At 41.6% G+C, this 144179-nt stretch overlaps 1 protein-coding gene across 1 annotated transcript; it reads right to left on the bottom strand.

Moving 5' to 3' along the window:
- Positions 1 to 24880: 24880 nt before the first annotated feature.
- On the bottom strand, positions 24881 to 79233 carry lingo1a (leucine rich repeat and Ig domain containing 1a). Its single transcript, XM_084169232.1, has 2 exons — positions 78987 to 79233; positions 24881 to 26773 (listed from the first exon to the last, which is right to left on the bottom strand). Exon 2 carries the CDS (start codon positions 26759 to 26761, stop codon positions 24914 to 24916), a length of 1848 nt encoding a protein of 615 aa, XP_084025358.1. The 5' UTR covers positions 26762 to 26773; positions 78987 to 79233; the 3' UTR covers positions 24881 to 24913.
- Between the last annotated feature and the right edge of the window lie 64946 nt (positions 79234 to 144179).

Below are 144179 nucleotides of genomic sequence, written 5' to 3'. Positions count from 1 at the left end.
TTTTACAGCAAGGGATTTGGGCACAAAGTATAACGCCTTTGATCGCAGTCCCTTTGCCTTGCTGCTTCTATTTCATCATCCAAATTTGAAAGCATGATTAGATTTTTAGAAGTGCTATGCAATTATTTATTCTTCAGAAAATTACTGACAGCTTCTGGTCCTTTTTACATGTTTCCTTAGGTGTTAATGAGCTAAGAAAACGCACATATGATGAGTGTGGCGTGTCTGGTCATAAGTGGTTTACATGTTCATGAATATTTTAGGTGGCAAGCTAGTAATTAACTCAATATTTGCATTTGATCTAATGCTTTTTCTTCTTTGACAAAAGGGCCAAATACGGATTAACCGAGGTTCTTGGTAGAGCAGGATTTAACAAGTTTTAAATGGTGGAACATGTTCCTGATTCATAGGAATGTGTGAATAAAGTTGATTCATAAAACATGCTTTTGATATAGCTGGGCTGTGTGTATTATCCATTGAGGAGATAACAGCTAAGGGTGCATGGTAATTCATTTAAATCACTGTGATTCATCTGCTCCACTCAGCAGTTGTCTTCGTGGTTTTAGTCGGGGCTTGTAAAGCTTACAGGAACTCTAAAAAGCCTGGACTGGGGGTGAGCTACACTGCACAGAGTTTTGTACTCAAAGAGTAACTGCCCCTAAAAAACAACTTCTCCTTTTGAAAACAGCCTATGTGGCATCGAAAATTGCATACAAAGTGTAAATAAGATAATTTTGTTAATAAAGTCTCGTCCAAAATTGAGATTTGCGAGATGATATGAAAAATGGATATGTCACGAATTAAGGGTACGTCAGAGGGTTGGGTTATGGATGACTTACATGCCCACTTTTGCCAATGATACCCAATTGCCCAGAGACAACATGTTGTGGTCCACCCCCAGCTGCCATGTGGACAATGTTGTCATGTCTGCATAAGGGTGCAACACACTCACATTTCACTCAGGAAATAGGAGTGAAAATGGGCTTCCAAAAAGTTGGTGCAAACTTCCAATCATTTCAACAATATTGCCAGATGACCAGGAATGAATTACATCTGTCTTGTTCACTTCTGTGACTGGTGTTGGTGAGTACATTAGCTAAGTAGATAGCTGGTACTAGCTAGTTAACTATTTAGTAGCTGCTTTCGGTTACACAACAGCTAGCGAGCCTGGCTAGCTATGATACCATAGATGAAAGGGGAATGATACTGTAGCTAGCTAAATACATCAAGCTAACGTGTAATGTGATGTAGCATGTCAGAGGACGATGTGCATACATTGCCTTTAGAAAGTATTCACACCCCTTTACTTTTTCCACATTTTGTTGTGTTACAGCCTGAATTTAAAATGTATTACATTTATATTTGTTGTCACTGGCCTACACACAATACGCAATAAGGTCAAAGTAGAATTATGTTTTTAGATTTTTTTTCAACAATTTAATTAAAAATGAAAAGCTGAAATGTCTTGAGTCAATGAGTATTCAAGCCCTTTGTTATGGCAAGCCTAAATACGTTCAGGAGTAAAAATGTGCTTAACAAATCACATAAGTTGCATGGACTCATTCTGTGTTCAATAATAGTGGTTAACATACTTTTTAATGACTACCCATCTCTGTACCACACACACACAGTGCCTTAAGAAAGTATTCACACTCCTTTACTTTTTCCACATTTCGTTGTGTTACAGCCTGAATTTAAAATGTATTACATTTATATTTGTTGTCACTGGCCTACACACAATACGCAATAAGGTCAAAGTAGAATTATGTTTTTCAAAATGTTTACAAATTAATAAAAAATGAAAAGCTGAAATGTCTTGAGTCAATAAGTATTCAACGCCTTTGTTATGGCAAGCCTAAATAACTTCAGGAGTAAAAATGTGCTTAACAAGTCACATAATAAGTTGCATGGGCTCAATCTTTGTGCAATAATAGTGTTTAACATGATATCTCTGTACCCCACACATGCAATTATCTGTAAGGTCCCACAGTCGAGCAGTGAATTTCAAACACAGATTCAAACACAAAGACCAGCGAGTTTTTCCAATGCCTTGCAAAGAAGGACACATACTGTTTGCAACAATGCACTAAAATAATACTGAACAAAATTTGGCAAAGCAATTCACACAGTGTTATGTTTGGGGCAAATCCAATACAACACATTACTGAGTACCACTCTCCATATTTTCAAGCATAGTGGTGGCTTCATCATGTTATGGGTATGCTTGTAATTGTTAAGGACTGGGGAGTTTTTCCAGATAAAAAAAGAAATGGAATGGAGCTAAGCTCAGGGAAAATCCTAGAGGAAAACCTGGTTCTGTCTGCTTTCCAACAGACACTAGGAGATGACTTCACCTTTCAGCAGGACAATAACCTTTGCTTACCAAGAAGACAGCGATGAGTTAAATATCCTTGAAAATCTATGGTAAGACCTGAAAATGGTTGTCTAGCAATAACCTGACAGAGGGTGAAGAGTTTTAAAAAGAATAATGGGGAAATATTGTACAATCAAGGTGTGCAAAGCTCTTAGAGACTTACCCAAAAAGACTCACAGCTGTAATCGCTGCCAAAGGTGTTTCTAACATGTATTGTCCAGCCACCTGAGGGGGACGACTGTGTGATCACGCTCTCCATAGCCGATGTGAGTAAGAACTTTAAACAGGTCAACGTTCACAAGGCCGCAGGGCCAGATGAATTACCAGGACGTGTACTCCGAGCATGCGCTGACCAACTGGCAAGTGTCTTCACTGATATATTCAACCTGTCCCAACATGTTTCAAGCAGACCACCATAGTCCATGTGCCCAAGAACACTAAGGTAACCTGCCTAAATGACTACCGACCCATAGCACTCACGTCTGTAGCCATGAAGTGCTTTGAAAGGCTGGTCATGGCTCACATCAACACCATTATCCTAGAAACCCTAGACCCACTCCGATTTTCATACCGTCCCAACAGATCCACAGATGATGCAATCTCTATTACACTCCACACTTCCCTTTCCCACCTGGACAAAAGGAACACCTACGTGAGAATGCTATTCATTGACTACAGCTCAGCGTTCAACAACATAGTGCCCTCAAAGCTCATCACTAAGCTAAGGACCCTGGGACTAAATACCTCCCTCTGCAACTGGATCCTGGACTTCCTGACGGGCCGCCCCCAGGTGGTAAGGGTAGGTAACAACACATCTGCCACGCTGATCCTCAACACGGTGGCCCCTCAGGAGTGCGTGCTCAGTCACCTCCTGTACTCCCTGTTCACCCATGACTTTATGGCCAAGCATGATTCCAACACCATCATTAAGTTTGCCGACGACACAACAGTGGTAGGCCTGATCACCAACAACGATGAGACATCTTGTAGGGAGGAGGTCAGAGACCTGTCCGTGTGGTGCCAGGATAACAACTTCTCCCTCAACGTGATCAAGACAAAGGAGATGATTGTGGACTACAGGAAAAGGAGGACTGAGCACATCCCCATTCTCATCAACGGGCCTGTAGTGGAGCAGGTTGAGAGCTTCAAGTTCCTTGGTGTCCACATCCCCAACAAACTATCATGGTCCAAACACACCAAGACAGTCGTGAAGAGGGCACAACAAAGCCTATTCCCCCTCAAGAGACTGAAAAGATTTGGCATGGATCCTAAAAAGGTTCTACAGTTGCACCATCGAGAACATCCTGACTGGTTGCATCACCGCCTGGTATGGCAAATGCTCGGCCTCCGACCGCAAGGCACTACAGAGGGTAGTGCATACGGCCCAGTACATCACTGGGGCCAAACTTCCTGCCATCCAGGACTTCTATACCAGGCGGTCAGAGGAAGGCCCTAAAATTTGCCAAAGACTGTTCTCTCTGCTGCTGCACGGCAAGCGATACCGGAGCGCCAAGTTTAGCTCCAAAAGACTTCTTAACAGCTTCTACCCCCAAGCCATAAGACTCCTGAACAGCTAATCAAATGGCTTTTATGCTGCTGCTACTATCGGTTTATTATCCGTGCATAGTCACAATACCTCTACCCACATGTACATATTACCTCAATTACCTTGACTAACCTGTGCCCCCGCACATTGACTCTGTACCAGTACCCCCTGTATATAGCCTCGCTACTGTTATTTTACTGTTGCTCTTTTATTATTTGTTTGTTTTTTTACTTATCAATTTTTTACTCAACACTTATTTTTCTTAAAACTGCATTGTTGGTTAAGGGCTTTTAAGTAAGCCCCATCAATGTGGATGAGAGTGTGCGGTTGTCCTGGCACCACACTGCCTGGTCTCTGACCTCATCCTCTGGGCGAAAACGGTCAATATAAAGGGATAGCTTTATCTATATATTTCTGGATATCTGACATTTTATTAGATATAAGGAGTAGACATGCTCCAGATACGCATGTCCTTAATTTCATATACGGAGCTAGAATATTCTCCATAATTGGACAGTTTCTACATGCATCCAATCCTGACCTCAGACATCTCCCTGCTACTGTATGAGTCCAGGGAGACTGTTCAGGCATCAACAATCATTGTGCTTCTTCACATGAAGGTGACATGTCTGAGCATACATTTGCACCATATTCAGTAGTAGGCTATACAAGGCATGGAAAGGCAAACATATTTAATCCAAGTTGCTATTTCCAAAGCACATCTCTGCTATTTCTGTTTAAAAAATGCAGCATAGCAAATCCAGAGCTCCAATCTCATCACGTTTTCTGTAAATATGCAAACGTAGGCCAATATTTGCTAAAAATGTATTTGATTTATTTAACAGAAAATAAAAGTTGCACACCATCAATACCCCTGCCTGCCCTGTTTGTTATGGATGATGGATGTGATAGGTGTAGATTGGATCTTCAGCGGCGGTCCCTCGCAGTCCAGACCCAACGTATCGGTAGTGTTGATCTGTGATCCACTCCAAACTGTCAGTGCATAAATCTTGAATAAACATTGTATCGATATTCCAAGAAAATATTGTGATTTCACATAACCATACCACAAGGTAGCTACTTTACCTGCTTCATTTATGATGAGAAAACTAGTTGAAACTAGCTAGCTAGCTAGCCAAGTTGCTAGTTAGCTAGCTTGCTAAGTTAGTTAGCTAGCATATACACTGCTCAAAAAAATAAAGGGAACACTTAAACAACACATCCTAGATCTGAATGAATGAAATAATCTTATTAAATACTTTTTTCTTTACATAGTTGAATGTGCTGAAAACAAAATCACACAAAAATTATCAATGGAAATCAAATGTGTCAACCCATGGAGGACTGGATTTGGAGTCACCCTCAAAATTAAAGTGGAAAACCACACTACAGGCTGATCCAACTTTTATGTAATGTCCTTAAAACAAGTCAAAATGAGGCTCAGTAGTGTGTGTGGCCTCCACGTGCCTGTATGACCTCCCTACAACGCCTGGGCATGCTCCTGATGAGGTGGTGGATGGTCTCCTGAGGGATCTCCTCCCAGACCTGGACTAAAGCATCCGCCAACTCCTGGACAGTCTGTGGTGCAACGTGGCGTTGGTGGAAGGAGCGAGACATGATGTCCCAGATGTGCTCAATTGGATTCAGGTCTGGGGAACGGGCGGGCCAGTCCATAGCATCAATGCCTTCCTCTTGCAGGAACTGCTGACACACTCCAGCCACATGAGGTCTAGCATTGTCTTGCATTAGGAGGAACCCAGGGCCAACCGCACCAGCATATGGTCTCACAAGGGGTCTGAGGATCTCATCTCGGTACCTAATGGCAGTCAGGCTACCTCTGGCGAGCACATGGAGGGCTGTGCGGCCCCCCAAAGAAATGCCACCCCACACCATGACTGACCCACCGCCAAACCGGTCATGCTGGAGGATGTTGCATGCAGCAGAACGTTCTCCATGGCGTCTACAGACTCTGTCACGTCTGTCACATGTGCTCAGTGTGAACCTGCTTTCATCTGTGAAGAGCACAGGGCGCCAGTGGCGAATTTGCCAATCTTGGTGTTCTCTGGCAAATGCCAAACGTCCTGCACGGTGTTGGGCTGTAAGCACATACCACCCTCATGGAGTCTGTTTCTGACCGTTTGAGCAGACACATGCACATTTGTGGCCTGCTGGAGGTCATTTTGCAGGGCTCTGGCAGTGCTCCTCCTGCTCCTCCTTGCACAAAGGCGGAGGTAGCAGTCCTGCTGCTGGGTTGTTGCCCTCCTACGGCCTCCTCCATGTCTCCTGATGTACTGGCCTGTCTCCTGGTAGCGCCTGGACACTACGCTGACAGACACAGCAAACCTTCTTGCCACAGCTCGCATTGATGTGCCATCCTGGATGAGCTGCACTACCTGAGCCACTTGTGTGGGTTGTAGACTCCGTCTCATGCTACCACTAGAGTGAAAGCACCGCCAGCATTCAAAAGTGACCAAAACATCAGCCAGGAAGCATAGGAACTGAGAAGTGGTCTGTGGTCACCACCTGCAGAACCACTTCTTTATTAGGGGTGTCTTGCTAAATGCCTATAATTTCCACCTGTTGTCTATTCTTTTTGCACAACAGCATGTGAAATGTATTGTCAATCAGTGTTGCTTCCTAAGTGGACAGTTTGATTTCACAGAAGTGTGATTGACTTGGAGTTACATTGTGTTGTTTAAGTGTTCCCTTTATTTTTTTGAGCAGTGTATTAACCATTAATACAAAATATGCCTAAACATTTTAAAACGTTAGCTGTCACCTTGAGGTTTGAAAGGGTGTAAAAATTGTGTTATTTGTTAGCTGGCTGTTGGCCAAATTAGCTAACGTTCTTGATTCTAGTTACTAAAATAAGTTAAACATCTCAAATTAGCTACTCACTTTGGCGTTTACTTCTTTGAGGTATTTTCTGAACAGCCTCTCACTTCTTTGTTTCTCCAGTTGTCAGTTTGACCCCACATCATTTACACACTCATTTGTGGTGCCCAAATAAAAACAAAAGACTGTTGCAACTCCACATCAGAAAATATGTGATTCTTGTTGCTAGGCTATCAGTTAGTGTTTTTAGCTTGCGGTTTGCGCACACCTTTATCCAGAGGAAATACAAACATTATAGCTAGTGTCTGAAAGAATGATATGGATTTAATATTTGTCCAATTATTGAGCATGTCCTCAAAACTCAAATAAGCATCAGAAATTGTCCTTATTTAACATATCAAAATGCATACTAAGATCCTGATATGAACCTCAGTCAAGAGCATATGCATTGTATTTGCTGAGAAAATATACTATGTAGAGTTACTGCCAGTATTTGTCATCGTATAGAGAAAATAAAATGTCCACATAGGCCTATCTCAGGATATCTAATGAGTCAATATCCGGCCATACCATCTACGTATGATATTCGGAGGGAATCCAAAAATGATTTGTTCTCGAAAGAAAAATATGTATTTCATTTTGTCAAATTATTGGGCAGGTGCTGAAAAATCTGAAATACATCAGAAATCATCCTTATTACAGCATATCAAGATCTGGATATGGACCTCAGCCAAGAGAAGCATATCTGGAATTAATATAGCTTATTATCTTGAATGTACTGAGTAAACACAGATATGTATACAGTCAGTATTTGTCAACATGGAGAGAAATTAGGATATCACATTTCTCAGGATATTGAATGAGTCAATATCCGGCCATAGGAAATGTCCATACGTGATATTTGGAGTAATATCATATACAGTATGTCTAACAGACGCATCTGGATTCAGAATTTTTCAGGATATGGTGCATATCCACATAACTCAAAATATGCATTGGAAATGGTCTGCATTCTCTAGAATATCAAAAACGTGTCATGTTAAGATATCCCCTGATCTGGACCATTTTTGCGCAATGCACCCTATAGGCTGCCTCATCGTCGTCAGTTATCAGTCCTACCACCGTTGTGTCGTCAGCAAACTTGATGATGGTGTTGGAGTCGTGCGCGGCCACACAGTCGTGGTTGAACAGGGAGTACAGGAGGTGACTAAGCACACACCCCTGAGGGGTCCCCATGTTGATGGTCAGCGTGGCGGATGTGTTGTTGCCTACCCTCGCCGTCTGGGGGCGGCCCATCAGGAAGTCCAAGATCCAGCTGTAGAGGGATATGTTCAGGGTCCTGAGCTTGGTGATGAGCTTGGAGGTCACTACGGAGTTGTATGTTGAGCTGTAGTCAAGCACTGCATTCTTACATAGGTTTTCCTTTTGTCCAGGTGGGTGAGGCCAGTGTGGAGTGCATTAGAGATTACGTCATCTGTGGATCTGTTGGGGCGGTATGCGAATTGGAGTAAGCCCAGAGTGTCTGGGATGATGGTGTTAATGTGAGCCACGACCAGCCTTTTAAAGCATTTCATGGCTATAGATTTGAGTGCTACGGGGCGATAGTCATTTAGGCAGGGGACTATGGATTACAGGCAAGATCTGCACTGAGCTAAACACCCACATCAAACCACACCCCCAACACAACTCTTGTTTGGCTACAGTCATGGCCGCTAGAATTTCTTAATGAGCAATATGAAAAACGAGGCCAAATCAGGAAGTTCAGCCCCCCTTTAGCTACAGTGAATGTAAGTTATAAACATAAAATATGTATTAAGTTATGCACTGGAATCTTGATCATCATCAAACCAGACTGACAATAAGATACCTTGAGCTTTACCAACAAAAGACAATCCTCTGGAAAGTTGCCCAGACAGGTAAACAGAAAATATTGGGAAGAAGTTGGACAAAACAATGAAAAATGAAACACACACTCACCTGCAGAAAGAAATCTTGCAACAATGCTGACAAATGAAGTGGCCTTGCAGTGCTGTTTTCATCCAATCACATAATATATCTCCCATCGTCTCTGCCTCAGCTGCCCCATCTAATTTCCCCAGCCTGCTGTCCTTGAGGCAAATAGGCTGAAGCCAAATAATTTTGAGGGTGGTTCTACTTCAAGGTGAAACAATCGAGCACTCAATTATTACGGCATGACATATCCAGGCCTTAGATAAAGCAACGAGAAATAGAACAGAATGGTGGGAGGGGTGTGCCTCTGTGCCCTATAGGCAGCCTCGTATTTACCTTGATAATAACTGTCCTAATCACAACCGTAATGCATCTTGCTTGGCAACAGCCTGTTGTGAGGCTAAAACGAACATAGGGGCTAGTAATACGCCCATGAGCAAGGCCTCCATTTTAGCAAGTGGCCAATAAGGAGGTTTTAATGACAGACAGATGCATATTTTGGCTGTCACATTTAAATAAATGAACAGGGTAGATTGCATTGTCCAGAGAGAGATGGAGGCTATGGCATGTCCCAGCCAAAATGGGCCTTGGCAGATAGACTTTTTGGACTGAAGAACAAAAGAAGGCAGTCAAAAGGGATGCTCCGTTTGTTTTTGTTTATGGACTATGCAGAGCTTAAGGTCATTTCAAAGCTGGAGTGTGAGTCTCCAAAGGGAGCTGCACCAGACCCAGAAAGATGAAAGGTTTCGGAAAGACGGAGTGCGAACATTCACCTCTCTGCTAAACTGCCTCAAAATACATTTGAATATTTAGTTGTATATATAAATAGGGCACCCACCATGGAGTAACTCTCTCCACTGATCACATGATGATTAGATGTGGAGAGGAGATATTTAAAGGCAACGTATAGGGGAATGATGCTATTTGCAATCTCTCTGGGAGGCTAAATGACCCATATTTTTACTAAATAGAAAAAATGGATGCTTAGCTTTCTATTTACAGTGCCTTAATTGAAATAACTTGGTAATTAATTTGAGCATACAGAGGCTTGCGAAACTATTCACCCCCCTTGGCATTTTTCCTATTTTGTTGCCTTACAACCTGGAATTGTAATGGTTTTTTGAGGGGTTTGTATCATTTGATTTACACAACATGCCTACCACTTTGAAGATGAAAAATATGTTTTTTTGTGAAACAAACAAGAAAAAAAGAAAAAAAAGAAAAAAGAAAACTAATTATTTACCCACCCAAAGTCAATACTTTGTAGGGGCACCTTTTGCAGCAATTACAGCTGCAAGTTTCTTGGGGTATGTCTCTATAAGCTTGGGACATCTAGCCACTGGAATTTTTGCCCATTCTTCAAAGCAAAACTGCTCCAGCTCCTTCAAGTTGGATGGGTTCCGCTGGTGTTAAGTTATCTTTAAGTCATACCACAGATTCTCAATTGGATCGAGGTCTGGGCTTTGACTAGGCTATTCCAAGACATTTAAATGTTTCCTCTTAAAACACTCGAGTGTTGCTTTAGCAGTATGCTTAGGTTCATTGTCCTGCTGGAAGATGAACCTCCGTCCCAGTCTCAAATCTCTGGAAAACTGAAACAGGTTTCCCTCAAGAATTTCCCTGTATTTAGCGCCATCCATCATTCCTTCAATTCTGACCAGTTTGTTCTCAACTGGCCTACCTGGTTAAATAAAAATAAATAAAAAATCCCAGTCCCTGCCGATGAATAACATGGTGTTCTCTGGGTGATGAGAGGTGTTAGGTTTGCACCAAACATAGCGTTTCCTTGATGGCCAAAAAGCTCAATTGTAGTCTCATCTGACCAGAGTACCTTCTTCCATATGTTTGGGGAGTCTCCCACATGCCTTTCGGCGAACACCAAATGTGTTTGCTTATTTTTTTCTTTAAGAAATTGCTTTTTTTTCTGGCCACTCTTCCGGAAAGCCCAGCTCTGTGGAGTCTACGGCTTAAAGTGGTCCTATGGACAGATACTTCAATCTCCGCTGTGGAGCTCTGCAGCTCCTTCAGGGTTATCTTTGGTCTCTTTGTTGCCTCTCTGATTAATGTCGTCCTTGCCTGGTCCGTGAGTTTTGGTGGGCGGCCCTCTCTTGGCAGGTTTGTTGTGGTAGCATATTCTTATAATTTAATGGTGCACCGTGGGATGTTCAAAGTCCCTGATCTGTACTTCTCCACAACTTTGTCCCTGACCTGTTTGGAGAGCTCCTTCGTCTTCATGGTGCCGCTTGCTTGGTGGTGACCCTTGCTTAGTGGTGTTGCACACTCTGGGGCCTTTCAGAACAGGTGTATATATACCAATACTTGTGTCATTCTCAAAACCTTTGACCACGACTGTATACTGAGATCATGTGACAGATCATGTGACACTTTGATTGCACACAGGTGGACTTTATTGAACTAATTATGTGACTTCTGAAGGTAATTGGTTGCACCAGATCTTATTTAGGGGCTTCATAGCAAAGGGGGTGAATACATATGCACGCACCACTTTTCCGTTATTTATTTTTTAGAATTTTTTTAAACAAGTTATTTTTTTCATTTCACTTCAACAATTTGGACTGTTTTTTGTATGTCCATTTCATGAAATCTAAATAAAAATCCATTTAAATTACAGGTTGTAATGCAACAAAATAGGAAAAACGGCAAGGGGGATGAATACTTTTGCAAGGCACTGTATACAGTCGTGGTCAAAAGTTTTGAGAATTACACAAATATTAATTTTCACAAAGTCTGCTGCCTCAGTTTTTATGATGGCAAGTTGCATATACTCCAGAATGTTATGAAGAGTGATCAGATTAATTGCAATTAATTGCAAAGTCCCTCTTTGCCATGAAAATGAACTTAATCCCAGAAAAACATTTCCACTGCATTTCAGCCCTGCCACAAAAAGACCAGCTGACATCATGTCAGTGATTCTCTCGTTAACACAGGTGAGGGTGTTGACAAGGACAAGGCTGGAGATCACTCTGTCATGCTGATTGAGTTAGAATAACCGACTGGAAGCTTTAAAAGGAGGGTGGTGCTTGAAATCATTGTTCTTCCTCTGTTAACCATGGTTACCTGCAAGGAAACACGTGCCGTCATCATTGCTTTGCACAAAAAGGGATTCACAGGCAAGGATATTGCTGCTAGTAAGATTGCACCTAAATCAACCATTTATCGGATCATGAAGAACTTCAAGGAGAGAGGTTCAATTGTTGTGAAGAAGGCTTCAGGGCGCCCAAGAAAGTCCAGCAAGCGTCAGGACCGTCTCCTAAAGTTGATTCAGCTGCGGGATCGGGGCACCACCAGTGCAGAGCTTGGTCAGGAATGGCAGCAGGCAGGTGTGAGTGCATCTGCACGCACAGTGAGGCGAAGACTTTTGGAGGATGGCTTGGTGTCAAGAAGGGCAGCGAGGAAGCCACTTCTCTCCAGGAAAAACATCAGGGACAGACTGATATTCTGCAAAAGGTACAGGGATTGGACTGCTGAGGACTGGGGTAAAGTCATTTTCTCTGATGAATCCCCTTTCCGACTGTTTGGGGCATCCGGAAAAAAGCTTGTCCGGAGAAGACAAGGTGAGCGCTAACATCAGTCCTGTGTCATGTCAAAAGTAAAGCATCCTGAGACCATTCATGTGTGGGGTTGCTTCTCAGCCAAGGGAGTGGGCTCACTCACAATTTTACCTAAGAACACAGCCATGAATAAAGAATGGTACCAACACATCCTCCGAGAGCAACTTCTCCCAACCATCCAAGAACAGTTTGGTGACGAACAATGCCTTTTCCAGCATGATGGAGCAACTTGCCATAAGGCAAAAGTGATAACTAAAACATCGACATTTTGGGTCCATGGTCAGGAAACTCCCCAGACCTTAATCCCATTGAGAACTTGTGGTCAATCCTCAAGAGGCGGGTGGACAAACAAAAACCCACAAATTCTGACAAACTCCAAGCATTGATTATGCAAGAATGGGCTGCCATCAGTCAGGATGTGGCCCAGAAGTTAATTGACAGCATACCAGGGCGGATTGCAGAGTTCTTGAAAAAGAAGGGTCAACACTGCAAATATTGACTCTTTGCATAAACTTAATGTAATTGTCAATAAAAGCCTCACTTATGGAATGCTTGTAATTATACTTCAGTAGACCATAGTAACATCTGACAAAAACATCTAAAAACACTGAAGCAGCAAACTTTGTGTCATTCTCAAAACTTTTGACCACGAATGTAATATAGTATCCAGTGGATAACTGTGGCTGTTGGACCTTCAGTGGGGGGTTTTATTTTCCCAAAGCGTTGTACCAAACTAAAAAATCAAGAAAAACACAGACAGCACCCGCACTAACGTTACCAGCAACAACAACCACACTGCTTACACAACCTATGGTAGCCCAACGCCATAAATATCACACTATCACCAAAAGCGACAACAGTGACACATCAAAGGATGTGAGTTTGATAGGCTTGTGATGCTGAAAGGACCCTAATACCTGCACACTCCATGTAGGAGAGCACACTTTTAGTAAAATACATAGGCTGATAGAAAGACAGCAGTCACACACAGCATGATGTTAAAGAATAAGCAGCCCATTCACTCGGACATAATAAGCCAGTAGGTTCCAATGATAAGAAAACAAAAACAGAACCATTACACTCTTAGAAAAAAGGGTTTCAAAAGGGTTCCATAGGAGAACCCGTTTTGGTTGCAGGTAGAACCCTTTTTTGGTCCCAGGTAAAAAGAACCCTTTTGGGTTCCATTTAAAACCGTGTGTGGAAAGGGTTCTACATGGAACCCAAAAGGGTTCTACGTGGAACAAAAAAAGGGTTCTTCAAAAGGGTTCTCCTATGGGGACAGCTGAAGAACCCTTTTAGTTTCTATACTGAACAAAAATATACACAACATGTAAAGTGTTGGTTCCATGTTTCATGAGCTAAAATAAAAGATCACAGAAATGTTCCATTTGCACTAAAAGCTTATTTCTCTCAAATGTGTTTACATCCCTGTTAGTGAACATTTCTCCTTTGCCAAGAAAATCCATCCACCTGACAGGCGTGGCATATCAAGAAGCTGATTAAACAGCATGATCATTACACAGGTGCACCTTGTGCTGGGGACAATAAAAGGCCACTCTAAAATGTGCAGTTTTGTCACACAACAGAATGCCACAGATCTCTCAGGTTTTGAGGGAGCGTGCAATTTGCATGCAGACTGCAGGAATGTTCAACAGAGCTGTTGCCATATATTTGAAAGTTCATTTCTCTATCATAAGCTGCCTCCAATGTCGTTTTAGAGAATTTGGCAGTATATCCAACTGGCCTCACAACCGCAGAACACGTTTAACCACGCCAGCCCAGGACCTCTACATTCGGCTTCTTCACCTGCAGGATCGTCTGAGGAGGGGGAGGTAGGTGCTGAGGAGTATTTCTGTCTGTAATAAAGTCCTTTTGTGTGAAAAAACTCATTCTGATTGGCTGAACCTGGCTCCCTAGTGGGTGGGCCTGGCTCCCAAGTGGGTGGGCCTATGCTCTCTGAGGCCCACCCATGGCTGTGCCCCTGCCCAGTCATGTGAAATCCATAGATTAGGGCCTAATGAATTCATTTTAATTGACTGATTTACTTCTATGAAATGTAACTCAGTAAAATCTTTGAAATTGTTGCATGTTGTGTTTATATTTTTATATAGATAGCACCTTCTAAGAGTGTAGGCTAAGCGTTTCCAAATCGAAACGTACAACTATTACTTCCCATTGCAAACATCGTTATCACGTTCAGCACACAAAGTAACCAGTGATCTAAAGTTTAAATGCAACAATGTTTCACAAGCATAACACATTATTTTTAAATAGATAGCTAACAACAGCAAGCAAGCTGCCATAAAAAAACTGTTCCACTCCCCAGATGATGATCGTTTGAAACTTTTTAGCATAAACATCCTCTTCAATAACACCTGCTACTGCAGCCGCTGCTGCACACTAGCCTACAACAAAAACTAGCTAGCATAAACCGTGGGAAAACTACTGCTCGCTATTGCGCAGTGACCTGTCGGCCTTTCAGATGGCGGAAGTTTCCACACATTTTTGTAAAAATGGTCCCAACCATTACAAGTCAAAATGTGATTGGTTGATTCCACCGTCACTCCAAAATTCTGCTCTAATACAGTTGAATGGAAGATGCCTTCTATCAGAGAGGAAGAAGCGAAGCGACAGGGATAACTGGGTATTTTTTTTCGCTCACCAAGCGAGGAGTTTTTGTATGTAGGTCAATGAGAGAGTGTCGAATTTGGTTAACAAAAAATGTAATGGCTTATTTGCTTGTGTTTTTTTGTTGTTGATCGAATAGAAGATTCAAAATGATTAGGTAATGATTAGGTTGTTACGGGTGTACTTTCCTTTCCAACACAAACTGAAGAAATTCAATCAGAATGAAATTGAAAATAATAATATAATCCAAAATATCATTGAAACATTATTGAAAAGATAACATTATTTTATAAATCATTGGGCCTTCTCTGAAGGCATAGAAGGCCTTGACAGTTCTCCACTGATAGTATCCATACTTTAACTACCAAAATAATAATGGTCACTTTTGTAAAGACTAAAAAAGAGAATGCTTTACATTTTTAACATGACTTTGCTTGGCATGCACATAGTAATTGGGGGTGAAAAAAACAGGGGAAGCAATTTTCATCTGGAAAGTGTCCAGCGAACATACCACTGGGCTTGGGGATGGGTCAGGGAGGTAATTGGGGTCCTGGATATACAGTGAGCTCCAAAGGTATTGGGACAGTGACACATTTATCATACACATATCATACCCCCAAGACATGCTAAGCTCTCACCATTCCAATAACACAGGAGGTTAGCATTTTGTGGGGGTATGATATTTATGCTTCTGTATCTTTCTCACTCATCAGTATTCACAATTCATTCAAGATTATCCATAATCATGGTAGCATCCACATTAATGTAATAGTGTTTAGAAACACATTATATTCTTATTTACAACAAAATAGACTCCATAATGACCTAGTAGTCATTGCATGATTTCAAGTGCTGGAGTACAGAGCCAACACAACAAAAAATGTGTCCCTGTCCAAATACTTTTGGAGCTCACTTTATATTATTAAAACAATGCCACTGCACTATTATTTAACAGGTACTTACCACACAGCTCTTGCCATGCCTGTATGGCAGATAGCCGACTCTAACCTCTCCACAGTAAGGGTCATTACTTTCGGTGGGTACAACCATCATCTATATTTTTCCAGTTTCCATAATCCTGTACTTAATATATTTCAGCTACTACAACAGTAAAGTACTTCAGGCCTATTATGTGTACTCACTATGTTAGTCATAGTTTATTTGATTAATCGGAGTCCTCTGCTCTATGTTTTTTAATGTAAAAGCAATTACATTCGCTGCAAGTATAAAAGAAGTGATATCAAACCCTAAACTGTTGGAGCCCACAAGATTCGTATTATCATCTTATTCTCTCTTGCTCTCGTTTTGTTGAGTGCTGCTCATGTGTAGTGAATGTGATATATTTTCAAATTATATAATTGACTATTGGAATCTGTGGTAAATATGTAGTGACAATGTAGGACTTGGATTATATTGTGGTATGCTAAATTGTACATTTACATTTGACATTTTAGTCATTTAGCAGACGCTCTTATCCAGAGCGAGTTACAGGAGCAATTAGGGTTCAGTGCCTTGCTCAAGGGCACATCGACAGATTTTTCACCTAGTCGGCTCGGGGATTAGAACCAGCGACCTTTCGGTTACTGGCACAATGCTCTTAACCACTAAGCTACCTGCCGCCCCTAAATGGCAGTGGAATGCTAAAAAGCAACTATTACTTAGAATTACATAAAAAGAGACTTTGACTTACATGCATCTCAGATCTTATAATGTCCTTGAGATGGAGGCATCTCAGATCTTATAATGTCCTTGAGCAATTATTTATACAGATCTAAAGTAAACATTTCAGATTTACAGTAAACATACTCGACGCAACCGCAAGCTGGAGTATCAACCCGAGTACTCCGTTCTCCCACCTCTGGTCTCTTGGACCTCGCACCCCTATGGGAGGGCTGCTCCCGCTCAGCCCAGTCCAAGCTCTTCTCTGTCCTGGCACCCCAATCTTCCAAAAACATCTTAAACCCTACCTCTTCAAAGAGTATGTTAAATAATCTGATAGCTACTTTATTGAGGAAAGATTTACTTATTATGGCTGTGATACAGTATGTAATTTTCCCACCTAGCTATTTTAAGATTAATGCAATAACTGTTAGCCACTCTCGATAAGAGTGTCTGCTAAATGACTAAAAATGTAATGTAAATGTAACAGCCCTATCTTCTATTTGACATGTTAGTTATTTTTACACACTGTGAGACCTGTTCAGCAGACAAATTGCCACCATCTGCGTCAAAACAATGGGACTCAATGGGTAGGATCAATAGATAGTTTAGTTGAATAAACCAGATTTAGTTGAATAAACTCATTTCATGTAAAGTAACAGTATTTTTGAAGCACTGTTTTCAAAACTGGCTGCACATAAATGACAGAATGTTATGATCACAGTAGCCTCTACCATGCTTTCACCTAACCTTCGGTATGAAAGCCTGTGGAAGTTCTTGTCAGAAAAATACTAAAAGAAGGCGTCATCCCCTTCCAACAACTGGAATAGGCACATTCAAATAGAGGTAGAGATTTGAAACCAAAAGCCAATCATTTTCAATGGTCCCCACATGGGGTATTGTCATTACAACCATTATATGAAACATTTAATAAAAACAATTTCTGAAATATAAATTAAAAAATATATAGCATGCTAGCAATGCAAGCACCCTAAATGAGATTACTCGGGTTAATTTGCGCTTCTGAAGATGGATGGAAGGAGTGGTTGTTTAAAAAAAATAGCGTCTACTTATAGCCAATAAGCCAGCAGCCTCTGGAAATCAGCGCTCCACTCATACCTTATTTTCCAATATAAACTTCCCCAGGCTCTCGAGAACAACTTGAGCGAGGCCTGGAAGCTGAGGATACGATGACAGCAATGTGAGGTAACATGTAAGTGGATCAAAGGTGTGTGATCTATGATGGGGAAACTTCATGGTTGTGGATGCTTCCATATGCAGATTTGTATGTGTGGCACCGTGAGAGGCATGGGCATAGGTGTGGCGGAAGGACTCCCAGTGCAGCACCATGGACAGAGCCACCCACCTCAGCACAGGAGACAGATGCGCTCACTTCAGCATCATGGACAGCGGCACTCAGTTCAGCACTGTGGAAGGCTGCACTACCTTCAGCACCAGGCCAGCCGAAGACAGCGCCACAGCTCTGCTCACATACACACCTGTGCCGGATTACTAATCAGCACACCTGCAAGGCATTCCCTAATCAACTGACTTGCACAAAAGGGCAGGCTATACCTCACTCAAGCGCAGCGTGCCTACTCTCCCACTACAGAAGCCTCAAAAGGAGAGTTACGGACTCTGCCAGTGAGGCCACACCGGCGCAGGAGACTACAGGTGGCCACCATCTTTAACCACCCTCTTGCCTGAACGGCTTGTGGACTAGAACGCCAGAGACACTAGACGCTAAAGTAAAATAATCTGAAACTTGAACTCTTTTGTGGGTTTATTCAGTGCCACCTGTGTAGTCGGGCATATCCCAATGTTCCTGAAAGTATGAATAATAAAGCCATATGAAATTGAAGCTTCACAGATACATATGGCCACATGGGATTTTGGATAAGGTAATGCTATGTAGAGCCATTGCAAACCTGCCATGAGTTCAAGATTCGACATATACAGTGAGGGAAAAAAGTATTTGATCCCCTGCTGATTTTGTACATTTGCCCACTGACAAAGACATGATCAGTCTATAATTTTAATGGTAGGTTTATTTGAACAGTGAGAGACAAAAATAACAACAACAAAAATCCAGAAAAACGCATGTCAAAAATGTTATAATTGATTTGCATTTTAATGAGGGAAATAAGTATTTGACCCCCTCTCAATCAGAAAGATATCTGGCTCCCAGGTGTCTTTTATACAGGTAACGAGCTGAGATTAGGAACACACTCTTAAAGGGAGTGCTCCTAATCTCAGCTTGTTACCTGTATAAAAGACACCTGTCCACAGAAGCAATCAATCAGATTCCAAACTCTCCACCATGGCCAAGACCAAAGAGCTCTCCAAGGATATCAGGGACAAGATTGTAGACCTACACAAGGCTGGAATGGGCTACAAGACCATCGCCAAGCAGCTTGGTGAGAAGGTGACAACAGTTGGTGCGATTATTCACAAGTAAAAGAAACACAAAATAACTGTCAATCTCCCTTGGCCTGGGGCTCCATGCAAGATCTCACCTCGTGGAGTTGAAATGATCATGAGAACGGTGAGGAATCAGTCCAGAACTACACGGGAGGATCTTGTCAATGATCAAGGCAGCTGGGACCATAGTCACCAAGAAAACAATTGGTAACACACTACGCCGTGAAGGACTGAAATCCTGCAGCGCCCGCAAGGTCCCCCTGCTCAAGAAAGCACATATAGATGCCCGTCTGAAGTTTACCAATGAACATCTGCATGATTCAGAGGAGAACTGGGTGAAAGTGTTGTGGTCAGATGAGACCAAAATGGAGCTCTTTGGCATCAACTCAACTCGCCGTGTTTGGAGGAGGAGGAATGCTGCCTATGACCCCAAGAACACCATCCCCACCGTCAAACATGGAGTTGGAAACATTATGCTTTGGGGGTGTTTTTCTGCTAAGGGGACAGGACAACTACACCACATCAAAGGGACGATGGACAGGGTCATGTACCGTCAAATCTTGGGTGAGAACCTCCTTCCCTCAGCCAGGGCATTGAAAATGGGTCGTGGATGGGTATTCCAGCATGACAATGACCCAAAACACACGGCCAAGGCAACAAAGGAGTTGGTCAAGAAGAAGCACATTAAGGTTCCGGAGTGGCCTAGCCAGTCTCCAGACCTTAATCCCATAGAAAATCTGTGGAGGGAGCTGAAGGTTTGAGTAGCCAAACGTCAGCCTCGAAACCTTAATGACTTGGAGAAGATCTGCAAAGAGGAGTGGGACAAAATCCCTCCTGAGATGTGTGCAAACCTGGTGGCCAACTACAAGAAATGTCTGACCTCTGTGATTGCCAACAAGGGTTTTGCCACTAAGTACTAAGTCATGTTTTGCAGAGGGGTCAAATACTTATTTCCCTCATTAAAATGCAAATCATTTTATAACATTTTTTACATGCAATTTTCTGATTTTTTTTATTTTTATTCTGTCTCTCACTGTTCAAATAAACCTACTATTAAAATTATAGACTGATCATTTCTTTGTCAGTGGGCAAACGTACAAAATCAGCAGGGGATCAAATACTTTTTTCCCTCACTGTACATATGAATCTGATGACATGCTTTTATATTTCTGAACATTTCATATTTCGGTTGTGTTACTCCGGGATACTGTAACCAGAGGTAAATTCCCATTTTCTACTCTGTTTTTACTGTATATCACCACAGTTCCTGTTGACTTCAGGAATTTGCATGCGTGAGACCCAAAGGTGCATCATCCTCTCACTCAGTTTAGGAGAGCGCCACATGTCAGGATCCTGCTGCCTGTTCCTGAACTAGAAATCAAGTGCCAATCCATTGCGAGAGGAATGAAACCAATGGATTCTCCATTACTCTGGACGAGCTGTGGGACTTCAAGAATAGCTTTGCTCGCCTGCCTGTCTTATTTCCAAGTCAGGAGATAAATGAGTATGCTTTGAAACTGCTTGAGGGAAGAGCCATCAATGTCCTCAAAAAGGAAGCAGAGATATAGAGCCCCACAGTGGAGGTGTCATAATACCCATAAAACCTAGCGGTCAACAGGGAAATGGTTCTAATCGTTTTTTCCACCATTCAATTTTTCCCTTGTCCTAGAGCGACACGGTTATGAAAACGTCATGCCAGGGTAAGCATTCACGAAACACAGGCCTTATTTGAAGTGTTTCTAAAATCCCCTATGGGAAAAATGAATGGAGGAAAAATGATTGAACCCCTTTCCCTGTTTGACCGCTAGGTTTAAATTTCTCCAGCCTTATCCCGCAGACCTCATAGCAAACAAAGTCCAGGGCTGCCATTTGGCTGTAAAACAAATGCAGGATTGTGGCTTTAATGTCTAATTTTCTTAATATTCCATGGTCCTTGATCTATTAGTGATGGAGGATGATTAACATTAAAGGGGGCAGGAAGCATAGCAAGGATTATGCTTCCCTGTAAACAGGAAATTAGCTAGCTTTAAAGCATCTGAACACCCCTGCTACAGTATAGCTAATTGGCTATAATGAGGAGTAGAAAGCAAACTAATGATAACCCCCCCTTTGGTAATCTACATCCGCCCGATCTGAATGTCCTTTTCTTTCATTTATAGTGGTAGTTAACATTATGCCGTGTTTAGTTAGAAGAGAATGCATGTTAAATCAAGATAGGACTATTATCTGTTTAAAAAAACTCCATAGATTGTTTAATACAACATACCATATTTTCAACAATTTAACATCAAGAAAAAAACGTACATAAAAAAAAAAATCTGCATATTACCTTTATTGCACAGAACACTTTGAATGGATTTTTTTCCCGTGGATTTTTTAATATATTTTCGTAAAAAGTTGGCTTGGACTACATGTTCAACATAGTCCTGGGTCAAAATAAAAAAAGGAACAAGAGCAAGAAAAGAAGTTCCCATGAATCTCTGACTCGACCGGGACCAAAAGGCTAAGTACAGTAGCCACACTTTGAACAAAGAGAGCATTCATAATCAGCCAGGGAGGGAACCATGAGCTGGTTCTCAGCAAAACGGATTACTCCAAAGCTGCTTCAGACCACTCCATGGGTGAAACCATCTGTGTCGCTGCACCATCTGCATATTCAGTCCATACTTCCAACCCATTACTGTGTTGTTGTTGTCTGGAATGTCATCCATCATAAATAACCTAGCCTTTATCCTGCACATATCCACAAAGCCCAGCTGTCCACAGTGTGTAGTTGAGAAGGTAAGGGCATTCATTACACATGTTGTATATCCAGGAGGATCAGCAGGAACATATATATCTTTTTTCTTTACACCCTTTTTTGGGATATCATATAGTAAAATAAATCTGCAAGGACATTTTTGCATGGGGTTGTGGTGGTTGGGGAGGGTCGAGAAATTCAAAACAATGATATTTCTGACAACCAAAGCTCCCTAACATGGGATTAAGAGTTTTACAGGTTGCTGAGCACATTAGTCACAAAGTAGAGCATCCAAACTTTTATTCTCCATAAACATGTTAAGCACAACATAAGCCCATTATGTAAGACTCTTTAGAGTGCACTGTAACACAATTCAAAAGGCAACAGATAAACAGATAGCAAGGTATTCATGCAATCATATGCAATGGAATAAACCATCAGTTGTTGTCATATAGAGTGTAATCCACAGTAGCATCCAAACATTTCTAGCTGGATTATCTTCTGAAAAGAGAGAAGCATGTGTGTGTGTAAATGTGTCATTTCTGTTATTTGTGTCATTGTTTGCGTATAGACTATGTTTATATAACACTACATTTTCGATTAGGTTGATTTATCTCCCAGAGAGAAACAAAAAGGAATAGATAATATAATATGATACAATTAGCCTTCAGAAAGTATTCATGCCCCTATACTTTTTCTACATTTTGATATGTTACAAAGTAGGGTTAAAATTGATTTAATTGTCTTTTTATTTTATTTTTCAACAATCTACACAAAATACTCTGTAATGTCAGTGTCAACAAATTAAAGAAATGTACTAATGAAAAATAAAACACAAATATATATTGATTAGATATGTATTGGGTAAGTCTCTAAAGAGCTTTGCACACCTGGATTGTTGAATATTTGCCTATTATTCTTTCGAAAATTATTCACGCTCTATCAAGTTGGTTGTTGATTGTTGCTAGACTTACTTTTCAAGTGCTGCCATAGATTTTCAGGCAGATTTGAGTCAAAACTTTAAGTAGGCCACTCAGGAACATTCAATGTCGTCTTGGTAAGCAACTCGTATAGATTTGGTATTGTGTTTTAGGGTTATTGTCCTGCTGAACGGTGAACTAGTCTCTCAGTGTCTGTTGGAAAGCAGACTGAACCAGGTTTTCCTCTAGGATTGTGCCTGTGCTTAGCTACATTCCTTTTCTTTTTATCCTGGAAAACTCCCCAGTCCTTTCTGACAACAAGCATACCCATAACATGATGCAGCCACCACCATGCTTGAAAATATTGAGAATGGTACCCAGTGATGCGTTTTGTTGGATTTGCCCCAAATATAACACTTTGTATTCAGGACGAAAAGTGAATTCCTTTGCCACATTTTTTTGCAGCATTAACTTTAGTGCCTTGTTGTAAACAAGATGCATGTTTTGGAATATTGTTTTATTCTGTACAGGCGTCCTTCTTTTCACTCTGTCATTTAGGTTAGTATTTTGGAGTAACTACAATGTTGTTGATCCATCCTCAGGTTTGTGCTATCACAGCCATCAAACTCTGTTACCGTTTTAAAATCCCCATTGGCCTCATGGTGAAATCCCTGAGCGGTTTTCTTTCTCTCAGTTCGGAAGGACGCCTGTATCTTTGTAGTGCCTGGGTGTATTGATACACCACCCAAAGCCTAATTAACAGCTTCACCATGCTCAAAGGGATATTCATTGTCTGCTTTTTTATTTTTAACAATCGGTTCCCTTCCTTTGTGAGGCATTGGAAAACTTCCCTGGTCTTTGTGGTTAAATCTGTGCTTGAAATTCACTGTTCGACTAAGGGACCTTACAGATAATTGTATGTGTGGGGTACAGAAATGGGATAGTCATTAACAAATCATGTTAACCACTATTATTGCACACAGAGTGGGTACATGCAATTTATTATGTGATTTGTTAAGCAAATGTTTACTCCTGAACTTAATTAGGCTTGCCATAAAGAGGTTGAATACTTTTTTCAATTGTAATTCATTCGTATTTGACATTATGTGGTATTATGTGTAGATCTGTGACCATTTTATATTCAGGCTGTCACAACAAAATGTGGAAAAAGTCAAGGGGTGTGAAGGTACTGTATATTATCATTATATGATGTAATATAATAAAATAATACAATGTTTATGGCCAATAAACATTGTGTGTCACAGTGTCTTAATGAATGAATGAATGAATTTAGAGGAGTTTTGAGAAGAATCATGTTAGAACCAAAAGCCGCTATAGAGCAATGACTCATCTACCCTTATATACTATCAAACTATGCCAACAAAATGACTTGTATTTGAATCTTCCTTGGTAACAGTTTAAATTAAGTTGCTCTTTCACATGTGCAGTAATGCTATAATTACTCTAGTAACAACATCAGTAACATGTTACATAGTAATTGTAAGAAGTTGTCATTGCTTTGTAAATGCATAGTAATGGAATTGTGCATTGTTTGTTATGACACAAGAAACAGTAGACTAAGAAACAATAACTCAAATACTACACCATTACAATGCAATTACTAAATAATTATGTAACATTGTTTTTAGTAGAGTAACACAATGTGTTTACTAGAGTAATTACATTGCGCTCCACAGGTATAAAAGCAACTTAATGTAAAGTGTAGTGAATGATATGGATGAGATACAGAACATTTACATATATTCATTCTGACTGACAAAGTACCAGAAGGGATTGTTTAAATGTGCTCATCAACCCATACAATCTACTCTTAACATTTTGGTAAACAAATATTTCAATTTCTGTAAAAAATCTATAAACTAAAAACACAGGCAAAAGGACAGTGAAGGTTATTACGAACATATAGAAGGGTTCTTCTCTTTTTTTCTATAATTTCTTCCCAATATAAATCCACAGGAATAGGAATCGCGCACAACAAAATTTGCTTTTCAACAAACGGTACCTAAAGGCCTTGCAGAAACTGCCAACGCTGTGGAGCGTCGGCTGTGCGATCATCCCCTCATATACTCAACATATTACGAAAGCAAGGAACTTCTCTCTCCATCTCCAACAGTTAAGTCAGGGAAAACAGATTACTTTATGATAACATCCCAGGATCCACAGATTTGTAAGGGAGGATTTGACTTTCTTTTTTTTTTTTTTTTTTTACAATTTGTAGTTCAGAGTCTGTTTGCTCCCTGAGTCCCGTTAAATCATTTTCATGTTAAACTTGCGAGGGGCGTCTGCGTTGCTGCTGCTCATGCCAGCGTCTGACTTGCGTGGCACATACTCAATCTCTATGTTGTGCTTTGTGGCCCCTTTACCTCTACTCCACAGAAAGAGTAGCACCAGACAAAACAGGACGACACCAAGGAAAGATATGAAGCCCATGGTGGTGGCGATGATTAAGGTCTTTATGTCAAAGGGGAAGGGGACGTTGGTTCGCGTCCCATTGGCACCATTCTCGTTGGGCTGGTTGGAGATGAAGGCAAAGGTCTTGTTGGGTTGGTGAGGCCAGTCTGGAGAGTAGCTGTGGACATGCAGGTGGGCGAGAGATGTGTCGTTGCCACCGGCGTTGCTGGCTATACACACATATGTGCCATTATCCTGAATCTGCGCATAGCGCACCTCAAGGGTGCCATCGGGGAATACTGTGAGCCGACCGATGGTTTTGGTCGTGATGAACTGCTTCTGTGGTGAGAGCCACATGATGACTGGGGCGGGATCACCGTCCGCCTGGCATACAAAATGAACAGTAGTTCCCTCGTCCACAAATTTCTGCTGTGCCTTGCGATCCCGAATCCTGGACTTGCGACACGTGAAGTAGTTGGGCTGCAGGACATCCGGGAAATCTTTAAACTCTTTTCCCTGTACAAACTCAGGTGAAGCGCAGGTGGGTTGCTGCCGGTTGAAGTTGAGCCTCCAGCGTCTCCGGAACACCCACAGCAGCCGACAGTCACAGGCCAAGGGGTTGTCGTAAAGCGCCAGAGTCTCCAGGTTGCCTACCGAGTGGAACGCAGACTCCTCCAAAGTGCTCAAGGCATTGCCAGACACATTGAAGATCTTCAGATAGTTTAGGCCTCGGAACGAGTAGGGCTCGATCATAGCCAGCCTGCCCCCGACCAGGTGAAACTCCTGGAGCCTCAGAAGGTCATGGAGCTTATTCCCCTCAATGGTGTGGATGGGGTTATAGGACAGATTCAGAAACCGTAGGTAGACCAAGTGCCGGAGAGCCACGTATGGGATGGAGGTCAGGTTGCCATTGGTGATGGTCAGCGAGGTGAGGTTCAGTCCATAGAGGCAATTTGAGGTCATGGTGTCCAGGTAGGGCCAGTTGGCGATCTCCAGCACTTTCAGCCGGTAGAGCCTTTTGAAGGAGTAATCCTTAATAATGTAGATGTTGAGGTGGCGCAGCCTGAGAAAGATCAAACTATGGAGGTGGGTGAAGGCCTCGGTGGGCACCGAGGTCAGGTTGCACTTCTCCAAAGTCAGCTGCTCTAGGCTGCTGAGGCCATGGAAGGCCCGGTGGGAGATGAACACCAAGTCATTGTCGCCCACCTCCATGGAGCGCAGGTTGTATAGGTCTTGGAACATATAGTCCAGCAGGATGACTATCTTGTTCTCACTGATGTCCAGCTGGGTGAGGTTGCTGAGGCCCGTGAACACACCCAGCTGGATGAGTTTGAGCTTGTTGCTGCGCAGCCCTAATGTCCGCAGGCCGTACAGGTTGTTGAAGGCGCCGGGCTCGATGGCAGAGATGGTGTTTTCGTTGAGCTCCAGCTCCTCCAGGTTGGGGTAGGCGGCGAACTCATCCATGTTGATGGTCTTGATGCGGTTCTTGCTGAGGTCCAGCAGCCGCGTTTCTGTGGGGATGCCCTCAGGGACGGACATAAGCTTCTTGCGGTGGCATATGACCGAGCGTTCCTGGGCGTTGCACTCGCAGCGGGACGGGCAGCCTGTGGTGGAACCGGACAGTACGGTGCCCAGCATCAGAATCAGAATGGGCTGCCAGCAAGCCACCAGGTAGCTGTGCCCATTCGCTTCCCTGGCCCCCATCCTATCGGTTACCTATGGAGACACAAGAGAGACAGAGAAAGGACATGTTAGAAAAACAAATCACTGATTAGATATCCTCTAAATGACACTGGGCTATTTCCTTATCATTAAAATTGGTGGTCACTCAAAATTGTAACAGTACGTTGTTGGACTGTGGATTCATACTGTAGGTTTAATGCTGCTAAACTGTCCAGTGAGATCACTTTCGTAATGTATTTTGAAGCCACATTCTGCAGTATTGCTGCATATAAAATGATTTGAAGTGTGGGAAAAGGAGTGTCCTTTAATGAAAACATATTATACTGTTTGTTCTCTTTAGAAAAATAGTGGCTACTATTCTCTGCCAGGCATTTCGACACCAACAATGAAAAGCAATAAAATGAAATGCGATGCCACCCTCGTGACACAATTTGAAATAGAGTGCAAATTGCTGCAATATTAATGGCACAAAGGAAAGAGGAATGGGGGTGGGGGATTACTAGGAATAAGGTATGTGCTTGCATAATGGAGAAAACGGACATATTTGAAATCTGCAACGCTCACTACTCTACGCAGAACAACAAAGGCATTTCAGATGCAGGAGGCTCCTGTGAACTGATGGAACAGTGTTCGCTGCACCATATATGACTCATTTATGAGCCATAAGCAGAAATGCTGAGCTTGGACAGACAGTAGATGTATCACAAATAATTCTAATCAATTCCTGGCATGTGTGATGCTGCCTGGTTATGTATAGAGTGTGTGTGTGTGTGTGTGTGTGTGCAGTGGAGGGTATACGCCGTATACCCACTTATTTTTCCGTGGGCATTGCGTATACTCACTTCTTAATCTCCACTGATACGTAACAATGTAGTGTAGTGGAGGTATACGCAGTTTCAATTAATAAGGCAGATGGAACAGATCAGAATATTTAGCTTAAAATGTTGATAAACTATTATTTCTTCACATTTTAGGTGCAGCAATGTACTTTTCGTTCTAAAATGTGCACCGCAGAGATGGAAATATCCATTAGAAATTTAGAAAGAGGGGGGATTTAAATACGCAACAACTATCATTGGTTGCTAATATGACTAGGATAATGCCTTTGGCTGCTAGACAATGAAAGAAAGTTGAAAGAAAATCAATAAAACAGGATAAAGCATATGAGTAAGTCTTTATAAAAATAATTGCCTCCACGTTTCTATGGTGGGATTTTGGCTATAGGCTAATTTCAAGTGAGGTAAGACATATCTCATAATATCAAGTAAAACATCCAGGTTTCAAACATTTAAGGAAAGAAAAAATATAGCGATGCTAATGAAAGGCCTAACCATCTTCTGGTAGATGGAAAGGCTTTCCCAAAAACATTCTCTATTAAATGTTAACTACAGTAGCTACAAAGTAGCCTATGCCTACCTGTCAGAATGATATCATGATTATTTGCATCAATCCAGTAGCTATTTATTTTGCAAACTCCAACTCATGTGCTACAGAAACACTGCTAACCAAACAACAGTGCTAGGTGCCTGCACACTTGAATTAAAGGGTAACTACACTAAAATAAATTATTAGACTTGTCCCAGACCTCAAAAGTGGTCGGTCTCCTGATGTGGTTTAAGCATTGTTATGGACTTAGAACATACCATTTTGTTGTTATTCTGTTAAAAAAAATGGGTGACTTTGAGAGTGAAAACATGAAACAATGAGGAAAAATCTGAATCAATGGTATTAGCCTACTTGCACAGTACAGATTGGGTTGGCCTGACTGTGAAAGACCAATATGGGATTTATCATTGTAGGTCATTCAGAGTGTATATCACTGTTTCTCATAGATGTTTTTACACAGGGAGCCTTTCGTTCGCCGTGTGGGGCGGTTGGAATTTTTTTTGTAAAAATGTAGTCGCCTGTACCCACTTCATCAAGGAACCACTACACCACTGTGTGTGTGTCGATGTTGGTGTGTGTGGCTTGAATGCATGCATAGCAACTTGTTCAAGATCAAATCAGTCGATGCGAGCTCCCTAATATTAAATGATGGTATTTCAAAAGCGGCCAGGTGCAGCTTGAATTAACAACATTTTTCAGAAGATAATCCAATTCACGCTGTTTGAGACATGTACAGTGGGGAGAACAAGTATTTGATACACTGCCGATTTTGCAGGTTTTCCTACTTACAAAGCATGTAGAGGTCTGTAATTTCTATCATAGGTGCACTTCAACTGTGAGAGACGGAATCTAAAACAAAAATCCAGAAAATCACATTGTATTATTTTTGAGTAATTAATTTGCATTTTATTGCATGACATAAGTATTCGATACATCAGAAAAGCAGAACTTAATATTTGGTACAGAAACCTTTGTTTGCAATTACAGAGATCATAAGTTTCCTGTAGGTCTTGACCAGGTTTGCACACACTGCAGCAGGGATTTTGGCCCACTCCTCCATACAGACCTTCTCCAGATCCTTCAGGTTTTGGGGCAGTCGCTGGACAATACAGACTTTCAGCTCCCTCCAAAGATGTTCTATTGGGTTCAGGTCTGGAGACTGGCTAGGCCACTCCAGGACCTTGAGATGCTTCTTACGGAGCCACTCCTTAGTTGCCCTGGCTGTGTGTTTCGGGTCGTTGTCATGCTGGAAGACCCAGCCACGACCCATCTTCAATGCTCTTACTGAGGGAAGGAGGTTGTTGGCCAAGATATTGCGATACATGGCCCCATCCATCCTCCCCTCAATACGGTGCAGTCGTCCTGTCCCCTTTGCAGAAAAGCATCCCCAAAGAATGATGTTTCCACCTCCATGCTTCACAGTTGGGATGGTGTTCTTGGGGTTGTACTCATCCTTCTTCTTCCTCCAAACACGGCAAGTGGAGTTTAGACCAAAAAGCTCTATTTTTGTCTCATCAGACCACATGACCTTCTCCCATTCCTCCTCTGGATCATCCAGATGGTCATTGGCAAACTTCAGACGGGCCTGGACATGCGCTGGCTTGAGCAGGGGGACCTTGCGTGCGCTGCAGGATTTTAATCCATGACGGCGTAGTGTGTTACTAATGGTTTTCTTTGAGACTGTGGTCCCAGCTCTCTTCAGGTCATTGACCAGGTCCTGCCGTGTAGATCTGGGCTGATCCTTCACCTTTCTCATGATCATTGATGCCCCACAAGGTGAGATCTTGCATGGAGCCCCAGACCGAGGGTGATTGACCGTCATCTTGAACTTCTTCCATTTTCTAATAATTGCGCCAACAGTTGTTGCCTTCTCACCAAGCTGCTTGCCTATTGTCCTGTAGCCCATCCCAGCCTTGTGCAGGTCTACAATTTTATCCCTGATGTCCTTACACAGCTCTCTGGTCTTGGCCATTGTGGAGAGGTTGGAGACTGTTTGATTGAGTGTGTGGACAGGTGTCTTTTATACAGGTAACGAGTTCAAACAGGTGCAGTTAATACAAGTAATGAGTGGAAAACAGGAAGGCTTCTTAAAGAAAAACCAACAGGTCTGTGAGAGCCGGAATTCTTACTGGTTGGTAGGTGATCAAATACTTATGTCATGCAATAAAATGCAGATTCATTACTTAAAAATCATACAATTTGATTTTCTGGATTTTTGTTTTAGATTCCGTCTCTCACAGTTGAAGTGTACCTATGATAAAAATTACAGACCTCTACATGCTTTGTAAGTAGGAAAACCTGCAAAATCGGCAGTGTATCAAATACTTGTTCTCCCCACTGTATGCTGAGCACATCTTTAATGTGTACCGTTAGCATAGAATATTTTATTTTTTCTATTTCCATGCGTGAATGTGCTGTGTGAGTTAAAACAGAGTGGGGAGTGGGTCAGCAGTAGCAGGGAGCAATCGAAGACAAATGGTGTCAAATCTGATGTACAGTGCATTCGGAAAGTATTCAGACCCCTTGACTAGTGTGATGTTTTGACTCCAGTTTTTTTGTTTTTCTTTTAATTTCTTCAATTGTAAAGCGACTTTGGGTCCTTTGTATAAGTCCCATGTATTATTATTATTACTACTAGTACTAACATTGTAATTAATCATTGATTTTATCATTATATTATTTTCAATTTTTATGCAGAGCCATAGTGGCATAGCAATTACTTGTGTATTTATTGAAAAAGGTGGATTAAAGGCCCAGTGCAGTCAAAACCGTGATTTTCCTGTGTTTTGTATATATTTCCACACTGTGAGGTTGGAATAATACTGTGAAATTGTGAAAATGATAATGCCCTTTTAGTTTAAGAGCTGTTTGAAAAGACCACCTGAAATGTTTGCCTGTTTTGGTGAGATCACCAGATGGTAAATTAGTTAATAGAGCAATAACAAAATGCTTGCTTGAGAAATTGCTCTTTGGTGAGAATCTATTTTTGTTTATTTTTGACCATTTTAATTGAAAACAATCACAGTAAGGTACTTACATTTTACCCAGAAATCATTTGATATAGATACAAATGGCTCCTTTAGACCTTTAAACAAAAAGGGACATCATTCATGAGATTCTAAGAAATTCTTCCCAAAACCTTAAGTTTTAGCCTTGTAGTTTAACAATATACAGTATAATTCTGTACAAGTATGCAGAGGACCTGTAACACCATTTCATAGGTGGTGTATTGTTGGGTTTGTACACCCTATTTTTCAGGATGTGGAACAAAACCCTCAAATGTCCTTACTAATCTTTGTAATCTGGCCTTGCACACAAGTCAAGCGATACACAAAAATCTATCTTAAATACCTTACACTATTTAAGACTATTGGACATTCAACTCCATTCTCAGTGTTTTGTCTCTCTATAGCAGCCATTAGCAACTATCAGTTAACCTTCTAATTGGTTCTGGGTGGCACACACATCAAACTTGCATGAACACTGATGACCAAACATTCCTCATGTCTAAGTCATTGTTAGAAAAAAAGTTTGGTCCAATTCGGACGTTAGGTCCTTCATTTATTGTATATTATATAAGTCCTATAAACGTTTTACATTTGGGTAAAATCAATAATCTTAATTTCTCTGATCAAATTATATTTCAACAAAATAATGTTGCAGGAATGCTTATCTTATCTGTTTCTAACAGAAACGAATTTCAAAACAATCAGATGGTTGATGTCAAAATCCTATTTTTTTTGGCTTTTTGAGGTGGAATGGCTCTCATGCCTTTCTTCATGTCTGTGACAGAGATGCTTATGTAGTTAATTGTGCGTAGCCCTATCAAATTTGACTGTCTGAACAGTCACAAAGACAGCTGAAAGAGGCACACGTTCTTCTATAGGCTATACTGTAGGGTTTTCCTGTAGAGTTTATTAACTGCATTCGGGTCGCATGTGCAGTCCGGCAGCGTCAATAATTCATGTGCTTTGAATTCATGGAGATTTTGTGTGAAGTAAATATGCTAAGCTAAAGGCTTCCATGCGACAACCCGTTTGGATATTGAGCTATTTCATTTTTTGCTAATCTGATGATGCGCATGTTGTGCATTTTGTGGAATTGCATTAGTGCCGACATTGGGGAATTTTTTGTTATTTCCCAGGTCTTGTCGTAATTTTTTTGGGGGGGAAATGTGAAGTGTTCCAAGGACAGTCCTGGGATCCTGACCAATGTTAATCCATAATCTCGACCCACATCCCTGAGGAGCTCCAGTCAATTTATGATCGCTATTGTCACACACATAATTCCCTTGGTGCTAAGCACTTTAAATCTCTCCTCATTAGTTTTGTCTCTCAAGTCAATATGTAATGAGCTGACTGCGTGACAATGTTTGTGAAGGTGGATAATGTACACTTTTGAGCTTCACTGATTTTAAAAAGTCCACATTTACACATGACAGAATGTGACTGCAAGGAGAGAAAATAACTGATAATTGTTATGGTAGACAGTTAATTAAATGGTGACATTTACTACCATTGTCGCCACTGCTGATAATTCTTTCTGGAAAGCCCCAGACAAGACAAACTGACGCTAGATTAATCAAAGGGGTTTATGTTTTTTTTCTCGCTCTCAATTTAATTGAATTATTCTCGTTAGGTCAAGGGTCAGATGGAGAAGTGTCAATAACATCTGTAATCAAGTGAAATACCATCTCAAACCAATGAGAAATGGCTGAAAGAAAAAGTTAATATAGGGACCATCTCTGGGGGATAGTGAATTGGGGTCAGAGTCGGAGTTCAAGAACTGCCCATTCGTCCCAGAGCAGACATTACTGTCTCCGACGTAACTGCATAATTGTCCTGTTTGTATTACTTAAAAAGTGCACTATACAGAAATCGCTCCGACATTTCCTGGTTGCTAAAATTCTAATAGTTTGCCTAATTTCAGTTTGTGACAAAACAAGCAAGTATAGTGTACAGAATCATTGTACCATCTAAAACGTTGTGAAATATATTTTCCATAACCAAAAATATTGTATTTTCAGCTGTTTGAAGCTGGTGTACAAAACTGAAAGTAAAAGACGCAAAACCAAAACTTAAGAACGGGAAGCATAGAAGTAGCGCACATAGAACATATATACCGCTTCTTAGACTTGCTTTCAATTAGAATGACATATCTATAATTCACATTTCTATGTGAATTTGGTCGGGTCGCCCCAAAAAGTTATATATTGCAGCTTTAAACTACATTGATCCAAGTTAAAGCTGTCTGAAAAGGGAGCCATACAGGATGTATGTACAGGAGGCTTAAGCAGCTGGTGGAACACCTGACAGGGGAGAGGAAGTGCAGCTGCCAATCTCTATTTTCCATGCCACCTTTTTGCCTTTGCTTTGTGTGCCTATTACACATTGGATATCGCGCTCAGAGATGCTATTATGTCCAACTCCATCATTGACACCAAAACCTAATCAAGGAAGCGCTCAACTGTAATCACTTGCTGGTAAAGCTACATGGCTGCAGCATCGGAGTCTAGGACCACAGTAGGGTATTAGGATGGTAATGAGTATGGGCAGTCCTTCAACGCAAAACTGGGGTCAAAATCCCAATGAAATAATACCAGTCTGATTATTTCATTCTAGCACCTGATTTTCCGAGGCTCATATGAAACAGACAAAAAGCTCCATTGTATCGATGCAGCAAAAAACATTCTCTATTTCATTTCGTTCAAATAAAATGAAAGCAGTTTCACTGCAGTGTTCATATCTTTTTCAAGACTGTTTTTAATAAGGACATGTTGGCAGCTGATGCTCCATGGCTAGTATATAAGCAGACAGACAAATGGAAAGATGCGGAGGACATGCCTATATGAAATGCTAGCCATGTTTAAATATTTATGGCTCCATTTAGTTAACGATCCCTTGCAGGCATGGCAATCCTAATGCAATTCCTCACTCCAATCAACTCGCCATTGAAGAAATACATTAATTTCAGCAGAAGTGAGAAGAGACATTTACATTACATTTACATTTTAGTCATTTAGCAGACGCTCTTATCCAGAGCGACTTACAGTTAGTGAGTGCATACATGATTATATATATATATATATATATATATATATATATATATATATATATATATATATATATATATATATATATATATATTTTTTTTCATACTGGCCCCCCGTGGGAATCGAACCCACAACCCTGGCGTTGCAAACGCCATGCTCTACCAACTGAGCTACATCCCTTCTGGGAGACCTTCTCTCCCAGAAAATAAATGTTGTAGGATAAAACTTAGCCAAAGTTCTAGAAAAGTGTCACTTGTCGTGATTATATTCCCTGTTTCCAAGATAATTATAGACTCCGATTCTTATTCCAAAACCCCAGGAATGGGTGATTGGCAGCTTAATAATTATGATCACAAGAAATGATTGGCATGAGCTAACAGAATACTTATGATGCTGTGCTGTCACACAAACGTATAACAGGTAAACAATGAATACCATACAATTACAGGACTTATTCACCTTTAGTGACCCTAGCCTGGAATTATGTCAATATAATGTAAAGGCTCCCAGAAAATAAATGTTCTCATTACGTTTTCTCATTTCTGGGGAAATTAAAGTCTCGGATTTACCATCTACAAATTCACCCAAAGAATTCTCTGCTTGTTGACTCTTGGAACAATCAGAAAAATACATAAAAACGCATATTTGTAGACAGTGTGGTAATATACTGTATGAATGTATGTATAGACATACACACATACATACATACATACATACATACATACATACATACATATAAATAAACACACACACACACACATACATATATACAGTGGGGAGAACAAGTATTTGATACACTGCCGATTTTGCAGGTTTTCCTACTTATAAAGCATGTAGAGGTCTGTAATTTTTATCATAGGTACACTTCAACCACGAGAAACGGAATCTAAAACAAAAATGCAGAAAATCACATTGTATGATTTTTAAGTAATTAATTTGCATTCTATTGCATGACATAAGTATTTGATCACCTACCAACCAGTAACAATTCCGGCTCTCACAGACCTGTTAGTTTTTCTTTAAGAAGCCCTCCTGTTCTCCACTCATTACCTGTATTAACTGCACCTGTTTGAACTCGTTACCTGTATAAAAGACACCTGTCCACACACTCAATCAAACAGACTCCAACCTCTCCACAATGGCCAAGACCAGAGAGCTGTGCAAGGACATCAGGGATGCAATTGTAGACCTGCACAAGGCTGGGATGGGCTACAGGACAATAGGCAAGAAGCTTGGTGAGAAGGCAACAACTGTTGGCGCAATTATTAGAAAATGGAAGAAGTTCAAGATGACGGTCAATCACCCTCTGTCTGGGGCTCCATGCAAGATCTCACCTCGTGGGGCATCAATGATCATGAGGAAGGTGAGGGATCAGCCCAGAACTACACGGCAGGACCTGATCAATGACCTGAAGAGAGCTGGGACCACAGTTTCAAAGAAAACCAATATTAACACACTACGCCGTCATGGATTAAAATCCTGCAACGCACGCAAGGTCCCCCTGCTCAAGCCAGCGCATGTCCAGGCCCGTCTGAAGTTTGCCAATGACCATCTGGATGATCCAGAGGAGGAATGGGAGAAGGTCATGTGGTCTGATGAGACAAAAATTGAGCTTTTTGGTCTAAACTCCACTCGCCGTGTTTGGAGGAAGAAGAAGGATGAGTACAACCCCAAGAACACCATCCCAACCGTGAAGCATGGAGGTGGAAACATCATTCTTTGGGGATGCTTTTCTGCAAAGGGGTCAGGATGACTGCACCGTATTGAGGGGAGGATGGATGGGACCATGTATCGCGAGATCTTGGCCAACAACCTCCTTCCCTCAGTAAGAGCATTGAAGATGGGTCGTAGATGGGTCTTCCAGCATGACAACGACCCAAAACACACAGCCAGAGAAACTAAGGAGTGGCTCCGTAAGAAGCATCTCAAGGTCCTGGAGTGGCCTAGCCAGTCTCCAGACCTGAACCCAATAGAAAATCTTTGGAGGGAGCTGAAAGTCTGTATTGCCCAGCGACAGCCCCGAAACCTGAAGGATCTGGAGAAGGTCTGTATGGAGGAGTGGGCCAAAATCCCTGCTGCAGTGTGTGCAAACCTGGTCAAGACCTACAGGAAACGTATGATCTCTGTAATTGCAAACAAAGGTTTCTGTACCAAATATTAAGTTCTGCTTTTCTGATGTATCAAATACTTATGTCATGCAATAAAATGCAAATTAATTACTTAAAAATCATACAATGTGATTTTCTGGATTTTAGTTTTAGGTTCTGTCTCTCACAGTTGAAGTGTACCTATGATAAAAATTACAGACCTCTACATGCTTTGTAAGTAGGAAAACCTGCAAAATCGGCAGTGTATCAAATACTTGTTCTCCCCACTGTATGTATATGTATATGTATATGTATATGTATATGTATATATCTATATCTATATCTATATCTATATCTATATATATATATATATATATATATATATATATATATATATATATATATATACACACACACATACATACATACACACACAGCTGTGGAAAAAATTAAGAGACCACTGCAAATTTTTCTTAAATCAGTATCTCTACATGTATGACAGCCATTCCATTCCAGTGTCTGTTGAATTCCAACACAGGCACACCTCATTGTACTGAATTAGGTACTGATTAGGTGATCACATGAACCAAACCTTATTTAACGAGAAAAAGTATAAAAGCCAGTGCTGTGGTCATCACTATCCTCTTGCAACAGGACCAGCTGGATGGCAAAAACAGTGCTAATAGTACCTCAAAAGTAATATTAATCAGAAAAGAACAACTATTGACCATGCCAAAAGAGTTGAAAATGAAAGTTTTGAGTGAGGAAAAGAAGGGTTCAATTCTGGCTTTACTGGCAGAGGGATACAGTGAGCATCAGGTTCCTTCCATCCTTAAAATTTCAAAGACGGCGGTTCATAAAAACAAGGTCAAGCAGCAGACATTGGGGACAACAAAGCTACAGACCGGCAGAGGGCGAAAATGACTCTACTGACCGGGATAACCGGCAACTCATTTGAATGTCACTCAACAACTGTAGGATGACATCAAGTGACCTACAAAAAGAATGGCAAACGGCAGCTGGGGTGAAGTGCACGGTGAGGACGGTTTGAAACAGGCTCCGAGGGGCAGGGCTGAAGTCGTGCAAAGCTAGAAAAAAGCCCTTCATCAATCATAAGCAAAGAAGAGCTAGGCTGAGGTTTGCAATAGACCATAAAGATTGGACCGTAGAGGACTGGAGTAAGGTAATCTTCTCTGATGAGTCCAATTTTCAGCTTTGCCCAACACCTGGTCGTCTAATGGTTAGACGGAGACCTGGAGAGGCCTACAAGCCACAGTGTCTCGCACCCACTGTGAAATTTGGTGGAGGATCGGTGATGATCTGGGGGTGCTTCAGCTAGGCTGGAATCGGGCAGATTTGTCTTTGTGAAGGACGCATTAATTAAGCCACGTACAAGGTTGTCCTGGAAGAAAACTTGCTTCATTTTGCTCTGACATTGTTGCCCAACTCTGAGGATTGGTTTTTCCAGCAGGACAATGCGCCATGCCACACAGCCAGGTCAATCAAGGTGTGGATGGAGGACCACCAGATCAAGACCCTGTCATAGCCAGCCCAATCTCCAGACCTGAACCCCATTGAAAACTTCTGGAATGTGATCAAGAGGAAGATGGATGGTCACAAGCCATTAAACAAAGCTGAGCTGCTTGAATCTTTGCGCCAGGAGTGGCATAAAGTCACCCAACATCAATGTGAAAGACTGGTGAAGAGCATGCCAAGACGCATGAAAGCTGTGATTGATTTCTGAACTCTTCCTAAGTTAAAACATTAGTATCGTGTTGTTTAAAAATGAACATGACCTAATTTTCTTTGCATTATTCGAGGTCTGACAACACTGCATCTTTTTTGTTATTTTGACTTGTTGTCATTGTCTGCAAATAAATGCTCTAAATGACAATATTATTTATTTGGAATTTGGGAGAAATGTTGTCAGTAGTTTATAGAATAAAACAAAAATGTTATTTTTACCCAAACACATACCTATAAATAGTAAAACCAGAGAAACTGATAATTTTGCAGATGTCTCTTAATTTTTTTAGCAGCTGTGTATATATACAGTGGGGAAAAAAGTATTTAGTCAGCCACCAATTGTGCAAGTTCTCCCACTTAAAAAGATGAGAGGCCTGTAATTTTCTTCATAGGTACACGTCACCTATGACAGACAAATTGAGATTTTTTTTCTCCAGAAAATCACATTATAGGATTTTTTATGAATTTATTTGAAAATGATGGTGGAAAATAAGTATTTGGTCAATAACAAAAGTTTCTCAATACTTTGTTATATACCCTTTGTTGGCAATGACACAGGTCAAACATTTTCTGTAAGTCTTCACAAGGTTTTCACACACTGTTGCTGGTATTTTGGCCCATTCCTCCATGCAGATCTCCTCTAGAGCAGTGATGTTTTGGGGCTGTCTCTGGGCAACACGGACTTTCAACTCCCTCCAAAGATTTTCTAGGGGGTTGAGATCTGGAGACTGGCTAGGCCACTCCAGGACCTTGAAATGCTTCTTACGAAGCCACTCCTTCGTGCCCGGGCGGTGTGTTTGGGATCATTGTCATGCTGAAAGACCCAGCCACGTTTCATCTTCAATGCACTCAAAATACATGGCCCCATTCATTCTTTCCTTTACACGGATCAGTCGTCCTGGTCCCTTTGCAGAAAAACAGCCCCAAAGCATGATGTTTCCACCCCCATGCTTCACAGTAGGTATGGTGTTCTTTGGATGCAACTCAGCATTCTTTGTCCTCCAAACACGACGAGTTCAGTTTTTACCAAAAAGTTCTATTTTGGTTTCATCTGACCATATGACATTCTCCCAATCCTCTTCTGGATCATCCAAATGCACTCTAGCAAACGTCAGACGGGCCTGGACATGTACTGGCTTAAGCAGGGGGACACGTCTGGCACTGCAGGATTTGAGTCCCTGGCGGCGTAGTGTGTTACTGATGGTAGGCTTTGTTACTTTGGTCCCAGCTCTCTGCAGGTCATTCACTAGGTCCCCCCGTGTGGTTCTGGGATTTTTGCTCACCGTTCTTGTGATCATTTTGACCCCACGGGGTGAGATCTTGCGTGGAGCCCCAGATCGAGGGAGATTATCAGTGGTCTTGAATGTCTTCCATTTCCTAATAATTGCTCCCTCAGTTGATTTCTTCGAACCAAGCTCCTTACCTATTGCAGATTCAGTCTTCCCAGCCTGGTGCAGGTCTACAATTTTGTTTCTGGTGTCCTTTGACAGCTCTTCGTCTTGGCCATAGTGGAGTTTGGAGTGTGACTGTTTGAGGTTGTGGACAGGTGTCTTTTATACTGATAACAAGATCAAACAGGTGCCATTAATACAGGTAACGAGTGGAGGACAGAGGGGCCTCTTAAAGAAGAAGTTACAGGTCTGTGAGAGCCAGACATCTTGCTTGTTTGTAGGTGACCAAATACTTATTTTCCACCATAATTTGCAAATAAATTCATAAAAAATCCTACAATGTGATTTTCTGGAATAAAAATGCTCAATTTGTCTGTCATAGTTGACGTGTACCTATGATGAAAATTACAGGCCTCTCATCTTTTTAAGTGGGAGAACTTGCAATTGGTGGCTGACTAAATACTTTTTTCCCCCCACTGTACATACAAACTCCGTTTTTCACAATTCCTGACATTCAATCCTAGTAAAACTTTCCTGTCTTAGCTCAGTTAGGATCACCACTTTATTTTAAGAATGTGAAATGTCAGAATAATAGTAGAGATAATTTATTTCAGATTTTATTTCTTTCATCACATTCCCAGTGGGTCAGAAGTTAACATACACTCAATTAGTATTTGGTAGCATTGCCTTTAAATTGTTTAACTTGGGTCAAACGTTTTGGGTAGCCTTACACAAGCTTCCCACAATAAGTTGGGTGAATTTTGGCCCATTCCTCCTGACAGAGCTGGTGTAACTGAGTCAGGTTTCTAGGCCTCCTTGCTCGCACATGCTTTTTCAGTTCTGCCCACACATTTTCTTTGGATTGAGGTCAGGGCTTTGTGATGGCCACTCCAATACCTTGACTTTGTTGTCCTTAAGCCATTTTGCCACAACTTTGGAAGCATGCTTGGGGTGATTGTCCATTTGGAAGACCCATTTGCGATCAAGCTTTAACTTCCTGACAGATGTCTTGAGATGTTGCTTCAATATATCCACATACTTTTCCTTCCTCATGATGCCATCTATTTTGTGAAGTGCACCAGTCCCTCCTGCAGCAAAGCTCCCCCACAGCATGATGCTGCCACCCCCGTGCTTCACGGTTGGGATGGTGTTCTTCGGCTTACAAGCATCCCCCCTTTTCCTCCTAACATAACAATGGTCATTATGGCCAAAAAGTTCTATTTTTGTTTCATCAGAGCAGAGGACATTTCTCCAAAAAGTAAGATCTTTGTCCCCATGTACAGTTGCAAACCGTAGTCTGGCTTTTTTATGGCGGTTTCGGAGCAGTTGCTTCTTCCTTGCTGAGCGGTCTTTGAGGTTATGTCGATATAGGATTCATTTAATTGTAGATACCTTTGTACCTGTTTCCTCCAGCATCTTCACAAGGTCCTTTGCTGTTGTTCTGGGATTGATTTGCACTTTTCGTACCAAAGTACGTTCATCTCTAGGAGACAGAACGCGTCTCCTTCCTGAGTGGTATGACGGCTGCGTGGTCCCATGGTGTTTATACTTGCGTACTATTGTTTGTACAGATGAACGTGGTACCTTCAGGCGTTTGGAAATTGCTCACAAGGATGAACCAAACTTGTGGAGGTCTACAATTTCTTTTCTGAAGTCTTGGCTGATTTCTTTTGATTTTCCCATGATGTCAAGCAAAGAGGCACTGAGTTTGAAGGTAGGCCTTGAAATACATCCACAGGTACACCTCCAATTGACTAAAATGATGTCAATTAGCCTATCAGAAGCTTCTAAAGCCATGACATCATTTTCTGGAAGTCAACTTAGTGTATGTAAACTTCTGACCCACTGGAATTGTGATATAGTGAATTATAAGTGAAATAATCTGTCTGTAAACAATTGTTGGAAAAATTATCTGTGTCGGCACAAAGTAGATGTCCTAACCGACTTGCCAAAACTATAATTTGTTAACAAGAAATTTGTGGAGTGGTTGAAAAACGAGTTTTAATGACTCCAACCTAAGTGTATGTAACCTTCCGACTTCAACTGTACATACACACACATATGTTATATACACGGTACCAGTTAAAAGTTTGAACACCTACTCATTCCAGTGTTTTTCTTTATTTTGACAATTTTCTACGTTGTAGAATAATAGTGAAGACATCAAAACTATGAAATAACACATATGGAATCATGTATTAACCAAAAAAGTGTTAAACATATCAAAATATATTTTATATTTGAGACTCTTCAAAGTAGCCACCCTTTGCCTTGATGACAACTTTGCACACTGTTGGCATTCTCTCAACCAGCTTCATGAGGTAGTCACCTGGAATGCATTTCAATTAACAGGTGTGCCTTCTTAAAAGTTAATTTGTGGAATTTCTTTCCTTCTTAATGCGTTTGAGCAAATCAGTTGTGTTGTGACAAGGTGGGGGTGGCATAGAGCAGATAGCCCTATTTGGTAAAAGACCAAGTCCATATTATGGCAAGAACAGATCAAATAAGCAAAGAGCGACGACAGTCCATCATTACTTTAAGACATGAAGGTCAGTCAATACGGAACATTTCAAGAACATTGAAAGTTTCCTCAAGTGCAGTCACAAAAACTATCAAGCGCTATTATGAAACTGGCTCTCATGAGGACTGCCACAGGAAAGGAAGTCCCAAAGTTCATAAGAGTTACCAGCCTCAGAAATTGCAGCCCAAATAAATGCTTCACAGAGTTCAAGTACCAGACACATCTCAACATCAACTGTTCAGAGGAGACTGCGTGAATCAGGCCTTCATGGTCAAATTGCTGCAAAGAAACCACTACTAAAGGACACCAATAATAATAAGAGACTTGCTTGGGCCAAGAAATACGAGCAATTGACATTAGACCGGTGGAAATCTGTCCTCTGGTCTGATGAGTGCAAATTTGAGATTTTTGGTTCCAACCGCCATGTCTTCATGAGACGCAGAGTAGGTGAACAGATGATCTCTGCATGCGTGGTTCCCACCGTGAAGCCTGGAGGAGGTGGTGTGATGGTGCTTTGCTGGTGACACTGTGTGATTTATTTAGAATTCAAGGCACACTTAACCAGCATGGCTACCCCAGCATTCTGCAGCGATACACCATCCCATCTGGTTTGCACTTAGTGGGACTATCATTTGTTTTTTAACAGGACAATGACCCAAAACACACGTCCAGGCTGTTTAAGGGCTGTTTTACCAAGAAGGAGAGGGATGGAGTGCTGTATCAGATGACCTAGCCTCCACAATCACCCGACCTCAACCCAATTGAGATGGTTTTGGCTGAGTTGGACCGCAGAGTGAAGGAAAAGCAGCCAAAAAGTGCTCAGCATATGAGAGACACCTGTTAATTGAAATGCATTCCAGGTGACTACCTCATGAAGCTGGTTGAGAGAATACCAAGAGTGTGCAAAGCTGTCATCAAGGCAAAGGGTGGCTATTTGAAGAATCTCAAATAGAAAATATACTTTGATTTGTTTAACACTTCTTTGGTTACTACATGATTCCATATGTGTTATTTCATAGTTGTGATGTCTTCACTATTATTCTACAATGTAAAAAATAGTAAATATAAAGAAGAACCCTTGAATGAGTAGGTGTGTCCAAAATTTTGACTGGTAGTGTGTGTATATATATATAAACTCCGCAAAAAAAGAAACGTCCTCACTGTCAACTGCGTTTATTTTCAGTAAACTTAACGTGTAAATATTTGTATGAACATAACAAGATTCAACAACTGAGACATAAACTGAACAGGTTCCACAGACATGTGACTAACATAAATTAAATAATGTGTCCCTGAACAAAGGGGGGGGGGGTCAAAATCAAAAGTAACAGTTAGTATCTGGTAACAGTTAGTATCTGGTGTGGCCACCAGCTGCATTAAGTACTGCAGTGCATCTCCTCCTCATTGACTGCACCAGATTTGCCAGTTCTTGCTGTGAGATGTTACCCCACTCTTCCACCAAGGCACCTGCAAGTTCCCGGTTCTTTCTGGGGGGAATGGCCCTAGCCCTCACCCTCCGATCCAACAGGTCCCAGACGTGCTCAATGGGATTGAGTCCTGGGCTCTTCGCTGGCCATGGCAGAACACTGACATTCCTGTCTTGCAGGAAATCACACACAGAATGAGCAGTATGGCTGGTGGCATTGTCATGCTGGAGGGTCATGCCAGGATGAGCCTGCAAGAAGGGTAGCACATGAGGGAGGAGGTTGTCTTCCCTGTAACGCACAGCAATGAGATTGCCTGCAATGACAACAAGCTCAGTCCGATGATGCTATGACACACCGCCCCAGATCACCTCCAAAACGATCCCGCTCCGGAGTACAGGCCTCGGTGTAACGCTCATTCCTTCGACAATAAACGCAAATCCGACCATCACCCCTGGTGAGACAAAACTGCGTCTCGTCACTGAAGAGCACTTTTTGCCAGTCCTGTCTGGTCCAGCGACGGTGGGTTTGTGCCCATAGACAACATTGTTGCCGGTGATGTCTGGTGAGGACCTGCCTTACAACAGGCCTACAAGCCCTCAGTCCAGCCTCTCTCAGCCTATTGCGGACAGTCTGAGCACTGATGGAGGGATTGTGCGTTCCTGGTGTAACTCGGGCAATTGTTGTTGCCATCCTGTACCTGTCCCGCAGGTGTGATGTTCGGATGTACCGATCCTGTGCAGGTGTTGTTACACGTGGTCTGCCACCGCGAGGACGATAAGCTGTCCGTCCTGTCTCCCTGTAGCGCTGTCTTAGGCGTCTCACAGTACGGACATTGCAATTTATTGCCCTGGCCACATCTGCAGTCCTCATGTCTCCATGCAGCATGCCTAAGGCACGTTCACACAGATGAGCAGGGACCCTGGGCATCTTTCTTTTGGTGTTTTTCAGAGTCAGTAGAAAGGCCTCTTTAGTGTCCTAAGTTTTCATATCTGTGACCTTAATTGCCTACCGTCTGTAAGCTGTTAGTGTCTTAGCGACCGTTCTACAGGTGCATGTTCATTAATTGTTTATGGTTCATTGAACAAGCATGGGAAACAGTGAAGATCTTGTTACGAATTAACTTTGAAAGACAGGGTCCTGAAAAAGGGACGTTTCTTGTTTTGCTGAGTTTATATATTTGATTAAGAGATATTGTATATTATGAAAATGTGCACTATGAAAAAGTATTAGGATACCAATCTAATAACAGTGTCAAAAGAAGATGGAAAATTATTATCACAGTAGCACCATTGTACAGTACAAATGATCCACCACAACCAGCATATCCACAAAGACGAGCAGGTATTCTACCTGTCACATTATATCAGTGCCAAACCAATCCCTCTTAACTACTCTGGTTAAATACCTGTGAGCCTGAGGAAAATCCTTCTGATGACGCTGACAATGTCTGTCCCACAAAGTGTTAAAAGAAAGCCCTAAGCCAACGCCAAGACAAATTGCATACTCAGCTCCCAGTCTAATCCTGAGGGCCCCCCCTCCACTCCTCTCCTGTTTATTAGTATTCTATTTGCATGAGTTTGACAGTCTATTTCACAACCATTTGCAATATGTACAGTGGGGTCCGACATTGACACCCTTGATAAAGATGAGCAAAAATGACAGTAACACTATTTGGATTATCCATCTGTAGATGCGCTACATACTATCAGTACAATTTCAACTAACTATCTACTAACCCTAGCCCTAACATTAACCCTTTTCCTAACCCTACACTTAACCCTTACCCTAGCCCTTATTCTAAACCTAACCCTATCCTTAGCAAGCAGTTGCTTATCAACAGATGGTCATACTATCAACAAACTATCTGTAGAGCATCTAGCATTTAAGTCCGGAGACAGATGGCCATTGCAAAATGTTGATTTTTGTGGCCAATTAACCATTTCTTTGTGGATTTTGATGTGTGCTTGGGTTATTGTCTTGCTGGAAGATCCACTTGCAGCCAAGTTTCAGCCTCCTGGCAGACGCAACAAAGTTTCTGGCTAAAATGTCCTGGAAGTGTGTAAAGTTCATGATGCCGTTGACCTTAACAAGGGCCCCAGGACCAGTAGAAGCAAAATAGCCCCATAACATCAAAGATCCACCACCATATTTTACAGTAGGTATGTGGTTCATTTCTGCTCATGCATTCTCATGGCATCTGTAAAAAAAAAACGGTTCCAATCGAAGTGCCAATGCCGTTTAGCAAACTAATATTTTGTATATGCTCTCTAAATAGGATTTACAAATTCATTTGAAGGAAATACCTTTTTTTACCACCATTCCAGTTGCTTATGTTGTGTTCTTGTAAGGAGTCCAATGCTGGTTTAGCAAAGGAATCAATTGTCCTTTTACATTGGCTATGTAAACAGTAATGTTGCAAATGATATGCAGCCTTAAGACAGGCTGGGAAAGAATGAACAAGTCGTGAGAAACTGAGAGGTCGTTCGTTTTTGGTTACTCTGACAGAAACTGTGCATCTGGCTCTCTCTTGTCCCTCTGCAGCAGACATATGGTGAGCAATATTTTTGGAAAATCGAATCGCAATAAAATCACAATATTTAATCGCAATACATATAGAATTGTGAGAATCGCATAACATATCGTATCGCCACCTAAGTATTGTGATAGTATCGTATCGTGAGGTCCCTGGCAATTTCCAGCCCTAGTATGTTGCCTGTAAAAACAAAATGGGCAATGTTTAAATGATCCCTTTTCAAAACAGTCCCATCTTTACCTCATGTCGGCATTAACCTTTTATATTGCCATTGATTTGGCGGCAACTGAGTAAGATACATTCAACTTTGACCCTGTTGTTGCGACTGTTGTCATGGTAACCTGTAGCAAGCAGCATTGATCAAGTTCTAAATTACTCAGAAGGGACAGAATGCAATGCACTGATTTAATTACTTCACATTCACAACAGTAAGTTAGCAGCTCGCCATGCTTAATTACCTTGTAATGTGTTAATTTTCCTGTTATGGTGAATAAAAGTTGGCTACAGTTAAATTCAAAACTGACAGATATGTTTTGGTAATTTAGATGAGATGGCTAGCCAGCTAGATAGCCAAGTTAGCTAACAAGCTAGTACTAAATAGTATTGGGCGGTATACCATATTCTGGGTTTGAAAATAGCCACGGGATGTTTTTTTAATACCGTCTGTCCTGAAAATAGTTTAGGTCAGAGACTGTATAAAATATTCGCAATGCGCTCGTAAGCATTTATTTAGCATTCTCTGTGGGATTTTACATGTACTTATTAGCATTGCTAACCTTTGGATTACAAAGGCTCAGTGGGGTTTAAAAATAGCGCCCCTTGTGTTCGGTGCTGGTATTACCAAATATGGCACAAGGTCGGTATGAAGGTATAACAACCTGGATACCGCCCAAGCCTAGCACTAAACCAAAACATTGTCTAGAAAGTTGCTTTTAATTGCCTGGCTTGCTAGATTTACATATCCTAAATACATTTTTTTAACTGTTTATTTGTGTGCAAAAAATAGAGCAGATAACGCTGTTATTTGGACCAGGCTTCTGCATGCAGACTGCCGTTTTGTTTATACTTTTTCATAATGACAAAGACAAGTTTGATGTCGGAGAACAATAGAATGTTCATGATTTAATATATGACAAAAGCCGGTAAGATGAAAGGGGACATTTATACTGAGGGGTTGGCAGGACATTTAAACAAAATACAGAATGACCGTGTCTGCTGGCGGAAATACAAGTAAAGGCTTTGTTGCCGGAAATACCTTTCAGACAAAGAAAAGTCTGCAAAAAGTTGTCAGCATGCTAAAGCTGGCGGAAAAGCTTATTGGTTTGAAAGGTGTATAAGTCCTATGTTTTCTCACCTATCCTCACTTCTCCGACAGAATCTCAAAGCAAAGGTGACCCCCTTGTCATTGTGACACTCAGCCGAGTGGTAGGACGCATCTGGCTGCCCTTGATATGGCAAGGCTTAGATTTGAGTTGATGCCAGACAGATGGGTCGCAAAGCTTTAATCCTGCAGAAAGAAGCCCGTCGGTGCAACAAGGTACATAATTCCAACAGCGGCCAGCTGTTCCCCACCGACTCAGCTGGTCGACACACACGCCCTGAACCCGACCTCCAGCAGGGTCGGAGACTCACCACCTCCACCTTACTGAGGCCCAACAACTCTGAAAACCCTCTGTTTTTATGCATAGACCTGCAATTATTTTGAATTGAGAGAACAGATGTTTCGCAGAAGACAGGCAAAATGTTTCACTTCTAGAAGCGTTTGGAGCTTTGAGAATAGCAAGTGTATCCCAATTTCCTAGTAGGATAGAAATGTATACAGCACACTGATTTTGTCATGCTGCATCTCACTAAGCACAGAGTTTGGATGCTGACCAAAAATGCCTTAGTATACAGTGCATTCGGAAAGTATTCAGACCCCTTGACATTTTCCACATTGTTACGTTACAGCCTTATTCTAAAATGGATTAAATTGCTTTTCCCCTCATCAATCTACACACAATACCCCATAATGGCAAAGCAAAAACAGATTTGTAGACATTTTTGCAAATGTATTAAAAATAAAAAACTGATCCTTTACGCAGTACTTTGTTGAAGCACCTTCGGCAGTGATTACAGCTTCAAGTCTTCTTGGGTATGACGCTACAAGCTTGGCACACCTGTATTTGGGGAGTTTCTCCCATTCTTCTCTGCAGGTCGTTGTCCTGTTGGAAGGTGAACCTTCGCCCCAGTCTAAGGTCCTGAGTGCTCTGGGGCAGGTTTTCATCAAGGATCTCTTTGTACTTTGCTCCGTTCATCTTTCCCTCGATCCCGACTAGGACCTTATATAGACGGCTGTGTGCCTTTCCAAATCGTGTCCAATCAATTGAATTTACCACAGGTGGACTCCAATCAAGTTGTAGAAACATCTCAAGGATGATCAATGGAAACAGGATGCACCTGAGCTCAATTTCGAGTCTCATACCAAAGGCTCTGAGTACTTATGTAAATAAGGTATTTCTGTTTTTTATTTTTTAGTCATTTGCAAACATTTCTAAAAGCCTGTTTTCGGTTTGTCATTATGGGGTATTGTGTGTAGATTGATGAGGAAAAACATGAATTTCATCCAGTTTAGAATAAGGCTGTAACGTAACAAAATGTGGAAAAAGTTAAGGGGTCTGAATACTTTCCGAATGCACTGTATACAGCACATCACACTGACTCAATTCCAGACACATTGGTAAGGATTCAAAGCATTTCCATTAGGCTTGGTATTGATACCGTCAATAACTTTGAAACTATTTATTTTAAGTTTTTTAATAAAATGTTAATATTTGTAGCTACTTTTTAAGTAAATACCTGCAGTCAACTTGTGCAATTCGTTCGTTGATAAAGCAGATCACAGTCACGTGTTTGTTTGTAAATAGCACAACAGGAGAAAGCGGGAGCAGGTGAGTCCTGCTGTGTATTGACAGGGTTGCGTTTTATATTGAAAGTGAAGAGTGTTTTTTGCTTCAATTGAGTGAACAGGGGCGTGCAACTATAGTTTTCCTTCACAGAAAATACATTAGTTCAACACATTCGGCAGGAAAATACAGTAGATTCATTTGTCAGATGACAACAGAAGTACAATGCTATTTGGCTGGCAGCCACACAAGTAAAGCAAGGTCTTTTTTTGCAAAAACGATGCATGGTCATCATATTTCTAATGTTTATCTTAGAAAAAATTTAGCCAGCTACATTTCCTCATGTTTTGCTTAACATTAATCTTGCATTTTACCAGAGAAAAGTAAGCTACACCAGAAAGTACCGGAGAAAAGTAGCTACACATCAGGCAAAAGCACTGTCTGCTGATAGAATGCCCGTGTGAATTCTCATCCGAGAGGAGAATTGTAACTGAAGCCGAAAATTAGTCTGATACCAAGCAGAAATTACAATAAGAAGCATTTTAGATCTGCGTTTATAAAACGCAGCAAGATATTTCTTATGTATTTTATCTTTTTTTTTCTGCGTGAAAAACACAGAATTCTGCGTTAACTAGCAAGTTCAACTTATGGGTCGCGTTATCTAATTAAGCGGCTGAATTAATAAGGAGACGGGCCATCATATAGTGTTAGCTTTCTGCCGTGTTTGAGAAATCTGTACAGCTGCCACTGCTACCTTGATTTCCTTGTTTTTTTTTCTCCTCTCAGTTCTCATGCCGTCTGCTCCTCTCCCGCTCTTCTCTGAGCAGAGCAGGCAGGCCCGTTGCCCTAGCGACTCCAGACTCCACACAGACACAGCATGTACACTTGCTGCTCCAGAGCCAGTATTGTTCCTCCTTCAGACAAGCATGTCTCAAAACTTCATTTGCACAATGTCTCTCGTTCACAATCGCTTATAAATGTTTAAAATCACAAAATGACATTTCGGTAGCTCCTACCTGTATATGGATAACTTTATGAGCTGGATTACCTGTCTTTGTTTATTTTCGTTTGCGCTTGTTAGCATATTTAGCTTGCAGTTTCCATGGAAATTCGCTCTTACTTGTGCAATATTTTTTTGCATTCTGGTAGTAGACGCCAAATGGGCTTTTTACAATTTTTGGGCGCCTCCTTGTGTACTAAACCGGTAATATCGTAAATCCCGGGATGAGAGAAGGACGATACGAAAGTCTGGATACCGTCCAACCCTAATTTGCGTCACTGAGTAGTCCACAAAGTAGTCTAACTTCACCCGTTGCCTCAAAGGACTTTGTCTGATGTCTCCCCAGTAGAGCAACATTAGCACTCCAAATGGGTGATGCAGCCAGTGCACACATAGGATCTGTAAAGTCTTATGATGATAGCTGTTCTAGACTATTGCAGAAAGTTCTATTCCATTACGCCCAAGGCCTCAAGTCCTAATTGACACATCGTTTCTCAGAGAGTGGAGGGTTCGTTCCTACTGAGGAGGTGGGGTCTCTACTCCCACGACTCCCTCATTAGGTCTGAAGTAGCTCATTATCCTCCATCCCAAAGTCTTTGAATGAATCAGAATTAGCCACGGATTGTTATGGTGCATCGTTTTCAAAGGCGAAGCAGCAGAGTATGTCGAGGCATTAAGGGCTATCACCCAAAAAAACTTGTGTTCCTCTTTTGGTATCGCACTCCAGTGTTCCAATTGAAACATTAATTGACCAAGAAAAGGGGGTGAACGCAAGTCAATTAAACATGGCATCTGCCCTACATTGAAATTTCAATGTTGGGAGGGAGGAAACACGATGACCAGAATAACTTGATTACAGATGAAAGATTGAAGTCCTGCTGAGCTGTGGGGACTGACTTTTCCAGTTACTTTAGTCTCATAAAATGTTTAGGCGGGAGGTCTGGTTTTCACACAGAAGGACATACAACCTTGGAAATACCATTCAGCTCAGTTCAGTGTTTGTACAATAAGGCCAGGCCACATTCCCCACTGAGAACCAACTTATTTTAGGGTGGAACAATCTCCCTAGACTTATAGTTGCAAACATCCCCACATTCAGTCAGTTCTCCTGCCTCCCCAGGAGCAGGCGACCTTCATAGCTCCTTAGTGCCACTTGCTTCTAAACCGGCGAAAATGAAAACTGTGCAGCCATGGATAAAGAAAATAAGTAATTGATTCAAAGGTCACCTTGTCTCATATTTCACACCACCGCCGCTGCTTATTTAGCAAGGAGGATTCAGAGTGGAAACAAGGCCCCCAAGGTGCTCTCCAGAATTATGTTTTAAAACGTGGGGGCCAAAGAGTCTTGGCCATGTGGTTAGTCATTCCCTTCACACTTGCAGTAAGCAGGCATAGTATGACCTTTTTCTCAGTGACTACCCACACAACTAAGTCTAGGCATTGGGCTCATTACAGAACCAACCAAGCAAAATGACAGTTATGGCACTCCTGGTACAACAGGGTTTGTAAAACGTCACCTTTCATCTTACAGGAATGATAAACACTACATTACCAAAAGTATGTGGGCACCTGCTCGTCGAACATCTCATTCCAAAATCATGGACATTAATATAGAGTTGGTCCCCCCTTTGCTGCTATAACAGCCTCCAGTCTTCTGGGAAGGCTTTTCACTAGATGTTGGAACATTGCTGCAGGGACTTGCTTCCATTCAGCCACAAGAGCATTAGTGAGGTCGGGCACTGATGTTGGGCGATTAGGCCTGGCTCGCAGTCGGCGTTCCAATTCATCCCAAAGGTGTTCGATGGGATTGAGGTCAGGGCTCTGTGCAGGCCAGTCAAGTTCTTCCACACCGATCTCGACAAACCATTTCTGCATGGACCTCGCTTTGTGCACGGGGGCATTGTCATGCTGAAACAGGAAAGGGCCTTCCCCAAACTGTTGCCACAAAGTCGGAAACACAGAATGTCATTGTATGCTGTAGCTTTAAGATTTCCCTTCACTGGAACTAAGGGGCCTAGCCCGTACCATGAAAAACAGCCCCAGACCATTATTCCTCCGCCACCAAACTTTATAGTTGGCACTATGCATTGGGGCAGGTAGCGTTCTCCTGGCATCCGCCAAACCCAGATTTATCCGTCGGACTGCCAGATGGTGAAGTATGATTCATCACTCCAGAGAACACGTTTTCACTGCTCCAGAGTCCAATGACGGCGAGTTTTACGCCACTCCAGCCGACGCTTGGCATTGCACATGGTGATCTTAGGCTTGTGTGCGGCTACTCGGCCATGGAGACCCATTTCATGAAGCTTCCGACAAACAGTTGTTGTGCTGACGTTCCTTCCAGAGGCAGTTTGGAACAGACAATTTTTACCCGCTACAACACTCGGCGGTCCCGTTCTGTGAGCTTGTGTGGCATACTACTTCGCAGCTGAGCCGTTGTTGCGCCTAGACATTTCCACTTCACAATAACAGCACTTACAGTTGACCGGGACAGCGCTAGCAGGGCAGAAATATGACGAACTGACTTGTTGGAAAGATGGCATCCTATGTCGGTGCCACGTTTACAGTCACTGAGCTCTTCAGTACGGGCCATTCTACTGCCAATGTTTGTCTATGGAGATTGCATGGCTGTGTGCTCGATTTTATACACCTGTCAGTCTCACACACACATATATAAAGTACAGACATACTTACATACATACATCTATCTATCTTACAGGAAATATATGAGGAGAAAGTTGATGTCTACCAATCCATCGACACAAATATATCTTATCCACTAGATAGCAGTAGGAGTTCACATGATGTGTCTTGGCCACTTGAAACCAGTTGCGTCTGGTTTGGGTAGTGAGACACTGTGCCAAGATTCTTATGACATTGCCAGCAGTAAGATTTGAGTTCAATTCCCAAAAAGACTAGGGCTATAGCTTTCAAATGATATGTCACTTTCTATTTTCGGATAAAAACTTGTCGGACCCTGTACAGGGTCCAAAACAGCAGCTCAGCGCAGCTAAAACAACTGACTTGCCAGGTTTGCGGTGTTGAAAAACCCAGAGAAAAATCACTGGATTATTAATCAATTCTTATTTAACTATCAAAAACTAAAAGTTGATTAAAACATCAAATTAAAAAAAACTAAATATTAATATCATACTGCATACAAAATCTACAGGAGCCATTACATTACGCTGCCATTACGGCACAATGCCAACCAAAACATACAGTGAGGTACGGAATTATTGACACCCTTGATAAAGATTAGCAAAAATGACTGAGCTATATTGTATGGTCATTTTTTGGGGGAAATTATATTTTATACTAATACAATTGCTCAGAGACAAATATTTTGTTTAACAAGTAATACATTTTTTTCTCAAAAAGGTAAGGGTCAAAATTGTTGACACCCCTGTTTTCAATAACTCACCTCACGAGGGTAACGCAACTGAGCCTTTTTCCTAAAATGTTTTATGAGTTGGGAGGGATCTTAGACCATTCCTCCATACAGAATCCTTCCAGATCCTTGATATCCTTCGTCTGTGCTTACGGACTGCCCTTTTCAATTCAAACCACAGGTTTTGGCCGATATTGACTTTAATCACGGCTGACATTTAAAGGCTTCCTCCCACTGCAGCAAAATAATGTCCCAATCGCTTTGCTGGCCTGCAGCTCAAAGACACATTTAGGAAATTAGCTGTAATTAGTGGGGGGAGAAGTGACCCCGTGCTAGAAAATGGCACTGCACCTCCAGGCTTCTAGTAGAGGCTATATCCCCACTAGAGAAACATGCTAGTCATTGTGGGGTGGTAAGGAATTTTCTGCCCATGACAATTGGCAACATCTTGGGAAACCCCATTTATTGTACAGCCCACTGCTTACCAAGTAGTTGCTTACAAATTGCTTGTTAAAACGGTAATTTGCATTTGAGAGTACACTTCGGTTTTTCTTTTGACACAGTGTCATTATGTACCATTGGTAACAGATGACCAGTTGTGTTGAATTCTTTGAAAGTATCCATTGTCTTAATACCATGTGAACACCAGGTAAGTAGCAGCCCAATGGGCTGTTAAATAAAGTGCTATCTTGTAGTGGTCTGCTTGTTCAAGTAACATACTATAGAAGTTACATACTATAGGTAGGTATAGTATGCATGTGAAAAGGATATAGAATACTTCCATTCATCTCTATTCTACACTCACCAGACAGTTTATTAGGTACATCACCCCGTTCACGAGAATGGATCGCTCCTACAGACAGTGAGTCACGTGGTCGTGGCTTGCTATATAAAGCAGGCAGACAGGCATCGAGGCATTCAGTTACTGTTAGATTGAACGTTAGAATGGCCGGTGAGCGTAGAATAAACAAGATTAATGGAGCACACAAACGAGTGACGTAAACGACTTTGAGCCGATACGATCGTCAGTGCCAGGTGTGCCGGATCCAGTATCTCAGAAACGGCCGCCCTCCTGGGCTTTTCATGCACGACATTGTCTAGGGTTTACCGAGAATGGTGCGACAAGCAAAAAACATCCAGTCAGTAGCAGTCCTGTGTGCGAAAACAGGTCGTTGATGAGAGAGGTCGAAGGAGAATGGCAAGAATCATGCAAGCTAACAGGCAGGCCACAAACAGACAAATAACGGGCCAGTACAACAGTGGTGTGCAGAAAGGCATCTCGGAACGCACAACTCGTCGATCCTTGTCACGGATGAGCTATTGCAGCAGACGACCACACTGGGTTCTACTCCTATCAGCTAAAAACAAGAAGATGCAGCTCCAGTGGGCATGCGATCACCAACACTGGACAGTTGAGTGGAAAAACATAACCTGGAACATGACAGAGAGCTCAGATTACTTGAGTGGCCTGCGCAGTCCCCAGACCTCAAACCAATAGAGCATCTTTGGGATGAGATGGAATAGGTTGTTCGCAGCATGAATATACAGCTGTCCAAGCTGCAGCAACTTCATGATGCCATCGCGTCAGCATGGACCAACATCCCCGTGGAACGTTTCCGACAATTTGTAGAATGCCTTGAAGAATTCAGGCTGTTCTGGAGGCAAAGGGGGGTCCAACCTGGTACTAGATGGGTATATCTAATAGGGCTGACCCCATTTAATCGACTGGTCGATTGTTTGATCGACAGGCTGTTGGGTCGACCGAGATTTCTTTAGTCAAGCAGTATCAAAAAGAGATGTATGGGTCGCGCCTGTCTGAGTCGACTAATCCATTGTGGAGGCCATGGGGATGGCACAGTCCATCATTCTAAAAAACATGTGCTACTGAAATTGTTTATGATTAATGACAATGGTGCAACACTAATACATTTTTTTTATTTTATAACAAATGCGCTTTCTTCCGCGTTTAACAGCAGTCACTGTCCACGGTTCTGAAACATCAGTGCGCTGTTGAATTGGCGCCTTTTCCTAGACCATGTTGCTATGTGCATAACAGCAAAGTTAACCAGCATATTGGTGTTGAGAACAATGCGGCGGAGGCAGCAGCAGAGCTAGGAGATGAGAAAATAGCCCTTGCCTTAATTGTCTAAGAAAAGTGAGGAGCGGAAACCATCTGTCCTTAGGATCACTTCAAGCCTTACACTCCACAGAGCTGGGCTTTACGGAATAGTGGGCAGAAAAAAGCCATTGCTTAAAGAAAAAAAATAAGCAAACACATTTGGTGTTCGCCAAAAGGCATGTGGGAGACTCCCCAAACATATGGAAGAAGGTACTCTGGTCAGATGAGACTAAAATTGATATTTTTGGCTAAGAAGGAAAATGCTATGTCTGGCGCAAACCCAACACCTCTCATCACCCCGAGACCACCATCCCCACAGTGAAGCATGGTGGTGGCAGCATCATGCTATTGGGATGTTTTTCATCGGCAGGGACTGGGAAACTGGTCAGAATTGAAGGAATGACAGATGCCGCTAATTACAGGGAAATTCTTGAGGGAAACCGGTTTCAGTCTTCCAGAGATTTGAGTCTGGGACGGAGGTTCACCTTCCAGCAGGACAATGACCCTAAGCATACTGCTAAAGCAACACTCGAGTGGTTTAAGGGGAAACATTGAAATGTCTTGGAATGGCCTAGTCAAAGCCCAGACCTCAATCCAATTGAGAATCTGTGGTATGATTTAAAGATTGCTGTACACCAGCGGAACCCATCCAACTTGAAGGAGCTCGAGTAGTTTTGCCTTCAAGAATGGGCAAAAATCCCAGTGGCTAGATGTGCCAAGCTTATAGAGACATACCCCAAGAGAGTTGCAGCTGTAATTGCTGCAAAAGGTGTTAGTAGTTATGCACGCTGAAGTTTGTTTCTCAATAAAAAACATTATGCATCTTCAAAGTGGTAGGCATGTTGTGTAGATCAAATGATACAAACCCCCCAAAAACAATTTTAATTCCAGGTTGTAAGACAACAGAATAGGAAAAATGCCAAGGAGGGTGTACTTTCGCAAGCCACTCTAGGCCTATATTTCAATACTTATATACAGTGAGGGAAAAAAGTATTTGATCCCCTGCTGATTTTGTATGTTTGCCCACTGACAAAGACATGATCAGTCTATAATTTTAATGGTAGGTTTATTTGAACAGTGAGAGACAGAATAACAACAAAAAAATCCAGAAAAACACATGTCAAAAATGTTATTAATTGATTTGCATTTTAATGAGGGAAATAAGTATTTGACCCCTCTGCAAAACATGACTTAGTACTTACTTGGTGGCAAAACCCATGTTGGCAATCACAGAGGTCAGACGTTTCTTGTAGTTGGCCACCAAGTTTGCACACTTCTCAGGAGGGATTTTGTCCTGCTCCTCTTTGCAGATCTTCTCCAAGTCATTAAGGTTTCGAGGCTGACGTTTGGCAACTTGAACCTTCAGCTCCCTCCACAGATTTTCTATGGGATTAAGGTCTGGAGACTGGCTAGGCCACTCCAGGACATTAATGTGCTTCTTCTTGAGCCACTCCTTTGTTGCCTTGTCCGTCTGTTTTGGGTCATTGTCATGCTGGAATACCCATCCACGACCCATTTTCAATGCCATGGCTGAGGGAAGGAGGTTCTCACCCAAGATTTGATGGTACATGGCCCTGTCCATCGTCCCTTTGATGCGGTGAAGTTGTCCTGTCCCCTTAGCAGAAAAACACCCCCAAAGCATTATGTTTCCACCTCCATGTTTGACGGTGGGGATGGTGTTCTTGGGGTCATAGGCAGAATTCCTCCTCCTCCAAACACGGCGAGTTGAGTTGATGCCAAAGAGCTCCATTTTGGTCTCATCTGACCACAACACTTTCACCCAGTTCTCCTCTGAATCATTCAGATGTTCATTGGCAAACTTCAGACGGCCCTGTATATGTGCTTTCTTGAGCAGGGGGACCTTGCGGGCGCTGCAGGATTTCAGTCCTTCACGGCGTAGTGTGTTACCAATTGTTTTCTTGGTGACTATGGTCGCAGCTGCCTTGAGATCATTGACAAGATCCTCCCGTGTAGTTCTGGGCTGATTCCTCACCGTTCTCATGATCATTGCAACTCCATGAGGTGAGATCTTGCATGGAGCCCCAGGCCGAGGGAGATTGACATTTCTTTTGTGTTTCTTCCATTTGTGAATAATCGCACCAACTGTTGTCACCTTCTCACCAAGCTGCTTGGCGATGGTCTTGTAGCCCATTCCAGCCTTGTGTAGGTCTACAATCTTGTCCCTGACATCCTTGGAGAGCTCTTTGGTGTTGGCCATGGTGGAGAGTTTGGAATCTGATTGATTGATTGCTTCTGTGGACAGGTGTCTTTTATACAGGTAACAAACTGAGATTGGAGCACTCCCTTTAAGAGTGTGTTCCTAATCTCAGCTCGTTACCTGTGTAAAAGACACCTGGGAGCCAGAAATCTTTCTGATTGAGAGGGGGTCAAATACTTATTTCCCTCATTAAAATGCAAATCAATTGATAACATTTTTGGACATGCGTTTTCTGGATTTTTGTTGTTGTTATTCTGTCTCTCACTGTTCAAATAAACCTACCATTAAAATTATAGACTGATAATTTCTTTGTCAGTGGGCAAACATACAAAATCAGCAGGGGATCAAATACTTTTTTCCCCTCACTGTAGGCTACTGTATCAATCAATCATTCATACGTTCATGTCGTCACACAGCATACAAGGCATTAATGACTTGAAATACAATCAAGCGTTTCAGCTTTAAAATAAAATAACCAAGCAAACCATGAATATTTAGCGCAAAAAAATAAATAAACTGTTCCATTTCGGCAATTGCATTCAAGAATGCATGCAACTGTTTTTAGTCTTTGTTGTAATAAAGGCTTTACAAAAAATAAAAATATATGTTATAACAGTTATACGCTTGTAATTTATTTTGTGTTGTTAATATTGTTCCAAACAGTCAGAAAAATAATATTGTAATCTAACAGCACCTGTTTTGAAATTGTTGCATGTTGCGTTCATATTTTTGTTCAGTATCGTTGATTTGATTCAAACATAGGATATAATAATAATAATAATAATAATAATAATAATAATAATAATAGCCATTTAGCAGACGCTTTTATCCAAAGCGACTTACAGTCATGTGTGCATACATTTTTACGTATGGGTGGTCCCGGGGATCGAACCCACTACCCTGGCGTTACAAGCGCCATGCTCTACCAATTGAGCTACAGAGGATATATATTCATATATTTTCCATATATAGGTCTATATATGGAAAAATACACATTTAAACATTTAGACCAATCGATTGGTCGAAAGAACAGACGACTCTTGGTCGACCTAGATTGTTTTTAGTCGCGGAAAGCCCTAGTGCCTAATAAACTGTCCGGTGAGTGTATATACACATTGTATGGGTTAGAACCCTCAAATTCAAATCTGGACATTGAAGCCAGTTTTTTCCATTCTTTCCCTCTAATCAGGGACTGATTTAGACCTGGGACACCAGGTGGGTACAATTATATATTAGGTAGAACAGAAAACCAGCAGTAGTCTATACCTCGTAGGGTAAGATTAGAATACCCCTGGGCTAAAGCATTCAGATTACAGGCCAGGCTTTATGGAACAGTTAACGGCCTTGCAATAATTTAATCAGCCTTCAAGGCCTTCCTCCCACGCCCATAGTACTACTTTATCAAACTCTGCCATTGGCTATCAATAGTGCTTGGATACAACTCACAGGGATTCCATTCAAAAGACAGCTAGGCTTCATATTTGAGGGGCAAGTTATTTACCAACAGTAATACTTTTTAAAAGGATATACTTTCAGAAGGTTAAGCCCAACTCTGTGAGATATTAATCTTAAATGAAGAGTTTCCAAGGGACCAGATTCGTCCTCACCTTCAAACAAGTCGACAAACAGGGCAAGATTCAACAGATGCAATTTCATCTCAGCGCGATCCATAAAAGGAGGAAGGGGGAAAAATGCAGTTGTTTTTCTAAAACAGTTCTTGATTTAAGGACCTTAAATGCCCATGCTCTTGAATTATATATATATATATAAAACTGCCTGAGCACAGTCACTTCTGTTTACTCATTAATTATGTATCTTCTCCAATGCCAATGCAGTGACTTGAGAAAACAATTTATCATAAGTGCTTTATCAAAAAATGGCAGCAAGTTATAAAAACTGCACATGAACCAACACAACAACACACGGTGGGAAAACAAAAGCGTAGTTGAGCCACAAACCAGATTTAGCTTCCTTCCCCCCCAATACTAGCAAAGTCAAAGGGTTTCATAAACCACCCACATAATCATAAGCAGGTTGCCAGAGTATAATATTGAGCTAGGGAAAGGTCTGCTTCTTTAGTCTCCATTTAAAAGGCTCTGCTACGTTAGGTTTTTAATGGATGTCGACCCCATCCTGTTGACTTTGGCCCTCTACATAGAGAAAAAAACTCAGGACAACATGCCGTTTGAAATTCAGGCACTGATGCCTCTGCCTAGCCGGTGACTCAGTGTCCACGTCGCAACTACGCTCTTTGAAAAAAAGATGCTATCTAGAACCTAAAAGGCTTCTTCGGCAGTCCCCATTGGAGAGCCCTTTGAAGAACCCTTTTTGGTTCCAGGTAGAACCCTTTTGGGTTCCATGTAGAACCCTTCCACAGAGGGTTCTTCATGGAACCAAAAAGGGTTCTACCTGAAACCAAAAAGTGTTCTACCTGGAACCAAAAAGGGTTATCCTATGAGGAAAGCCGAAAAACCCTTTTGGAACACTTTTTTTTCTAAGAGTGTAGAATGATTAAAAATGCTTCAAAACATGGCCGCTTGGCGAGGCATGTGTAACTAATTATAAATTAATCATATAATAGGCTGTGTCAAGTGGGTTATGGATTATATTGGTTAAAAGGAGAATTCAGACCTACCAGGGGTGTGATGTGAATTGTGAGACAATATGGAGTGAAATTCTTGACATTATCAGTTCACTGGTTGAAAATAGCATTGCAAATTCTTAACTTAAAAGACAGTTCACCAACAAAACAAATACCGATACTTTCAAAAGCATGCCTAAAACATTTTGGGTTGCTGACTCTCAGACTACCTAGACTGCTTTGAAGCGTTCAAAAACACACCTCATCAATAATATCATCTTCCTAGCACACAGTCAAACCCTATCTACAAAACACACTAAACTTCAACTTCCATATAAGCCATGCATTGACGTTCATGGAATATATGCACAAATACCTAGTTACACAAGCCTATATCTCAAGGATTTGGCCGGACTACAGTAGGTCCTTATTTCTTTATTTCCCAATCAGGTCTTTTCTCATTGCAAAAGAGAACAAACAAGGCCAGCAGGCCAGAGAGACTCCATCTTGGAGATAGCAGAGCCTAATCCCGGTCCTTGGAGAGATCGCATAGAAAGATGAAGCCTTAATTAGTCAGATAAAAACCCACTCAATGGCGATATTGATACTGACTTGGAAATGGAAACTAAGCAGAATGAAGACAGGCTGGGGCTTGGCTGAGGGGTGGATGGTGGATAAAAAAGTAGTGCTTGCAAAAAAAGCTGTCCACCCTTGACTCTGGTGTAGGCCCCCCCTTCGAGCAATCCCCACCTTCTCCAGTTCTACCTAAGAGGCTTATGGGAAAGAATGCAGACCTTCACATAATCAAAGATTATATGGGAAGAAAACAACAAACATTTTCAAAGCGTTTAAACGTGGGGAGCTCATGGGAATTCTGTGTAATTAAAAGACAAAATTACTTGTCTAAGCTGTCCTCCCATCCTTGTTTTCGCTGCCTTTGTTTTCCTGCTATTGTGTGGGCTTAGGTCATGAAGAAGATGCCGAATGGAAGAAACCAAATCTTGGCAGCTTCTGCTAATCCTAGGGGTTCTTGAGGAGGCAGAATCCTCCTGGCAGGGAACTCTATTTCAAACGTTATGGCTAGATCAATGACAAGGTGACCCTGTGTGGATACACAATGACAACGCCTTGGCTTTTGACACCGCAAACCCTTTGTCAACACTTGTGAGCCTCAACAAGGAAATAAAAAATCATATGAGGCCTCTTCTCAGCTCTCACTCACCCAAAAAAAACATCTCCATGGCAATTTCAAAGCAATGAAAGATCTGACACTATTTCGGGTTGCTCATACGCATGTGTATTTACAGATCTCTTTGTGTCGGGAAATCTAATTAGGTCCCAAAAACATTTCATATCAAAACCTATCTGCGTGTTGAGATCTGTGATGCATTCTGCCACTCAGCCACTAATTTATGAGAATGACTCGTCTCTCGCTTTTGTTTCCTGTGAAAAGTGTCTTCTCTGAGAGGATTCCTTTATAAGCCAAGCACACACTCCCTGTTTGAGATGTGCTATCAAATACACCCTTTGGAAGGGCATCTTGTCTCTTATCAGAATAGTATTTTTGTGAAGCACTGTATTTGAACTGTGAGGTATAGCCAAACTAGCCCCTGAGTGCATTACATAGGTGGAGCACCCTTGCCACTTTCCTAGATATTGAACAGTAATATACCATGGCAATACATAATCTGTTGACATCACACCATTTTAGAGACACCTTTGGAGATGCTTTTCTCCATTGTGTAGTGTTGGTTTCCACATTGGTAGTGAATATGACCTGGGACTTTCATACAGTAGTTTCTAATTTCAATTAGTTTCAATTGAATATCCAAAAAAAAACTAAAATTAAGACAAAAAAAGAGAACCAGCACTCTGACTCTACTGATAGCTACTTTATTGCGGAAAAATGTACTTTCTATGCCTGTGGTATGTGGTTGTCCCACCTAGCCATCTTAAGATGAATGCACTAACTGCACTAAGTCGCTCTAAGTCGCTCTGGATAAGAGTGTCTGCTAAATGACTAAAATGTAAATATAAAACTTATTTCCACTTTACTGACTATGGCACTGACTGTCTCCCCTCTTGGCTTCTTATCATTTCCCCATTAAATAACATGAAACCCAACAATGTCAATAACGTGATGCACTGGCATTTAGTCTCATAGGGGCACGCCTGTCTGTTCCGTGAGTTTTCACTGATTATACAGTGCATTCGGAAAGTATTCAGAACCCTTGACTTTTTCCACATTTTGTTACATTACAGCATTATTCTAAAATTGATTAAATCGTTTTTTTCAACCCTCATCAATCTACACACAATACCCCTTAATAACAAAGCAAAAACAGGTTTACATTTTTTGTGTGCAAATGTATTAAAAATAAAATATATTTACCTAAGTATTCAGACCCTTTACTCAGTACTTTGTTGAAGCACCTTTGGTAGCGATTACAGCCTCGAGCCTTCTTGGGTATGACGCTACAAGCTTGGCACACCAGTATTTGGGGAGATTCTCCCATTCTTCTCTGCAGATCCTTTCAAGCTCTGTCAGGTTAGATGGGGAGCATTGCTACACAGCTATTTTCACTTCTCTCCAGAGATGTTCGATCGGGTTCAAGTCCGGGCTCTGGCTGGGTCACTCAAGGACATTCAGAGACTCTCTGTACTTTGCTCCGTTCATCTTTCCCTTAATCCCGACTAGTCTCCCAGTCCCTGCCGCTGAAAAACATCCCCACAGCATGATGCTTCCACCATCATGCTTCACCGTAGGGATGGTGCCAGGTTTCCTCCAGACGTGATGCTTGGCATTCAGGCCAATGAGTTCAATCTTGGTTCCATCAGACCAGAGAATCTTGTTTCTCATGGTCTGGGAGTCCTTTAGGTGCCTTTTGGCAAACTCCAAGCGGGCTGTCATGTGCCTTTTACTGAGGAGTGTCTTCCGTCTAAGCCACTCTACCATAAAGGCCTGATTGGTGGAGTGCTGAAGAGATGGTTGTCCTTCTGGAAGGTTCTCCCATCTCCACAGAGGAACTCTGGAGGTCTGTCAGAGTGACCATTGGGTTCTTGGTCACCTCCCCGACCAAGGCCCTTCTCCCCTGATTGCTCAGTTTGGCCGGGCGGCCAGCTCTAGGAAGAGTCTTGGTGGTTCCAAACTCCTTCCATTTAAGAATGATGGAGGCCACTGTGTTCTTGGGGACCTTCAATGCTGCAGACATTTTTTGGTACCCTTCCCTAGATCTGGGTCTCCTGTCTCAGAGCTCTACAGACAATTCCTTCAACCTCATGGCTTGGTTTTTGCTCTGACATGCACTGTCAACTGTGGGACCTTATATAGACAGGTGTGTGCATTTCCAAATCATGTCTAATCAATTGAATTTACCACAGGTGGACTCCAATCAAGTTGTAGAAACATCTCAAGGATGATCAATGGAAACAGGATGCACCTGAGCTCAGTTTCGAGTCTCATTGCAAAGGGTCTGAATACTTATAAGGTTTTTCTGTTTTTTATTTCTATAAAACTGTTTTCGCTTTGTCATTACGGGATAGTGTGTATATTGATGAGGAAATTGTTTATTTTAATCTATTTTAGAATAAGGCTGTAACGTAACAAAATTTGGAAAAAGGGAAGGGATCTGAATACTTTCCGAATGCACTGTACATGTCCACTAGATATCTCATGGGAGCATGCTTCCCGACTGATCGATAATCTGGAATCTGACCTCATTTCCTCCTGCACTTTCACTCCCATCCATCGATAGCTTTATCAGTCGGTTTTGAATCTCTCTCCATCTCCTCCCCCATCTCTCAATCCCTTCCTCTCTCCTTCCCTCTCTTTCTGACCGACCCTTATTAGAAGCCTGGTAAGAAAGCACAGGTTGTTTCTCTTGTTTAAGACACTGGCAAAAACAGATGTTTCTTAGAGATGTACAATGGGAACACACACACACAGAACTGCTTTTCTTGACTTGCTCATTCCACAAAGCCACAGTCTCATGAAAGGCTATGAACACTGGCCATTGGGTATTCCAATTCAGCTCTTTTAGAGTACAAAAATCCAGATATTCCTTTGTTCCATTGGAAAAGGCCACATTATTTCCGACCATGAATACACTGGCTGTGCCTGTTGACAGACCGATTAAAAGCAACCACATTGATCCAGTGAATTGAAGAGACAATGGGCTTGAAACATATTAAAATATTATAATTATCTGAGAAGCTGTAATTCGAGCATCAGGGAGGGCCCGTTTCCATGCAGTGGTGGCGGTTGAATGCAGAGAGCACGTCCTTAATGAATTCTAAAGTGATTAACTGACATTAATGTCTCTCTGAGTCGAGGCAACAAAACAGGGGCCTCTGTTAGACGTCTGGATCTTATTGAAAATGTGTTCACTTTAAAAAGAGGGGCACCCATTAAAACGTTAGATCTGGTTAAAAATGTATTAGCTTTGAGAGTATGCATTAAGAACCAGTGGATATTTTTTTTATATCCAGCAAAAGCTTTGCCATCAATCCAAAGCTGGTAACCAAAAGGCCGGCATCAATGTCACTTTTGTAGGATAAAAAAAGTATATTCGCTTTGACAATACTGTGAGCTGTGCTTAGCGATTTAATAAAAAATAAAAAAGAACAAATGAGATCATTCTGATCTGAATTTGTCATTCAAGTCGAAATTGAAGGGTGCTGGGTTCCATGGGGTCGTGCGAACGCTCTGACTTTCTTTCTCATCAGTCGAAGGGGTGAGCAAATCGGAGGCAGATGAGAGTGTGGCAAAGAGCACTCATATTGAAACGTTACACCAACTCTATCTCAACAGGGTATTTTCACAGCCATTATTTCTGGGAGTCAGCACACAACTCTAGCCCTTATACCCTACTTATCATTGAAAAATGTATGTCACACTGGAGTGTTGTTCTAGTAGTAACCATTGAAAGCTCACTTATGCATCTGTTTTACACCTGGATCAAAGTACAGTTTACCTCAAATAGAAATGGGTCACTAAAACCCCAAACTGTCGAAACGTAATGAAAAATGAACACTGTCACAGCTCCATAATATTTACTGCTGAGTATAGAAAACATTAAGAACACTTGCTATTTCCATGACCGACTGACCATGTGTGTAGCCCTTACTGTGAAATGCTTACTTACAAGCCCTTAACCAACAATGCAGTTCAAGAAATAGAGTTAAGAAAATACTTACTAAATACACTAAAGTAAAAAAAATAAAATAAAAAACAATGAGACTATATACAGGGGGTACCGGTACCGAGTCAATGTGCGGGGGTACAGGTTAGTCGAGGTAATTTGTACATGTAGGTAGGGGGGGGTCAATGTAAATCAGGGCTGCCCAACCCTCTTCCTGGAGATCTACCGTTCTGTGGGTTTTCAGTCCAACCCTAATTTAACACACCTGATTCTACTTATTAGCTGCTCAACCAGACCTTTACTAGCTGAATCAGATATGCTAAATTAGGGTTGGACTGAAAACCTACAGGACAGTAGATCTCCAGGAAGAGGGTTGGGCAGCCCTGATGTAAAATTGTCCAGGTAGCCATTTCATTAATTGTTTAGCAGTCTTATGGCTTGGGAATCCAGGTGAATCCAGGTGAAAGCTATGATTCCTTATTGACGTCACTTGTTAAATCCACTTCAAATCATTGTAGATGAAGGGGAGGAGACAGGTTAAATAATTAATTTTAAGCCTTGAGACAATTGAGACATGGATTGTGTATGTGTGCCATTCAGAGGGTGAATGGGCAAGACAAAAGATTTAAGTGCCTTTGAAAGGGGTATGGTAGAAGTGCAACGCTGCTGGGTTTTTCATGCTCAAGAGTTTCCTGTGAGTATCAAGAATGGTCCACCACCGAAAGGACATCCACCCAACTTGACACAACTGTGGGAAGCATTGGAGTCAACATGGGCCAGCATCCCTGTGGAACGGGCTTTCAACACCTTGTAGATTCCATGCCCCGACGAATTGAGGCTGTTCTGAGGGCAAAAGGGGAGGGTGCAACTAAATATTAGAACGGTGTTCCTAATGTTTTGTAAACTTAGTGTTTATCAATATGGCCGCCATAGAAAATAAACTAATCAATATTAAAGAACTGCATTCGCTGGGCGCTGCTTACCTCAGCTACTTCTATTCTTCTACCCAGGCGGTGCTAGCTGCTGCTGGTTGTCCCTGCTCTCACAGTGAGGCAGGATACCCTATGGAGACCCCACACTGGGCCGCTAACCGCCCATCTTAATGTAATTTACAGCTCCCCCATTCGGCGAGTGACACGCATATCCATCCTCACATCCTTCCAATGATGGGTGTCGCAGCTTAATTCGTTCCCGGCAACGCCTGGGCGCCGGCCGAGGCACTGATTGCCCCCTGTGCACTGAATACTAATTTCCCCCCACGGAGGGCCACAGAGGGCCTTAGTAAACACAATCACACCTCCAAAACCCTTGACCCCCGACCAACACCACCACCACAGCCTTTTACAATGACGCATACTCCTGCGTGCTTTAAGTGCTGTATGATAGGCTGTTATTCCTAACACCGACTTAGATGATAGAGTGAACATCAATGATGCATTTGACATGGAGCAGGACGTGGAGGATGTTGGATGTGCACAGGCAGCTACTTCCCACAGTTGTGTCAAGCTGGCTGGATGTCCTTTGGGTGGTGGATCATTCTTGATATGCACGTGAAAGACCCAGCAGCAATGAAGTTCTTGACACACTCAAAACGGTGCGCCTGGCACCTACTACCATACCCTGCTCAAAGGCACGTAAATATTTTGTCTTGCCCATTCACCCTTTGAATGGCACACATACACAATCCGTCTCAATTGTCTCAAGGCTTAAAATTCTTCTTTAACCTGTTTCCTCCCCTTCATCTACACATCTGATTGAAGAGTATTTAACAGGTGACATCAATAAGGAATCATTGCTTTCACCTGGATTCACCTGGTCAGCCTAATGTTTTGTACACTCAGTGAATATCAAGAATCTTCTAATCCAATGTGAGTGAATGCTCTCTACAGTTCCCTATTTACGCAACAGGGAGACAAAAGTTGAGCTTGTAAAGAAGTTGCTTGCTTTAATCCAAATGGCAGAATAAGAGAGACAAGGAACAGCTTCTGGAAATATCACTGTTGAAGTGAACATCAGGCATCCAATTCTGGTGGCCATTTTAAGATGCGCAGCTGAAGACGTGTTTCTGTTACCTCAGGGTTCACAATGTGTATGGGCAGTAACTCTGAACTTCACAAATGCCCACTGGCATTTCTCAAGGATCCAATCAGTCAGTGCATGGCCCGTTTAAATTATCATTCGGTTCTTACAGACCTGCTTCTCTCCTTTGGTTCTTACGGACAACTCTCAGGGTTCAACACAGATGATTAAACTGGGTGTGTCATTTCCAATTCATCACATAGCAAAGTACCACATGGGGATTGAGCAGTGAACTGCAGTTGTGTTCGATTATCACACTGACATATAAACTGCATTACTATGTTGTTAAAGCAGAAGCCCAAAGTTTGGTTTATTTTTTCAATTCACCAACATAATGTGCCTCTGGTGTAATAAAATGGAGAGTAATGGTAAATATCATAAGTGTAGGACACTTGGAGAGTAAAATGGGAAGACCATGAATAGAAAACAGTTAATGTGTCCCACAAAGCCTCAGATTGCAAACTACCACCATTGTCTTGTAATACCTTCATGATCATCCATAAGGTATGTCCTTTATGCAAGAAGTAATTGGAAGAAGTGGGATGCAAAGGTCCCCTTTTTCCACATCAATAAAACCGTTTTCTCTGGTCTTAAAACTGTCATTTCATTTTAAAGCACCTAGGAAAATCAAATAGAGAAAATAATAGTGATTCAACAGGGCTCTTACCGCTGAAGTGGCACATTTTATTTAAAGATTAGTGGTTGTTCTATTTAGCAGCCATTCTATTTTTGCCAGTCTCAGTGACAATATAACTGATTTGGTCTGAAAGAGGTAATGTACGAGCCATACTGGATTAACCTCTTGAAAAGCTGCAAAGCACACAGTCAGAGCTTTTAGATCCAAAACATGGTCTCCAAATGTGAATATGGCAACATGCACTCCATTTGACCAACTGTGACGGCAGAGATATGTAGTGTAGGCCTTAGTGGATCTGGGTCTTGTTTCCTCGATCTCGGATGAACCCCCAAAATCTGTTGCGGGTCTCAGGCTAAGGTTCCATATACAGATATAGAAACTATTATCCCATATGCATATTTTAAAATGATTTTCTGTAAAGGCCTGTAAGACCTCCATAGTGTTAAGCATTTTTTATTTTACAGAATAAGTGCAATAAATCCCATTTCAACTGCATTGTTTGCGTCCGAGTTGTTTCCCCAAAAAACATTGTTGCAACTAGTGCTGAGCGATTAACCGAAATGTCGGTTATTTTTTGGTTGTTAAATAACTAATTGACCAATGTCGGTTCAAGTATTTGAATTCCATTTTGTTCAGTTTTTTTCTGTTAGCTCAATGTGCAGTTTCTGTAGAGATCACTCAGATCAAGCCTAAACTGTGCGATTTAGTAGGGACTTGTAGTTTCCAACAGGCCAATATTCTACATAGGTTAGCGCAGAATTCTTTTGGTAATTTGGTAATTAACTACAATGACCATAATCCATTGCGCACCCGCTTAAAACACGGAGACAGAGAGAACACATGATCGACAGGGATAAAAAGCAGTTGCTTCGCGAGCCTAAAAATATATTATCTAAGTGATTGATCGTTTGAAATAATATAGTCATCAGATAAAACAAATATTTTATTAAAGTAAAGTCATGTGAATAAATGGTTAATAAGAGAAACAACTTAACCCAGGTATGGGGTAAATTGAGCATACGCTCTTAGAAAAAAGGTGCTAAGTAGAACCTAAAAGGGTTCTTCGGCTGTCCCCATAGAATAACCTTTTGTAGAACACATTTTGGTACTACGTAAAACCCTTTTGGTTCCAGGTAGAACCCTTTCCACAGAGGGTTCTACATGGAACCCAAAAGGGTTCTACCTGGTACCAAAAAGGGTTCTCCTATGGGGACAGCCGAAGAACCCTTTTGGAACCCTTTTTTCTAAGAGTGTAGAGACAGGGTAAGTTGAGCTGTCTTGGGGTAAGTGGGTGATGGTGTCTTGTGACAGTGGGTGATGGTACTGGTAGGTCAAAGTTTAATTCATGAAATGGGGGTGTGGTATATCATATTTAAAATGTATGCCTACATTCAGATATAGATCTCTGTTCAATATTACTTCCTCTGCCAATTCATGACCAGTTGTCTGGGACAGGGGTGTAGTTTTAATGTGCCAATTCGTAAGCAAGTTCTCTACATTAGAGGCTACTAAGACCATTAAACTGGTCTACGAGATTCTTGATATGTTTTTTAAGCTCACACTCCATGTCACCAGACAAGACCTTGTGTGCCTCTGCAACTCTATCATAGCCTCTCCTTCGAACAAGGTACATGTTCGTTTTTTCTGTCAATGTACCTCTTTCAATGTCATTCAGTAAATGTTTTCGTCCCTTGCTGCTGCTCAAATGGACTTCTTCCCTTCTCTCACTTCCTTGGCTGCTCTCTCAAGAACCTCAAGGGGGGCTAGACCCCTGCTTGTTTTACGTTTGTATACACAGGGCATGATGGCACCTGCTCTGTAAAAATAAAAATGAATTATCTTGAGTTCATATGCATGACAAATGTGACTAGTTTCAGGAAAATAGGCATATGTCGCGCGTCACTACTTCACAGGAGAGGCATTTGAACGTAAACATACCTTTTTTGATCAAAATGTGTTTTTGGGCAGAAATGCCTTCTGGAACATGTGAACATTCATGTGCCTTAATAACGAACTTGTACGCCATCTGTAAATATGAATAAAATGGTTAAATTACAAGCCTAGTTGGTTTAGCCACGGAAAAAGACAGGAACCTTCCGGCTAGCCATTACATTTACATTTTAGTCATTTAGCAGACGCTCTTATCCAGAGCGACTTACAGTTAGTGAGTGCATACATTTTTCATACTGGCTGAGATAATGGATGGGCTGGACATGCTGAGAGATGAGTTCGGATTCTGTCTATAACATGAGCTGCTCAGTATGTGTAGGTAATCCTTCCTAATGCAGCTTTTTTTAAAGATATCACAAGGGCAACCATCGTATCTGTGACAGAGAGGGAGAAGCGTTCATCCATGTATACAGGTAAGAGAGTCTAGCTAGCTACGTTTTTTTGATATTATACAGTGGGGGAAAAAAAGTATTTAGTCAGCCACCAATTGTGCAAGTTCTCCCACTTAAAAAGATGAGAGAGGCCTGTATCATAGGTACACGTCAACTATGACAGACAAACAGATTTTTTTTTCTCCAGAAACTCACATTGTAGGATTTTTAATGAATTTATTTGCAAATTATGGTGGAAAATAAGTATTTGGTCACCTACAAACAAGCAAGATTTCTGGCTCTCACAGACCTGTAACTTCTTCTTTAAGAGGCTCCTCTGTCCTCCACTCGTTACCTGTATTAATGGCACCTGTTTGAACTTGTTATCAGTATAAAAGACACCTGTCCACAACCTCAAACAGTCACACTCCAAACTCCACTATGGCCAAGACCAAAGAGCTGTCAAAGGACACCAGAAACAAAATTGTAGACCTGCACCAGGCTGGGAAGACTGAATCTGCAATAGGTAAGCAGCTTGGTTTGAAGAAATCAACTGTGGGAGCAATTATTAGGAAATGGAAGACATACAAGACCACTGATAATCTCCCTCGATCTGGGGCTCCACGCAAGATCTCACCCCGTGAGGTCAAAATGATCCCACACGGGGGGACCTAGTGAATGACCTGCAGAGAGCTGGGACCAAAGTAACAAAGCCTACCATCAGTAACACACTACGCCACCAGGGACTCAAATCCTGCAGTGCCAGACGTGTCCCCCTGCTTAAGCCAGTACATGTCCAGGCCCGTCTGAAGTTTGCTAGACTGCATTTGGATGATCCAGAAGAGGATTGGGAGAATGCCATATGGTCAGATGAAACCAAAATATAACTTTTTGGTAAAAACTCAACTCGTTGTGTTTGGAGGACAAAGAATGCTGAGTTGCATCCAAAGAACACCATACCTACTGTGAAGCATGGGGGTGGAAACATCATGCTTTGGGGCTGTTTTTCTGCAAAGGGACCAGGACGACTGATCCGTGTAAAGGAAAGTATGAATGGGGCCATGTATCGTGAGATTTTGAGTGAAAACCTCCTTCCATCAGCAAGGGCATTGAAGATGAAACGTGGCTGGGTCTTTCAGCATGACAATGATCCCAAACACACCGCCCGGGCAACGAAGGAGTGGCTTCGTAAGAAGCATTTCAAGGTCCTGGAGTGGCCTTGCCAGTCTCCAGATCTCAACCCCATAGAAAATCTTTGGAGGGAGTTGAAAGTCTGTTGCCCAGCGACAGCCCAAAAAAAAATCACTGCTCTAGAGGAGATCTGCATGGAGGAATGGGCCAAAATACCAGCAACAGTGTGTGAAAACCTTGTGAAGACTTACAGAAAACGTTTGACCTGTGTCATTGCCAACAAAGGGTATATAAAAGTATTGAGAAACTTTTGTTATTGACCAAATACTTATTTTCCACCATAATTTGCAAATAAATTCATTAAAAATCCTACAATGTGATTTTCTGGATTTTTTTCCTCATTTTGTCTGTCATAGTTGACGTGTACCCATGATGAAAATTACAGGCCTCTCTCATCTTTTTAAGTGGGAGAACTTGCACAATTGGTGGCTGACTAAATACTTTTTTTCCCCACTGTACATTTCTAATTTAGTCAGAAAGTTGTTTTCATTGCAAGTTAAAGCGTACTGTTCGTTAGCTAGCTAACATTAGCTGGCTGGCTGGCTCGCTAGCTAACGTTACGTGCATGATCTGTGTAGTAATATTATTCATATCCGAGCCATTTGCATTGCTAGTTATAGCCTAATGTTAGCTAGCTAACTAACATTGAACCTAGTTGGTTAACCTTTGCTACCGGCAGATTCATGCAGGGTAGTAACATTATGAGTTGGGATTATCGTTACTTGTTTAGCTAGCTAGCTACATGTCTAAACAAAAGACTCCACTAAGTAAGTAACCATTTCACTGTACCGTTTACACCTTCTGTATCCTGTGCATTATTTTATTTTATATAGTGTGTGTTTACCAGAGACGGTAATGTGAAAAACAACATAACCTGCATGCACCAAAGTCAAATTAGGATATAACGTTAGGCCAATGAGACAGTGTCCAAGTTCTAAAATTCTCCGGTAGAATGCCCTGCTTTTATTTTGTCACACTCACAACTGTGAGCTATTTTCTGTAATTATCTTGCCATTAACTTGTAAATAAGGATCTTGTTGTGAGTTTATTTTCCTGTAATAATGAATACAAATTAAGACTGTCAGCTATATGATATGGTCATTACTTTGTCATAACGACAACGTCATGTCGGACGACAATAGAATGTTCATAATGTCACAGCGACAACTATCTACAGACATGTCGATAGACGTTCTATAAACCAGCTTTTAGTCTTAATCTTTGGTTGTTTAGTACACTACCGTACTCACGCTGTTTAGCACATGGCCTCACATGTGAATCCTAAAAGAGATGGGTGGGGCTAAGGCTTAAGAGGGTGTGAACAATGAATGGGTGTAGACAAAGAAGAGCTCTCCATTAGGTGTACCAAAACATTCAGGAGCCATTTTCTCAAAAGTGGGGTTACAAGTTTATCAATTCCAAAGCAGAATTACTTTGCCATTGTTCCTCAACTGTAGTGTATGATATACCATTTTCTAGCATGGAGTCTCTACTTTTATCCAATGTAAAAAACACAATTTCTAATTTTGCTACATAAGACCGAATCGAGCCGGTCGGTCACAAATTGCAATACTACTATGCATATAGGGCCCGATTCCGATTTATGAAATGATGCCTTAGACACGCTTTTCCTATGCACTTCTGAGTAGTTGGTATTCAGACTTACCTTAAGAAGGTGCATAACGGGCTTTGCAGGCATGGGTCCCTTGCGCAGGCATTAAATGAAACCGCTGAAAACCCTCCCACTTGCTGGCCAACAGATTTTCTTGTGGAGTTTTCATTCAATAGGCTTTTGAGTACATTTATCTTAAGCCATCCATATAAATATGGTGTACCTTTAATTAGAATGTTGGCGACAGACTAGAATACATAGAGAGAACGGGTTCAGAAACTAGGCATCAATGAAAGAAAGCCAGCTAAATATATGCATATTCGTCTCCGTTTCAACACCAACTGGTAGATTCTCTGATCTTGTCGATTATTTAGGCAGATTTTAGGGATAGGAAAGTATGTATGAATCATAAGAACAGGTTTGGAGAGCCTTTATGCACTAAATATATTGATGAATAAAAAAATACAGTGGTTTGATTCATACTGAAAATTGCCACATTCAGTTCTTTAACCCATGGTAGTGTTGGAAGATTAGTGTACAGATAATTATGATAGGGAGAATAGTGTACAATAGTAGGCTATACCCTCATTTATTGCCTGCACCAACCATGAAACTGTGTGATGACACAGCCAAGTATTACGCCATGTGTCGGGTTCAAACTGTTAAGGCTTGATCTGCGCTCCGCTCCATAACGATTGAGTTAGCCTACATGTCTTTACCAACTGAAGGGAACTGTAAATTGGCAGTTGAATGTGTGTTGTTATTAGGCCTACTGACAGTCGATACTGATAGTGGCTAATATTTAACATGATAGAAATAGGAAACAGAGAAAGGTAGCCTATAATGAAGACATTCGAGAGTGCCCATCCCTGCAAGTTAAAAGGCAGTACAATTTAAATTCTGCATAATGGCACACCATTTCATAAACTTTACTGTGGGAAAGTTGATATGTTGATAAGCTTCAGTTTGCTGCCATATTACTGGTTTCACATTTGTCTCCAGTGATTATAAGGTCAAATGTATCTAAAACAAGTGTCATCTATATTTACAATTCTCTTATCCAAATAGATTACTAATTTACCTAGCTCTTATCAATAGCTCTTATCAAGTTGTACTGTCAATTACAGTGCATGGATACTGGTGTGATTTCGGAAAAAATGAAGTAGATGCTTTTCCCACTTGGAACCGGTAGGTTTGCTAGACCTTATTCATGTTTTTCTTGCACGTAAAGATGGTGGAATTAAGTCAAGGTCAGAATACGGAGTATCTGTAGACACACCTCCGCCACACCTTAATTTATTCAATCTCCACCCAAAACGAATAGCGGGTGAATAAGCATGCTATTCTCATGCTTAAGTTCAAGGTCAGAATACCCATAGAGAGAAAAGTGCATAAAAAGGGAATTACGTTCCATTTACACGCGCTTAACTCGGGTCGGAATCGGGGCCATTATGCATAAAACGGACTAAAAGTAATCATGATTTGTATGGGCTATGGTGGCAACTGGCTCAACTTACCACAAGGCAAACATTTACTACATTAGCCCACACTGCTAGAAGGATGCAATTTCATGCTAGGTTTACGGCCTCATATTGTAGCTTACACCAACTGATGTACAAAACTATCTACTTTTTGTTTAGATACAAGAATCATGAAACCTATAACACAATAAATTCACTTGACTTTGTGAAAATCTGTTTTTTGGACCTAATTATTTGGTCAAGATTCATTTTGTGTATGGTTTCCAAGACACACAGGGTGGCTTAACTAACCAATTTGGCTCAACTTACCCCACTCTCCCCTACATGAAGCACACAGTATTAACATTGTACATTAGTTACGACGCCTCGTAAACACCATCAAATGTGAAGGGGGGAACCAGGCTTTGGCCGTTTTACATGTCACTGAGTTTTATCTCAGGGCCACGGAAGGAAACAATAAATATCATCCCACGGAGGTTCAACCCTGACTGAGCGGAGAGAAGAAGAAAGAGGGATAAGGCAAAGTAAACAACTGTTCCCCAAGTGACACATTTGAAGACAAACCATCCACATCAAGCTGCTCGGGAGGTTTTCACACCAGAAGGAGAAATGCAGCTCCCTGCTGGAGTCCACAACTGAGACAACATGAAACACTACAACACAGCATCTTAACAAACACAGCCACCACCACTCCAGCAGACCTTGAAAAATTGCATATGGCTGTCCTGAAATGAATCACATGGAGGAGACTGCTGCTGCTATGATTCAAAAGAGGACTACCAAGGACAAACACGGATGTACAGAGGAGTTTGGAAACCAAATAAAAAGGCACACCTCCCACGAACAAACTCAGTGCTAGCCTCTAACTGTCCTTTTTACAATGCATTTGCCTTGAGGCATTACACTGACAACATTGAGGTAGTATCGGGTGAAAAGGGCCAAGTAAACAACTTAATTGGTCTCCCCTATGTCAACTGAAAATAACGTGCTATGTCATCACAGAAATTACCAAATGACAGGCTCACAACGGGGACTAATAAACACCTTGTCAACACAGCAGAAGGTGTCAGCGTTACACCAAGGATGAGGGTCTCCCAGCGACACTGGAACACATCATAAGCCAATATTAGACTCACTGGCACTGCTGGTCATTTGATGGAACTAAGTACTGCACTGTAGGTTGTCAAGCCTTCAGTCATGTTTACATTTTAGTCATTTAGCAGACGCTCTTATCCAGAGCGACTTTCAGTTAGTGATTGCATACATTTTTATACTGTACACTTATATACAAATACTACACTTACTTCCCAACCTTGAGGTCATGTGGCGTAGGTAAGTACTGTAGGTTGTACCATCTGGTTTTTAGTAACTTATTTCCCAACCTCAAATTGGCTCTGTATAAGCCACAGGTCAAAATGCGAAATCTGATGAAGGTGATTGTAATGCAGCAATAATCCCCTCTTGATGTTGGGATTATGTTCGTTTACTGCATGCATGACATGGGTATATGCCTGTATTTGATCAAATAAATAAATAATGTAACCATCAAATATGTCAAAACCTAATGTTATTAAATGTAAGCTTTGTATTTTGTCACAGCAAATATACTATAAGGAAAATTCCTTTATTGCCGGTTGCTAAGTGCCTATCCATGTATATCTCAATATACTGTACAATATATTGAGACACAGTATATATGGGTAGGCATTAAGCAACCAGTAATATATTATAACATCTGCTTTGGGGTTGGGTTGCCCCTGTATCTGTTCATTAGAGATTTCGACAATGAGTATGACGGGTCGCCTCTCTAACGCCCAGGAAGCTCCGATTCAAACTCCCATTAGACAACACTGCAAGCATTATGTCGTCAAAATAAGTTTGTTACTCACTAAAGATGGAGTTTCACTGAGCAACTATCTTCATTCACTCCCATTAAGGACGGGAGTACATACCGGCTATAACGGGAGTAAATGAAGATAGTTGGGTACTCAGCGAAACTCCACATGGGGAGTAACAAACTTATTTGGACATTATAACCCTTGCAGAGCTGTTTAATGGGAGTTTGAATCAGAGCTTCCCGGGCATTAAGGCTCGCACACATCGTACCGAATGTGGATCGTCGACATCTCTAACACACAGATACTGAGGCAGGTGGCATTTGATCTTTATCTGCATCTGTCTATCCTTCAGCAGGGGGTGAAAAGGTGAACGCCATTGAAGGGCAGTGCAACAGCAAGGTCGCCAAGCTCTCATTTGTTTAATGAAGGCAGGGTGATTGGATGAAGCGGATAACACTTAGCCTACTATCAGCTGCTGTTAGCAGCAGCCACCTTGATTTAATGCCCCGATAGGCAGACAACAAAAGCTCTTATGGAACCAACAAGAACAATATTGGTGAAAACAATGAGAATACACAGTGCCACACCCTTGCAGATGCAAAGCTATCTCCAGAGTTCAAGCATCCATCATCTACATGGCTTGTGTTTCACAGATAGCAGGGATGCTGCTTTACTATTCGAGATGCCATCTACAGTGAAGCTGCTCTCCCAGTTCCTCTCTTAGGCTATTTATAAACCAAAATACATCAGTTTATGAATGTCAGAAGGGCACCAGCGTCGCACAGTCTTATGATATAATATTTATATGATGTATAGTTATGACAATAGGAAACTGGTATAAGTAGGATTATATTTCTTTAAAAAAAAGGGGCCCAGACATTGGAACAATACAGCATTATGCTCAAAATACATATGAAAGATATGCGCTTGGATAAAAAAACATTTTAGCTGCATACTGGATCAACTAACATTATGGCAACCAGCATTGAGACTAATTTTGGATGCACATGTCATTATTCCAACCAAATCAACAACATAAGAACAATGAGTGGTTGTTATGCTGCTCATCTAGTGAGGGCCATCTGCCTCTTTTCCCTATAAATAAAATATGACTGATCACAAAACTCACTCCTGCGTCACAGTGTGACTGAGTTGTATCCATACATTTTCATGGGCAAAGGCGAGAAGCCTTTTATGATACTGAATGTACTCATCCTTCACCCTCCTCACTGATAACACACAAATGCCACACAGAACGATCACACACACACACACACAATATCATTGCACACACATGAATGCACGCGCACGCACACACACACACAGAGAGAGAGAAGAGAGAAAGAGAGATGGAGGGAGAGAGATAGCTGTCCTGAATCACCTATCTGTTACCCCTTTTTCAGTAGTCTATCTAGAGGTTATAGTCTTAAATGATCTCAATCTTACCTACAAGTAAACCAGATAAACTAGAAAAGGTTACTACACTCGAATTAGCAGAACATTAATGGTTTGGTAATTCACCTGAAGAGGATGTGAATATCCCATATTAATGTATCTCTGTATCGTTTATAGCCTACTGCCTATTCCAATTCCTTATTATTGTCGGGGAAACTTACAACATTCAGCTTTCAGTCTCTATAATCAGGTCCATAATAAATATTATATTGAAACATTATTAAATGCGATTTCATTCATCATAGTCAGGTGTACGTTTTTACAATGATCACACATTTTAATGCATTGTGGTAATAAGAAAACGGAGGCATTTACGCATCTAAATTGTTTGAAATACATACTGTATTTGGATACCGATTTGGATAGCCTACAATACATATTTCGATACCCACGTACCAGTCTCAAGTAAACCGGAGCCCGCCCTGCTCGCTCTCCCCTTGCACGGTCCGTAATAGGACTTTTGGCCTCCACTGAGTAACGGTTACATGCACACAATAATACAATTATTATGAATAGTAATACAATAGTTCGATTTAAACATTTACATGCTTTGCAAGAAGAACGATTTCCCTAATGATCCTGTTTACATGAAATCAGGCTACCTGATTGGACTTTGATAAATGCAGAAAATCACCAATCAAAATAAACGTTCTACCACAGCGACCATGTTATGTTTGTGAGAAAAAAAAATTGATTCTGTGTTCAGACTTATAAAGTTTGTATGTGGAAACTATTTCTAAGATGCATACTTTCAGTTTTTACGAACTCACTTCACTCCCATAAAAGAAGGAAGCTCGCGCTGCTCGTGCTAGCACATGCGCAAATCAAATACACCGCTGTAACTGATTAAGGCGTTTACATGTCTTAATAATTCGAAAGATTGCTGAGGTGTTTTAATCGGTATACGCTTGCTTCAAATATCGCCTTACGCCGATTAAGATAAACAGAGTAAGATGCTTACATGACTAATGCCATACTCGGCCTACTGCAATAATCCGTTTAATATCGAATTAATAGTTTGCATGTAAACGTATTCATTGACATCAATTGAACATTAATACAAATGTTATCCATTTCGAGTGTCCTTTCTAAATTGATGAGTTTGATACCACCGCAACAATACTAGCCGCGGGCGAGTCTAAAGGGATACTCACCTACTACTGCTGTTTCCAAACATCCTTACGCATATCTCCCAACGGCAACTCCCAGTCAAGAAAGAGTCAAATTGAGACCCACTATCTCGAGTCTATTGCTTTGAGCGACAATAAAAAAATTAAATAAAACACGGTACCCCCAGATTCCGATACCGCCTGTGACTTAATAGAAATGGATAGTCCGGTGGAACTGCCCTGTTCTTCTGTCTACCGACGACGCACTGGTTCCTATCTCCGCCAGCTCGCTATCCCTCCGTCGGAAAGGGGCTCCCAATGCGCCTTCTATCGTCCACTAGGAAAAGGAGGCGAGCGAAGTGAGCAACTCCCACGCATTCGTTGCCAAGAACACCGTTCTCTCTCCTTGAGGCAGTCTGCACCGCCAGACTCAAGACGGATATTGTGTGAATGCCGTCTGTAGCAGCAATTCCCTTTCTTGTCTTCAGGGTTGAGGGAGGGACAAAGCTGATGCATGCACCTTGTTCGGACCACTGTGTATTTAGATCTAGTGTTCTCACGGGTGTTTGACGCATATTAATTTGCACGTGATTTAGCCTATCCCCCCCCACAGACTTATTTTAGAGCGACCAGAGTGATGCATCGATTGGATGATTAAACACAAAACTCACTACCTAGTAATGCAGTTTTCATTATTGAAAGTCTGTATTTGGGATTATAAAGACATAGGCTATAGGGCCATTCATTCATCTCAGTGGGTATGCACTCCAAGTAAACCCAATGGTCTTCAATACATTTCCATCACTTGAAGACTGAGGGATGATACTAGTTCGTGAACCTGAATGTAGTGTATCTGATATTAATAACATTGAGATAATTATGTCTCTAACATATAGTTTCCTGGAAAATAGCACCAGAGCCTGTGCCTTTTCCGGGAAGAAGGCAGTACTTATTTTGAGGACCTGGTGGCACTGTCTGCCTCAAATAATCCACACACTCTGAGTCCTCAGCATTTACAGGGATTTTGGAAATACCATAACACATGCTATGCTCTCAGATAATGTTGAAGAGGACAATATAATGGCTCATTGGTCTCTTCAATTGGAATACATGGTATGTATCTATATATTGATCAATTTATACCTTGCCATTCCACATAATGCAAATAAGTACCTTTGCTTTTTCAGATAATACTGAAAAAGCCTTACAACATTGCCTCACCCACACTTCGTGACTTAGATTCATGTTGAGAGTGCGCTACCATTTCCGATGTATCTAATGTACTTGTCTCATGGTGTTAAAATACTTTTACTCCCCTCCGTGCATCGCCCAGCCTCTTGCTTGGAATTTGTGGACCCCTCAGTGCAACTTTTGCCACCAAGGCATCCCAGCTACATGTGAATGTCATCAGCATCAGTTCACGCATGGGCAAGAGGCCCTGGCTTTGAGGACAAGATGTTTTTTGAGGCAGTGGCCTGAGTGTTAAACCACTCCGTGGGGAAACATGTCTCAGCTTTCCAGAGCAATACATTGACTGGACTTAATTGCACCGTCAAGTCAACAGCTCTCCCAGCTATATGGGAATCGAAAACTCAGTGAGGGAGACAGAAACAGTCAACTTTGGCACGAGGGAAGCCTTTGGGAGGGAAGAGAGTTTGTGAAAGGTTCAACTGAAATGTAAAGCCAGTTCTAGGATTTTTTCATGTCTTCCTCAATATAATCTTTCTTTCTTTCTTTCTTTCTTTCTTTCTTTCTTTCTTTCTTTCTTTCTTTCTTTCTTTCTTAGCCTTTCGAGCAGCATAAACTCACTCACTCATTACCTTGATGCCGGCAGACGCATAGGGCAGAATCAAAGCAGACTCAAAGAGGTAATGAAATGTTTTTTCTTGTACTTTGACCCCTTTTTCTCCCCAATTTCGTGATATCCAATTGGTAGTTACAGTCTTGTCCCATCACTGCAACTCCCATCGGGAGAGGCGAAGGTCGAGAGCCATGCGTCCTCCGAAACACGACCCTGCCAAGCCGCACTGCTTCTTGACACAGTGCTTGCTTAACCCGTAAGCCAGCCGCGTGTCGGAGGAAAGTCAGCTTGCAGGTGCACGGCCCGCAACAAGGAGCCGCTATAGCACGATGGGACATGGAAATCCCGGCCGGCCAAACCCTCCCCTTACCCAGACGACGCTGGGCCAATTGTGCGCCGCCTCAAGCGTCTCCCGGTCACGGCAGGCTGTGACACAGCCTGGGATCGTACTCGGGTATGTAGTGACGCCTCAAGCACTGTGATCCAGTGCCTTAGACCGCTGCACCACTCGGGAGGCATCAAAAGTGTTTTGATGAGGAAGTACATGACTGAAGTGGTAATGGTGAGAGGGAAACATGATGGAGGAGGAGCCCATGCCGAGCTCTAACGCAACATATCAACAGCAGATGTAACAATAGAGACCTGGTGATGTCAATGTGTTTGAAAGCACAACATCCATTATTAATTGACCTGTGGTGTTTTTAATAGTCACATGCATGTTTGAATAGTCATGCATGCATGTTAGTGGGGTATTGACATGGGTTTGGCATGATGCAGAGATGTTTACTTGAGGTCATTGAAACTTGCTTGACATTTTGATAAGCACTGCATGTGTTGCAGCATGTCACCAATCAACACAATCTCACACTCAATTCGTGCATATATGTACAACAATTATTTCAGCAGATTTTGTGCATTTATGTGCGTTTTTGTATGGCTTCATTAGTGTGAAAAGACACACATTTCTGTGTGACTTAATTCGTAGGAAAATACACACATTTTGGGGCAACTTCATTCATAGGAAAATACATTTTTGGGGGGCAAACCTCGGAACAATCTTTTGAAATTGATTAGAGCAATATATGATGGGTAATGGTGTTCTACACTGCCTTTCTTTTGTGTCCCACATTTATTTATATATATAAAAAAACATTTTAACAACCCAATATTGTTAATCAACCAGATTGTCACAGAAATAATTATAATATAGTAGTAGCCTTATGTTTATTAATTTTTTATTAATGCCAATACTGTTTTCTATGCTTGTTTTCGCTTAATACTTTGGGATACTGGTGCACTTTTTTCGTGTAGGCAACAGTAGCCCTACACAATTGCAGCCTCAAGTCTTATTTGGTATGATGATACAAGCTTGGCACACCTGTATTTGGGGAGTCTCTCCCATTCTTCTCTGCAGATCCTCTCAAGCTCTGTCAGGTTGGATGGGGAGCATCGCTGCACAGCTATTTTCAGGTCTCTCCGGAGATGTTCGATCGGGTTCAAGTCCAGGCTCCTGCTAGGCCACTCAAGGATATTCAGAGACTTGTCCCGAAGCCACTCCTGCGTTGTCTTGGCTGTGTGCTAAGGATCGTTGTCCTGTTTGGAAGGTGAACCTTGGCCCCCAGTCTGAGGTGCTGAGCGCTCTGGAGCAGGTTTTCATCAAGTATCTCTCTGTACTTTGCTCCGTTAATCTTTCCCTCGATCCTGACTAGTCTCCCTGCCGCTGAAAAACATCCCCGCGTGATGCTGCCACCACCATACTTCACCGTAGGGATGGTGCCAGGTTTCCTCCAGATGTGACGGTTGGCATTCAGGCCAAAGAGTTAAATCTTGGTTTCATCAGACCAGAGAATCTTGTTTCTCATGGTCTGAAAGTCTTTAGGTGCCTTTTGGCAAACTCCAAGCAGGCTAACATGTGCCTTTTACTGAGTAGTGGCTTCCATCTGGCCACTCTACCATAAAGGTCTGATTCGTGGAGTGCTGCAGAGATGGTTGTCCTTCTGGAAGGTTCTCCCATCTCCACAGAGGAACTCTGGAGCTCTGTCAGAGTAACCATCAGGTCAGCGGAGTCACTGACCACCTTCCGGAGACACTTGACACCCTACCTCTTTAAGGACTACCTGGAATAGTATAAAGTAATCCTTCTACCCTAGAAAGTGAAAGCTGCAACAGGGACTCTAACCAGGGCTCATACGTGGTAAACTGAGCTCTAACGGCCGTTGCCATGAAAGCCTAGTAGTCCTCTGGGTAGAGGCAGTAGGCCTACAATGCTGGCATATGCCTTGTTACAATAGCCTAAGTATATAACATGATTGACCCGACCGTAATAATCATCATGAAACGGCCTTGGAAGTGCCTTAAGTGTATGCCAACATAATTCATTATTTTACACTAACCTGTTTAACTGCATTGATATGGCTTAATTGATCAAATCAAATAGTATTGGTCACATACACATATTTAGCAGATGTTATTGCGGGTGTAGTGAAATGCTTGTGTTCCTAGCTCCAACAGTGAAGTAGTATCTAAAAAATCACAACAATACACACAAATCTAAAAGTAAAAGAATGGAATAAAAAAAATATATATTAGGATGAGCAATGTCGGAATGGCATTGATTAAAATACAGTAGAATACAGTGTACACATATGAAATGAGTAAAGCAGTATGTAAACATTAATAAAGTGACTAGTGTTCCATTATTAAAGTGACCAGTGATTCCATGTCTATGTACATAGGGCAGCAGCCTCTAAGGTGCAGGGTTGAGTAACCGGGTGGTAGCCGGCTAGTGATGGTTATTTAACAGTCTGATGGCCTTGAGATAGAAGCTGTTTATCAGCCTCTCGGTCCCAGCTTTGATGCATCTGTACTGACCTCGCCTTCTGGATGATAGTGGGATGAACAGGCCGTGGCTCGAGTGGTTGATGTCTTTGATGATCATAGTCCAGACTCGTTATAGTTGAAAATACCATGCAGATGCACCAGAGATTTTTATGCAGGTCTTCTTTTTCCCCACATTTGTTGATTTGTATTTGTATTTGTATTTATTATGGATCCCCATTAGCTGCTGCCAAGGCAGCAGATACTCTTCCTGGGGTCCAGCAAAATTAAGGCAGTTAAAAACATTACAATACAATCATAACAGATTTCACAACATATTAAGTGTGTGCCCTCATGCCTCTACTCTACTACCACATATCTATAACACAAAATCCATGTGTACATATGTGTATAGTGCATATGTTATCATGTGTTTGTATGCATGTGTCTATGTTTGTGTTGCTTCACAGTCCCTGATGTTCCATAAGGTGTATTTTTATCTGTTTTATAAATCTAATTTTACTGCTGGCATGAGTTACTTGATGTGGGATAGAGTTCCATGTAGTCATGGCTCTATGTAGTACTGTGCTCCTCCCATAGTCTGTTCTTGACTTGGGGACTGTGAAGAGACCTCTGGTGGCATGTCTTGTGGGGTATGCATGGGTGTCCGATATGTCAATACAAGTAGTGATGAAGTCAATCTCTCCTCCACTTTGAGCCAGGAGAGATTGACATGCATGTTATTAATGTTAGCTCTCTGTGTACATCCAAGGGCCAGCTGTGCTGCCCTGTTCTGAGCCAATTGCAATTTTCCTAAGTCCCTCTTTCTGGCACCTGACCACACAACTGAACAGTAGTCCTGGTGTGACGAAACTAGGTCCTGTAGGACCTGCTTTTTTGATAGTGACAGACTTCTCCCATCCTAGCTACTGTTGTATCAATGTGTTTTGACCATGACAGTTTAAAATCCAGGGTTACTCCAAGCAATTTAGTCTCCTCAACTTGCACAATTTCCACATTATTTATTACAAGATTTAGTTGAGGTTTAGGGTTTAGTAAATTATTTGTCCCAAATACAGTGCTTTTAGTTTTTTAAATATTTAGGACTAACTTGTTCCTTGCCACTCATTCTGAAACTAACTGCAACTCTTTGTTAAGTGTTGCTGTCATTTCAGTCACTGTGGTAGCTGACGTATATATAGTGTTGAGTCATCCGCATACATAGACACACTGGCTTTACTCAAAGCCAGTGGCATGTTGTTAGTAAAGATTTTAAAAAGTAAGGGGCTTAGACAGCTGCCCTGGGGAATTCCTGATTCTACCTGGATTTTGTTGGAGAGGCTTCCATTAAAGAACACCCTCTGTGTTCCGTTAGACAGGTAACTCTTTATCCACAATATAGCAGGGTGTGTAAAGCCATAACACATACATTTTTCCAGCAACAGACTATGATCGATAATGTCAAAAGCCGCACTGAAGTCTAATAAAACATGAAATTCCCATCATGAAAGTGTATCCCCATTCCCCAATCAAATACCTTCATCGATACCACAAAAAAAACAGACAAATACACCTTTTTACTCCAATGTGGCAACCCTCATAATATCCGACATAGCACCAGTATCCCAAAGTATTAAGCGAAAACAAACATAGACAACAGCATTGGCATTAATAAAAAATAAATAAACGTAAGGCTACTATTATATTATAAGTATTTTGGTAACAACCTGGTTGATTAACAATATTGGGTTGTTAACACGTTTGTTTTTTAATATAAATAAATGTTGGACACAAAAAGTTTGCCCCCAAAAAATGTATTTTCCTATGAATAAAGTCGCAAAAACATTTGTGTTTCTTCACACAAATTAAGCTACAAAAAAACACAATAAATACTTTTTGTACATATTTGCACTAATTGAGTGTGAGATTGTGTTACACCAATCCATTGTCAGTGCAAAAGTGATCATACTTTTCAGTGTATCCCATAACCACTTGAGCCTCAGTAAAGTGTTTGAGGCCACCATAGCAAACTGCAATTTCTGATATCTACCGTAGCACAGAGGGCCAAGAGCATAGACCGTGTCCGAATCTATAGTATGTGAAATTTCGAAAATCGAGTTTGCTTTCATAATACTGTATTAATAATAATAAGAAGAAAAACAATCCAAAACATAGAACAGAGACAATAAACAAATCTAGATACAGGTGTTATCAGATCCAGAGGAAATGAGAACAGAATTAGCAGAGGTCTTTGAAAGCTTTTCTGAACAGCATGGTCTTGAGCTGTGCCTTAAACAAGGAGACCTACTCTTTAGCCCTAATAGTGTCTGGAAGTGTGTTCCACAGCCGCTGATATTATACTTTTCATGTAGTAGAATTCACTGCACACTTTTGAGGAAGATACTCGTCTTTCCAGGCTCACGTGTGTTTGACAGCAGCTGATAGATAAACACTCAGCTGATAATGAGACGTGTCCTGTACCCAAATGAACAAATGGCTGGAATCAACACAATTGCACATTAGATGACACATTCTCAGGGTGAGCCTAGTTTGTTGATATTTGTTGCTTACTGTATTTGTTTTTACTAAACAGTACATTCTAAATAATATGTAGTATGATTAGTACACAGCATGTAGTTTTAGTAAGTAGCAGGCAAGACAGATTTTATGTAGGTCAGAACTTCAGGTTTGCCATCTACAAGAGAGGGCACCCTATCTTTTTTGCTGTCCCAAAAATAGCTACCTGGTCCCCACTCCAGGAGGTGACAGTGACCCACACAATTTAGCCTTGTCTGAGACTGGCGGTGACTCTGAGTGAAAATTAAAGGTATCTGGGGAGATTACATCTAGCAATAGACTGGAGTGAGGATCTCTTCCTACGACAGCTCCCTATCCACCAACAGTGTTTTAATTGTAGGTGCTGCTTGCTCACCTCTGTAACAAATAAAGGCATCCCACTAAGCTTGTGGCATAGCAGAAAACCCCACAAGCCCAAACACATTTAATCTACCATTTGTGAGGGCGTACCAATGTCCATATCGAATGTCTTGGAGATAATGCTATATTTACAAGCTGTTTCTAACGTACATATATCTATCCTACAACTGGATCAAATTGAGGGGGAAAAGGGCAGGACGAGTCTGCTTAAACACTCCCATTCATCCTGTTATGACCACACTCCTTTCATTCTCCACACTACCGATCCTTTAACATTCTCATATACTTCTGCAGTGTGAGCTGAACTGAAAAGGTGCATTATGATCAGGCAACGTTTACAGATGCAGGTCAGTAGCATCATTTCCTTTGTTAGAGAGGGTCAGATGCAGCATTTCCTGTTTATTGGAGAGCTGGTCATTTGTTCTTTCTTTCCATCCACCACCAAGCTTGACAGATGTGTTACCGGAAAAAGGGGCTATTATGATCCGAGGCCAGACCCCCAGACCCCTTATGGAATCTAGATCATGGTCTCTGAAACAATGTCCTCTATTATTTATTTTTTCCACCTGTGAGGCACAATTCATTGCTGGGCGGCCAAGGCCGTCATCTCATCGCACAGACAATAGCCCGGTGACATGAGGGCTCCTTGTAAAAGATGTTGTAGGCTCCCGCACTCTGCAGCACACATCTAATTTGGCCCAAAATCTAATCTCATCCCTTTATTTTTTCCGGCGGGAGTTTTCATGAGGGCTGGGCTAGGCTGCAGTAGGGTGCAGCAACGCCCGAAGAATAATCACTATTTCAGAAGGTTTTGGGGCTGGGGAAACACAAACCTGTATAAAATGCCCCAAAGGGCATTGGGATGTCAATCACTTTAAAGCCTCCTGCGGCACCGTTGCTTTAGTAAATTGTGGACGATCAAATCCCAGCCATATCCTTTGAGTGATTGCACACAATGAGTGGTTGATCCTGTTTTGCACTGGTTTCCTATTCACTGCAAATACAGTGAGCTCCAAAAGTATTGGGCCAGTGACACATTTTTGTTGTTTTGGCTCTGTACTCCAGCACTTTGGATTATAAATTATACAATCACTATGTTAAAGTGCAGACTGTCATCTTTAATTTGAGGGTATTTTCATCCATATGGGGTGAACCATTTAGAAATTACAACACTTGTTGTCCATAGTCCCCCCATTTTAGGGGACCAAAAGTATTGGAACAAATTCACTTAAATGTGTATTAAAGTAGTCAAACGTTAAGTATTTGGTCCCATATTCATAGCACGCAATGACTACATCAAGCTTGTGACTCTACAAATTTGTTGGAAGCATTAGCTGTTTGTTTTGGTTCTGTTTCAGATTATTTATTGAATAATGATGAGTGAAAAAGTTACAGAAGCATAAATATCATACCCCCCAAATCCTAACCTCCCCTGTTATTGTAATAGTGAGAGGTTAGCATAATATTTGTGCGTTTGTAACTTTCTCACTCATCATTATTCATGTTTCATCCAGGACTATCCATAATCATGGTATCATCCACATTAATGTAGAAGTGGTTAGAAACATATTCAAAACATTTGCTTAACAAGTCACATAATAAGTTACATGGACTAATAGTGATTTTTGAATGACTACCTCATCTCTGTACCCCACACCAGTGGCGGCTAGTGGAAGGAGCTATTGGAGGACGGGCTCATTGTAATGGCTGGAATGGAATACATGGAACAGTATCAAACATACGGAAACCACGTTTGACTCCGTTTCAATATTCCATTCCAGCCATTACAATGAGCCCACCCTCCAATAGCTCCTCCCACCAAACTCCACTGCCCCACACATACAATTATCTGTAAGGTCCTTCAGTCGAGCAGTGAATTTCAAACACAGATTCAACCACAAAGACCAGGGAGTTTTTCCAAAGCCTCGCAAAGAAGCGCACCTATTGGTAAATGGGTAAAAAAAAACAAAAAACAGACATTGAATATCCCTTTGAGCATGGTGAAGTTATTAATTACACTTTGAATGATGTATCAATACACCCAGTCACTACAAAGATAGAGGCGTACTTCCTAACTCAGTTGCCGGAGAGGAAGGAAAACGCTCAGGGATTCCACCATGAGGCCAACGGTGACTTTAAAATAGTTACAGAGTTTAATGGCTGTGATAGGATAAAACAGAGTATGGATCAACAACATTGCAGTTACTCCACAATACTAATCTAAATTACAGAGTGAACAGAAGGAAGCCTATACAGAATACAAATATTCAAAAACATGTATCTTGTCTGCGACAAGGCACTAAAGTAAAACTGCAAAAAATGTGGCAAAGAAATTAACTTTATGTCCTGAATACAAAAAGCGTTATGTTTGGGGCAAATCCAACACAACACATCACTGAGTGCCACTCTTCATATTTTCAAGCATGGTGGTTGCTGCATCATATTATGGGTATTATTGTCATCAGCAAGGACTAGGGAGTTTTTTAGGATAAAAATAAACAGAATAGAGCTAAGCACAGGCAAAATCCTAGAGGAAAGCCTGGTTCAGTCTGCTTTCCAATATACACTGGGAGACATATTCACCTTTCAGCAGGACAATAACCTAAAACACAAGGCCAAATATACACTGGAGTTGCTTACCAAGATGGCATTGAGTGGCCTAGTTACAGTTTTGACTTAAATCGTCTTGAAAATCTATGGCAAGACTTGAAAATGGCTGTCTAGAAATGATCAACAACAAATAGGGCTGAGTGATTAGTACTTTTATACAGTACCAGTCAAGTCAAAAGTTTGGACATACCTACTCATTTAAGGGTTTGTATATTACTTAGTTTTTATATGATGACTTTATTATTTTTCATTCCTTGAAGTCATCATCTCATCTCTGCTCAGGCAGTAGCAGCCAAACAGCCAGACAACGTTATCGCTGTAGTCTCCATACTGTTCTGGCTTTAGTCATCCTATTTAGCTAGCCTAGCTGCAGAGGTGTCTGACTAAATTATTTTACTAGTTCTTCAAAGAAGATAAGGCATACTTTCACAAACTCTTTTCCTCTTTCTCGTTGTTTTGTTGTGTACATTCCTCTCTCATGCAGTCTATGCGGTCTGTGTGTGAATCCATCCCTGCCTGAGCCGGAAAAAACAGGCAATGGATTATGGTCATTGTAGTTAATTACCATGTTTCTGCGCTGAACTAGGTTGAATATTTGCTGAATGAAAACTAAAACTCCCTTTAGCCCAGAATCCCACATAGTTAATGAGTTGATTTTGCTCGTGAATAATTTGATTTCTCTCTAGAGAAATGGGCTCACAAAAAAACGAACTAAATGGAATTCAAGTAAATGAACCAACGTCGGTCAAGTAGTTGTTTAATCGCTCAGCACTAACAACCAACTTCACAGAGCTTGAATCATTTTTTTAATAATAATGTGCCAATATTGTACAATCCAGGTGTGCAAAGCTCTTAGAGACTTACCCAGAAAGACTCACAGCTGTAATCGCTGTCAAAGGTGATTCAAACATTTATTGAATCAGGGTTGTGAATACTTATGTAAATTAGATATTTCTGTATTTCTTTTTCAATACATTTACAAAAATGTCTAAAAACATGTTTTCACTTTGTCATTATGGGGTATTGTGTGTAGATTGGTGGGGAAAAAAATATTTAATCAATTTTGAATTCCGTCTGTGACACAACAAAATGTGGAATAAGTCAGAGGTATGAATTATTTCTGAAGGGAAAAAAAGTATTTGATCCCCTGCTGATTTTGTGCGTTTGCCCACTGACAAAGAAATGATCAGTCTATAATTTTAATGGTAGGTTTATTTGAACAGTGAGAGACAGAATAACAACAAAAAATCCAGAAAAACGCATGTCAAAAATGTTATAAATTGATTTGCATTTTAATGAGGGAAATAAGTATTTGACCCCCTCTCAATCAGAAAGTTTCTGGCTCCCAGGTGTCTTTTATACAGGTAACGAGAAGAGATTAGGAGCACACTCTTAAAGGGAGTGTTCCTAATCTCAGCTTGTTACCTGTATAAAAGACACCTGTCCACAGAAGCAATCAATCAATCAGATTCCAAACTCTCCACCATGGCCAAGACCAAAGAGCTCTCCAAGGATGTCAGGGACAAGATTGTAGACCTACACAAGGCTGGAAAGGGCTACAACACCATCGCCAAGCAGCTTGGTGAGAAGGTGATAACAGTTGGTGTGATTATTCGCAAATGGAAGAAACACAAAAGAACTTTCAATCTCCCTTGGCCTGGGGCTCCATGCAAGATCTCACCTCGTGGAGTTGCAATGATCATGAGAACGGTGAGGAATCAGCCCAGAACTACACAGGAGGATCTTGTCAATGATCTCAAGGCAGCTGGGACCATAGTCACCAAGAAAACAATTGGTAACACACTACGCCGTGAAGGACTGAAATCCTGCAGCGCCCGCAAGGTCCCCCTGCTCAAGAAAGCACATATACAGGGCCGTCTGAAGTTTGCCAATGAACATCTGAATGATTCAGAGGAGAACTGGGTGAAAGTGTTGTGGTCAGATGAGACCAAAATGGAGCTCTTTGGCATCAACTCAACTCGCCGTGTTTGGAGGAGGAGGAATGCTGCCTATGACCCCAAGAACACCATCCCCACCGTCAAACATGGAGGTGGAAACATTATGCTTTGAGGGTGTTTTTCTGCTAAGGGGACAGGACAACTTCACCTCATCAAAGGGACGATGGACGGGGCCATGTACCGTCAAATCTTGGGTGAGAACCTCCTTCCCTCAGCCAGGGCATTGAACATGGGTCGTGGATGGGTATTCCAGCATGACAATGACCCAAAACACACGGCCAAGGCAACAAAGGAGTGGCTCAAGAAGAAGCACATTAAGGTCCTGGAGTGGCCTAGCCAGTCTCCAGACCTTAATCCCATAGAAAATCTGTGGAGGGAGCTGAAGGTTCGAGTTGCCAAACGTCAGCCTCGAAACATTAATGACTTGGAGAAGATCTGCAAAGAGGAGTGAAACAAAATCCCTCCTGAGATGTGTGCAAACCTGGTGGCCAACTACAAGAAACGTCTGACCTCTGTGATTGCCAACAAGGGTTTTGCCACCAAGTACTATGTCATGTTTTGCAGTGGGGTCAAATACTTATTTCCCTCATTAAAATGCAAATCAATTTATAATATTTTTGACATGCGTTTTTCTGGATTTTTGTTGTTGTTATTCTGTCTCTCACTGTTCAAATAAACCTATCATTAAAATTATAGACTGATCATGTCTTTGTTAGTGGGCAAACGTACAAAATCAGTAGGGGATCAAATACTTTTTTCCCTCACTGTATGTGTAGGTAGTGAATTTTATGTTTATGTTTTCAATATATCACAAACTGTTTCTGCAAATTATTGACTATTGATTTGGACACTTAAAAGCATGGTTTTGACATTGGGCTATTTATCAAAAGTTATTGTCAACAGCAAGCAGCTACAGCATTTTTTCGATGTATGTTTTAGGAATGTTTTTGGAATATACTGTAAATGGATCTTTCAACATTAATGTCCAAATGTATTCTACTTAACCAGGTAAAAACTGCTGAATGAGTCCAAAAACGTGCTGTGATTGATTTTTTTTTGATGATATTTATTTTGCCTAAGAGAAACAGAGCCGACGAACAGCAGCTCTTCGACTCGATCTTCTGCATGTGTGTGCAAGCTAAGTGATTTATCCGGCTGCCATAGGAATATCCAGGAAGCACTACATCAAAAGGCAGCCTGTATTACCTGATTGCGATCAGTTCTCGAACTCACATATTTGCAACATGACAAACCATTGGTAATACATAGAAATTATTTGTCATTTGCTCACATTAATGCTCCTTCGGGGCATCAACGATACAATACATCATGATGCCACATGTCCACACAATGCATTATTTGTTTGCTTGGCAGAAGCCATTTACATGGAGTGACTAAAAGACAGCGTTAACCCTTCACACATTTCTCAACTGTCTAAACTAAAGGCTAACACCATTTCAAACAATTTTGCATATCTCCATTCTCTTAAAATGGTTTTAAGATCTAATCTCAATATTGCAAAAACAAGCATGCAATGGACCATGCTACGGACTAAAGATTGGTTAGGCCTACTAAGCTATTATCTACTGAAGATTGAACAGGATACAAATAAAAGAGACAAAAGTGTTGGTTCATGGTCATGTTTGTATTATGTGCCCTCGTGTTGATTCACTGCAGCCTTAACGTGAAACCACACTGAGGAGCTTGTGCAGTAAATTCAATATATTTGGTATACCTGTGTAATATATGAACAACATGATACCGATTTGGTTGGAGATACAGTGATACAATATAGCTGTAAAATCAGGTATCTACCTATGGGAGTTTACATCTAAAAGGACCCATGAGATCCAACATGTGAAGTTCATAGGAGCATGTGAAATTGGTTGTCAAATGAAAGCTGAGTCAATACCTTTTGAGAAATTAAGGCATTTTTCAAAAAATTTCCATACAAAAAAATGTGAAATAGGCAAAGGCTTTCATTTCTGGTCAAACAGATGGAAAAGGGGTCTTAGACAACATCTACCAGAAAAAGTCTTAAAAGGTATTAGAAATACATCAAAACAAAATAATGTTGAAGTAAAGACCCCTGCAAAATGATATCAACACTTATACAGTGCCTTGCAAAATTATTCATCCCCCTTGGCGTTTTTCCTATTTTGTTGCATTAAAACCTGTAATTTAAATGGATTTTTATTTGGATTTCATGTAATGGACATACACAAAATAGTACAAATTGGTGAAGTGAAATGAAAAAAATAACTTGTTTAATTTATTTTTATTTTTATTAATAACGGAAATGTGGTGAGTGCATATGTATTCACCCCCGTTGCTATGAAGCCCCTACATAAGATCTGGTGCAACCAATTACCTTCAGAAGTCACATAATTAGTTTAAAAAAGTCCACCTGTGTGCAATCTAAGTGTCACATGATCTGTCACATGATCTCAGTATATATACACCTGTTCTGAAAGGCCCCAGAGTCTGCAACACCACTAAGCAAGGGGCACCACCAAGCAAGTGGCACCATGAAGACCAAGGAGCTCTACAAACAGGTCAGGGACAAAGTTGTGGAGAAGTACAGATCAGTGTTGGGTTACAAAAAAATATCCAAAACTTTGAACATCCCACGGAGCACCATTAAGTCCATTATTAAAAAATTGAAAGAATATGACACCACAACAAACTTGCCAAGAGAGGGCCGCCCACCAAAGCTCACGGACCAGGCAAGGAGGGCATTAATCAGAGAGGCAACAAAGAGACCAAAGATAACCCTGAAGGAGCTGCAAAGCTCCACAGCGGAGATTGGAGTATCTGTCCATAGGACCACTTTAAGCTGTACACTCCACAGAGCTGGGCTTTACGGAAGAGTGGCCAGAAAAAAGCCATTGCTTAAAGAACAAAATAAGGATACACGTTTTGTGTTCGCCAAAAGGCAAGTGGGAGACTCCGCAAACATATGGAAGAAGGTACTCTGGTCAGATTAGACTAAAATTGAGCTTTTTGGCCATCAAGGAAAACGCTATGTCTGGCGCAAACCCAACACTTCTCATCACCCTGAGAACACCATCCCCACAGTGAAGCATGGTGGTGGCAGCATCATGCTGTGGGGATGTTTTTCATCGGTAGGGACTGGGAAACTGGTCAGAATTGAAGGAATGAATGATGGGGCTAAATACAGGGAAATTCTTGAGGGATACTTGTTCCAGTCTTCCAGAGATTTGAGACTGGGACGGAGGTTCACCTTCCAGCAGGACAATGACCCTAAGGATACTGCTAAAGCAACACTCAAGTGATTTAAGGGGAAACATGTAAATGTCTTGGAATGGCCTAGTCAAAGCCCAGACCTCAATCCAATTGAGAATCTGTGGTATGACTTAAAGATTGCTATACACCAGCGGAACCCATCCAACTTGAAGGAGCTGGAGCAGTTTTGCCTTGAAGAATGGGCAAAAATCCCATTGGCTAGATGTGCCAAGCTAATAGAGACATACCCCAAGAGACTTGCAGCTGTAATTGCTGCAAAATATGCAAATAGTTATGCACGCTCAAGTTTGTTTGTTTCACAAGAAAACATATTTTGTATCTTCAAAGTGGTAGGCATGTTGTGTAAATCAAATGATCCAACCCACCAAAAAATTTGTATTCCAGGTTGTAAGGCAACAAAATAGGAAAAATGCCAAGGGGGGTGAATACCTTCGCAAGCCACTGTATTTAGTTTTGTAAGTTGAACAAACATTGTGTTGTGACTTGTAATTCCGTTACCAAAAACCCACATTTAAGATCTTTTCAACCTTCTCTCCCTTATGATGACAGAGGATAATGACAGTTCACAGAAGTAACAAGTAAAGGTAGACTTACCAATTACTTAATGTTTTTACCGATTCATTCATTATTAAGTGATTAAAACGTGTAATTCTGTTACCAAATCAGTAATGTAATTACTGAAATTGAATTGGCTACAATGGGAAATCATAGTAGTCACAAACCACAGTTGGGTCACCTGCTACTTTCTTCCTTTCCACTGGCATACTGTTATGTTCAGCTCATAACTGTTTTTTCTTCTTCTTCTTTCTGTGATCTGGTGGTCGGAGCAAGACTGTGAAAACAGTCTGGACAAATCCTTCCTCTCACTCTCCCTCACTCTCTGCCACTCTCTATCTTCTCTCTCTCTCCTGTTAATGTCACCTCTCTCAGCTCTTACTGACAAATACCATGACACCTACCACATACCCTCTTTCTATTTACTGTAACAAGCATCCTCACCCACTGAGCACCGACGAACATCGGATGTCCATGGACGTTGAAAAGAAGTCGAAATTTGGTCAGTCCACTCTGGCCGGACCAAATTTGAACCAATCACACAATGCAGTATGTACAGTAGAGCAGAGAAGAGAACAATACAGTAAAGAAAAGTCGAGTACAGTAGAGTTCAGAACAGTAGAGCACACTAGAGTAGAGTACAGTGTAATGTACTGTATTGTACTGTACTGTACTGTACTGAACATATCTACTTCACTGTACTGTACTGAACTCTACTGTGCTCTACTGTGCTCTACTGTGCTCTACTGTGCTGTACTGTGATGTCCAAACTTGTGAAACATAGATGTCTGCGATTGTTTCAGATTTGGTCTGGTCTGGACAAACCAAATGTGGTCTTGTTTGGGGGCGGAGCTCATTACATTAACAGCCAGTGTATAGAATAGTACCCAAGTATGCAAAAGAAGGATATTGCATATTTCGACCTTTGTGTACATATTCAGGACATATCACCATGAAGATAATTATATTCATATCCATAATTATGCATTTATGTATATTACAGATAAGGGACCCATGATGTAATTCTGTTAGCGTAATTCCGTTACCTGATGTAAATCCACTTCACGTACTGTAGTTAAATAACCAAAATATTTTTTTTCAAACTCAAGTTGCCATGTCATAGCTGACTCCCCATTGTCTCTGCAGACATCTTTGAATCTTAATTCGGAGCAGATATTTAACAGAGTTTTTGGAAAACGTGGTGGCATAAAAAACTGAGGGAGATTTTACCGCAAGTCTGTTACCAAACTTTGCATCTGCACAGTTCTTTCAGTAAATGTGTTTTTGTGAAATATTCTGTGTAAATTGTTCAAAGTAGTCCTTGTGCATAGAGAGTTGTATAATTTGTTAAACTTTGAAATCAATGGTTTTTGTTTGGCATACATTTTAAAGTAAAACATCTAAGTCAAAGCGTAATTCAGCTACCGTGGAATTGCCCCGAATGAATATCAAAAAGCAGATATTGCACTTACACTTGGTGGACTTGATATTGCACTTGAGGTTACAGGAGATATTGCACTTACATGAGGTTATAGAAAGAGTGATAGCACATAGAACGATACCATTGCTGCAAGGCTATCAAACCCTTGAGGCAAATGACTACCACTATGAGACATTCTCACCCCAGATGGTACCAATCGACCCCGCTGGCTCATAGACTATTAGGACAAGCATACACAATTGAAAGAGATAACAGATAACACAAAAATATTATCTACTGTACATACAATTTCCAGCATTAAAGGGAGTTGTGCCAAAAAGCCTCTCAGAGCTGGCTTGCATGGCATCCCCCAGGGCACTATACTTTACCCACCCTGTTTGGGAAACGCTGCCCAAACCTAGAAAGTGAGCCTTGGCCCTTCAACAAAAACCAAACAAAAGCCTGCCCTCTCCAACACACTAACAGAGAAGGGGAAATAAGTGAATCAAAACTAGCTGTGAGGTGAGGCTAATTGGTCCCATGAACAACAATGACGTGAACTAGATTGGTGGGACACAGTCACAGGCGCAGTCCCTGCAGGAACAAAATATAGGACAAATTGTGAGTAAGCATCTAAATACACTAAACAAACACAAACAAACACACATAAACAAACAAACAATTGCTAGCACGGTTATCTCATCGGCCAAATGTAGACACTGGTGAGGTCATTGGTTGTACAGGAGAGCCTTGACTTGTGTATTATAGGGTGTATATGCAAATCAGTGACTGCAAAGACTTAAAAACCAGACATACCTATGGAGTGCAATATAATTTCCAACTCTGAAATGAAAAGAAGATGGGGGTCGTCTCAAATTCATAAAAATAGAGAGAGGATGGTCTTACCCTGCACCAAGTCTCCTTGAGGTTTGAGGCCATTTCACACAAACTTAAAACTTAACTGTGTCCAAATGAACCTAACATGAGAAATATACACCTATATCTCTCTTTCAAACTATTTCACTCCTTATAAAGGAACCATTTTGGCCCATTATGTCAGAATTTACACTAAAACATACACCAAACTATACTGACAAGACCTGCGTGTTGTAAAAGTTTAATGATTCAATCAATATGTTTCACCTCAGAAACCCACAGAGTACATTGTACTGATATTATTTATTATCGGAGAGAAGAAGAATACGGCATTCATTCTACAGGATTAGGTGTCTAAAGGTAAACAAAGTACAGGCCTAGCGCACAGAATATAATTTAACCTCTACACCCCATTCCCCCACCATTCCCCCAACATCACCCCCACCCTCACTCCTATAGACTGGGTAACACCAGGGAGGCTAAGACATAAATAACACTGACTCTGGCTACACAGCACTGTCTCCACGGAATCTCATTATTTCAGTGCAGTTGTCGGGCAGATTATTGGCCAGAGAAATGTTATGTTATAGCTCAATTGCAAAGCTTTATTTGTTCCCGGGTAATGACCATTTCTCAACATGTGGCTTCCAGTGAAACAAGGGACCCTCTCGGGGAGGGGGTAGTGCGATCATTACCCGCAATTCACCCCTGTAGAACAACATCAAAATCCAATGTGAAATGGTTGTCATGTCTGCTAGAGATTGACAGAAAGGTCAAAGGGGATTTTCTGCTTCTCTAATCCCTTAATTAGCCCACACCGAAATGAACAGAGATAAGAGGCTGAATGTAGCACATTCTTGAACAATGGCCGAAGGTTTTAATCCCATCTTCTATCCATTTCCAGTTTCCTAATTTCCTCCTTTTCAATAGACTCATCTTAATACGCTTCCCAAAAAAGCCTGTGAAAGCTTTACAGGGAGATCCAAATGGATGAGCAAGACAGCGGAATGTGTATCAATAAAGCATTAATGCTGGGCTATAACTGTGGGTGTTACCTAAACCTCCCCGACTAGTCATTACACTCTTAGAAAAAAAGGTGCTATCTAGAACCTAAACGTTTTTTTCAGCTGTCCCCATAGGAGAACCCTTTAAAGAACCATTTTTGGTTCCAGGTAGAACCCTTTCCACAGAAAGTTCTACATGGAACCCAAAACGGTTCTACCTGGAACCAAAAAGGGTTCTACCTGGAACCAAAAAAGGTTATCTTTTGGCGACCGCCGAAGAACCCTTTTGGAACCCTTTTTTCTAATAGTGTATAGGACCTGCCAATGGGTAGTTAAACACTAAACAAACCTACTGATAATCCTGAAAGCCTCCCTGGGAGTAAAGTACCATCATGGAAAACAACATCTTCTCTCAGTCTGTACACAGTGGTGTGGTTCAGAAATAACCCCTAGCCTCTATACCCAAATGCATTTCATGTAGATCTGAAATAATTAGATAGATATAAACATATTCTAGTAGCTCCATCTTGCCTTCTGATAGGTTATAAGTCAATTCAGCCAAATTTATTATTCCTATTCAATCCTTTTAAATCTACACAAGTGCCTAGGGCAAGTTCCCAAACTTTTTTGGCCCACGACCTCATTTTGATATCTGAAAATTGTCGTGACCCCAACCATGTGAAAAAAATTATGTAATTAACAGCCAATGTCTACTTTTTTATTTGGGGCTATGGCAGTCAATTGCAAATTAGTCGGACATAATGTCTCTTATCTCACCACCGCAAATGAGATGGGTGTGCTTGATGCATGTTGCGTCGGAGCTTGTCAAAGTCATTGGGCGTGGTCGACAGTGCGCACCTCATCTCTGCTGTCACATCCAACCTGGATCGATATTTGGTTTTAATGCAGACGAGAGCACTGAATTCAGCTTCACACAGATATGAGCTGGCGAAGGGTAGACTACCATGAGTTTTATGGTACTTTCAAGACAACTGGAAATGAGACGTCAAGCCAAGGTTGCTGTATAGATTTTTAGTAGATAACCAAAAGTAATGCAAAAAGTCTTACAATGACTTTGAAATACTACATGAAATGTAAATAAAACAAATGATGTTCAGGAAATAAATAAATAATGCTTGAAACCCCCCTATTAATCTTTGCTTCTGTGAAGTGGAGTCAAACTCAAACCTAATGAAATATGTGAAGATGAAATGTCTATTCACTTTCATCCAATTCGTATTCTTATAAAAAACAGACCAGGCAGATGAGTGGGTAATGAAAACATGCAACTGAAACAAAGGTTAGGACAGGTAAATGACAAAGTGCACACACTGCATAAAGAAGACACTGCAGAAAGACACTGCATACACACATTACATACACACTGGGGTTTTATAACTCAGAACTGCCAACCTGCACGCATTTTGCGTACCATGCACTCAATCGGAGGTCAAAGTATGCTGGTATGAAAAACGACCCTAAAATATGCAAAAATAGGCTTCTAGTTGGTTGGCACATTGTGGTTTTTGACTCAATTGTCTGAAGTTGGAGCTGAGCCAATCAGAGGACTTGGGCAAGGAGAAAAAATCTCTAGCTCTCCTCTCTGGCCCGCCCCCATAGTCGTAGCACAGACAGAAGGGAAAACCCAGACACGTCACGGGCTATAAAGCTGAATCATTTGTTTAGAATGTTTTCTCACCACCAAATATAGTAATGAGAGGAAGTCCAGTCGCGTTAGTGGGAGAAGATGGAACTAGGTCAAACTGGGCCGACAATTTTCTCATTGATGAAACATCTGATCTAAAAAAAAATTTGCCCAAAACTAGAATCTGTTATGAACACAGTGCACTAAGTTAAATAGACTTGATGCTTTGCCAAAGTTTCAAAAAATGTATTTCAAAATTCTTGCAAATGTATTGAAAATGAAATACAGAAATATCTCATTTACGTAAGTATTCACACCCCTGAGTCAATGCATGTTAGAATCACCTTTGGCAGTGATTACAGCTGTGAGTCTTTCTGGATAAGTATCGGAGCTTCCCACATTTGGATTGTACAATATTTTCCCATTTATTCTTTAATAAATTATTCAAGCTCTGTCAAGTTGGTTGTTGATCATTGCTAGACAGCCATTTTCAAGTCTTCCTATAGATTTTCAAGCCGATTTTAAGACAAAACTCTGACTAGGCCACTCGGGAACATTCAATGTTGTCTTGGTAAGCATCTCCTGTATATTTGGCTTTGTGTTTTAGGTTATTGTCCTGCTGAAAGGTGAATTTGTCTCCCAGTGTCTGTTGGAAAGCAGACAACCAGGTTTTCCTCTAGGATTTTGCCTGTGCTTAGCTCTATTCCGTTACTTTTTATCATAAACTCCCTAGTCCTTGCCGATGACAAGCAGTATGAAAAATTTATGCACTCACTAACTGTAAGTCGCTCTGGATAATAGCGTCTGCTAAATGACTAAAATGTAAATGTAAAATGTTTTTTTCCGAGTTCCCAGTTGACTTGAACGCCCTGAATTCGGAAGTCAGAGATTTCCGAGTTCCCAGTTCCCAGTTCCCAGTTGTTTTGAACGCTGAATTAATGCTCAGAGGGAGACGGCAGGGTATTCCCTTAGAGTCAGGAACCAAAACTCCTCCTTAGTGACCCGTGAATGCGTTGTCTGCAGCATTCGGTCACATGACAGCTTGATCAGTAATTCGATTTCACTTACTGGCATGTTAGCTGAGCCAGGATCACAGTCAAACTGATTGGGAAGTGGGTCCCAAAGTTCTTTTCCAAGCATTGGAGGTGAGCAGTCATCACTCGTGTGGGACACTTACTGATGCTGTTTTCTGTTATTTTCTTTTCATTACACAGAAAGTCAACCAAGTCTGTTTTGGAGTGAAATAGAACATTGTCATGCTCTGATCCCATATCTCCACATAGTTTTGTGAACAGTCGTGTGCAGTGTGGATGTGGTTTGATGTAGTTTACAATTGAAGTTACCTGCTGCAGTATACAGTATCTCTGAGTTCTGAGCTTAGCTCTTTTGCCGCCAGTTGTTCTCGATTTATCATACATACACCTTAGCCAAATACATTTAAACTCAGTTTTTCACAATTCCTGACATTTAATCCTAGTAAAAATGCCCTGTCTTAGGTCAGTTAGGATCACCACTTTATTTTAAGAATGTGAAATGTCAGAATAATAGTAGAGAGAATTTATTTCAGCTTTTATTTCTTTCATCACATTCCAAGTGGGCCAGAAGTTAACATACACTCAATTAGTATTTGGTAGCATTGCCTTTAAATTGTTTAAATTGGGTCAAACGTTTCGGGAGCCTTCCACAAGCTTCCCACAATAAGTTGGGTGAATTTTGGCCCATTCCTCCTGTCTTGAGATGTTGCTTCAATATATCCACATCATTTTCCTTCCTCATGATGCCATCTATTTTGTGAAGTGCACCAGTCCCTCCTGCAGCAAAGCACCCCCACAGCATGATGCTGCCACCACCGTGCTTCACGGTTGGGATGGTGTTCTTCGGCTTGCAAGTTTCCCCCTTTTTCCTCCAAACATAACAGTTATATTTTTGTTTCATCAGACCAGAGGACATTTCTCCAAAAGGTACGATCTTTGTCCCCATGTGCAGTTGTTAACCGTAGTCTGGCTTTTTTTATGGCGATTTTGGAGCAGTGGCTTCTTCCTTGCTGAGCGGCCTTTCAGGTTATGTCGATATAGGACTTGTTTTACTGTGGATATAGATACTTTTGTACCTGTTTCCTCCAGCATCTTCACAAGGTACTTTGCTGTTGTTCTGGGATTGATTTGCACTTTTCACACCAAAGTATGTTCATCTCTAGGAAACAGAACGCGTCTCATTCCTGAGCGGTATGGCGGCTGCGTGGTCCCATGGTGTTTATACTTGCGTACTATTGTTTGTACAGGTGAACTTGGTACCTTCAGGCGTTTGAAAATTGCTCCCAAGGATGAACCAGACTTGTGGAGGTCTACAATGTTTTTTCTGAAGTCTTGGCTGATTTATTTTGATTTTCCCATGATGTCAAGCAAAGAGGCACTGAGTTTGAAGGTAGGCCTTGAAATACATCCACAGGGACACCTCCAATTTACTCAAATTATGTCAATTAGCCTATCAGAAGCTTCTAAAGCCATTACATTATTTTCTGGAATTTCCCAAGCTGTTTAAAGGCACAGTCAACTTAATGTATGTAAACTTCTGACCCACTGGAATTGTGATACAGTGAATTATAAGTGAAATAATCTCTCTGTAAACAATTGTTGGAAAAATTACTTGTGTCATTCACAAAGTAGATGCCCTATCCGACTTACCAACCTAAGTGTATGTAAACTTCTGACTTCAACTGTATGGCAGAGGGAGACACATTCATAACTAGAGAGCAGAGGCCTGCCCGCCGTCCTGCCACATATGGATCCCCATCTGTGCAAAAGCCTACTGTTCGATCACATATGGAATCTGTTTTTCGTCAATATAGCCACGCAACACACTGAACATCCCCTATTCCGTTTCATGCTCTGGAATCGTGAGACATATGTCCTCATGAATAGCATCCCCCGACATTATTATGTACTGTACCAGTCAAAGGCTTGGACACACCTACTCATTCAAGGGTTTTTCTTTATTTTTACTATTTTCTACATTGTGGAATAATAGTGAAGACATCAAAACTATGAAATAACACATATGGAATCATGTAGTAACCAAAAAACTGTCAAAATAGATTTTAGATTTTAGATTCTCAAAGTAGCCACCCTTTGCCTTGATGACAGCTTTGCACACTCTTGGCATTCTCTCAACCAGCTTCACCTGGAATGCTTTTCCAACAGTCTTGAAGGAGTTCCCACATATGCTGAGCACTTTTTGGCTGCTTTCCCTTCACTCTGTGGTCCAACTCATCCCAAACCATCTCAATTGGGTTGAGGTCGTGGGAGCCAGGTCATCTGATGTAGCACTCCATCACTCTCCTTCTTGGTCAAATAGCCCTTACATAGCCTGGAGGTGGGATGTGTTATTGTCCTGTTAAAAAACAAATGATAGTCCCACTAAGTCCAAGATGGGATGGTGTATCTCTGCAGAATGCTGTGGTAGCCATGCTGGTTGTGTGCCTTGAATTATAAATAAATCACAGACAGTGTCACCAGCAAAGCACCCCCACACCATCACTACTCCTCCTCCATGCTTCACGGTGGGAACTACACATGCAGAGAACATCCGTTCACCTACACTGCGTCTCACAAATACACAGCAGCTGGAACCAAAAATCTCCAATTTGGACTCCAGACCAAAGGACAGATTTCCACAGGTCTTATGTCCATTGTCTCTTCTTATTATTGGTGTCCTTTAGTAGTGATTTCTTTGCAGCAATTTGACCATGAAGCCCTGATTCACGCAGTCTCCTCTGAACAGTTGATTTTGAGATGTGTCTGTTACTTGAACTCTGTGAAGCACATATTTGGGCTGCAATTTCTGAGGCTGGTAACTGTAATGAACTTATCCTCTGCAGCAGGGTGGGACTTCCTTTCCTGTGGCAGTCCTCATGAGAGCCAGTTTCATCATAGCGCTTGATGGTTTTTGCGACTGCACTTCAAAGTTCTTGACATTTTCCGGATTGACTGACCTTCATGTATTATAGTAATGATGGACTGTCGTTTTTCTTTGATTATTTGAGCTGTTCTTGTCATAATATGGACTTGTTCTTTTACCAAATAGGGCTATCTTGAATGGTTGAAGCTGGTTGAGAGAATGCCAAGAGTGTGCAAAGTTGTCATCAAGGCAAAGGGTGGCTACTTTGAAGAATCTCAAAATATATTTTAATTTGTTTAACACTTTTTTGGTTACTACATGATTCCATATGTGTTATTTTATAGTTTTGATGTCTTCACTATTATTCTACAATGTAAAATTAAAGAAAAACCCTGGAATGAGTAGGTGTGTCCAAACTTTTGACTGGTACTGTATGTCGAAAAAAATGTCAATACATGGGCATCTCTGCCCTTACAGCTAACGTCCATTTGGAGAGCATAAACTGGGAAGTTTTTGAGTCGTTCAGTCAGAGCATAAATTATTCGTTCAACAGTGTTATCTGACAAAGGTATTGATGTACGTTTCTGTGTCTCTTCCACCATATCAGTTGCGACCGGTAATATCAAAGTCTCTGCAATAGTGTGTGGTTTCATAGCGTAGCGGGTTTAGCCATTCACCATGGGAATGATTCAAGTGCAATGGTCAAGTGCAGCCTTTTCCCATGATCTAAGGGCACTCTCTCATTGAATTTAATCTTTTAGATTTAAATCATTTTCATTTAAATGTATTAAGGTTAACCACATTACAATGATTTTGAGATACAAAGACGATATTATAATACATATATTTGTTTGCATATATTTTTTTTTCTTCAGGAGTTTAGAAATTCTCCAACAACCCATTTTCATACCAGGCGACCCCACTGGCCTAGGGGGAGCCTAGGGGTTGTTTTTGTACAGGGCCAAAGGTCTTCATAAAGGAGGAAGGGTGTCGACACTAAGCCTACTCTGTTGATTATTCTATGACTTCATACAGTATGACATCGTTGCTGATCCGTGACATATATCATTCTCAATGTGTGATATTTCTAAGAATGTATGCACATTGTGGGTATAGCTTTGTGGGCTGTGGTAAAGGAATCCTTGCTATTAAAGTTATGTTTTGACAGCACAACTTGTCAAATATTAAAGCATGTCACCAGGAATTAAAAGTACTTGAGGTATTTTAAGAAAAGTTCTCGCCTCCAAAGGCCAATATTAAAATGCATATGATTGTTTTTCTTTCTCGCACAGTTGCTCAGACTGGTGTCCTGAAATTCTTGTTGAGAATTGGACTTGACACACAAGGGAGAAATTGTGATTGGCTTATGTTTATAGATGTAAATTCAGAGAGGAACTTGAGGAAATAGAAAGAAAGAAATTGGTGCCCCTTAAGAATGTCAATTCACAATGACTACCGTGTTACGTACAGTGAAGTATTCTCTCTTGAGAAGATACAATAATAAGACATTAGATCAGCTCAGCCTTCCCCAAGGCCAAGCCTATGGCTTGTTACAAAGTAGGTTCAGCCAGAATCCAAACAACCCAATCAAATCCTGCTGGATCGTTGGAATGATATGAAAACCATGTTATAAATTGATATCCATCCATTTTTATACTCAACTACATATTACTGCACTGTGTAAAGTCATGTCCTCCAGCAAACAGAATCATTCAATTACATTCTTGATGATGTTTTCACAGCTTTCTCCTCAAAACATCATTTTTATATCCCTTACTCGTTCATATCTCTGACTCAGTGCCTCCCAGCAAATGTTTTTTTTTGTTTTGTTTAATTCTGTTGTAAGAACAGAGACATTGCAAAACTTATCCATTTCACATGACCACTCTCCGTATAAAAAACCCATGCTTTGCACCGGGGAGCCCATTCATGCTGTGACTATGTTACTGTACACTCTGTATACAGGCCATTCTCTCTACACCAGTCCACCAGAGAGGGATGAATCCGAGCATGGGCCTTGCATCAGAGGAGAGGGTGTTGATGCCAGTGAGGGGCTCTGTGTGCTTGTGGAAGACAGAGTGAGACTTGCACAGTGGGCATCGCCGGATTCGCCCCACACGGAGCTCAGGGCTTCTAAAGCAGGCGGCAGGTAGCTTAGTGGTTAAGAGCGTTGTGCCAGTAACCGAAAGGTTGCTGGTTCTAATCCCCGAGCCGACTAGGTGAAAAATCTGGCGATGTGCCCTTGAGCAAGGCACTTAACCCTAATTGCTCCTGTAAGTCGCTCTGGATAAGAGCGTCTGCTAAATGACTAAAAATGTAAAGGGTGGTAGGTCGGCTGACTCAGCCACCGCCGGTGTCTGCCCGACACCAAAGCCAATAATCTCTTGCTGCTCACAGCTGTACACAAACGCTGGGAGAGCAAAGGAAAGGGAGGGGTGTCTCTAGTGCCAGGTGGAAACTGATGACAGACATGCGGTAACACCCATTGGATAAGGAGTATCTCCACTTGAAACAGAGAGGGCGGAATTGTATGTTTTTTACCACCCCAATTATAATTAATTGCATCCCAATCACACGTAATTGCATATAAACCCCACTAAACGTAATCAATCAGCCTTTTACAGTTGGTTTTCCAGCATAAAAACACAATTTACTGTAGCCACACTGTCCCCCTAGTATGTCCTTCTGTTTCCAAGCACACACATCCTGTAATGACAATTTGGTAACACTTTACATGAAGGGTTAGGGTACCTTAAAGGCCCAACGCAGACGTTTTTATATCAATATCAAATCATTTCTGGGTAACAATTAAGTACCTTACTGTAATAGATTTCCATTCAAATGGGCAAAAATGGCTTTTTAGCAAACACATATTTCTCTAGCAAGAATTTGGCTAGGACTGTCTGGGAGTGGTCTGAGTGGGGAGGGGGAAACTGAAAATTAGCTGTTATTGGCAAAGAGTTTGGAACTCTCTTTGTTATTGGTCTATTAACCAATATACCGCATTGTGAAGTCACCACGGAAAGCCAAAACTCCCGCCCATGCAAACCTGCTGATTAGAAGGTCCTGTGTAGATTGTATTTTCAACTAGCAACTAGCAGGAAATAAGACTGATCAAACTTTTTCACACTTTTGCAGTGTTATTTTCATCAGTTGTTGTACAATATGATACAAAACGCAGGAAAGACTGAAGTTTGACTGCCTTTAATGTAAAGTGATTGACAATTCAAAATGGAAGGATTGTGGATCACATTGTGCTATACTTCCAGTGAATCCCTTTGACTATCACAAGCAGGTACCGACTGTAAATCAAGGATGAGATGGGGTGGTTGTGAGCTGCTGGAAACAAGATTATAGCCTGTTAGATTGGGTGTAGGTGGTAACTGTTCTTAAGCACAGATCCAGGAGCTGATTTAGGTTTATAGCTCCTATTGGGTAAGGTTAAGGATGGGGGTTGGAAGAGCTGATCCTAGATCTAAAAGTATGGAGCCCTCTGTTGATGTAAAGGGGATTTCCCAGCATGTTTTTAGTATGATGCTTGAACCTACAGGTAACTGCCAAAATCATGGAAACACTTGAGTAAATGAGGGATACAAAGTGTATTGAAAGCAGATGCTTCCACATAGGTGTGGTTCCTGAGTTAATTAAGCAATTAACATCCCAATGATACAGGCACTTATTTTGGCCATTATTTTGGCTACCATGGCTATGCCCCCATAGGATGACAATGTCCCCATCCACAGGGCACGAGTGGTCACTGAATTGTTTGATGAGCATGACAATTATGTAAACCATATGCCATGGCCGTCTCAGTCACCAGATCTCAACCCAATTGAACACTAATGGGATATTCTGGAGCGACGCCTGACACAGCGTTTTGCACCACCATCAACAAAACACCAAATGATGCAATTACTTGTGGAAGAATATATTGTACAGTGCTGATGTGTGTGCGTGTGTGAGTGTGAGTGTGTGCTTGAAAGATTCTGGTGTTTCATCCCTCCAATAGTTACAGACACTTGTAAAATCTTCATTGCGTATGTCTTCACACCCCAGAGTTAATACTTGGTGGAAGCACCTTTGGCAGCCATTACAGCTGTAAATCCATTTGAATAAGATTCTACCAACTTTGCACAACTCTTAGGGCAACATACATCCATTATTTTTGTCAAAATTGCTCAAGCTCAGTAAATTTGATTGAGAGTCATTGATGGACAGCAATATTCAAACCTTGTCTCAGATTCTCAAGCAGATTTAAGTCAGGACTGAGACTGGACAATTCAGGAAAACTCAACACCTATTGGAAAGTCATTCTGGTGTCGTTGGCACTAAAATGTGTGTAATTGTCCCACTGAAAAAATACAACTCTATCCCAGGGTTAAGTATTCAGAAGACTGAGGCAGGGTTTCCTCTAACTTTTTATCTGGGCAATGAAGACATATATTTTCCTTATTTTTTTGGGAACACTTTCTTAAATTTTCTTTCACTTTGAAAATGTGGAGTAGGTTGTGTAGATCGGTAGGGAAAAAATCTAATGTATTGCCTTTTGAGATTTAACTGTAAGGCAGCAAAATGTGAAGACTGTGCAAGGGGTGCGTAGACTTTTACTATGCCTGTATAGCTATTGATTCTTGAAGAATATAATTTAGAAATGCCTCATGAGCTTAGTTCAACTGTCTAATCCCATCAGAACCCAAAATATAAGCTTGTTTAACTGCTTTGTTTGTAGACAATGGAATTGTACAATAGCTTCAAAACATTGTTAAAACTATCATTTTGATCTCATGGATGGTCAGTCCTTGCATCCATAGCCCCGTCTATGAATTTGAGAGTGGTTACATTTCTCCAGCCCCATCCCCAACCTGTTTACCCAAAAAGCTGGCGGGGTGCCCACTTTGTTGTTGTTTGAACTGCAGATTGCACAATTGAATGATAATGTAGGCTATACCAACCGAAGGGATAGAAGTTGAGTTGCTAATTGTTTACTTTCAATTTTGAGTGTTTACTGTATGATTCATATGCCATAATACTAATCATTCCCTTTCTCATTAAAACCGTGATCCACGGTTGGCGTTTCAGTAAAAGAAAAACATCAGCCCCACTACTTTGACACAATTAAAATGAGTTGCCAAAAAACACACCTGTCTGGTGTTTCTCAGCCAAGACACAGACAAGCACAGGCACATAATGTACAGGAAAGAGATAGCTTGCAATAGCTAATAAAGTTGGTAAGGTATACAAAGTTATGTTTCTGTCATTATAACTTGCTAGCTAGCTAGCTACCCTAGTCGGCCAGTTGAAACTACCTAGCGTTAGCATTAGTTGCTGTTTATGTGGCTGTTTATGTTGTGGATAGAACATCTGTTGTTTCATTTCCCCAAATAGCAGCAGCATATGTGTCATTATGGTGGATTGCGACTTAAACCAGGTACACAGTCAAATTGTGTTGTCCTCTTACCAGCCTTTGGATTATATTTTGCCTCCATTTAGAGATAAATACATTTGATGAAATGGTGACAGCCACGTCTTTGCCTTCCAAACCAGACAAGTCTTTGTGGAATATGTCCCAGGGTCTGTCTGTGAAAATACAAACACCAAAGCAAACAGACCATGTCTAACCTGTTATGCAACGCTTGACTGGCATTGAGGCAGTACAGGAACATTGGAAAGAGTGGAAATAGAAGGATAATAGAATAGTGGAAGGAGAAATAGTGTGGTTTTCTTGGCTTCCATGTCATGTTATTGTGCCAGTAGTAGAAAAAGTACTCAATTGTCATACTTGATTAAAAGCAAAGATACACTACGTAACCAAAAGTATGTGGACATCTGCTCATCGAACATCTCAATCCAAAATCATGGGCATTAATATGGAGTTGGTCTCCCGTTTGCTGCTATAACAGCCTCCACTCTTCTGGGAAGGCTTTCCACTAGAAGTTGGAACATTGATAAAGGGACTTGCTTCCATTCAGCCACAAGAGCATTAGTGAGGTCGAGCACTGATGTTGGGCGATTAGGCCTGGCTCACAGTCGGCATTCCAATTCATGCCAAAGGTGTTCGATGGGGTTGAGGTCAGGGCTCTGTGCAGACCAGTCAAGTTTTTCCACACCGATATTGACAAACCATTTCTGTATGGACCTCTCTTTGTGCATTGTCGTGTTGAAACAGGAATGGGCCTTCCCCAAACTGTTGCCACAAAGTTGGAAGCACAGAATCGTCTAGAATGTCATTGTATACTGTAGCGTTAAGATCTCCCTTCACTGGAACTAAGGAGTCTAGCCCGAACCATGAATAACAGCCCCAGACCATTATTCTTCCTCCACTATACTTTACAGTTGGGACTATGCATTGGTGCAGGTACTGTTCTCCTGGCATCCGCCAAACCCAGATTCGTCCGTCGGAATGCCAGATGGTGAAGCGTGATTCATCACTCCAGGAAACGCATTTCCACTGCTCCAGAGTCCAATGGCGGCGAGCTTTACACCACTCCAGCCAATGCTTGGCATTGCGCATGGTGATCTTAGGCTTGTGTGCGGCTGCTCAGCAATGGAAATCAGTGTGGATGAAATAGCCAAATCCACTCATTTGAAGGGGTGTCCACATACTTTTGTATATACATTACCGGTCAAAGTTTTAGAACGCATACTCATTCAAGGGTTTTTCTTTAATTTTACTATTTTCTACATCAAAACGATGAAACAACACATAAGGAATCATGTAGTAACCAAAAAAGTGTTAAACAAATCAAAATATATTTTAGATTTGAGATTCTTCAAATAGCCACCCTTTGCCTTGATGACAGCTTTGCACACACTTGGCATTCTCTCAACCAGCTTCATGAGGTAGTCACCTGGAATGCATTTCAATTCAAACAGGTGTGCCTTCTTAAAAGTTAATTTGTGGAATTTCTTTCCTTCTTAATGTGTTTTAGCCAATCAGTTGTGTTGCGACAAGGTAGGTGGGGTATTCAGAAGATAGCCCTATTTGGTAAAAGACCAAGTCCATATTATAGCAAGAACAGCTCAAATAAGCAAAGACAAATTACAGTCCATCAATACTTTAAGACATGAAGGTCAGTCAATCCGGAAAATTTCAAAACTTTGAAAGTTTCTTCAAGTGCAGTTGCAAAAACCATCAAGCGCTATGATAAAACTGGCTCTCATGAGGACCACCACAGGAATGGAAGACCCAGAGTTATGTCTGCTGCAGAGGACACGTTCATTAGAGTTACCAGCCTCAGAAATTGCAGCCCAAATAAATGCTTCACAGAGTTCAAGTAAACGACACATCTCAACATCAACTGTTCAGAGGAGACTGCATGAATCAGGCCTTCATGGTCGAATTGCTGCAAAGAAACCACAATTAAAGGACACCCATAAGAAGAAGGTACTTGCTTGGGCCAAGAAATACGAGCAATGGACATTAGACCGGTGGAAATATGTCCTTTGGTCTGGAGACCAAATTTGAGATTTTTGTTCCCACCGCCGTGTCTTTGTGAGACGCAGTGTGGGTAAACGGATTATCTCCGCATGTGTATTTCCCACCATAAAGCATGGAGGAGGAGGTGTTATGGTGTGGGGGTGCTTTGCTGGTGACACTGTCTGTGATTTATTTAGAATTCAAGGCACACTTAACCAGCATGGCTACCACAGTATTCTGCAGCGTTACACCATCCCATCTGGTTTGGGCTTAGTGGGACTATCATTTGTTTTTCAACAGGACAATGACCCAACACACCTCCAGGCTGTGTAAGGGCTATTTTACCAAGAAGGAGAGTGATGGAGTGCTGCAACAGATGACCTGGCATCCGCAATCACCCAATTGAGATAGTTTGGGATGAGTCGGACCACAGAGTGAAGGAAAAGCAGCCAACAAGTGCTCAGCATATGTGGGAACTCCTTCAAGACTGTCGGAAAAGCATTCCAAGTGAAGCTGGTTGAGACAATACCAAGAGTGTGCAAAGCTGTCATCAAGGCAAAGGGTGGCTACTTTGAGAATCTAAAATCTAAAATCTATTTTGATTTGTTTAACACTTTTTTGGTTACTACATGATTCCATATGTGTTATTTCATAGTTTTGATGTCTTCACTATTATTCCACAATGTAGAAAATAGTAAAAATAAAGAAAAACCCTTGAATGAGTAGGTGTGTCCAAGCCTTTGACTGGTACAGTACATAATAATGTCGGGGGATGCTATTCATGAGGACATATGTCTCACGATTCCAGAGCATGAAACGGAATAGGGGATGTTCAGTGTGTTGCGTGGCTATATTGACGAAAAAGGAAAAGGGTGGCTATTTGAAGAATCTCAAATATAAAATACGTTTTAATTTGTTTAGCACTTTTTTTGGTTTCTATGTGATTTCCAAATCCAAAGTTAAATCTAGAATCGGCTTCCTATTTCGCAACAAAGCCTCCTTCACTCATGCTGCCAAACATGCCCTCGTAAAACTGACTATCCTACCGATCCTTGACTTTGGCGATGTCATTTACAAAATAGCCTCCAACACTCTACTCAGCAAATTGGATGTAGTCTATCACAGTGCCATCCGTTTTGTCACCAAAGCCCCCATCCTGAGTGGCGCAGTGGTCTAAGGCACTGCATCGCAGTGCTAACTGTGCCACTAGAGATCCTGGTTCGAATCCAGGCTCTGTCGCAGCCGGCCGCGACCAGGAGACTCATGGGCGGCGCACAATTGGCCCAGCGTCGTCCAGGGTAGGGGAGGGAATGGCCGCAGGGATGTAGCTCAGTTGATAGAGCATGGCGTTTGCAACTCCAGGGTTGTGGGTTCGATTCCCACGGGGGGCCAGTATAAAAAAATATGTATTCACTAACTGTAAGTCGCTCTGGATAAGAGCGTCTGCTAAATGACTAAAATGTAAATGTAAATAGACTACCCACCACTGTGACCTGTATGCTCTTGTTGGCTGGTCCTCACTACATATTCGTCGCCAAACCCACTGGCTCCAGGCCATCTATAAATCACTGCTAGGCAAATCTCTGCCTTATCTTAGCTCATTGGTCACCATAGCAACACCCACCTGTAGTATGCGCTCCAGCAGGTATATCTCACTGGTCATCCCCAAAGCCAACACCTCCTTTGGCTGCCATTCCTTCCAGTTCTCTGCTGCCAATGACTGGAACGAACTGCAAAAATCTCTGAAGCTGGAGACTCTTATCTCCCTCACTAACTTTAAGCATCAGTTGTCAGAGCACCTTACCGATCACTGCACCTGTACACAGCCCTTCTGAAATTAGCCCACTCAACTACCTCATCCCCATATTGTTATTTATTTTGCCCATTTGCACCCCAGTATCTCTATTTGCACATCATCTCTTGCACATCTATCATTCCAGTGTTAATACTAATTGTAATTATTTTGCACTATGGCCTATTTATTGCCTTACCTCCATAACTTGCTACATTTGCACACACTGTATATATATTTTTTTTTCTGTGGTATTTTTGACTTTATGTTTTGTTTTACCCCATATGTAACTCTGTGTTGTTGTTTTTATCGCACTGCTTTGCTTTATCTTGGCCAGGTCGCAGTTGTAAATGAGAACTTGTTCTCAACTGGCTTACCTGGTTAAATAAAGGTGAAATAAAAAAATACAATAAAATAATAATAATAATAATAATAATTTCATCATTTTGATATCTTCACTATTATTCTACAATGTAGAAAATAGTAAAAATAAAGAAAAACACTTGAATGAGTAGGTGTTCTAAAACTTTTGACAGGTAGTGTATATAGAAAAGTATGTGGACACCCCTTCAAATTAGTGGATTCGGCTATTTCAGTGGCGACCCGTCATTCAGGGACAGAGCCCCACCTGTTTTGAGACCCACATTATTTTTTTATTTTTTTTTGGGGGGGACACACTGCGTCACCGCCAAATCTAAGGGTAGAGCTCGAAAATTCAATCCCCTTGGGTGCTGCCATAGAGTTACATTATAAGTGCCCAACCAAGAAGGCTCAAGGTCATTGGCCACAGACAAAATGACGTCAAATCACGTTATATCTACAGTAGCTTTGATTGGACTGATCATGTCAACATCATACTTTCAAAATCTTAGCTAGCAAGCTAGTAGTCATCATCATGAATCAAGTCGACAATCTACTGACAAATGCTTTTTAATACTTGTCATATGAAGAGAAATAATGAAGAGAAATTATAGATAAAATGTGTCGGTGCTCATTGGACATAAACATTACACAACAAGTTGGAAATCGCAAATTCAACAATGAGTGGTTTGGAAGGAGTTAGTGGCTAACTGCAAGCATTGCAAAGCAATCACTAGCCTGTTATTCATTGGTGTGGCTGTGTGGTCCCAAGTCTGGGTTTAAGGGTCTCTTTTCCAAGCTTAAAAAGATTTCTGCCGCGCTCAAAACAACTGTTAACTCTGAACTGGGAAATCTGACTTCAGTGAGTTCAAGACAACTGGGAACTCGGGAAAAACGAGCTCCGTCTAGGAAAATATGTTTTGAACGGTCATCTAACTCAGAAATGTAAGTCACTTGGGCATCTTTCTAGAGCTACGACCTGAAGATCACTGACGTCATCATAATTTGACCATGTTTTTTTCTGAGGTCCCAGTTGTCTTGAAAGCGCCATAAATCCAGAGAATGCCAGACTTTGATGATAAAGTTTGATTACAACATTTGCCGACGAAGGACCGCCATACCACCTTCCTGTTCAAGTGAGCACAGCACAACAAAGTGAGTCCAAAAATGTATTGTATGCTGCTGCATAAATTATGTAATATGCCAGGGAGATATGTATACTGTAGCTAAGAAAGTAATACTAAGTGTATGTTGTGTAGTAAGCTGTTAATAGCCCATGTCCCTCTCCCTAATAATTTGGTCTATTTTCCCCTCTTAATTTCGCCTACTGTTCTGACTTGGTGGTGCACATGTAGCCTATAATCTGTTTTAGAGAAATGTAATCATTGAATATTGTAAGAGCTTTTATTGTCTGCTTATATTTCACCTTTATTTATCCTACGGTTCTGATTTGGTGTACAGGGAAAACACTGTAAGAACGGCCCATGTTCTGAATTCTGTCACTGTACATTTCAAAAGTGCTGAACAAATAGTTATATTGACTATGTCCGTCCTAGCTCGCTCATTAATGTCTTAATTGACATTACGGATTGCCTCTTATCCACTTGTCGTCCCCTTATGCCATAGTTTGTACATCTCAATTGTCAGTAGAAACTACATTTGTTTAAGCAAGTCAGCCATATCAGCTATGTTTTTTTTTTAAAGGCAGTAAATGAGGCTGAATGAACTGTTTCACTGCCAGACAAGGCTCAGCTGACAGTCAGGTGTAGTAGTGGTAAGGTGTTGGGACTGCTGTTGGGACTCTGCTGTTGGGACAGCATTATCTTGGCCCTAACAGGTGGGCACCGTTTGTCACCGTTATAGTGCAATTAATGTATTGTTTGGTGTTGTGTTGTGGCTATGCTGGCATGCATCCCCCTTTGTTTTTCTTCATTTGCCCCACCAAGATTTACATGCTAAAATCGCCACTGACAGGGACACATACGAGTAGGCATATAATCTAGACAAAGTGGTGCTTTGACATAAAGGAGCCAAAATAGTTCAATTGAATCCAACATGGAGATAAACACCACATTATTCTAAGTCAATACATTTTGTGTTTTTTTCAGGCACTTGGAAGAGCAATGTAGAATTCATGTCGAAGATTTCGCAATGTTCACTGCACATATTTTTCGAGAAACGGTGACTCCACAGTTTGTATTGTCTAAAGTTTTGGAATGGTCTACAAGGTATGTCAATGGTACTACAATCCAATTGTTATTTGCCTTCTATTACAGGGTTGTATGCTCACAAAGGAAATATTTTTGTGGGGTCGAAAACTTGTGCAGTCGAAAACTTTTCCTTCATGAGGTAGTTGTCGCAGGGTCTGACTTTACACCCCAAATGGAGTTCCAGTTAACACTTCACATTTAAGGTCAAGGATCGTTCCTGTAATCAATAGCGTTAATATGGTCACCCTAGAACATTTTGTGGGAGCCTGCATTAAAGCCTTTGGACTTTTAAGGTAATTCTCATGACCACATACTTCTCTAATGTTGTACCATGCTAGTCCAACACCATCAGAACCATGGGCTGTAGACTAGAGGGTAGAACAATTACACAGGCTCCTTGGTCTCTGTGCTCTGAGAACCTGTATGCAATGTAATCACATTGATGCATCTCATTCCGCAAATGATTAATTCCTCTTTACAGATCATTAAAGCGCCCTCGCCGAAACCTCAGTCTGGCACACATCATCTCCAGCCCTCTCCCAACATTGGAAAACAATCCTTCACATGCCAAGAAAAACAACACCCAACAAATCGTGTCTCAATGCGCAGTAAAATGATTCACTCACAATCAATGCTATTTTCCTTGGATGCTACACATTAGTTTTTGTCACCAGGCATGTTTGTCAAATGGATTCATTATGTATACCTTGGGCCGGGCGGCGTCATTAGATTGGTTTTCTCTCTATGAAAATCAGAATGGAGCAGTATAGGGCTATCGACAAGGGATTGGAGCATGATGGAAAATCAGCCATTAGTATTCAGTTGAAACCCTATTGAAGCCCACCTGATGTAGAGTTGTCATATGAAGAGCACAACCCGCCTACCCCACCTTCTCGACAAGTCCGCCTAAGCTCCATTGTGCACCCGCTTGCTCGTTTGCCAGTCGATCTGATGAATTATTCCAGAGACCACCATCTCGTGGCTTGACAGGCAGCAGGCATTGTTCTTGATGGTGGATGCTCCGCCCACTGAGCCATGTGAAGCCATTACTGGGACCCCCCTCTCCTTGTCCCATCAGGCCCGGCTCTGCTGCTCTCTCTGCCTCTCCATGCCTCTCTGCGGCTCCGCTCACTGTAACCTATCACGCTCTATCAACACAAAAGCCAGGGTAATTGGCGGGATCCATTAAAGGTCTGCTTACCGTCACACTCGCACACTCCATCTCTGGGCCTTTTTTACACTGTGTGGTTGCCAACATGATGAAGGGCCTCACCTGCACTCCAGTAATCCCACTACCGATCTGGCTACTGATAATGGATGGCCTACGTATGAAGTTCCATTTCATAAAGAGGGATTTATTTCAAAGATGAAACAGTAAATTGCTTCAGTTGCCACAATGAGGGGCAGGGGGGTTGGGGGGTTTAGGATGTTTGAGAGGCAGGTCTTAATTTGGGTGTTACAGTAGCTTGCGAAAGTATTCACCCCCTTTGTCATTTTTTCTATTTTGTTGCCTTACAACAACTGATTTTTTTGAGGGTTTATATCATTTGATTTAAACAACATGCCTACCACTTTGAAGATGCTAAATAATTTTTCTTGTGAAACAAACAGAAAACTTGAGCGTGCATAACTATTCATCCCCCCTAAGTCAATACTTTTTAGAGCCACCTTTTGCAGCAATTACAGCTGCAAGTCTCTTGGGGTATGTCTCCATAAGCTTGGCACATCTAGCCACTGGGATTTCTGCCCATTCTTCAAGGCAAAACTGCTCCAGCTCCTTCAAGTTGGATGGGTTCCATTGGTGTACAGCAATCTTTAAGTCATACCACAGATTCTCAATTGGATTGAGGTCTGGGCTTTGACTAGGCCATTCCAAGACATTTCCCCTTAAACCACTTGAGTGTTGCTTTAGCAGTATGCTTAGGGTCATTGTCCTGCTGGAAGGTGAACCTCCGTCCCAGTCTCAAATCTCTGGAAGACTGAAACAGGTTTCCCTCAAGAATTTCCCTGTATTTAGCGCCATCCATCATTCCTTCAATTCTGACCAGTTTCCCAGTTCCTGACGATGAAAAACATCCCCACAACATGATGCTGCCACCACCATGATACACTGTGGGGATGGTGTTCTCGTGGTGATGAGAGGTGTTGGGTTTGCGCCATACATAGTGTTTTCCTTGATTGCCAAAAAGCTCAATTTTAGTCTCATCTGACCAGAGTACCTTCTTCCATATGTTTGGGGAGTCTCCCACATACCTTTTGGTGAACACCAACTGTGTTTGCTTATTTATTTTTTTAAGCAATGGCTTTTTTTTGGCCACTCTTCCATAAAGCCCAGCTCTGTGGAGTGTACGGCTTAAAGTGGTCCTATGGACAGATTCGTCAATCTCCGCTGTGGAGCTTTGCAGTTCCTTCACGGTTAATGCCCTCCTTGCCTGGTCTGTGCATTTTGGTGGGTGGCCCTCTCTTGGTAGGTTTGTTGTGTTTAGAGAGCTCCTTGGTCTTCATTGCTTGGTGGTGCCCCTTGCTTAGTGGTGTTGCAGACTCTGGGGCCTTTCAGAACAGGTGTATATATACTGAGGTCTTGTGACAGATCATGTGACACTTAGATTGCACACAGGTGGACTTTATTTAACTAATTATGTGACTTCTGAAGGTAATTGGTTGCACCAGATCTTATTTAGGGGCTTCATAGCAAAGGGGGTGAATACATATGCATGCACCACTTTTCCGCTATTTATTTGTTCGAATTTTTTGAAACAAGTTTCTTTTTTCATTTCACTTCACCAATTTGGACTATTTTGTGTATGTCCATTACATGCAATCCAAATAAAAATCCACATAAATTACAGGTTGTAATGCAACAAAATAGGAAAAACGCCAAGGGGGATGAATACTTTTGCAAGGCACTGTACGCACGTGGAGCTGCAGGCTATTGTTTGATTTCAATCTACTTTCAGTCAAATTGTCTGTCAACTTGTCACACAAGCATATTGCGGTTGCATTTGGCTAAACTTTGAAGTAGCTTTCCACTGTACAGACAATCAAGTATGTGGCAGGCGAATAGAACAGTTTAAAGATCTATGTGGTAAGACTGTAATTGAAACGGTATGCACACTAATTTGAGGTTCAGTTTTGCTAAACTGATTTCTAATAGTTATGTACATAGCGTGGTGACAATTGGCTGTAATCATTGTTTTTTAATCAGTTACATTGTTGTTTTGAATTTATGTGTAACGGTGGGTTTTCCCTCTCTCTGGGGAAAACGTGATCTGCAATCTCCCCTCCCCCCTCTCTCTCTCCCCCCTCGCTCCCCCCCCCCCCGTCTCTCTCATGACCTTGGAGGAATATCACAGAGATCAGTGTCCCGTCTCTCTCCTCTTCCTCCTCCTGACCAACCTCTCCCACCCTCCCAACCTGGCCTGTCAAGAGCTGCTAAGCAGATGGAATAACCAATAGCTGGGAGTGGCCTAAGTCTCACCCTTTATTATTTATTAAATGTCATTGTGTGTGGGTGTTCATGTGTTTGTGTATTCGTTTGTGCGTCTGTGAATGTGTGTCTCTGTATGTGTGTGAGTGTGCATGTCTGTGTGTAGGTGTCAGTATGGATGACTTGTCTGTGTGTGGGAGGTTCATTTACATTTACTCCAGCCGTACCTTTCTAAAGGCATAGTGTTAAAGAATAACTGAAAAGAGCAACACAAAACAGCAGATTATATTACATTTTTCTCAAAATAAACTTTGGAAATGCAAATGCTAATCTTTTCCACGCAATTCGATTGTCTAAGAAATTAGCAAATCATGTTTTTCTTAAGAATATACTTAAATATATTTAATAATAATAATAATTGTCAAATCAAATGTAAATCATTATCATGAAATAAAGAACACACTGAGCATTTTGTATTTTATTTAATCTGAAATAGATAATGGATTATTCATCTACTGGGAATGGCAACAAAGGTTACTGACTAAGTGCTAGATTATGCATGAATTGTCAGAATGTCACTGCATTTTTAGGAATATTCACAGATTCACAGAATTTATTTGTAAAAAATAAATAAAAAAAGACATCCTAGTGTTGCATTCAATTCACAGAATTAACCTGCACCAAGGACAGTTCTGTATTTCGTGTTAGGCTCTTCCATACTTTTCATTACAGAAGCTCCCCAAAGGCAATATAATTAAGCAAAGTGGAGGCCTGTTCAACCATTAATCCCTCTGTAAATCTTATGCATTCCAGGGATGATTAAAATGCCTAGGCAAGCATTTCTAAATATATTGACTTGTGGCAAAATATACTATTTAAAGGTCTGAATGCAAATTAATCCAATCACCTCAGAAGTGAATAAGACTCCCAAGAGACACAACTAGCTGGAGTGAAGAGAAGATTTAAAACATAGGGATTCAGCTTCAGAATGTCAGCCTATTTTTGACATTACTGCTTAAATCTTACCGAACTGATTAATTTAAATTCGATCAATATGGCATTAACAAACAGTTTAACAAATGGAGCATTCATCTCATTACTTCTCAGTCGGAGGGCTCGGGCAGTACAAAGGCAGTTTACGAAATGCATTTAGAAGAAAAGAGTGATGATTCTAAAAAGAGTAAAAGGAAAAGGATAAAAAAGACTACAGAGTAACGTGTTGGAGGGGCTTTCGACAGGCAAAATAAAAACAACATCCTATTACTTCCTGACAGATACTGAGGTGGAGAACACAGAAATCAATGTAAATAGATGTAGCTTGCGTAATAAAAGCCTGAATTAATTACATATTCAGAGCCACCTGTGTCTTCTCAACAGCCACATTAGAAAATCTGCAGCAGTGGCATAAAGGTGCTCAAGATATTTGTCTTCTAAGCAGCTATATTTCTTATTTCAGGTCAAGTCTCGGCATAGAGCCAGTGGCAAAAAGGTTCTCAGGGATGGTATCATTTCAATTCGGTGCACCTGTATCAAAATAAGTGTCATCAAACTTAAGTCACAGTGACCAAAATGATTCTCTACAATGGCGCTGCAATGGAAAGCAGCCGTTTTACGGGCTCCCGACCAACTCTGCTATTTTATGTTTTTTTGCGCTGATCTTAACTTTTTTTGTACATTATGTTTCCGCCATCGTTTCCTTTGACCAAAAAGAGCTTCTGGATATCAGAACAGCGTTCAGAACAGGAGTTAGCATCAGAACAGCGTTCGAGCACAGGGCGCCAGTGGCGAATTTGCCAATCTTGGTGTTCTCTGGCAAATGCCAAACGTCCTGCACGGTGTTGGGCTGTGAGCACAACCCCCACCTGTGGACGTTGGGCCCTCATACCACCCTCATGGAGTCTGTTTCTGACCGTTTGAGCAGACACATGCACATTTGTGGCCTGCTGGAGGTCATTTTGCAGGGCTTTGGCAGTGCTCCTCCTGCTCCTCCTTGCACAAAGGCGGCGGTAGCAGTCCTGCTGCTGGGTTGTTGCTCTCCTACGGCCTCCTCCACGTCTCCTGATGTACTGGCCTGTCTCCTGGTAGCGCCTACATGCTCTGGACACTACGCTGACAGACACAGCAAACCTTCTTGCCACAGCTCGCATTGATGTGCCATCCTGGATGAGCTGCACTACCTGAGCCACTTGTGTGGGTTGTAGACTCCGTCTCATGCTACCACTGGAGTGAAAGCACCGCCAGCATTCAAAAGTGACCAAAACATCAGCCAGGAAGCATAGGAACTGAGAAGTGGTCTGTGGTCACCACCTGCAGAACCACTTCTTTATTGGGGGTGCCTTGCTAATTGCCTATAATTTCCACCTGTTGTCTATTCCATTTGCACAACAGCATGTGAAATGTATTGTCAATCAGTGTTACTTCCTAAGTGGACAGTTTGATTTCACAGAAGTGTGATTGACTTGGAGTTACATTGTGTTGTTTAAGTGTTCCCTTAATTTTTTTGAGCAATATGTAATGGTCCACACACATGACAATGCCTCTTCCCCCTCAGGACGCTGAAAAAATGTGGCATGGGCCAAACACAGTGTCACGGTTTCGGCCGAGGCTGCCTCTCCTCCTTGTTCGGGCAGGCTTCGGCGCTCGTCGTCTCCGGAATTCTAGCTGCCACCGATAGATGTTTCTTGTTCGTTTGCTTTTGTCTGTTTGTGTCACACCTGTTTCTGTTTTACGTAATTAGTGTCCTATAAGTTTCTCGTTGTGTTTGTCATGTGTTGTGTATGATTGTTTTTCGTCAGTGTTGTGTTTTGCTCGGTTTAGCATATTTTCTCCACTGCGCTGGAGCACAGTTGCACTTGTTCGTGCACCACTTCGTTTGTCGCACAAACAGGTTTTCGCCTTGTGCGTAGTTTAGCTGTTGGGCTTAGTTGTCCTGTTGCCTGTGTTGGGCCAGAAATACAGCATTTGGAACCTACCGTCGGCGTCCTGCATTTGATTTCCTACACTACACCTACACACGCCCTGACAGAATCATACACCAGTCATGGAATCAGCAGGAGCCGAAGCAGCCCAGACGAGACTGGAAGCCCAGGTTCGGGACCAGCAAGAGCAACTCCTGCAGATGGGGAACGCCCTGCAGGAGGTGATTACCACACTCCGAGGCTGGGGTTCGCCTCCACCACCGCCCGCCCTGCCAGCACCATCGGCCAGCCCGCCCATTCCAGCGCCGGAACCTCGAGGAGTCCGACTATCTCTCCCGAGGGCTTACGACGGGACAGCGGCTGGGTGTCAGGGATTCCTGCTCCAGGTAGAGCTATACCTGGCCACCGTGCACCCGGCACCTTCAGGGCATGAGAGCGTGTCCGCCCTGATCTCCTGCCTGGCCGGAAAAGCGTTGGAGTGGGCCAACGCGGAGTGGAGGAAGATCGACGCCACGACCATCACGTACACCGAGTTCTCCCGCCGCTTCAGGGCGGCGTTTGACCATCCCCCGGAGGGGAAAGCGGCGGGGGAGCGTCTGGTCTTCCTCCGACAGGGGAGGAGAAGTGCCCAGGAATTCGCGCTCGAATTCCGTACTCTGGCGGCAGATGCAGGGTGGAATGATCGGGCCCTCATCGATCTATACCGATGCAGCCTACGTGAGGACGTCCGTCGGGAGCTGGCGTGCAGGGACACCAGCCTCACTTTCGACCAGCTGGTGGATATGTCCATCAGGCTGGATACCCTGCTTGCTACCCGCGGACGTCTTGCGGAGGGTCCGTCCATTCCACCCTCCAGCGCCTCCGAGCCTTGTCCCATGGAGCTCGGGGGCGCTGGCGCTAGAGAGAGGAGGAGTCGGCAGGCTAGGGGGTCCATCCACTGCACCAACTGTGGTCGGGGAGGACACACCGCGGCTAGGTGCTGGGGATGGCCTCCTAGGGGAGATGACGACAGGCCCCGCACTGGGGATTCCTTCCAGGTTGTAGGCGCCCCACTCACCCAGAGCTCTCTGTTGCCCATTTTTGTATGCCTGTATGTTTTCCACAGGTAGCACCTCATGCCCAGCATAAGGCGCTGGTAGATTCAGGCGCAGCTGGGAATTTTATTGATAAAAAGTTTTGTTTAGCGTTAGGGATTCCCCTCATTCCTGTTGATGTTCCTTTTCCCGTTCACGCCCTAGATAGTCGTCCGTTGGGTACGGGCTTGATCAGGGAGGTCACGGCGCCACTTAGGATGTGTGCGCAGGGGGATCATCAGGAGATGATTCAGCTGTTCCTGATTGACTCTCCTGCGTATCCGGTGGTGCTGGGCATGCCCTGGTTGAGTACCCATAACCCAGTGATTTCGTGGCAGGAGAGGGCTCTGATGGAGTGGTCTGCTCAGTGTGTGGGTAGATGTTTGGGCGTTTCCGTAGGGGCTACCTCGGTGGAGAGTCCAAACCAGGTGCCCGCATTGCACATTCCACCTGAGTATGGGGATTTGGCTATTGCGTTTAGTAAGGCGAGCGCTGATCTCCACCGCAGTGAGGCACCGGTGTACGCACCTGGTGATCGAGTCTGGCTCTCTACCAGAAACCTGCCCCTCCGCCTGCCCTGTCGGAAACTGGGTCGGCGGTTTGTAGGGCCATTTAAAGTCCTGAGGAGGTTGAACGAGGTTTGTTATAGATTACAGCTTCCTGTGGAGTATAAGTGTATTAACCCCTCGTTCCATGTGTCCCTTCTCAGGCCGGTGGTAGCGGGCCCACTCCAAGAAGATGAGATCTTGGAGACTCCTCCGCCCCCGTTGGACATCGAGGGGGCACCGGCGTACTCCGTGAGATCCATCTTGGATTCGAGACGTCGGATGGGGGGTCTCCAGTATCTAGTGGAGTGGGAGGGGTACGGTCCGGAGGAGCGGTGCTGGGTGCCGAGGAGAGACGTGTTGGACCCGTCGCTCCTGACGGAGTTCCATCGGAGGCATCCGACGCGCCCTGCGCCACGTCCCCCTGGCCGTCCCCGAGGCCGGAGTCGGCGCGCGTCTGGAGCCGCGCGTCAAGGGGGGGGTACTGTCACGGTTTCGGCCGAGGCTGCCTCTCCTCCTTGTTCGGGCAGGCTTCGGCGCTCGTCGTCTCCGGAATTCTAGCTGCCACCAATAGATGTTTCTTGTTCGTTTGCTTTTGTCTGTTTGTGTCACACCTGTTTCTGTTTTACGTAATTAGTGTCCTATAAGTTTCTCGTTGTGTTTGTCATGTGTTGTGTATGATTGTTTTTCGTCAGTGTTGTGTTTTGCTCGGTTGAGCATATTTTCTCCACTGCGCTGGAGCACAGTTGCACTTGTTCGTGCACCACTTCGTTTGTCGCACCTGTTTGTGCGCATTTTGCCTTTTCGCCTTGTACGTAGTTTAGCTGTTGGGCTTAGTTGTCCTGTTGCCTGTGTTGGGCCAGAAATACAGCATTTGGAACCTACCGTCGGCGTCCTGCATTTGATTTCCTACACTACACCTACACACGCCCTGCCACACAGATTCAATCACAAAGACCAGGGAGGTTTAGCAATGCCTCGCAAAGAAGGGCACCTATTTGTAGATGGGTAAAAATATAAAATAAAATATTCCTTCAATAAAATACTCCTTCAATATTCAATATTCCTTTGTGCATGGTGAAGTTATTAATTACACTTTGGATGGTGTATCAATACACCCAGTCACTACAAAGATAGAGGAATCCTTCCTAACTCAGTTGCTGGAGAGGAAGGAAACTGCTCAGGGATTTTAAATGGTGACTTTAAAACAGTTAATGAGTTTATTTGCTGTGATAGGAGGAAACTGAGGATGAATCAACAACATTGTAGTTACTCCACAATACTAACCTAAATGACAGAGTGAAAAGAAGGAAGCTTGTACAGAATATATACAGTGGGGAGATCAAGTACTTGATACACTGCCGATTTTGCAGGTTTCCTACTTACAAAGCATGTAGAGGTCTGTCATTTTAATCATAGGTACACTTCAACTGTGAGATATGGAATCTAAAAAATTCCTGCTGCAGTTTGTGCAAACCTGGTCAAGACCTACAGGAAATATGTGATCTCTGTCATTGCAAACAAAGGTTTCTGTACCAAATATTAAGTTCTGCTTTTCTGATGTATCAAATACTTACGTCATGCAATAAAATGAAATTAATTACTTAAAAATCATACAATGTGATTTTCAGGAATTTTTTTTGGATTCTGTCTCTCACAGTTGAAGTGTACCTATGCTAAAGATGACAGACCTCTACATGCTTTGTAAGTAGAACAACCTGCAAAATCGGCAGTGTATCAAATAATTGTTCTCCCCACTGTATATTCCAAAACATGCATCCTATTTGCAATAAGGCACTTAAGTAAAACTGCAAAAAATGTGGGAAATAAATTAACTTTATGTCCTGAATACAAAGCGTTATGTTTGGGGCAAATCCAACGCAACACATCACTGAGAACCACTTTTTATATTTTCAAGCATGGTGATGGCTGCATCATGTTTTGGGTATGCTTGTCATCGGCAAGGACTAGGGAGTTTTTTAGGATTAAAAAACCCAGAATACAGCTAAGCACAGGCAAAATCCTACAGGACAACCTGGTTCAGTCTGCTTTCCAACAGACACTGGGAGACAAATTCACCTTTCAGCAAGAAAATAACCTAAAACACAAGGCCAAATATACACTGGAGTTGCTTACTAAGACGACATTGATTGTTCCTGAGTGGCCTAGTTACAGTTTTGACTTAAATCGGCTTGAAAATCTATGGCAAGACTTGGAAATGGCTGTCTAGCAATGACCAACACAACAAAGTTTGAAGAATTAAAAAAAGAACACTGTGCAAATATTGTACAATCCAGGTGTGCAAAGCTCTTAGAAGTTACCGAGAAAGACTTGCAGCTGTAATAGCTGTCAAACGTGATTCTAACATGTATTGACTCAGGGGGTTGAGTACTTATGTAATCAAGATATATTAGTGTTTTATTTTTAATAATGATATATATATATATTTTTTTAATGTTCAAAATTTTCTTCCACTTTGACATTACAGAGTATTTTGTGTAGATCGTTGACAAAAAATGAAAGTTAAATCAATTTTAATCCCACCTTGTAACACAACAAAATGTAGAAAAAGTAAAGGGGTGTGAATACTTTCTGAAGACATTGTATATGTACATGTCTACCTCAATTACCTCGTACCCCTGCATATTGACTCGGTTCTGGTACCCTGTGTATATAGCCAAGTTATCGTTACTCATTGTGTATTTATTATTGCTTTTATTATTACGTGTTTTACTTTTCTATTATATTTATATATATTTTTTCTCTCTGCATTGTTGGGAAGGGCCCGTTAGTAAACATTTCACTGTTAGTCTACACCTGTTGTTTACGAAGCATGTGACAAATAACATTTTATTTGATTTGAGACCAGCAGCCAAGTTAAAGCCTCTACTTTCCCAATACAGGGTCTTGACTCCTGTGTTCAAATTGCCTAAATGCCATTTCGAAAGGTGTGGTGCTGTGGTGACCTTCACGCTGGAACACATTGCAATCACTTAAATAGCAAAGCCTTGCCACAACGGCCCGACCACACCATAGAGATAACACTAAAAGCCTTACAGGGGGAATTCATTGGTCCCTAAGTGCAGTGCAGTTTCTAGTGTAATACACAATCTAAAGAAATTACCATCAGACATTGTTTGAACAGAAAAGCTTTGAGAACTCTGCTTGACCCATGTAGCATATTGAGGGCTCCCTGAACCAACAAATTGGTCAGTTTTTGACCCCCAGTCATTCCATTTTAATTAGTTTTCAGATAAATTGGATGTCAGCTTATTATATCTCAAATGTTATCACACCTAATTATCCCATTATGACAGGCTCATTTGTGTTGTTTCAAATTGAATCGCATTAGTTTCATTAGCGGCATTATGGAATATACTTGGTTCTTGGACTCCTCAATATGCTGGTTCTCATTCCAGCCAATAATAGAAGTGTTAAATTAATTGAAGACTGAACGTCGTGGGTGTTACTCTCAGTAAATGAGTGTCAATGGGAGGTCTCTATACTACCTGTGCTAGAGCAGGGGGGTCCTTTGAAAATGAAATTAGATATCGGCCCTAGACCTGGACTTCTCTGCTGTATGGTGGTTGGGTTGTGTGGGCTACAGCACTTGGCTCAAACTAGCATACTTCAAACTCCAGGAAAAACCTTGGACATTTGCACTAGCTAGCACAACTCCTGCTGAGTGTCACTGTCTGGCGGTGGCAGAATAGAGAGCTCACATTCATTTCCTGCTCTGACAGTGCACACCAGAGGGCCCACAGAGAAATAGTAGTCTTCCTATAGCTAGCTAGCGCAGCAGCTCCCATGGACCAGCTTGCCAAGTGCCAAATGTCACTCAAGGTTAAAGGCATGCCACCATACACGAGACACACATTCCACCACCGCCTCCGTCTGCCGGGTCGAGAAGATCCTCAGGTGTCACTCGTGCATGCTTGTTCCCTGTGTGTGCGGCTTATCGCAAAGCCCCCTCGTCTTCAGAATGGAAATATGCCCCCATCCAAGGCAAAGCTGACCTTGGATTCTCGCTTTGCGACAGGAAGCGAAGATTAGAGGAAATCTTCCTCAGACACACTTTTAGCTCCGAGAGATGTATGCCTATTTAGCCCTAGATTTGTTTTAACATAGCATAAATAAGTAATTTAGGCACATGTGAGTGGAGCAGTAGAGGCTACTCAGAAGAGTGAAACATTCAAAGTGAAACTTTTTAGATAAGTCTATACTAAATATGTGACTCGTTTCAGGAAAGTAGGCATCGCGCGTTACTAATTCAAAGGAGATCCATTAATTTTTTATAAAAATGTGTTTTTGGGCAGAAATGCCTTCTGGAACATGTGAACATTCATGTGCCTTAATAACAAACATATATGCCATCTGTAAATAGGAATACAATTGTTTAATTACGAGCCTAGATGGTTTAGCCACGAAAAAGACAGCAACCTTTGCGCTAGCCATGATTGGCTGAGATAATGAGTGGGCTGGACATGCCGAGATATGAGTTTGGATTGGTCTGCCATGTAGCACGCATATGTCTATTTGAGCTGGTCAGTATGTGTAGGTAATCCTGTCTAACTCAGCAAAAAAATACTGCGTAATAGAACTGCATACATGTTGCTCTCCACTTTCTGGAGGACCGAGTTTTGAATTAGAGTATGATAGCTAAGGAGATGGCGAAAACACCTGTCTCCGGAGTACATCTTCAAACTAAGGGCAACCATGGCATCTGTGACAGAGGCAGAAGCGTCCATCCATGTATATGGGTAAGATAGTCTAGCTAGCTACATTTTCAGATATTACGCATTTCTGATTTTGTCAGAAAGTCGTTTTCATTTCAAGTTAAAGTGTACTGTTAATGTTACATGTATGATCTGTCTAGTAATATTATTCGTATCTCAGAGCCATTTGCTTTGCTAGTTATATCCTAATGTTAGCTAGCTAACATTGAACCTGGTTGGTTGTCTACCTGCAGATTCATGGAGGGTAGTAATGTCATGAGTTGGGATTATGCTTCATTGTTTTAACAAAAGACTACACTATGCAAGTAACCATTTCATTAGAATGTTAATGATGTCACTGCGACAACTGTTGATAGACGTAGCTGGTAAATTCGCTCTGGCTATCTACTCCGATTTCAGAGCGCTCTCATCTGAGTGTGCCAGAGCGCAGAATAATTGATGAATTTACGAACGCTCAACACCCGTTGAATATGGCTGGTGTCAGTAAACGTTGGCAAAAAAGCGTAAATTGTTGCCAGCAGCACAGTTGCAGTCACCAACGCACTGGATAACATAAAAACAGCCTAACCAGCTCTGCTAGGGCGAGTAAAATGGTCAGAGTGAGCTGTTCTCTCATTTGTGTCTGGAAGTATCTAGCAAGCTAGCCAATGTTAGCCAGTTAGCTTAGGTGCTTGACTGCTGTTGTTAAGACAGAATGCTCGGATCAATCCTCAAAAAGCTTATGAGGGTGTGAATGATGCTGAATGGGTGTAGACAAAGATGAGATCTCCAGTAGGTGTACCAAATCATTCAAAGGCCATTTTCTCAAAAGTGAGGTTACAAGTTTATCAACTTTCAAAGCAGAATTACTTTCAAATTGTTCCTCAACTGTAGTGTATGATATATTATTTTCTAGCTCTGAGTCTCTACTTTCATCCAATGTAAAAAACACAATTTCAAATGACCGAATCGAGCCGGTTGGTCACATATATTTACGTCACCAAATAACTGATTAAAACACACTGTTTTGCAATGAAGGTCTACACTAGCCTCAACAGCACCCTCTAGGGTAGCACCATGGTGTAGCTGGAAGACAGCTATTTTCCGTCCTCCTCCGGGTACATTGACTTCAATACAAAACCTAGGAGGCTCATGGTTCTCACCACCTTCCATAAACTTAAACAGTAATTATGATGACTCCCAGAGGACGTCCTCCAACCTATCAGAGCTCTTGCAGTATGAACTGACATGTTGTTCATCCAATCAAAGGATCAGAGAATGAATCTAATACTGAAAGCATAAGCTACAGCTAGCTACAGTAGCAATGCAGTGCATAAAGTAAGTGACTCAAAGAGAGAGAAAGACAATAGTTTAACAGTTTTGAACAAAATAATTTCTAAAAAAAATTAAGGAGAAGCTGCAGAGAGAGAGAGAGCGAGAGAGAGATATTTAGTTGTATTTTTATTCTTCTTAGTTTACCTTTCACTTACTTACACTGAGGGAAAAAAGTATTTGATCCCCTGCTGATTTTGTAAGTTTGCCCACTGACAAAGACATGATCAGTCTATAATTTTAATGGTAGGTTTATTTGAACAGTGAGAGACAGAATAACAACAACAAAAAAACAGAAAAACGCATGTCAAAAATGTTATGAATTGATTTGCATTTTAATGAGGGAAATAAGTATTTGACCCCTCTGCAAAACATGACTTAGTACTTGGTGGCAAAACCCTTGTTGGCAATTACAGAGGTCAGACGTTTCTTGTAGTTGGCCACCAGGTTTGCACACATCTCAGGCCACTCCAGGACCTTAATGTCCTTCTTCTTGAGCCACTCCTTTGTTGCCTTGGCCATGTGTTTTGGGTCATTGTCATGCTGAAATACCCATCCACAACCCATTTTCAATGCCCTGGCTGAGGGAAGGAGGGTCTCACCCAAGATTTGACGGTACATGGCCCCGTCCATCGTCCCTTTGATGCGGTGAAGTTGTCCTCTCCCCTTAGCAGAAAAACACCCCCAAAGCATAATGTTTCCACCTCCATGTTTGACGGTGGGGATGGCGTTCTTGGGTTCATCGGCAGCATTCCTCCTCCTCCAAACACGGCGAGTTGAGTTGATGCCAAAGAGCTCGATTTTGGTCTCATCTGACCACAACACTTTCACCCCGTTCTCCTCTGAATCATTCAGATGTTCATTGGCAAACTTCAGACGGGCCTGTATATGTGCTTTCTTGAGCAGGGAGACCTTGCGGGCGTTGCAGGATTTCAGTCCTTCACGGCTTAGTGTGTTACCAATTGTTTTCGTGGTGACTATGGTCCCAGCTGCCTTGAGATCATTGACAAGATCCTCCCGTGTAGTTCTGGGCTGTTTCCTCACTGTTCTCATGATCATTGCAACTCCAAGAGGTGAGATCTTGCATGGAGCCCCAGGCCGAGGGAGATTGACAGGTATTTTGTGTTTCTTCCATTTGCGAATAATCGCACCAACTGTTGTCACCTTCTCACCAAGCTGCTTGGCGATGGTCTTGTAGCCCATTCCAGCCTTGTGTAGGTCTTCAATCTTGTCCCTGACATCCTTGGAGAGCTCTTTGGTCTTGGCCATGGTGGAGAGTTTGGAATCTGATTGATTGATTGCTTCTGTGGACAGGTGTCTTTTATAAAGGTAACAAGCAGACATTAGGAGCACCTTTAAGAGTGTGCTTCTAATCTCAGCTCGTTACCTGTATAAAAGACACATGGGAGCCAGAAATCTTTCTGATTGAGAGGGGGTCAAATACTTATTTCCCTCATTAAAATGCAAATCAATTTATAAAATGTTTGACATGCGTTTTTCTGGATTTTTTTGTTGTTATTTTGTCTCTCACTGTTCAAATAAACCTACCATTAAAATTATAGACTGATCATTTCTTTGTCAGTGGGCAAACGTACAAAATCAGCAGGGGATCAAATACTTTTTTCCGTCACTGTAGCTAATGCAGCTAATTTAGCCCACTCAACTACCTGACTCAATCCGAGAAGAATGATATTTATGTTAGCTAGCTGGCTAAGGTTATCCAACACTGCAACTCAAGTCAAGGTAAGCTTTCGGTTTTATTAATTTATTGCCACCGGGACCCGCCGGGTGTAACTGCTAAACTGCTTGCTGTACACTGTACTGTGTGATTGTACACATGGATTAGATTGTGTGGTGTAATAGCACGTTAGTTCTAGTTTGTTGACTATAATGTTAATGTGGTGAAAATGATGTATCCTGTGTAGCGGTTAGCATTAGTGGGTATGGAGATGTTTTTGTGCCTGGTCACAGGCACTTGTTGTGTCGTGCACTGAAGTCCACAAGCGAAGGGAAAAGGTGAGAGGAGGAGAGTGCGTAGATGCGAGAAGGAATTATACAACGAGCAAAGTGATAATGATGTATGTGGTGCTATGGAATTGAACTGTGCGTGTGGGTGATCAGGGGTGTATTAATTCCACCGATTCTGTTGCAAAATGTTTCTTAAACGGAAGCAAACAGAACGAAACGGGGAGGAACCTACTTGAATTTGTCCAATAGAAACTTGTTTGAGTTGCAAAACCTTTAGCAACTGTTTGGACTAATAATTACACCCCAGATCAGCTATATGCAGGCAAGAGTGTGCAAGGTGGTATTGAATGTGTCACTGTCTGTCACCTTGATTACTCAAATTTTTCTCTCGACCTGTTGGTTGTAGCAACCTCATGATGGGTATAGGGCAAATTTGAGTATCATGATGTAGCCTAAACCTATCGAAGTTACACTGAGCTGGGTGAATGGAATATGAATGACAGTCATTCAATATGCTGTAATATAAATAAATCCATGCTCATAAAAAAATATAAATCCTTCCTAATCTTAAACAGCACTGACCGCCACTGGAGTGGAGACACATGTGTCCTCTAACTTCCTAAGTTTTGCACATGGCCATTGACACTAGCTTTATCATCTTTTACTTGTTGTGCTAAAAGTAGGTCAAGAACATGTTGGAAATGTAAATGTTGGGGAAAGGTTTTGTTTTGGGAAAAAATACTTTCCGAAGTCAAACTAAACCCTCACACCCTTTGATCCCAGCCACAATTCACAATGCTATGATCAATTACACAGAAACTTTATGCAGTCATTCAGAAATAGGATGGTTAACAGCCTGTGAGGTTTGAAATGAAAATCATGTCCATTGAACAGTAAGATAATGTCACAGAGAATGTTCCCAAAACATTTGTGGAGATTTCATTGCTAGACCTGTAGGATCATTAACATTAAACGATCTGAGTCATACAAATATGAAAACAAGGGAAAACAAGACCTACAGAGTGCTCATCTTGACCGACACTTCTTTATTGAAATAGCACTATTTTTATCTTCCTATAACAGCACAGCTCTCAAGCATTTACCACTTTTTCAACATTAAATTATGGGTAACAACAACTGGAGTGCAAAACACATATTGTAATTTGGCACTGTAGTACATTACAGTTTACCCACAGAGATATTTACATTTTAGTCATTTAGCAGACGCACTTATCCAGAGCGACTTACAGTTAGTGAGTGCATACATTTTCATACTGGCCCCCCGTGGGAATCGAATCCACAACCCTGGCGTTGCAAGTGCCATGCTCTACCAACTGAGCTACACGAGACCTGTGGAGAGTGCAGTGGAGATGCCACATGGGAAAGTAAAGGAGGGCACCACAGGTACAATACTGTGAACTGACAATGGCATCACCATGGTAAGCAGTAGAGTGTACACAAAGAAGGTTATATTTTAGATAACGTGTGTGGTCAATTATCTCAAATGCTACACACTTTGCTATCATTCAAAAGCATCCCACTGGGCACAGCATCATTTCAATGTGGATAATTAGGTAATATTTGGTTGAGACGTTGATCAATGAGATTACAACCTATATTCACCCACTCAAAAAGACAGCCAAAAGTTAGTTTAATTTTCAATGTGTTATCACTATGCTTTCAACCATCTAAAAGTACAACCAAATTCCAATAGAAAAACAATGTCTGATTTTGGGTTTTGGTCACCCAAATGTCTCTCACTGCGCTTTTAACCATTTAAAAGTACAATAAAGTTCAAATGGGACTACAATGTCAGATATCTTGTACTTATACAACAACTTAATGTGTTATCACTGTGATTAATCTAATAGCACAATCAAATGACCTGGATTGCAGTTGAGATTACACTAAAAGTACACAGTGCAAGTGAGCAGATTATTACAGAAATTGTGAAGATCTTCAGAGATCCGCGACCTTTGCATCTTGAACATGTACGCTTTCTATGATTACATAATAATAATAAGAAGAAGAAGAAGAAGAAGAAGACTAATAATAATAAGAATATGCCATTTAGCAGACACTTTTATCCAAAGCGACTTACAGTCATGCGTGCATACATCTTTTACGTATGACATTTATAGTTACAGTAGGCTAATCTCAAAATGTGGCCATGGATGTGTTACTCATTTTAAGGTTGAATAAATGCTGTTACATTCGTTTGTAAAATAGCCTTAACTTTAGGCTATTTACTGTATTAGACAAATATTATTGAATATTAAACTTGGATAGTTTCATCTGAGCCACTGGCTTAATCCTATTTATCGTTTATTTTTGGTTTAGTTGGAGACGTGAATACAACATGTTAATAAATAACTGTACAAATTATACATTTGTAACATCAATATTATTATTTAATTTTTTACATTAACATTTGACGTTAGTCATTTAGCAGATGCTATTACCCAGAGCGATTTACAGTGGCTTGCAAAAGTATTCATCCCCCTTGGCATTTTTCCTATTTAGTTGTCTTACAACCTGGAATTAAAATGGATTTTTGGGGGGGTTGTATCATTTGATTTACACAACATGCCTACCACTTTGAAGATGCAAAATATGTTCTATTGTGAAACAAACAAGAAATAAGACAAAAAAACAGAAAACTTGAGCGTGCATAACTATTCACCCCCCCAAAGTCAATACTTTGTAGAGCCACTTTTTGCAGCAATTACAGCTGCAAGTATCTTGGGGTATGTCTCTATAAGCTTGGGACATCTAGCCACTGGGATTTTTGCCCATTCTTCAAGGCAAAACTGCTCCAGCTCCTTCAAGTTGGATGGGTTCCGCTGGTGTACAGCAATCTTTAAGTCATACCACAGATTCTCAATTGGATTGAGGTCTGGGCTTTGACTAGGCCATTCCAAGACATTTAAATGTTTCCTCTTAAACCACTCAAGTCATCGGATCATCAAGAACTTCAAGGAGAGAGGTTCAATTGTTGTGCAGAGCTTGCTCAGGAATGGCAGCAGGCAGGTGTGAGTGCATCTGCACGCACAGTGAGGCGAAGACTTGTGGAGGATGGCCTGGTGTCAAGAAGGGCAGTGAGGAAGCCACTTTTCTCCAGGAAAAACATCAGGAACAGACTGATATTGTGCAAAAGGTACAGGGATTGGACTGCTGAGGTCTGGGGTAAAGTCATTTTCTCTGATGAATCCCCTTTCCGATTGTTTGGGGCATCCAGAAAAAAGCTTATCCAGAGAAGACAAGGTGATCGCTACCTTCAGTCCTGTGTCATGCCAACAGTAAAGCATCCTGAGACCATTCATGTGTGGGGTTGCTTAAGAACACAATTTTGCCTAAGAACACATCCATGAATAAAGAATGGTACCAACACATCCTCCGAGAGCAACTTCTCCCAACCATCCAAGAACAGTTTGGTGACGAACAACGCCTTTCACAGCATGATGGAGCACCTTGCCATAAGGCAAAAGTGATAACTAAGTGGCTTGGGGAACAAAACATCAACATTTTGGGTCCATGTCCAAGAAACTCCCCAGACCTTAATCCCATTGTCACGCTCGTTGATGAATGGGACGGACCAAGGCGCAGCGTGATATTCATACATGTTTATTTAAACTGAATAAACATACAAAAACAACGAAACGTGACGTCGGAAGGCTATACACACAAGCCAAACTCACCGAGCACAAAACAAAAACCCACAACACAGTCAGGAAAACTGGCTGCCTAAGTATGATCCCCAATCAGAGACAACGAGCGACAGCTGCCTCTGATTGGGAACCACACCCGGCCAAACATAGAAATACAAACAGATATTCACACCCTGACCAAACTAGCTAGAGTTATATGGGCCAGGGCGTGACACCCATTGAGAACTTGTGATCAATCAAGAGGCGGGTGGACAAACAAAACCCCACAAATTCTAACAAACTCCAAGCATTGATTATGCAATAATGGGCTGCCATCAGTGAGGATTTGGCCCAGAAGTTAATTGACAGCATGCCAGGGCGGATTGCAGAGGTTTTGAAAAAGAAGGGTCAACACTGCAAATATTGACTCTTTGCATAAACTTAATGTAATTGTCAGTAAAAGTTTTTGACACTTATGGAATGATTGTAATTATACTTCAGTATACCATGTTAACATCTGACATAAATATCTAAAAACACTGACGCAGCAATCTTTCTGAAGACCAATACTTGTGTCATTCTCAAAACCTTTGACCACGACTGTATGCTGAGATCATGTGACAGATCATGTGACACTTAGATTGCACACAGGTGGACTTTAATTAACTAATTATGTGACTTCTGAAGGTAATTGATTGCACCAGATCTTATTTAGGGGCTTCATAGCAAAGGGGGTGAATACATATGCACGCACCACCTTTCCGTAATTTATTCTTTTGAATTTTTGAAACAAGTTATTTTTTTCATTTCACTTCACCAATTTGGATTATTTTGTGTATGTCCATTAGATCCAAATAAAAATCCATTTAAATTACAGGTTGTAATGCAACAAAATAAGAAAAACGCCAAGGGGGATTAATACTTTTGCAAGGCACTATACAGTTACTGCATTGATCTTAAGATACAGTTGACATCGGAAGTTTACATACACCTTAGCCAAATACATTTAAACTCAGTTTTTAACAATTCCTGACATTTAATCCTAGTAAAAATTCCCTGTTTTAAGTCAGTTAGGATCACCACTTTATTTTAAGAATGTGAAATGTCAGAATAATAGTAGAAAGAATGATTTATTTCAGCTTTTATTTCTTTCATCACATTCCCAGTGGGTCAAAAGTTTACATACACTCAATTAATATCTGGTAGCATTGCCTTTAAATTGTTTAACTTGGTTCAAACGTTCCGGGTAGCCTTCCAAAAGCTTCCCACAATAAATTGGGTGAATTATGGCCCATTCCTCCTGACAGAGCTGGTGTAACTGAGTCAGGTTTGTAGGCCTCCTTGCACGCACACGCTTTTTCAGTTCTGCCCACAAATGTTCTATATGATTGTGGTCAGGGCTTTGTGATTGCCACTCCAATACCTTGACTTTGTTGTCCTTAAGCCATTTTGCCACAACTTTGGAAGTATGTTTTGGGTCATTGTCCATTTGGAAGACCCATTTGCGACCAAGCTTTAACTTCCTGACTGAGATGTTGCTTCAATATATCCACATAATTTTCCTTCCTCATGATGCCATCTATTATTTCTAGTGAAATGCAGTAATGCGAAACATTTGTGGATATAGCGTTTTGGAAATAAACTCTTCAAGTACAGTGGTGTGAAAAATTATTTGGCCCCTTTCAGATTTTCCCTATTTTTGTATATTTTTTATACTGAATCTTATCTGATCTTCACCAAAACGTAATATTAGATAAAGGGAACCTGAGTTTACAAAAAAAAGAAAAAAGGTATACTTATTTGATTTATTTAATTAACAAAGTTATGCGACACCCAATTCCCCTGTGTGAAAAGTAATTGTCCCCTTACACTGAATAACTGGTTGTGCCACCTTTAGCTGCAATGATTGCAACCAAATGCTTTGTGTAGTTGTTAATCAGTCTCTCACATCACTGTTGAGAAATGTTGGCCCACTCTTGCATGCAGAACTGCTTTAACTCTGTGACATTTGTGGGTTTTCAAGCATGAACTGCTCGTTTGAAGTCCTGCCACTACATCTCAATTGGGATTAGGTCTGGACTGTGACTAGGCCATTCCAAAAATTCTAATTTGTTGCTTTTTAACCATTTTCATGTAGACTTGGTTGTGTGTTTTGGATCATTGTCTTGCTGCATTAGCCAGCTGTGCTTCAGCTTCAGCTCACAGACGCATGGCTTGACATTCTTCTGTAGAATTATCGGTGTGCCTGGCACCTACTACTATACCCTGTTCAAAGGCACTTACATCTTCTGTCTTGCACTTTCTCACTGAAGTGCATTACCCCTCAGTAGGAGTCAATGTTCAGGCAGGAATCTTTGGACTGTGGCTTCACATTCTATTTCGATATACCTATTTTTTTAAGTTGATGGCCTGACGTTGAAACAATGATGTTGATTCAAACATGCCATTTTACTATCAACATTGAAAAAAGGTCCAATCAAATATGAAATTTTTCATAATTTCAACCACCCAAACATTAGGAACACCTTCGTAATATTGAGTTGCACCCCCCACCCCCCCCCCACCCCCCTTTGCCCTCAGAACAGCCTCAATTCATCGAAGCATGGACTCCACAAGGTGTCGAAAGCGTTCCACAGGGATAATGGCCCATGTTGACTCCAATTCTTCCCACAGTTGTGTCAAGTTGGCTGGATGTCCTTTGGGTGGTGGACCATTGTTGATACACATGGGAAACTGTTGAGCGTGAAAAACCCAGCAGTCACAGTTCTTGACACACTCAAACCGGTGTGCCTGGCACCTACTACCATACCCCGTTCAAAGGCACTTAAATCTTTTGTCTTTCCCATTCACGCTCTTAATGGAAGAATGGTTGGTTGATTTCACATTTTATCTACAAGTTCTTACATCTAGTGTAAGAAAAGTTAGAGGAGTTACTTTCAACTATTCAATGGTATTTAAGTAGTCTATGCAAATGATTATGGAAGCTGATCAATGTCTAAATGTGTTGACATGATAGCTCAGCTGAATCACAGCTTGTTTCCAAAGCTAAGCAGGGTACATAGAGGTAGGCATCTGGATGGTGCATTACCCCTCAGTAGGTGTCAATGTTCAGGCAGGAATTGTTGGACTGTGGCTTCACATTCTATTTCTATATACCTCTTTATTTAGGTTGATGGCTTGACGTTGAACCAATGATGTTGATTCAAACATAGCATTTTACATTTTAGATTAAAACAGTACTGGTTGATTACTTTTTTCAAATCCAATGTACTTTCCACGTTGATTCCACATCACAATTACATTGATTCAACCAGTGTGTGCCCAGTGGGTCGTTAGGGTAGATAGGTTTTCTCTTCTCGCACAATCGGGGTATTATGCTGGCTTTTTCATTCAAGGCTTTTCGGTATCTCGGTTCTTTGGCCTAATTACGTCTATAGAGATTAGAGTGGGTTTGAAAAAAACTGCAGTGAAAAGGTTATAAAGGGAGAATACTTAAGCAATAAGCCCAATGGACCATTACTATCTTGCAACCCTTACAACAGACACCACTTTGAACCGTTGAGCTCGTGTCATTTCTAAAAACGCTCTCCGCGCCGCCTTTCGTGTCAATTGCATCCAAAACGGCCAATTTCCTGTGCAACTTGGTGTTTTCACATTTTTATCATCTCTGCCAGAGCTATCCGGAGGCACTTCGGCCATCACTCATCACTGTTGCGTTGAGAGGCAGCCAATGTGCAGTAAAACTGATGGACGGCATTCCGCATGACTAAAGACAAATGACACTCCCAATCCGCCATGCAGGTTTTTTTTTTTTTTACATTCCATTTCTTTCTCCCACCACCAGAGGGTAGGGTAAAGGAAAATGTCCATGTTAATATCACTTCCAATTGAATAGACCACTTTGAAAATAACGTTTCAGTCAGTGGCAGATGAAGTGAGCGACAAACTCCCTGTCTGCTCCCTTGTTACAATACAAGGACTAGCTGTACAGTTCACAGTCACATATTCCGTTTCATTTGGACCTTATCCTATAATCTGTTATTGAGTCCTACATTTGCATAATTACAGAATTGCTATATTATAGGCTCTACTGGGAGGGAAAAACACCATGTTCCGAAGCCTCTGCAGTCTGTTTTCTGGCTTGACCTTTGCAATATGGACATTTTGCCTTGTATAAAACTGCACATTCAGTACAGACCCAAAGAGATGAATGATAAGTAGCAGGTATGTAATAGAGTGAAATGCCTCAATGAGACCATATAGCTAATAACCATTGTATATGCTAAGTCATAGCTTCTAAATTCCCAGTTCAGACCTCAGAGAGTTAAACATGTAGTTATGTGTTACATTTGACAAAAACCTAGAAGTACTACTTATTTCTCTGAGAGTGAGGTGGATATACAGTGCATTCGTAAAGTATTCAGACCCCTTGACTTTTTCCACATTTTGTTATGTTACAGCCTTATTCTAAAATTGATTAAATTGTTTTTTCCCCTCATCAATCTACACACAATACCCAATAATGATAAAGCAAAAACATTTACATAAGTATTCAGACCCTTTACTCAGTACTTTGTTGAAGCACTTTTGGCAGCGATTACAGCATCGATTCTTCTTGGGTATGACGCTACATTCTTGGCACACCTTTATGTGGGGAGTTTCTCCCATTCTTCTATGCAGATCCTTTCAAGCTCTGTCAGGTTGGATGGGGAGCATCGCAGCACAGCTATTTTCAGGTCTCTCCAGAGATGTTAGGCCAAAAGTGGCCAAAGAGTTCAATCTTGGTCTCATCAGACCAGAGAATCTTGTTTCTCATGGACTCCTTTAGGTGCCTTTTGGCAAACTCCAAGCGGGCTGTCATGTGCCTTTTACTGAGGAGTGGCATCCGTCTGGCCACTCTACCATAAAGGCCTGATTGGTGGAGTGCTGCAGGGATGATTGTCCTTCTGGAAGGTTCTCCCATCTCCACAGTGGAACTCTGGAGTTCTGTCAGCGTGACAATCGGGTTCTTGGTCACCTCCCTGACCAAGGCCCTTCTTTCACGATTGCTCAATTTGGCCGGGCGGCCAGCTCTAGGAATCTTGGTGGTTCCAAACTTCTTCCATTTAAGAATGATGGAGGCCACTGTGTTCTTGGGGACTTTCAATGCTGCAGAAATGTTTTGGTACCCTTCCCCAGATCTGTGCCTCGACACAATCCTGTCTCGGAGCTCTACGGACAATTCCTTCGACCTCATGGCTTGGTTTTGCACTTGTGGGACCTTATATACACAGGTGTGTGCCTTTCCAAATCATGTGTAATCAATTCAATTGACCACAGGTGCACTCCAATCAAGTTTTAGAAACATCTCAAGGATGCTCAATGGAAACAGGATGCACCTGAGCTAAATTTCGAGTCTCATAGCAAAGGGTCTGAATACTTAAGTAATTAAGGTATTTCTGTTTTTTTTTTAAATAAATCGTCAAAAATATCTAAAATTATGTTTTCACATTGTCATTATTGGGTATTGTGTGTAGATTGATGAGGAAAAAAATATTTTTAATCCATTTTAGAATAAGGCTGTAACGTAACAAAATGTGGAAAAAGGGAATTGGTCTGCATACTTTCCGAATGCATTGTATAGCATTTAGAAAAAAAAACATAATTTTTGTCTCTCTGAAATGAAACCATCAAGTGATAGATTTAAAAAAAGAAATTAATGTCTGTCATTGAACAACCGCATGCCATGATTAGACACCAATCTTTTTCATAAGTTCTTAAACAAATAAAAGCTAATTTACCAACCTTTCTGAAAATGGATACATAGCGTTTTGGAATGAAACTCTTCACATAGTTCTGAAGATTATGTTGAAATTAGATCGATGTAACAACCTGTTAGTCAGGTTAAGTCAATGTACACTGCTCAAAAAAATAAAGGGAACACTAAAATAACACATCCTAGATCTGAATGAATTAAATAATCTTATTAAATACTTTTTTCTTTACATAGTTGAATGTGCTGACAATAAAATCACACAAAAATTATCAATGGAAATCAAAGGTGGCGGATGGTCTCCTGAGGGATCTCCTCCCAGACCTGGACTAAAGCATCCGCCAACTCCTGGACAGTCTGTGGTGCAACGTGGCGTTGGTGGATGGAGCGAGACATGATGTCCCAGATGTGCTCAATTGGATTCAGGTCTGGGGAACGGGCGGGCCAGTCCATAGCATCAATGCCTTCCTCTTGCAGGAACTGCTGACACACTCCAGCCACATGAGGTCTAGCATTGTCTTGCATTAGGAGGAACCCAGGACCAACCGCACCAGCATATGGTCTCACAAGGGGTCTGAGGATCTCATCTCGGTACCTAATGGCAGTCAGGCTACCTGTGGCGAGCACATGGAGGGCTGTGCGGCCCCCCAAAGAAATGCCACCCCACACCATGACTGACCCACCGCCAAACCGGTCATGCTAGAGGATGTTGCAGGCAGCAGAATGTTCTCCACGGCGTCTCCAGACTCTGTCACGTCTGTCACATGTGCTCAGTGTGAACCTGCTTTCATCTGTGAAGAGCACAGGGCGCCAGTGGCGAATTTGCCAATCTTGGTGTTCTCTGGCAAATGCCAAACATCCTGCACGGTGTTGGGCTGTAAGCTCAACCCCCACCGTCAGGCCCTCATACCACCTTCATGGAGTCTGTTTCTGACCGTTTGAGCACACACATGCACATTTGTGGCCTGCTGGAGGTCATTTTGCAGGGCTCTGACAGTGCTCCTCCTTCTCCTTCTTGCACAAAGGCGGAGGTAGCAGTCCTGCTGCTGGGTTGTTGCCCTCCTACGGCCTCCTCCACGTCTCCTGATGTACTGGCCTGTCTCCTGGTAGCGCCTCCATGCTCTGGACATTACGCTGACAGACACAGCAAACCTTCTTGCCACAGCTCGCATTGATGTGCCATCCTGGATGAGCTGCACTACCTGAGCCACTTGTGTGGGTTGTAGACTCCGTCTCATGCTACCACTAGAGTGAAAACACCGCCAGCATTCAAAAGTGACCAAAACATCAGCCAAGGAAGCATAGGAACTGAGAAGTGGTCTGTGGTCACCACCTGCAGAACCACTCCTTTATTGGGGGTGTCTTGCTAATTGCCTATAAATTCCACCTGTTGTCTATTCCATTTGCACAACAGCATGTGACATTTATTGTCAATCAGTGTTGCTTCCTAAGTGGACAGTTTGATTTCACAGAAGTGTGATTGACTTGGAGTTACATTGTGTTGTTTAAGTGTTCCCTTTATTTTTTTGAGCAGTGTATTTAAGTTGAAGTTTTACCCTAATTTCAATGTTAACAATGCTGGTTGAAATTAGATTAAATCAGTACTGCTTGATGACTTTTTTCAAATCCAATGTATTTTCCATGTTGATTCCACGTCACAATAAGTTGAGTAATTTACGTTAAAACAGCGTTGATTCAACCAGTGTGTGCCCAGTGGGAAGGTGAATAGCAATGACGTCTAAGAAATGCACAAATATGAGCGTATCCAGATGCAGTCCACCACAGCTTGTTTGGATAGGGCGAATGTGCTCATCACCTTCTTATAAGATGTGTGAAAACAATAGATCAGAATGTGGATTATAAATGTTTTTATCGCACAGACAAGATGCAATGGATCACCAGGTAATGATGCTCACATGGTATCAAAGTAGGCTCCCAGACAGATGAGTGTGTGTAATGGAATGACAGAGTTAGCAGTGGTGATGATGAGACCTCCACCGAGGGTGAGTGGGCGTGAACACATTACTGAGGTCAGCAGTTTAACCTTGCAGGTGCTTATGGGACTAGAGGAACGGGTATTGTAAAACACCTACCTAACATCTGTCCCCGCTATTGACAACCATTTACATTACAACCTCAAACAGTTGTCATACACCGAGAGTGAGAAATGAGTCTGAACGGATGTGTTTTGTTGTTTTGAACAGATGTTTTTATTTTCTAATATGAATCTTTACCTAGGTAATGTCCCATGGGCACAAATACTTACACTTCCTACAGTTAAAGTTCATAAACAAAGGCAGTGTGCATACAAGCATGTGTAAAATAACTTTGAATTAATATTCCATTTATACTCTATTGAAAAGCGTTGCTGGGTCTAATGCTTTTCAAATTGCCAATTTGCCATTATGCTTAAAAGGAGTGGATTGTGCTGCTGGAAATTATTTCCTTATTGACAAGCCATAAATCAAGCTCTGTGCTGGATATCAGCAAGAAAACCCTTAAAGACAGACGTGCCAAGACACAGCATTGTTGTGTATACATGTACACAGTTTCGTAGAGCATCATCACCACATCAACACATATTGACCCATTTTGAAATGAGATATGACGCATCAGAACTTGTCTATGAGAGGAAATATCTATGTTTTTAGATGGATTAAAAACAGCAACAACCCAGGGGGGTTGCAGTGGAGTGTTGAATTAGTCCAACTGAAGCGGGGCTGGGTCAGTAATTCAGCCAATAATATCTCTGCTCATGGGACAAGTGCCAAATAATCTTTAATGACCACAGTAAATCAAGACCTTTTAGCTTCTCCTTCAAGAGACATAACACTTAGCGGGACAATGAGTGCCCCCTACTGGCCCTCCAATACCAATGCTACCTGATATTCTGAGGTGGTCTACCATCCACACACCTATAAGACAACTCCATACAGCCCTGCTTAGCTTTCATGGGCCAGCTAGCAGACGGGTACAGGGTGGTATTCCTGCATACAGACATATGAGGACACTATAATCTAGTTATATCTATTTTGATTAAGGAAGGGTAATATATTCACCCCAGACGTATCATCCATTTCATGACGTTTGACAAAAGATATCTATCAGGTAAGAAGAATAAACCTCTCTGAAACGTAATCCATTTGGCCATCCAACATATAGGATTGATACACATGCAGGTCAAAACAATCTGCAGTTTTAAATCACAAAAACAAAGCTTTATCATAACAGATGTATTGGTATAGGTAAACAGACATATACTTACAGGGTTTATCATAAGATAAAGCTTTACCAT

The sequence above is a fragment of the Coregonus lavaretus genome (genome assembly GCF_964263955.1).
Source record: "Coregonus lavaretus genome assembly, chromosome: 9".
Taxonomy (NCBI): Eukaryota; Metazoa; Chordata; class Actinopteri; order Salmoniformes; family Salmonidae; genus Coregonus; species Coregonus lavaretus.
This window is presented reverse-complemented; position numbering and strand designations above follow the sequence as displayed.

Excerpts from the sequence above, each read along its gene's own strand:
- lingo1a (XM_084169232.1), bottom strand. The coding sequence starts at position 26,761 with ATGGGGGCCAGGGAAGCGAATGGGCACAGCTACCTGGTGGCTTGCTGG.